This window comes from Rhododendron vialii, chromosome 6a (genome assembly GCF_030253575.1).
Source record: "Rhododendron vialii isolate Sample 1 chromosome 6a, ASM3025357v1".
In the NCBI taxonomy this organism is placed as follows: domain Eukaryota; kingdom Viridiplantae; phylum Streptophyta; class Magnoliopsida; order Ericales; family Ericaceae; genus Rhododendron; species Rhododendron vialii.
In genome coordinates this window covers 3329729-3473388 of record NC_080562.1, presented here as the reverse complement: position 1 = coordinate 3473388, position 143660 = coordinate 3329729, and the positions used below count along the sequence as shown (strand labels likewise).

At 37.4% G+C, this 143660-nt stretch overlaps 10 protein-coding genes and 1 long non-coding RNA gene across 25 annotated transcripts in view; 5 read left to right on the top strand and 6 right to left on the bottom strand.

Moving 5' to 3' along the window:
* Window positions 1-42791: 42791 nt before the first annotated feature.
* LOC131330968 (jacalin-related lectin 3) lies at window positions 42792-49833 on the bottom strand. 5 transcript variants are annotated; one of them, XM_058364746.1, is made up of 10 exons: window positions 49599-49833; window positions 49420-49513; window positions 48194-48690; window positions 47076-47340; window positions 45747-45959; window positions 44780-45238; window positions 44451-44693; window positions 43894-44313; window positions 43375-43593; window positions 42792-43294 (listed from the first exon to the last, which is right to left on the bottom strand). In XM_058364746.1, the coding sequence occupies exons 5-10, from the start codon at window positions 45954-45956 to the stop codon at window positions 42995-42997; spliced, it is 1851 nt and encodes a 616-aa protein (XP_058220729.1). In that variant the 5' UTR covers window positions 45957-45959; window positions 47076-47340; window positions 48194-48690; window positions 49420-49513; window positions 49599-49833; the 3' UTR covers window positions 42792-42994. The 5 variants fall into 5 exon arrangements, with proteins under 5 accessions (XP_058220729.1, XP_058220730.1, XP_058220728.1 ...); XM_058364747.1 differs by lacking the exons at window positions 49420-49513; window positions 49599-49833 and adding an exon at window positions 47488-47620; XM_058364745.1 differs by lacking the exons at window positions 48194-48690; window positions 49420-49513; window positions 49599-49833 and adding an exon at window positions 47484-47619.
* A 14107-nt stretch (window positions 49834-63940) lies between these two features.
* On the top strand, window positions 63941-70829 carry LOC131330967 (beta-galactosidase 3-like). Its single transcript, XM_058364743.1, has 18 exons — window positions 63941-64290; window positions 64402-64497; window positions 64610-64722; window positions 64944-65010; window positions 65578-65670; window positions 65858-66001; window positions 66407-66495; window positions 66610-66715; window positions 66809-66896; window positions 67252-67370; window positions 67481-67645; window positions 68085-68263; window positions 68636-68745; window positions 68993-69102; window positions 69202-69312; window positions 69772-69882; window positions 69964-70166; window positions 70258-70829. Exons 1-18 carry the CDS (start codon window positions 64120-64122, stop codon window positions 70370-70372), a joined length of 2190 nt encoding a protein of 729 aa, XP_058220726.1. The 5' UTR covers window positions 63941-64119; the 3' UTR covers window positions 70373-70829.
* A 1503-nt stretch (window positions 70830-72332) lies between these two features.
* Window positions 72333-112507, bottom strand: LOC131330976 (thioredoxin H1-like). 3 transcript variants are annotated; one of them, XM_058364765.1, is made up of 4 exons: window positions 112496-112507; window positions 79712-79866; window positions 77634-77756; window positions 72333-72634 (listed from the first exon to the last, which is right to left on the bottom strand). In XM_058364765.1, exons 2-4 carry the CDS (start codon window positions 79802-79804, stop codon window positions 72464-72466), a joined length of 387 nt encoding a protein of 128 aa, XP_058220748.1. In that variant the 5' UTR covers window positions 79805-79866; window positions 112496-112507; the 3' UTR covers window positions 72333-72463. The 3 variants fall into 3 exon arrangements, with proteins under 3 accessions (XP_058220748.1, XP_058220747.1, XP_058220749.1); XM_058364764.1 differs by lacking the exon at window positions 112496-112507 and having other exon boundaries at window positions 79712-79915; XM_058364766.1 differs by lacking the exons at window positions 72333-72634; window positions 112496-112507 and adding an exon at window positions 77181-77497 and having other exon boundaries at window positions 79712-79907.
* On the bottom strand, window positions 73992-77040 carry LOC131330978 (uncharacterized). Its single transcript, XR_009201288.1, has 2 exons — window positions 76232-77040; window positions 73992-76111 (listed from the first exon to the last, which is right to left on the bottom strand). It is a non-coding gene; the product is annotated as an uncharacterized LOC131330978 (long non-coding RNA).
* LOC131330973 (uncharacterized) lies at window positions 92772-95050 on the top strand. 6 transcript variants are annotated; one of them, XM_058364759.1, is made up of 2 exons: window positions 92772-93794; window positions 94898-95050. In XM_058364759.1, the coding sequence occupies exon 1, from the start codon at window positions 92946-92948 to the stop codon at window positions 93789-93791; it is 846 nt and encodes a 281-aa protein (XP_058220742.1). In that variant the 5' UTR covers window positions 92772-92945; the 3' UTR covers window positions 93792-93794; window positions 94898-95050. The 6 variants fall into 6 exon arrangements, with proteins under 6 accessions (XP_058220742.1, XP_058220743.1, XP_058220741.1 ...); XM_058364760.1 differs by lacking the exon at window positions 94898-95050 and adding an exon at window positions 93962-94173; XM_058364758.1 differs by lacking the exon at window positions 94898-95050 and adding an exon at window positions 93939-94173.
* On the bottom strand, window positions 95220-99441 carry LOC131330972 (zingipain-2). 2 transcript variants are annotated; one of them, XM_058364753.1, is made up of 5 exons: window positions 98926-99421; window positions 96997-97232; window positions 96703-96843; window positions 96171-96602; window positions 95220-95592 (listed from the first exon to the last, which is right to left on the bottom strand). In XM_058364753.1, the coding sequence occupies exons 1-5, from the start codon at window positions 99341-99343 to the stop codon at window positions 95512-95514; spliced, it is 1308 nt and encodes a 435-aa protein (XP_058220736.1). In that variant the 5' UTR covers window positions 99344-99421; the 3' UTR covers window positions 95220-95511. The 2 variants fall into 2 exon arrangements, with proteins under 2 accessions (XP_058220736.1, XP_058220735.1); XM_058364752.1 differs by lacking the exon at window positions 95220-95592 and having other exon boundaries at window positions 96034-96602; window positions 98926-99441.
* LOC131330974 (uncharacterized) lies at window positions 100568-105069 on the top strand. Of its 2 annotated transcripts, none has more exons than XM_058364761.1 (7): window positions 100568-100790; window positions 102467-102608; window positions 103375-103522; window positions 103599-103674; window positions 103780-103891; window positions 104020-104111; window positions 104648-105069. In XM_058364761.1, the coding sequence occupies exons 1-7, from the start codon at window positions 100758-100760 to the stop codon at window positions 104690-104692; spliced, it is 648 nt and encodes a 215-aa protein (XP_058220744.1). In that variant the 5' UTR covers window positions 100568-100757; the 3' UTR covers window positions 104693-105069. The 2 variants fall into 2 exon arrangements, with proteins under 2 accessions (XP_058220744.1, XP_058220745.1); XM_058364762.1 differs by having other exon boundaries at window positions 104020-104121.
* LOC131330975 (dehydration-responsive element-binding protein 2D-like) lies at window positions 106597-107452 on the top strand. Its single transcript, XM_058364763.1, has one exon. It carries the CDS (start codon window positions 106597-106599, stop codon window positions 107197-107199), a length of 603 nt encoding a protein of 200 aa, XP_058220746.1. The 3' UTR covers window positions 107200-107452.
* On the bottom strand, window positions 107086-112379 carry LOC131330970 (purple acid phosphatase 2-like). Of its 2 annotated transcripts, XM_058364751.1 has the most exons (9): window positions 111988-112363; window positions 111033-111233; window positions 110820-110931; window positions 110177-110406; window positions 109623-109761; window positions 108953-109173; window positions 108697-108818; window positions 108366-108584; window positions 107086-107223 (listed from the first exon to the last, which is right to left on the bottom strand). In XM_058364751.1, the coding sequence occupies exons 1-8, from the start codon at window positions 112165-112167 to the stop codon at window positions 108383-108385; spliced, it is 1407 nt and encodes a 468-aa protein (XP_058220734.1). In that variant the 5' UTR covers window positions 112168-112363; the 3' UTR covers window positions 107086-107223; window positions 108366-108382. The 2 variants fall into 2 exon arrangements, with proteins under 2 accessions (XP_058220734.1, XP_058220733.1); XM_058364750.1 differs by lacking the exon at window positions 107086-107223 and having other exon boundaries at window positions 108200-108584; window positions 111988-112379.
* A 4186-nt stretch (window positions 112508-116693) lies between the features above and the next one.
* Window positions 116694-118679, bottom strand: LOC131330969 (ribosome-inactivating protein PMRIPt-like). The gene has a single exon (XM_058364749.1). It carries the CDS (start codon window positions 118654-118656, stop codon window positions 116965-116967), a length of 1692 nt encoding a protein of 563 aa, XP_058220732.1. The 5' UTR covers window positions 118657-118679; the 3' UTR covers window positions 116694-116964.
* Window positions 118680-134189: 15510 nt separating this feature from the next.
* LOC131328272 (protein NRT1/ PTR FAMILY 8.2-like) overlaps window positions 134190-143660 on the top strand; it is a 12081-nt gene continuing 2610 nt past the window's right edge. Inside the window, exons 1-5 of the mRNA XM_058361239.1 lie at window positions 134190-134226; window positions 134288-134505; window positions 135283-135860; window positions 140160-140647; window positions 141326-141749. Coding sequence (XP_058217222.1) covers window positions 134190-134226; window positions 134288-134505; window positions 135283-135860; window positions 140160-140647; window positions 141326-141749 — 1745 coding nt within the window. The remainder of the gene's footprint in view (window positions 134227-134287; window positions 134506-135282; window positions 135861-140159; window positions 140648-141325; window positions 141750-143660) is intronic.

Here is a 143660-nt window from a genome sequence, read left to right as displayed (position 1 = left end):
TGAATAAGGACAAAAAATAAACCACTATGGCTTATTTGTCCAAACACCCCCTAATTAGCCAGTCTAATGCAATACTGCACGCAACGGAATAGTACAACGGAAATCTAGCATAAGATTACAGTGTGTTATTTATTCCGTAACAACCGTTCATAATAGTATAATACTGTATTAGAGTAGATTAGAGTGTGTCATTTATTCCATAACAACCGTTGTTGAATAATATTCGGCTACCAATAGAGAGAAATTGTATTAGTAGAAATATAAAAAATAAGTGGTCCTCAGCTTAAAAAATTAAGACTGTTTTAAGAGAGAAACTTGAAGTAACTAATTCACGGTTCCACGTAATCTTACCCGTCCATTCGCACAATCAATAGCTAAGATGTGTTTTCAATTTTGACCGGTAAGAATTGGGTTTCAATCCAGACCGTCCAAAACACTTTTGGACGGGCGCGATTGAACACCGTAAATACTAGTATTTACGGTAACAACTGCAAAGAAGTTTTTCTGCTATTTTTAATTATTGAATGGTTAAAATGCATGTGTGTTGAAATGGTCCTCACATCACATCGTGTGTTGAAAATTTTGATGAGATTAAATAAACAAAATGTTGTAATGGAAGCGAAATGACACTTTGCAACACTGTAAAGACCAAACGGTAAATTTAAAACGAAGAAAAAAGAACCCGGGGAACTTGTCGTCTCCGAAAATGGACAGCTCAGATTTCATCTCGGCAATGAACGAATGGTAAGAGTGGTAAATGTTATTTCTCTTTGTTAGTGGGTAGCATTTTTTTGGAATATTCACTGATAAATACGATCAATTAAAATGGTGAGATTACCTGTCCAGAAAAACTCCAATATCTCAACCCTTCTTTGAACCGGAATTTGTTTTGTTTTGTTTTTTTGGTATTATTCGCCATTGTAGTAGAATCTACTAATTATACTTGGAGTTATATGTGTTGGTAGATTATTTGATCGCCATTTTTTTTTCTTCCAGATTGTTCTTGATAATTAATAATTTGTCTTGACGGACAATATCTAAAAAAGATATCAAAGACGAAAAACTTTCTAAAATTTAATTTTAACTTTTATATGGTGTTTTAGATTCATCTTATATCTTGACCCTTTTCTTTTTAATTTCATGGAAACGAATGACTAATCTCAAAAGTTTTGATGAAAAATTGAAACACAAAATCCTAACTGTATTTGCACTTTCTTTGTCTTTAGAAAAATTAAGTTCGACCAAACTCAGCCGTGGTGAAATGTTACAATATATGTTTTTACTTGGATTTGTAGAATATGTCATTTCATTAAGAGAAAGTCTACAATACACATCTTTTAATTAAAAGGATGTACCATACGCACCTAATTTATAGTTTATTTATAACATTCTAGTGTGTTTCGTAATTTTTGTTCTAGAATTCATACCCTTTCAACAGTATGATTCGTAACATTTTCATTATGATTCGTAACATTTTAGTGTATCTCGTAACCTTTATACGATTTGTAACTTTTTAGCAATACAATTCGTAACATTTTTTTCTATAATTAATAATATTTTGGGGTGTATATGATACACACCCAAATAAAAAGTGTGTATTGTAGTCTTTCACTTTCATTAATCCCGTTGAATGCTATTCTCCAAATTAACACACATTATTGACACGTCATATGATATATGAGATATAACCACCAAAGATGGTCACCACTAGGGCATTAATTGTGTCTGGCCTACAGTTTTACCACCGACTATTTTATATTCAACCCAAAAGTTTAGGAGGAGAGGTTTCACTATTATATTAAGCAATAACTCATTTTATACCCAAACAATGTTGAATTGTATATATTTTCTTAACATTCTCTTTCACCTGCAGTCCGTTTCGAAGTCTGCCAGATGTAGCCTCTTTTGGGGTGTAAACTCTTTTTTGGATCTATCATCATACAGTCTTTTTGTTAAGTCTGTCATCGTGGGATGTAGATCATTATATTATAGAATTTGTATTTTCTTAACATCCTTCTTCACGTACAACCTGTTTTGAGGTTTGTCACGTGCAGAACCTCTTTTGGGGTCTATCATCGAGTAACATTTTTGTTGGGTCTGTTATCGTGGGGTGTGGATCATAAATATATATTTTTATATTCTATTGATTCACCAAAAACTTGAGCTATTAGATAGTGAGGTTCCGACATTATATTAAGTGATCACTCATTCCATATCCGAACAACGTGGGATTGTATTTTCTTTAACACCATCCACTTCCCCCAGCTATGGGTTGTTTACAACCACATTGATCCCTAGATTTGTTGCCTGACTTGCCTCTGAATAAGTTGATTCCTAGATTAGTTGTGTATGAACAGGTACTTGATCCCTAGAATATGACATAAACAGTTGTATTAGGTTGACCCCAAACAGTGTAATTTCTACTACGATTTCATATCACTCATCAAGACCCTGTGCTGTCAACATAGACTAAAGTCCAGTGGTGGGAACAAGCATAGTTAATTTCCTAATTTTATGCTGACCCCCCCAAAGACTTTGAATCCCTAAGGCATGTGTTGAATGGCAGAAACCCATTGAATTTTTGTGCTGTGTTTACACGTTTTTCCGCAGAAAGGTACGTATCAAGGCAGCGACATGCATGAATTTAATGGGATGTTTACTGGTACAAAAGTTAGATAGGCCTATGTAAGGTCGTTCGACTAGCTACATGTGGTGCATGTACGTTTTTCAATGCAATATCCTCTCTTTCCTTGGAGTTTTAACTCAAAGGTTTGGTGTTTTCGGTTTGATCTTTTGGCCTTCGGTTTCGTTGTGATCGGTTTTCTCTTTCGGATTTAGGTAGCATTGATTGTCCTTTGTTTGGGCTATGTTTGTGGATGTGTTTTGAGTTGCTGTATTGGTTCGGTACGGTTTTGGTGTTTTTGTTTTCATTTTGTTGGTTCGGGTTTGAGGTCGATAGGTTCTTGGTTTTGGTTTTTTGGTTTTTGGTTGGCGTCTTGCCTTCCTCTAGGTTTTGAGTGGTTTTTTGCTGATGTACCCTTGATCCTTTTAATCCTTTATAAAGATTAATATTAAATTCTTCTGCTTAGAAAAAAAAAATTCTATTCTCCATGACGAATACGTGTTTTGTTAAGGTCAAAGAAATTACCTTGATACTTCTCCAGGAATGAGACTTGTAATGGTATATCAATCACACATTGCAGAATTGGCATGGCTCTATATTGTTTGTGATGATGAAGTGAAGGAGTTGAACCTTATCTGGTTATTGTCTTTTATTTTTCCTGATTGACTGCATTCACAAATTCATGGTCCAAACACTCTAATCACTACACCAGAACAGTTTGGCTAGGTAAAGCAGTACCAACGTTATGCGTAATTAACCTGACTAGGACACCCGAGTTATAAAAAAAAGTAGCACCAACGGTGAATTGAAAGATATTGTATTCAACTCCTACCGGCTAGCAAATCAACGACTTATACAATGTACATTGCTTTTGTTGGTGATAGAAGTTTACCCTGTTTACATGAACTTAATGAGTTAACATTAACAATACACCCCTTTCTTGGGTGCGTACTATTTGCACTTTTGCAGTACTACTTCACTACACTACACTGCAACAAATTTTCGGTGAAATCTCAAAAACATCCAAAATGAGACCAAATTAATGTGATCACCATAATATATTGCTCTACTTTTATTGCAAATCGCTATGAAATTCTCTTACAATTTTATATCAATATTACAATATCGGTCTTTCTATTGTCAGTCCATTAGCTGACGATAAACACACTAGAATACAAGGAAAACACGTATTCATATGTACTTTATACACCCTTTAATATACACTCACACACTCACTATTGTCAGCTCATTAAACTGATTTTAGAATTTTTCTTATAATATATATGCTTGTCAAAGGTAAGTACAATATCATTTGACTATCATTAAGTGTTGTCTTAGGTTTCATATCGCTTCCAATGAGAAGTAACCAAGCCTCTTTTTAACTTGAATGCCACGCCTTTGACATAAGCAAACCATACACGGTGCAAAAAACATTATAAAATCTCCAAAACGTGGGGCGCATTTGCCAAGGTCATTTTCAGAATACGCTGTTTTACGCGACAGTATCGTAACGGAGCATTCAACAATTATTCTGTCGTTGAGATTTTTGTGCTGATAGAGTAAATATTCTTTCCTCTTTTCTTTAAACTATAGGAGTAGTAATATCGGAAACAGAAGATTCACCATGTAATTACGCGAAAGTTGCCGCAAAATCTTACTTTTCTGACGGCGGAACTCAACTTTTATAGATTTTGATAACTTATTTTAACCCGTTCCGTACATTCCGACCGTTCAATACACTTTTGGACAGTTCGGATTGAAACCCTCTCTCTCCTCTCACTCCAACACTTTCTCTCCTCTTTCTCTCTCTCCAAATCCAAACCGTCAAAAAACGTAATGGACGGCGCATCCGATCGGTCACCACGTGGTACCCACCAGGCACTGAAAATTTTCCCTCAGACCGAATAATATAATGAAGTCGTACTATAGTTGCATGATCAATTCCTAGAGGTTAGTCCAGTGGGAGATTTATTGGGTTGCTCTTTTTTTTGTAAAAATTTCATGTTTGGAACCTGCTAGTTGCGTCTTTCTTTTTTTCTTTTTTTATTTTTTATTGAGGGGGCTTCCCTCAGGTTGCCCATTGGGCTGCACGGGGTACAATTTATGCCATTTTGACGTTATTTTGGACCCACCCAAATGATCGGATTCGGTAGAAATAGTTGATAGGAACAACCATGCATGTAATATATATACTCCCTCCGTCCCAAATTGGATGTCAATTTTTGATATCTGTGCCAATTTCAATTCTTTATATCTTTCAATATGAATCTCAAAAAATATGCAATATGGATCTTATTTGATAGTTCTCAATTAATTCTATTAGACAAAGTTTTCAAACTCGTGAAAAATATTATAGATTAAAAGATATAAGCGACGAAAAATGACACGAGTTTTAAAATTTGTCATTCATTTTGGGACGGAGGGAGTATATATTATTGGATACAGAACTATACTTGGAAAAAAAAAAGTTTTCGTATCTGTTCCCTTGGATCAATCACTTGAAGGTTAATCCCATCATTAATTCCGTGGGATTGGACTAGTGGTTAAGGCCTTAAACATAAGGGTTTGCTCCCTCCTAAGGTCTCAGATTTGAACCATTAAGATGCTATCAACTCCTTTAGCCTTTAGTGCTAGTTCTTAATTAGGCTCCCCGCAAGTGGGTGAAGGAATTGGAACCCCAAAATTAGTCAAGGTGCGTGTAAACTGGCTCGGGAATGGTGTTGTGCGGGTGGTGCACAGCACCACCCGAGCCATTCGTTCGGCAATCGAACGGTCCAAATCTCATATCCACTGTGTAGCGTCTGAACTGTTCATTGTCGAAATGAAATTTATACCATTAGATTGTTGAGCGGACGGCTCGGGTGGTTCGCATTACACCACCCGCACAGCACCATTCCCTGTTCCGTGAGATCATGCTGGGGGAAACATGTGGTTATTTAAATGAGATGTTAATTACTCCTACACTATTTTCTATGTGACTTTTTCCTTTCAATGCAAACAACTTTGTGGATAAACCTAAGTTCAATAATTTGCCGATTGGATATAGATATGTAACGATCCGGATTTTTGACCAAATTTTTTTTAAATATAATATTATTAGAATTATTTTCCTTAATGTAATTCTTCTTCTTTTTTTTTAATACAATTATGCATGCAATATATACATGTATTCTTTTTAAATTTTTCATGCACACAAATTACATGCATGCACAAATACAAACTCCTTCCGTCTCTCCGTCTCTTACTTAGTCTCTACTTTCTTCCTAACCCTAAAATCAAGCCCAATTCATCCATTCCAAATTCCATGAACCCAACCCCATTAAATTCATTCTTATCATCTTCCACCAAAATTCTCCTATAATTAACCCACCCCATTGACCCACGAAAATACCACAATATTTTCCATGCCCCACCAGTCCAGAAGAGAGAGAAAAGTCAGAAAAAACGGAGCTTCAATCCATAGAGTTTTAGAAAGAGAAAGAAAGAGAGAGAAATGTGGGTTTCATAACTACGCCCAACCGAAACTCAATTTAACCATCTCGATCACCTCCTACAACCCAGAGCATCCCCAAATAAGCCTCAATCCGATCCCAAAGTCTCCTAATCAAAGAACCCGAAGTCTTTTTTCCCAAAATTCAAGATTCGTTTTTAAATCAATCCGATCCAATTCAAGGTATTATAATCCATTCCAACCTCTTTTCCAAGTATATTAAGTGTTTATATGCTTAACCCTATGCCCCGAACGGAAAAAATATAGTTCAATGCGCGTTTTCTGCTGTTTTCACCAATTTGATATTATTTTTGAGCCCAACACTTTATTTGTAATTATTTATAAATAAGATGACCCTTCTGATATTTATTTTACAATCTATCTCATATTAATATTATGAAAAATTACTGATCTGATATTACTTTTCTTACAATATAATATCATCTTAGTATAAAACGTATTAATTATATCAAATTAATTTATCTGGTAGATTAAGTTGGTTTTAAATGTTTCGAAACAACTTTGCGACCTTCCAAACCTCATTTTTGATGCCCGAACTATTTTTTCTAGACTTTTAACACCTGAAAGATCATAACTTGTTAAGATCGTATTTTTTTTATTTTGTTAAATTAATTTTTTTATTTAATTTACCATTTATTGTTATTTCTATAGCGTTTCCAATCAAAAATTCCTTACGACCTTATAAACCATATTATTAATGCCCGAATAATTTTATTTAGACTCCCTACATTCCGAAGATGAAACTTTGTTAACCTCAATATATTTTAATTAGTAAATTATTTATTACATATTTGCTTCACTTTCGGCCACTTTATTTAACGTCTTTATTTAAAATAATCCCGCGACCCTCCGAACCCAACTTTTGATACTCAACTGGTTGCATAGGACCTCTCGGACTCTTAATCAGGTCACGTTATGTAACGCCCCGACTTTTCGGAAGCAATATATAATAAAATCTTAAGAAAATTTGCTAAATAAATATAATTTTTCAAAATAAAGTTTAGCTATTACAGTCACAAGATAAATTTACTGATTCAAAATACATTAATTTCAGAGCTGACTCTAGGCTTGATACAAATCCGAAACATACTCGATCTTCGTTCCTGATATTCCTTCCGTGTTGAACTGCAACATCTTTGAATCCTCTTCATTGAATCCTGCGCCCACTGGCAAATTGATCGCCGAAGCAAACGATTTGCCAGGATACAAATGTATCCGTGAGTGATAAATCACCCAGTAGAATAATCCAACCCAACTACCCCCCTTACTTTACAGATAGCAAGCAGCAGGATAATAGTAGTGCGAAAAAGCAAGACAGAGTTTGTTCCACATAAACCAGTTTATTACTATCCATTAACTTATCGTGTAATCTAAGATCTCCTCCGCGGGATCTTTCCTCCCCAACCGCTAACTATGCCCTGTCCCATGAGCTCACTTTCTTTTGTTGTCGCGGATTGCACTTCAGTTATGTACCTAGCGTGTATCCCTCTCATTACAACAAAAGAAAGCTTATCATGCCCGAATCATAACTAGGGTTCGCTTATCTTATATACCACTTCACAATCATCACTGGGCTTACTTTGCCAGTATCAATACATCATACATCATTGGACTTACTTTGCCAATCATCATTCATCAATCAACACTGGGCTTACTTTGCCAGTTTCAAACCATCACATCCAACTCATCACATCTCAAAATCCCGCCTGCAGGCAATCTAAAAATAAAACTTTCCAATTTATCCATTATCTAGCATCGTCTAGATGAGTTCTATTTCGCAACACCACCCCATGTCTCTAGGGTCCAATCTAGCATTCAAATCAAGTATCGATGCAATATACAACAAATCAATAATAATTAAAACAATTAATAAATAATGTAATCACGCAACTTATTATGAACGGACCGTTGCCCTTAATCTTGTATAATCACAATATCAATAATAAAGTCAGAGTTTTTAAAATAAATTAAAAGAAAAATTTTCTGGGCTTTTATTAATTAATTCTAAGATAATAGATTAATTAAAACCAATAAAATACATTAATTAGATAAAAATATTGGAATATTTATCATGACCTAAATAAGAGTCCTAAAGATCCTACGCAACCAGTGGAGTGTCAAAAATTGGATTCGGAGGGTCACGGGATTTATTTAAATAAAGACGTTAAATAAAGTGACCAAAAGTGAAGTAAATAGATAATAAATAATTTACAGTTTAAAATATATTGCGGTTAACAAAATTTTATCTTCAGAATGTAGAGAGTCTAAATAAAATTATTTGGGCATTTATAATAAGGTTTATAAGGTCGTAAAGAATTTTTGATTGAAAACGCTATAGAAATAACAATAAATAGTAAATTAAATAAAAAAAATTAATTAATCTAACAAGATATTATCTTCGAGATGCAAGGAGTCTAGGAAAAATTAGTTTGGGTGTTAAAACGTTGTTTAGAAGGTCGCAAAGATTTTTCGTTTGTAAACTTTGATAGATAACTAATAAATAATTTAATAAATATATAATTAAATAAAAAAAATATGATCTTAACAAGTTATGATCTTTGAGATGTGAAAAGTCTAAGAAAAATAGTTCGGGGGTCAAAAATAATGTTCGGAAGGTCGAAAAGTCGTTTCGAAGCATTTAAAAACAACTAAATCTACCAGATAAATTAAACTGATATAATTAACACGTTGTATACTAAGTTGATATTATATTGGAAGAAAATAATATCAGATCAGTAGTTTTTCATAATATTAATATCAGACGGATTGTAAAATAAATATCATAAAGGTCATCTTCTTCGCAAATAATTACAAATAGATTGTCGAGCTCAAAAATAATATCAAATTGATGAATACGGCAGAAAACGCGCGTTAAACTATATTTTTTTCGTTCGGGACATAGGGTTAAGCATATAAACACTTAATATACTTAGAGAAGAGGTTGGATAGGATTATAGTACCTTTAATCGGATCGAATTGATTTAAAAAAAACGAATCTTGAATTTTTGGAGAAGACAACTTCGGTTTTGGGGTTCGGGGGACCTTGGGCTCGAATTGAATGATGCTTGGTGATGCTTGGGGTTGAGGGAAGTGATTGGAATGATCAATTCGGGTCTCGGTTGGTCGGGGCTACGAAACCCACTTTTCTCTCTCTTTTTTTCTCTCTCTAGAACTCCATGGATTGAAACTTGGTTTTCTCTTGTTTTTCTCTCTCTTTTGGACTGGTGGAGCGTGGGGAATATTGTGGTGTAAATTTCGTGGGTCAATGGGGTGGGGTATTTATAGGAGAATTTCGGTCGAAGAGAATAAGAGTGAATTTAATGGGGTTGGGTTCATGGGATTTGGAATTGACGAATTTGGCTTGGTTTTAGGGTTAGGGAGGAAGTAGAGACTGAGTAGGAGACGGAGAGACGAAAGAGTTTGAGGTGAGGGAGGAGAAGGAGTGTGCATGTACGCATGTACGTGTAGGAAAATTTAAAAAAAGAATGCATGTATATATTGTATACATAATTATATTTAAAAAAAAGAATTGCATTAAGGAAAATAATTCTAATAATATTATATTTAGAAAAAAAAATTGGGTCAAAAATTCGGGTCGTTACACGTTAATTATTTTAATATTTTTACCTAATTAATGCATTAAATTAATTTTTAATTAATCTAATTACTTAAAAATAATTAATGAGAGCCTAGAAAAATATTTTTTTAAATTTTTTTTAAAAAAGTTTTTACTTATTATCATCTTGTCCACACGAGATTAATGGGAACGGCCCATTCATAAAAAGATACGTGATTACGTTATTTACTGATTGTTTTGTTTATTATTTGATTAATTGTATGTTACACCACTGCTTGATTGAATGCTAGATTGGACTCTAGAGACATGGGATGGTATACGAATAGAGTTCATTTAGACAATGCTAGGTAATGGATGAATTGGAAAGTTTTATTTTCTTTAGAATGCCTGCAGGCGGGATTTTGAGATGTGATGAGTTGGATGTGATGGTTTGAAACTGGTAAAGTAAGCCCAGTGATGAGATTGAAACTGACGGGTGTCCAGTGATAAATTGATAGACTGACGGGTGTCCAGTGATGAATTGATAAACTGGCAAAGTAAGCCCAGTGATGATTATGATGATTGTGATGATTGTGAAGTGGTGCATAAGATAGCCGAACCCTAGTTATGATTCGGGCATGATAAGCTTCCTTTTTGTTGTAATGAGAGGGATACACGCTAAGTACATAACTGATGTGCAATCCGTGACAACAAAAAAAAGTGATCTCATGGGACAAGACATGGCTAGCGGTTGGGGAGGAAAGATCTCGCGGAGAGATCTTAGATTTCACATTAGAATAATGAATAGTAACAAATTGATGTTTGTGAATCTCTGTTTTACTTCTTCGTACTATATTTATCCTGCTGCTTGCTAACTATAAGGTAAGAGAGGTAATTGGATTAGATTATTCTACTGGGTGATTTATCACTCACGGATACGTCTGTATCCTGATAAATAGATTGTTTCGGCGATCAATTTGCCAGAGGTCGCAGGATTCAATAGAGGAGTAGCCAGACACAGGAGGAATATCAGGGAAAGAGATCGAGTTTTCTCAGGATTCGTGTCAAGCTTAGAGTCAACTCTGAAGTTAATGTATTTTGAATCAGTAAATTTATCTTGTGATTGTAATAGATAAAACTTGTCACGCCCTCAATTTTTAACATAAATAAATAATCCTTTTTGATAAAAGATCCTCACATGTTATAATTTATACCCAAAAGAGTTCCCATAGGTTAATCTATACAAAACAAGTCCCCATGATTAGCGTTATACAACTTTGGCACTCCGGTCCCAAAGAAAAACTTAAATACATGTACAAACAAACCATTAAGTTACAAACGGTTTAGTTAAAAGAAATTTCTAGAATGTATAGTTACGAATCCATTTTTAACAAAATAAAGTCCTTTACAAATGATGATCAAGTAACTAAAACAATTATCTTCCAAAAGCCTTTCACTTCCAAACACGCAATGCATGCAAGCTACTATCCAACATTTGAACCTGAAAAGAAAGATTAGGTTGAGCTACACTAGCCCAGTAGAGAGTTCTATACTTAAACTATATGAAAATGCGAAGAAACATACACCAAGGGTGAATGAATACAGCAGAATATCAATAATAATAATAATAATCGTAATATGAGTCTTCCACCACGAAGGAGCACTTTATAACAAAACAAAGAAATCAAATCTTATAAGAGTATCCTCAACAACTCACACGTCAACTAATGGTAGAAATCTACTCAAATCATTCTAACTAAACCACTGCTTGTCCTCAACCATCACTTGTCCAACACTATGCAAAATTAAATTCTCATATGTTACCCATTGTGCCTTAATCTATAAGGGTATATGATGATCATCCACAAACCGTAATACAAGAGCAACAACAAATATGTACAACGAATACAAATGAACTAATGACAATGAATATATCTCCCTGTAGAATAATACGAACATAGCACTAAATTTTCTTTCAGAACATAATCAATTTGTCTTGTATATCTCAAGTATTAATCATTTTCCCTTTCAATACAATTTCGGGCATTCGAGACCCCGTGCGTCCATGAGAAACCTTTCGTTTATGTCCGGGCATTCGGGACCCCGTGCGTCCACTAGAAACCTTTTATTTCTGTCCGGGCATTCGGGACCCCGTGCGTCCTCAAAAACCATTTCGTTCATGTCCGGGCATTCAAGACCCCGTGCATCCACTAAGAACCATTTCGTTCATGTCCGGGCATTCGGGACTCCGTGCATCCACTAAGAACCATTTCGTTCATGTCCGGGCATTCAAGACCCCGTGCATCCACTAAGAACCATTTCGTTCATGTCCGGGCATTAAGAACCATTTCGTTCATGTCCGGGCATTCAAGACCCCGTGCATCCACTAAGAACCATTTCGTTCATGTCCGGGCATTCGGGACCTCGTGCATCCACTAAGAACCATTTCGTTCATGTCCGGGCATTCGGGACCCCGTGCGTCCACTAAGAACCTTTTATTCATGTCCGGGTATTCGGGACCCCGTGCGTCCACATCATATCGTTCGTATCGCTTTTCATCCTATGTATTTCCAAGACTCTAACTTGAAGAATGTAAATAAGAGATATCGATGTTAAACAGACAGTTCACATATTAACTCCTACTTCCGTATTGTTCCAAAACTCGTTATCTAAGTTGATCCCTCGCACTACATGGCACCAAGTGTTTACACTGGTCATATTTCATTCGTGATTTATCCAACTTTCTACTTAGCAATCAACCTCGGCGTTTGACAAGTTCATAATGTCTAATTCGTCATCCCATCATATTCTTCAATTCACAAATCTCAATATCACACTAGAAAATATATACATCAGACTTGCATCATCATATAAACATGTCTCAAAGCTCCCAAAATCACTCTAATGCATAAACACCATTTGACATTATTTCAAGTTAATCTCCTATTTTGAATTCCCAAGAACAAGGGTCCGAAGACACGAGAGCAACTCAAGCAATCATTGAGATACAAGTAACCATGTTAAGAAGTGGTTTGGAAGTGTCAAGGAGGTATTAAAAGTGATCGGGGGTCCAAACCATGGAAGAGGAAACCTTCAATCTTTTCCAGTTTGGTACATGTAGCAATTAAGAATGCTACATGTACCCACCAAACGGGACATAAAATCTGGATTTTGGTACATGTAGCAATTAAGGGCGCTACATGTAGCCAGCGAACATAATATACAATTTGAATTTGGTACATGTAGCAGAGTAAGGGTGCTACATGTAGCTAATGAACGAAAAATCAAAGAAATCTGGGTTTGCTACATGTACCGGGGTAAATACTGGTACATGTAGCACCTGGGTTTTTCAGCACGATTTTGACATCTTTCAAGGGCAAACACAAGGCCTCCAAACAATGGTCCAAAGCAAGTTTTGGACACCGAATCAACCCATAAACATATAGAGAAATATAGAAATCCCTACCTCGAGCATCAAAGCCGAACCCCACGAGAGATCGAGCCCTAGCTTCCAAAATTGACTTTGAGAGCAATACACCTCCACCGAGCGCTAGCCAACGATGTACGAGCTCCAAATACACGCGTAGATGATGGATTAGAGGTTGATTGTCTTGGGTTTTGAGTTTTGGGTGGAGTTTTTGAGTTATGGAGTGAGAGAGGGAGAGGAGCCAAGAGAGGGGAGAGAGGCCGAGAGTTAGAGAGAGAGTGGGATTGGAGATTTTAATCCCCTACATCCCCACACACACATATATATACTAGGACACACTTACACTAATCACACTTGCACTCCCTCCACTATCAATCCTTATCACTTAAAGCCCCAATTCAAATAAATCTAAGAAATTTCACATTTAGTCAAGATTTTTAACATTATAAATCCTTTAAGAGATTTTCAAAAATATGGGTCTCTACAAAACTTTATCTTGAAAAATTATATTTATTTAGCAAAGTTTTCTTAAGAAATTATTTTCTTTTATTTCTGAAAAGTCAGGGCGTTACAAATAGTATCAGAGCATAGGTTTAACACTCGGTCTTAGGTAGATTGGGTAGACCACATTCTGATAGCGTAAATCCGAATAGTTAAACGTTTATCGTACATATTACTTCTATCCTACTTAAGTATAACATATAGATATTTACTTACCTGTCACAACTCAGATTTCGAGAAGTGATGAAATCGATGTTCACTCCGATCAGAAGGGAGCGATAAAGGGACCGTTCCTTTTATAATTGGTGGACGTATCAAACGAGACGAAGAATCCCAGTCCGAAGTAGGCAAGGAGACAAAATCTCGATAATAGAGGATAAGGAGGCTATTCAGTAAATAGAGTACCTGTCAAGAAGAATTCTCTTCCTCTAGTTAGAAAACGGTCGAAAATAGATCAAATAGAGAAAGATCAGTGAGAGAAGGTTATTGCATGCATTTCCTTTTAAGAACCAGATATTTAGAAACCCTCAAGACCCTAAACCTAACTTCGTGGAGTAGTCGTTACAAGATTTGGATAAAAAGGTCAACGACGTCACTTTCTACAGTCATTTTGTCAACCCACCAGTAAGGACAATACGCGTAGCCCTAATGCCAACAACAACGTAGCCTACGTCGACAACAATGATTAGGCGAATCCCGAGATCAATACCAACTCAAATCCCAACGCAAGATAGAGTATCAACTGGGTTGAACAACTCATACGAGCGATTACCAACTACACCTACACTCCAACCTCAACTCCGAACGCCTCTCGTCCCTAAAAGAGGGATAGATCATCGTAGAAGGAGTCTTAGCCCTATGTTTGACTGTGACTCTTAGGTCACAAAAGGAATTGACTTTGACGTCAAGGTTGACTATTAGCCATCATGCTATTATCGAAAGTGATAGGAGAAGCGAAAAGTCATTTTCTGCAAATGAGGTCTTATCCATTTAAGGGGGGTAGACAAGACCCTTCTGCACCTAACAAGCACAAAACGATGTGGCATAATAAGCTCCTTGAATGGTTAGCGAGCCTCAAGTTGAAAGAAATAGATCGTATGGAGTTGGGCCTTCCTCACATCATTTGCAAATACAAGGACGTGTTCCCTTGGAAATCGCCAGGATTACCGCACCAAGAGAAATGGAATTCACCATCAAGCTACAACCTGGTACGACCCTAATCCCCATGGCCCCGTATCAGATGGCTCCGACAGAACTACAAGAGTTGAGAACACAGCTGCAGGAACTTTCAGAAAAGGGTTTTATCCGACTCAGTACCTCACCATGGGAAACCCCTGCCCTATTTGCCAAGAAGAAAGAGGGAACGCTGCGACCTTGCATCGACTACCGCCAACTCAACAAAGCCACGATAAAAAAAAATCGGTACCCTCTTTCGAGAATAGAAGACGTGTTTGATCAATTGAGAGGGTCAACATGATTCTCGATGATTGATCTAAGATCCGAATATCACCAATTGCGAATCAGAGATTGTGATATACCTAAAACGGCGTTCCGCACACATTACAGACACTACAAGTTCGCAGTCATGCCGTTCGATCTAACCAATGCCCCTGCCATTTTCATGTGTCTGATGGACAATTTTTTTTTTTTTTTTTTGCCGGTACTTGGACAAGGTTGTGGTAATGTTAAGTGATGACATCCTCGTATACTCTCCAATGGAGAAAGAACACAAAAATCACTTGAGAATTATCCTCCAAGTACTTCGAGACAACCATTTATATGCGAAGGCCAGCAAGTGCAAATTCTGGATGAAAGAAATCAAATTCTTGGGACACGTGGTGTCAAAAAAAAAGAAAAAAGAATCTCAGTCGACGACAACAAAGTAGAAGCAGACATGAACTGGAAAAGACCTTCTACGGTATTCGAGATTAGAAGTTTCTTGGGATTAGCGGGTTATTACCGAAGATTCATTCAGGATATCTTCATCAATTGAAAAAACATTGAACTCAACGAGGACGTCACTCTCAAGGAATAGCCGTAGAGATCCAGGATTATAGTGAGAGATGCATCCAAAGCAAAATCATTCAACCTGTTTGAATCCTTTGGCGACATCGAGAGACCAAGGAATCAAATTGGAAACGAACCGATACTATGCGTCAACTGCTGTGTCTGATATTCGCTAATTTCGATGATGAAATTATTCTAAGGCTGATAGGTTGTAACTACCCGGATTCTTGACCCAATATTTTTCCTAAATATAATATTATTAGAATCATTTTCCTTAATGCAATTCTTCTTCTTTTTTTTAATACAATTATGCATGCAATATATACATGTATTCTTTTTAAATTTTTCCTACACACAAATTACATGCATGCACAAATACAAACTCCTTCCGTCTCTCCGTCTCCTACTCAGTCTCTACTTTCTTCCTAACCCTAAAATCAAGCCCAATTCGTCCATTCCAAATTCCATGAACCCAACCCCATTAAATTTACTCTTATCATCTTCCACCAAAATTCTGCTATAAATACCCCACCCCATTGACCCACGATAATACCGCAATATTTTCTACGCCCCACTAGTCCAGAAGAGAGAGAAAAGTCAGAGAAAACGGAGCTTCAATCCATGGAGTTTTAAAGAGAGAAAGAAAGAGAGAGAAAGGTGGGTTTCATAACTACGCCCAACCGAAACTCAATTCAACCATCCCGATCACCTCCTACAATCCAGAGCATCTCCAAACAAGCCTCAATCCGATCCCAAAGTCTCCCGATCAAAGAACCCAAAGTCTTCTTCCCCAAAATTCAAGATTCGTTTTTAAATCAATCCAATCCAATTCAAGGTATTATAATTCATTCCAACCTCTTCTCCAAGTATATTAAGTGTTTATATGCTTAACCCTATGTCCCGAACGAAAAAAATATAGTTCAATGCGCGTTTTCTGCCGTTTTCACCAATTTGATATTATTTTTGAGCCAGACACTTTATTTGTAATTATTTATGAAGAAGATGACCCTTCTGATATTTATTTTACAATCTGTCTGATATTAATATTATGAAAAACTACTGATCTGATTTTTCTTACAATATAATATCATCTTAGTATAAAACGTATTAATTATATTAGTTTAATTTATCTGGTAGATTGAGTTGGTTTTAAATGTTTCGAAACAACTTTGCGACCTTCAAAACCTCATTTTTGATGCCCGAATATTTTTTTTAAACTTTTCACATTTGAAAGATCATAACTTGTTAAGATCATACTTTTTTTATTTAATTATCTATTTATTGAATTATTTATTAGTTATCTATCAAGTTTACTAATGAAAAATATTTGCGACCTTCCAAACAACGTTTTAACACCAAATTAATTTTTCCTAGACTCCTTGCATCTCAAAGATGATATCTTGTTAAATTAATATTTTTTTTATTTAATTTACCATTTATTGTTATTTCTATAGCGTTTTCAATCAAAAATTCCTTACGACCTTATAAACCATATTATTAATGCCCGAATAATTTTATTTAGACTCCCTACATTCCGAAGATGAAATTTTGTTAACCTCAATATATTTTAATTAGCAAATTATTTATTATCTATTTACTTCACTTTCGGCCACTTTATTTAACGTCTTTATTTAAAATAATCCCGCGACCCTCCAAACCCAACTTTTGATACTCAACTGGTTGCATAGGACCTCTCGGACTCTTAATCAGGTCACGTTAATTATTTTAATATTTTTACCTAATTAATGCATTAAATTAGTTTTTAATTAATCTAATTACTTAAAAATAATTAATGAGAGCCTAGAAAAATATTTTTTTTAATTTTTTTAAAAAAAGTTCTTACTTATTATCATCTTGTCCACACGAGATTAAGGGCAACGGCCCATTCATAAAAAGATGCGTGATTACGTTATTTACTGATTGTTTTGTTTATTATTTGATTAATTGTATGTTATACCACTGCTTGATTGAATGCTAGATTGGACCCTAGAGACATAGGGTGGTATGCGAATAGAGTTCATTTAGACGATGCTAGGTAATGGATGAATTGAAAAGTTTTGTTTTCTTTAGAATGCCTGCAGGCGGGATTTTGAGATGTGATGAGTTGGATGTTGTTACCCAAATTATGCAACCTAGAGGGGGGGTGAATAGGATTGCTAGTAATAATTACCAATAAAAATTTATCTCTAACAATATATGCAAACAATAAGTATGCAATCAAAATAGAGAGATAGAGAGATAGAGAGATAGAACCCGTTTATAGTGGTTCGGTCCGGATTTGTCCACGGTCCGGCCCTACTCCACTTCTCCTCAAGCAATTACTTGAAGGTTAGACTAATCTTTAAAAGATTACAACTTGTAAGTCTTGCGGGTGCTTACAAGAACCGAATGCCTCTAGCTTTCCCGAGGAGCTAGCACAACCGCAAGAATTTTCTCCGAAAACTTCTCAAAAACAATAACACCCAAATTCCAACCCGAATTTGGTCTTCTAAGCTTTCAAGTGTTTGACTCAAACACTCACTTAGGAAATACAAGTATGTGAAGAAGGTATGAAAATTATCGCTCACGACTTGTACAAATTTTCTCTCAAGAATAATATGAAAGTGGAAGAACAATGAGAATTTTTGGCTTTGATCTTTTGAGAATTTGCTCTTGCAATAATATGGAATGTTGTAGCTTGTGTATGTACTCATTAATGAGTTCTTGATGCCTTATATAGCCATCCATATGCTTCCTAGCCGTTGGAACTAGCCGTTTGAAACTAGCCGTTGGAAACTAGCCGTTGGAAACTAGCCGTTTGAAACTAGCCGTTGGAAACTAGCCGTTGGAAACTAGCCGTTTGAAACTAGCCGTTGGAAACTAGCCGTTTGAAACTAGCCGTTGGAAACTAGCCGTTTGAAACTAGCCGTTGGAAACTAGCCGTTTGATAGAGTGGTCATCCGGGTGGTCGTCCGGTTGTCACAGCTTTCTGTTCAGACAGCCGGCTTGTCAGCCGGTTCGTCAACCTGTGGCTCACAATTTCATCTAAATAAACCGTTAAAGCATGTATTGAGCTCAATAAAGTCTTTGTAAATATAAATCATGAATCCAAGAGACTTTATGCTATATTTCAAGGTCACGATAATATTTAATTCGGGAATCGACTTTTCGATAATTTTGTATTTGCCGAATAAAAATATCATTGAATTAATCATCAAAATAATTAATAGAGATGCATATAAATTTTCACAAATTATAATGCATACATTTTTCAACAATCTCCCCCTTTTTGATGATGACACAAAATGATAGTTTTTATTCAAGTAGGAGTTATGCCAATCTCCCCCTTAATACATGCACCAAAGCAGTTATCTATGATCAACGAGTAATAGCAATAATCATCAGATCATAGCAAGCAATTTTTTAAATTTGCCCAAAATGGCAAGATAGATCAATTAAAACTTGGCTTTTTCTCCCCCTGTGACATCATAAAAAAAAAACTAAAAAGAGAAAAACAATAGGGCCATGGTTCCAGCACCATGCCGCTCTTGCCCTGTAGCACTCTATCTTCGTTCATTGAGAGCTTGGCGTCCTTGATTTTCGTATTCTCGAATAATGGCTGCTACAACGGCAGCTATAATGCCAATCCAATACCACAGAGTATCCACATTTATATTCCATCCGAACCATGGTGGTATTCTCATGGTAAGTAACGCACACAGCAGAATGAAGATAAAGAGTTGCATCCAAATGGTTTGGATAAACAACCTGAACTCTGCTCGTTCGGCATCTCTTTCGTAAAACTCAAACGGTAACCCTTGCGGTATGTTTGCCATTGCTTGATGAGAGATTTAGGCCGAGAGAGAAGGAGAGATAGATAGATGAAGAGATAGAGAGAGTGTTGTTAAATTTATAGAGTATGAGAGAAGTGTTTGAGGATAAAGAATGCCGCGCCGAATTGTTTGAAAGTTGAGATTGAGGATATCCGAATTGTTTGAAATTTGAGATTGAGGATAGCCGAATTGTTTGAAATTTGAGATTGAGGATATCCGAATTGTTTGAAATTTGAGATAGGGGATGCGGTAGGCGCCGAAAGAGATATATATGAAGAGATAGAGATAGGATAGGGGTGGCGCCGAAAAGAACAAGAATAGGGGAAGAAAATTGTGTTCGGGTGTTTATTGTTGTGTCCCCTTAATACATGCTCCCCCTAAAAGAGAGCTTTTTAAAGAATGCGAGGGGTATTACCGAGAATGATTATCCCTGCAAGCTTAGAGACAAGAAATTCATATCGGCGAAGTATATAAGAGACAATTTAAGCACTAAGCCATGAAGTTCATACAAACTAAGTGTAACAGACTTAATAAATCAGAGTTAGCAACGCAAAAGCTTGAATAAGTCTCAACCTCACGGTTGTCCGGTTGGACATCCGCTTGGACATCCGACTGACAAATGCAGGTTAAGTCCAGAAATCGTTTAAGAGGAGTAACATTAAAGACCATAAAACTGATTTTCTTCATACCAAACACAGGAAAATGAAACATATGATAAAATGTTTGGAGGGTGATTTCTTTATCAAGATCATTTGTACTCTCCATCAAGTATGATATTTACGAATTCAATCAACTCAACATTGAATCCAAAAAAAAACTTTTGACATCAAGAACACAACTTTTTCATAAATGATTAGACATGCCGAGTTCTCGTCGAATGAAACAAAATTGTTCTTCACCAAGGGGTTTTGTGAAAATGTCCGCCAATTGCTTGTCGGTACTAATAAAGTTAAGTTCAATATCCCCTTTTTGAACATGATCTCTTATAAAATGATGTCTAATCTCAATATGTTTTGTTCGAGAATGTTGAATTGGATTCTTGGTTAAGCTAATTGCACTAGTATTATCACATTTAATAGGAATATGATCATATTGCAAATTGAAATCCTCCATTTGTTGTTTGATCCACAATATTTGGGCACAACAACTTCCGGCCGCTACATATTCCGCCTCGGCGGTAGATAGAGCTACGGAATTTTGTTTCTTGCTATGCCAAGACACTAGAGAGTGCCCTAGAAATTGGCAAGTCCCACTTGTACTTTTACGATCAACTTTGAAACCTCCAAAATCCGCATCCGAATAACCAATTAAATCAAATGCAACTCCACGTGGATAAAACAATCCTAAGTCATGAGAACCGCCAACATATTTAAAGATACGTTTAATAGCTTTTAAATGCGATTCTTTAGGACATGATTGAAATCTAGCACACATGCAAACACTAAACATTATATCCGGTCTACTTGCAGTGAGATAAAGTAATGAGCCGATCATACCTCGATACATCTTTTCATTGACGGCCTTACCATTCTCATCTTTGTCTAGCTTAGTTGATGTGCTCATTGGTGTGCTCGTTGGCTTTGATCCTTCCATGCCAAACTTCTTAATAAGTTCTTTCGCATACTTGGCTTGGTTGATTAGGATCCCCTCATTAGTTTGCTTGATTTGAAGTCCGAGGAAGAAGTTAAGCTCCCCCATCATACTCATTTCAAATTCACCTTGCATACACTTAGCAAACTCTTTGCACATATTATCATTAGTGGCACCAAAGACAATATCATCAACATATATTTGAATAATGAGCATATCTTTACCTTTGGCTTTAATGAAAAGAGTAGTATCAATTTTTCCACGAGTAAAGCCATTGTCAAGCAAGAATGAACTAAGTCTATCATACCATGCACGTGGTGCTTGCTTCAAACCATATAAAGCTTTTGAGAGTTTAAAAACATGATCGGGGTATACATGATCTTCAAAGCCGGGAGGTTGTTTGACATAAACTTCTTCATTTATGAACCCATTCAAAAATGCACTTTTCACATCCATTTGATAAAGCTTGAAATTTTTGAAAGATGCAAAGGCAAGTAATATGCGAATAGCCTCTAATCTAGCTACCGGTGCAAAAGTTTCTTCAAAATCAATACCTTCTTCTTGATTATAACCTTGAGCAACAAGTCTAGCTTTATTCCTAACAATATTTCCGGATTCATCTAGCTTGTTACGAAAAACCCATTTAGTACCTATAATAGTGTGATCAAGAGGCTTAGGTACTAATGCCCAAACTTTATTCCTTTCAAATTGATTTAACTCATCTTGCATGGCCAAAATCCAATTTTCATCATCTTGAGCTTCCGGAAAGTTTTTAGGCTCAATTTGAGAAACAAAAGCTTGATTTTCACAAAAATTTCTATGAGACGAGCGAGTGGTTACCCCTTTCGAAACTTCTCCAAGAATCAAGTCCTTTGGATGGTTTTGCACGAATCTCCAATCCTTGGAAAGATCTTGGTTGTCTCCCATGGCATCTTGAGGTTGATTAATAACTTCATCTTCTTTGATTTGAGAGCTTTCTACTTGAGTATCACCATCAACTTTTTCTTGAATTGTCAAGTCATGAATCTTATGTGTAATCTCTAAGTCATCATTATCAACAACATCCTTAGTAGCACAAGGATTAGATTCATCAAAGGAAACGTGAATAGATTCTTCAACAAGATTAGTGCGCTTATTATAAATTCTATATGCTTTGCTAGTAAGAGAGTAACCAATAAAGATGCCTTCATCCGATTTTGAATCAAATTTACCCAAGTTATCTTTTCCATTGTTTAATACATAACATTTACAACCGAAGGCATGAAAGTAATTAATGTTGGGTATTCTACCATTCCAAAGCTCATAAGGAGTTTTCTTGAGGATAGGCCTAATTAAAACTCGATTCAAAATATAGCATGAGGTATTAACGGCTTCCGCCCAAAAATATTTTGGCAAAGAGTTTTCACAAAGCATAGTGCGGGCCATTTCTTCCAGAGTACGATTTTTTCTCTCTACTACTCCATTTTGTTGAGGAGTACGAGGTACGGAAAAGTTATGACCAATACCATGTTCATCACAAAACTTTTCATATAAAGAATTGTCAAGTTCTTTTCCATGATCCGTACGAATGTTAGAAATAACAAAGCCTTTTTCATTTTGAACTCTTCTACAAAGTTTAGTGAAATTAGGATAAGCCTCATTCTTATGAGCTAGGAACATCACCCATGTATATCTAGAGAAATCATCAACAACAACAAGACAATAATAGTTTCCACAAAGACTTGGAGAGCGAGTTGGTCCAAACAAATCCATATGAAGTAATTGCAAAGGTCTAGTAGTTGAAACAACATTTTTGGACTTAAAAGAAACCTTGGTTTGTTTTCCTTGTTGGCAAGGACCACAAAGTCTATCTTTTTCAAATTTGATTTTAGGAAGACCTTTTACCAAATTTTTTCTAGAGAGTTTTGAAATAGCATCCATACTTGCATGTCCTAGGCGCCTATGCCAAAGCCAACTATTTTCACTCAAAGCGGAAAAACATTTTATATCACAATTACTTAAATCATTGAGATTAAAAACATATACATTTTCAAATCTTTGTCCAACGAAGAGTGTCTTGTTGCTTTTGTCATTTTCAATGATACATTTGGATTTTTCAAAGATAACACGATTTCCTCTATCACATAATTGACTTATGCTAAGAAGATTGTGTTTTAAACCATTAACAAGTAAAACATCTTCAATAATAGGAGAATTACCTATATTGCCGATTCCTATGATTTTACCTTTGTTGTTGTCTCCAAATGTGACATGTCCACCATCTTTAGACGAAAGAGAATTGAAAGCCCTCTTGTCACCGGTCATGTGTCTTGAACATCCACTATCAAGGTACCAACTTCCTTCCTTGAGAGAACTTTTGAAGCATACCTACAATAGCACATCAATTCTTGACTTTTGGTACCCAAATCATCTTGGGTCCTTGAAGGTTAGCATTGATACGGTTCTTAGGAACCCAAACCTTTTTTGCATTAGAAGATGAGTATCCTTTCATAGGACATGTAGGAGAAATATGACCAATTTTACCACAATAATGACATGTCAATTTAGAATGGCTAGAAGGAGGAACATCTTTTTCAAAAAGATTTTTGTGTTGAGTGGGATTATAACCAATTCCGGCCTTGTGAAAAGAAACCATTTGTTTTCCAAGAAGAATGTCTAAACTTTCTTTTCCATTAGTGAGTTTTGAAAGAGAATTAGTTAAATTATCAATTTGTTTTTCTAAAGATTCGTTTTTGGAAGTATCCTTCAAATACTCTTTTTCTTTTTCCAAAGAGGTTCTTAAACTTTCATTTTCTTCCTCCAAAATATCTTTCTCTTCAATTAAATCATCTATTTCTAGTGAAAGATCTTTAGCAACCTTTTTAAGAAATTTGTTTTTAGAAACAACCTTTTCAAATTCTACTTTCAACTCTTTATAGGCAATAAATAATTCATCAAAGGAATAGGATGAGTCGAGATCTACCTCGTTTTCTTCGATGGCCATGAAACACAAGTTAGCGACCTCTTGTTGCTCATCGTCCTCATCGGAGCTACTATCGTCACTATTGTCCCATGCGGCCATCATAGCTCTCTTTTTGTCCTTCTTTGAATATTTTTTTGCATATGGACATTCACTTTTGATGTGGCCGGGCTTCTTGCACTCGTAGCAAATGATTGGATCCTTTTTACTATTTTCTTCTTTGCCTCCATCTTTTCTTGAAAATCCTCTGCCTTTGTGAGATGCTCTATTTTTGAGGAGTTTCTTGAACGTTTTTGTGATGAGCGCCATTTCATCATCCTCACTTTCGTTGCTTGAATCCTCCTTGCTTTTTGATTTGCTTGTTGTACTTTTGAAGGCAAGATCCTTAACTTTCTTCTCTTTTTCACCCTTGAGGTTGTGATGCATTTCCTCCGTCATGAGAGATCCCATGAGCTTGTCCATCGTGTATGTTGAGAAATCTTTGGATTGTAGGATGATGGAGGTGGTAGTGTCCCAATTGGTTGGCATGGAACGGAGCACCTTCCTTGTCATTTCGGATTGACTGTAAATCTTTCCAAGAGCTTTTAAACCGTTAGTAATACTAGCAAATCTAGCAAACATTTGAGATATAGATTCATCCGGTTTCATTTTGAAGAGCTCATAGCTATGCACAAGAATATCAATTTTGGACTCCTTAACTTGACTATCTCCTTCATGTGACATTTCTAACTTATCCCATATTTCTTTAGCCGATTCACATGCGGAAACACAATCATATTCATTGGGAGTAATAGCACAAAAAAGAAGGTTCATAGCTCTATAGTTCTTTTCTATTGAAGCCTTTTCCAAATGACTCCACTCATAATCTGGTTTAGGCATAGTCTCTTCTCCAACTTTCTTAGTAGGAATAATGGGACCATTTTTGATAATTTTCCATAGATCATAATCCGTGGATTGAATAAAGATCATCATTCTATTTTTCCAATGAGAGTAATTTTCTCCGGTGAACAAGGGAGGTCTATTGGACGATTGACCTTCGATACAAGAAACATTACTAGTGGTTGCCATGGATCTTAACTCTTAGATGGTTAAATCTACAAACAAGAGCCGAGGCTCTGATACCAATTGTTACCCAAATTATGCAACCTAGAGGGGGGGTGAATAGGATTGCTAGTAATAATTACCAATAAAAATTTATCTCTAACAATATATGCAAACAATAAGTATGCAATCAAAATAGAGAGATAGAGAGATAGAGAGATAGAACCCGTTTATAGTGGTTCGGTCCGGATTTGTCCACGGTCCGGCCCTACTCCACTTCTCCTCAAGCAATTACTTGAAGGTTAGACTAATCTTTAAAAGATTACAACTTGTAAGTCTTGCGGGTGCTTACAAGAACCGAATGCCTCTAGCTTTCCCGAGGAGCTAGCACAACCGCAAGAATTTTCTCCGAAAACTTCTCAAAAACAATAACACCCAAATTCCAACCCGAATTTGGTCTTCTAAGCTTTCAAGTGTTTGACTCAAACACTCACTTAGGAAATACAAGTATGTGAAGAAGGTATGAAAATTATCGCTCACGACTTGTACAAATTTTCTCTCAAGAATAATATGAAAGTGGAAGAACAATGAGAATTTTTGGCTTTGATCTTTTGAGAATTTGCTCTTGCAATAATATGGAATGTTGTAGCTTGTGTATGTACTCATTAATGAGTTCTTGATGCCTTATATAGCCATCCATATGCTTCCTAGCCGTTGGAACTAGCCGTTTGAAACTAGCCGTTGGAAACTAGCCGTTGGAAACTAGCCGTTTGAAACTAGCCGTTGGAAACTAGCCGTTGGAAACTAGCCGTTTGAAACTAGCCGTTGGAAACTAGCCGTTTGAAACTAGCCGTTGGAAACTAGCCGTTTGATAGAGTGGTCATCCGGGTGGTCGTCCGGTTGTCACAGCTTTCTGTTCAGACAGCCGGCTTGTCAGCCGGTTCGTCAACCTGTGGCTCACAATTTCATCTAAATAAACCGTTAAAGCATGTATTGAGCTCAATAAAGTCTTTGTAAATATAAATCATGAATCCAAGAGACTTTATGCTATATTTCAAGGTCACGATAATATTTAATTCGGGAATCGACTTTTCGATAATTTTGTATTTGCCGAATAAAAATATCATTGAATTAATCATCAAAATAATTAATAGAGATGCATATAAATTTTCACAAATTATAATGCATACATTTTTCAACAGATGTGATGGTTTGAAACTGGTAAAGTAAGCCCAGTGATGAGATTGAAACTGGCGGGTGTTCAGTGATGAATTGATAGACTGGCGGGTGTCCAGTGATGAATTGATAGACTGGCAAAGTAAGCCCAGTGATGATTATGATGATTGTGATGATTGTGAAGTGGTCCATAAGATAGCTGAACCTTAGTTATGATTCGGGCATGATAAGCTTCCTTTTTGTTGTAATGAGAGGGATACACGCTAGGTACATAACTGAGGTGCAATCCGCGACAACAAAAGAAATTGATCTCATGGGACAGGACATGGCTAGCGGTTGGGGAGGAAAGATCTCGCGGAGAGATCTTAGATTTCACATTAGAATAATGAATAGTAACAAATTGATGTTTGTGAATCTCTGTTTTACTTCTTCGTACCATATTTATCCTGCTGCTTGTTAACTATAAGGTAAGAGAGGTAATTGGATTAGATTATTCTACTGGGTGATTTATCACTCACGGATATGTCTGTATCCTGGTAAATCGATTGCTTCGGCGATCAATTTGCCAGATGGCACAGGATTCAATGGAGGAGTAGCCGGACACAGGAGGAATATTAGGGACAGAGATCGAGTTTGCTCGGGATTCGTGTCAAGTTTAGAGTCAACTCTGAAGTTAATGTATTTTGAATCAGTAAATTTATCTTGTGATTGTAATAGATAAACCTTTATCTTGAAAAATTATATTTATTTAGCAAAATTTTCTTAAGAAATTATTTCCTTTTGCTTCCAAAAAGTCAGGGTGTTACAAGATATACTAATCTTCCTGTGCTATATATCACATTATCACAATTGATAATCCAACTATCCAACACACAGGTACGCATTGAACCATGTTATTTAAATATCCATGTGAGTCTTGCGTCTCAATTAATTAAATTGAGTCGGTTATATGAATTTATTTTCTTCACCATCTCGCAAAGTCTTAGCACCCACACTTCTTTTTCTCAAGAGAGAAACTTATTCACGGCAGAGTAATTTATTCACGATTTCGCGCAATCTCGATCGTCTGTTTCGACAATTAATAATTTAAATTTTAAAAAAATTATTCGCAATCTCAGTCGTCTGTCTCCGCGCAACTTTTGAGGTGGTACTTTTGAGTTAAAACACGTATGGTTAACAAATCTCTCTCTCTCTCTCAAAAGTTTGGACCCACATAACTGGCACTTTACTAGACGAAAGCCAAAGGGTATCAGATAGAATTTAGGTCTGTTTTTTTGTGTTGGTTCAAAAGGGAGAATCTGCCACTTTTTAATTTACCCTCTGACACCAAATTATTCCATAGATTTGATTCTTCCTTACACCAATGAAAAAGGATAAAATAAAACAATTAGTATAATACGATATGAGACCCTAATACTGTGATTCTAGGGTTCCAAATTCCAACGGTCATTGAAAAAAGAAAAAAGAAAAGGAAAACATATGAAGGTTCTCGGAACATGAGAGGAAGAATTATGGTTTGTTTGGAAGTTGTGGAAATATGTGGAAAGGGATGGAAAATTTTAAAATTTTCCCCACCCTTGTTTGGTTCTTAAAAAAGAAGAGGATTTTTTTTTAAATTCTAACTCAACTTTCCTCTCCATTTCTCTCCAATTTTTCCTCTCATTTTCCTTTTCATTATTTTCTTTCCTTTCCCTAACTTCTAAACAGAAAAGTTATATAGTAGTTTAATCCTTACTCTTTTCTACCTTTGCAGTTTCATATCTATCACGGAACCATGCACATAAAATTCTACTAAGAACGTGTTTGGCCTCTTTATAAAGGAATAGTTTTTTGTCCTTCCATTACTTTTTCAGGTGGGAAAAATAGATGATATATTAGTTACAAAGTGCGTAGCATGACAGTATTACACAAAATCGATCACGTGTCGTCTAAATTCGTCTCTGATCTATCGGTAATTCTTTGTCATCATAATGAAATAATTGTAAATTACTCAAGACATAGCCTCTCATTCAAAAACTTGAGCTACTTGAGAGATTTGGAAAGTTTTATTTTCATCACAAACTTTTTCTCAAATCAATTGTGGGAGTGCAATCACTATGAAGGACCAAATTAGCACATATAAAAACAGAAGGTTGATTAATAATCAATAGAAGCCAGTACAAATGATGAAGCCTAACTCGGCCAAAATTGATCATGTCAAGAGGACAAAACTGTACGCGTTTGGCCCTCATTTTGGCTGCAATATATAATTCCATGGGAAAAGTTTTAAATTCATGGACCACCTGATCATTGAAGATAAAGCGATCGCATATCCCAATTCGATAAGAAATTTAACTAGCAAAGTTTCTCAGTTTACGATTTCCATCCCTCTTCCATTTCTTTGTTCAATATATTGGGAAGTTGGGATTTTCCGGTTCACCTGGTGTTCTTATGCCATAATATCAATGGGTCGTGTAATTCGATATGGGGAGTCCAAATACGCGGCCACATCTAACTGGTCAGACCAATTATGAGACAATCTTAATGAGACTATGTAAGAGATTTCTCTCATGAAAAGTCGCATTTATAAGTTGGAAAAACAATCTTTCTCAATTGAACTACTTGCACAAAAGTGTCCATCATGTGAACAGCTCTATGATTATTTCTCTGACTACAATCGTTTGGTATCCAGGCTATCCAGCCCATTTACGCGCGAATCATCTAACCGTAGAAATTTTATGTTCATCTCAAAGCTACACTCATTTCACTCCTAAGCAATGTGAGATTCATTTCCTTAACATCCCCCCTCAAGTGCAGCTGCGTTTTGAGGTCTGTCACGTGTAGCCACTTTTTGGATCATATCATCGTGCAGCCTTCAGCCTATCATTGTGCAGCCTTTTGCTGGTCTGTCACCATGGGTGTGGATTGTGAATTTTTAAAATGTGAGGTAGAACGCGCCCCGCTCTGATACCATGTAGAAACTTTATGTCCATCTCAAAGCCAATTGGCAATGAGTGGAGAGATCCTAGATGTTATTAAGTGATCACCCATTCCTTTCACTCCCAAGTAATGCGCGATTCATTTCTTTAATAAATTCAAAGGAAAGTGACCATTTATAAAGGACATCGTCCTATTTTTATTTTTATTTTTTGATAAGTGACATTGTCTTATTTTGTTATTATGAAAATGTTGTATATTAAAATTATGAACCGTAACGAGATGGGTTAGCTTGGAAGGAAAATCAGTTTAATTCTATTTTGCAATCTTGCTTATTATATAGCCTTATACCTTACAGTTTCTTTTTATCAGCAAAAAATATTTTATTAATATCAATATGATGGTAGCGCAAAGGTTAAAGGGAAAATATCACAGGAAAGAAAGAGTATTCTAACTACTTATTGACACCCTCAATTCATCCAAGTTAACAGACAACAATAACCACGTACCCGAGAGATTATTCAGTGCTCTTGGGGCACCACCACGAGGTGTCCCAAGTCTCTCTGCACCACACATCGTTATGGGGTTTCCACATTTAGTCTCAAGCCACACAAAAATGTGTGATTCAGGAGAAACTTGGGGCACTACGTAGCTATGCCCCGAGGGCATCGAATAATTTTTCCATCCACACACCACACCATGACTGACTTAATTTCCACCATCAAATGAACTAGAGGAAGCCAATAATCACGGTGCTATTATTGGGAATTGAAATTTGGAAAAATGAAAGAAGGCCGAGGAGTCTAGGGTCCATTCTTCGCAGGTCTATTTGGGTTGGTCTCATTTTAATGATCATCACTTTCTACTTTCCTCATCTGTCAATTTACTAAAAAGCATCAAGCATCTAGTGACGACGCCAATCCCCATCTTCTGAGGGACAATGATCCCTTTGTGCAACTTGTCAACAAATACAACTCCAGAAACAACCGGTATCCGAAGCAGTCTGGTGCATATAATCTACATACATTGAACGGCTTCGAATGCAATTATGCCCGAAGTTATGTTGGTACTCATACGGCTTAGACTTTAGGAATTTAGCTAGTGACCAAACAACTTGGGCTTGGGATCAGTAGAGCGCTACTGGGAGATATTCTCTTGTAGGTTTCTGTTTAGGTTTTTTGGGATCGGGCTTGGTCCATTAGGTGTTGTTTTGGTGTTTGGGATTGGCCCAATTGGTGTTAATTTGGGATTGGCCCATTAGGTTTTCATGCAACCTTGTATTGGATGCTCGATGCATTTTTATCAAGTTTTAATAAAATGTCACTTTTGCTCGTAAAAAAAACCCAAACAAACAGGGCTATTATTTGGAATTGGAAAGTGGAAAAAAGAAAGAAGGCCAAGGAGTCTATGGTCTATTTCAAAAGTCAATTTGGTGTCTATCTCATTTCATGATCATCTCTCTGTCTGTATGGAAAAATTATTAATGTCTCTAGGTCTTCTCCTCGACCTAGGCCAGGCCATGGGCAAAGGCCCACCAGGCCACTGACTTTCAAATTTTGGCTCAATAATAAGGCCTCTAGATAAAATAAAAAAAATGCAGTATTAAACATTATCAATGTCAACAAGAGTACTTCAGAAAGCACAGTGTAGCTCAGTCGTTAGATCTACGCCTTTCTGCATAGCTTGAAATTAAATGTGAGGACCCGACAATAATATGTGGTTGGGAGAGGCTTGGGGCTCTTGCCCGTATGACTCATCTGTCAATTTACAAAATAGCATCGACCCAGCAACTGTGAGATTACCTCGATCTTCTGCAAGTTGCATACAAGTGATACTATGAGCTAAGCAAAAGGGTGGAAATTATTCGTGGTTGTGACATCAAGTACAGTTTGTTGCTTAGGAAATCGACAACGATATGTATGGAGAAGAACAAGGTACCCACATATTCATGTTTCTCCTTTACCATACATGGCCATCTCTCTGCACACAATACGGTTGGAGGGAATCTTAGAATAATACTCATCCGTTTCTTTTTTAAGAATTCAGTATTTCATTTGGGGTTGTCTCTTAATAGTGTTTATTTTGAAAAGTTAGTTGATAAAAGTAGGTATATTTATCATTTTGCCCCTGAAAATAGATTCTATTTTGAAAAATTAGTGAGTAAAAGTGTAATGATAATGTATCTATAAAAGGTAATTAGGGAAAATGGAAGTAAAAATTGATGTAAAAAATATAATAATTATGTTTTCTTAATAAGTTGAAGTTACAAAACTGAATACTTAAAAAGGTACGGAGGAGTATATATAGTATCAAGCTTATTTGTGTCATGGGTTTCTCACTGTTTTTTTTTGTAAACCTCCCATCAAAGAAGATTTTGTATAAAGAAAAATCCTCGAAATCTAGCTTTTCTACTCTGCAGATTTCACGAAAAGTTTTTTTTTTTAACACAAAACTTTGCCGTCCAATATATATGCCCAACATGAGTATGTATTATCCTATCAGAATGTTGTGCATATTCGTGTGCACATATTGGGTTAATAGCATACCTCTTTTTTGGAAAAGAATTTCGGTACACACCCGGTATAACTAAATATGTTATGTCTCTCAATGGTTTTGAGTTATGCCTCTCAATGGTTAGGTTATGCCTCTTAATGGTAAGAGTGCATATGGTATGCATGGTTATGCCTAGGTTATGCCTCTCAATAGTTTTGGTTACGCCCCTATGTTTTGCCTATGTTATGTCTCTCAATGGTTTAGTTACGCCTTGCAATGGTTTGGTTACGCCTCTCAATGGTTTTGGTTATACGGATGCATACTGTACATCTTGTGTACCATAGACATTCTCCTCTTTCTTCGGATGACCAAAAAAGGAATTTGTTAATCTTTGGATTGAAATTACAAAGATTAAAAGGATCCGAGGTACGATGGCATCATAACGAAAAGAGAGCATCCCAACTATTGCGTACGTTGGCAGTTGGCACCTTGACTATCGACAATCATACGGCACCCTGGACCCAAAATAAGGGAAAAACAATGGTTGGCATTAATTTGGCAAGGAGCAAACCAAAGACTAAAACAAGAAAAACAGGGAAATTTAAAGGAAAATGCAGCACCGGAAACCAAAATAACCACCTCGAAGCTACCAGAGTTACAAACCTCTATCGTACCAATTCTTATGAGCTAATGAACACTAGGGAAATGTCATGGGTACAATTTGAATGTAAAATGTTGCTCTCAACCAAAATGTCAGGCCGCAAGGAATGAAATCTATCAACATATATTGGCCCATTTAGCTTTTGTTATCACAGTATCAGGATAATGACTGCTCAGAAAACAAAACCAGCAACAGGACGATGTCAGGATCAACCTCTACATCTTCATGGGAATATTGATGGACCCCCTGGCCATGGGGGCATGATTCAATTCTTCAATTCGAGTTTAATGCCCTTGGATTAATCTGACACCCTTGGATTAATCTGACAGCCAGTAGAGGCTAATAATTCACTCTATTCCATTCCCAAGGTTGCTACTCATCCGTCACGCAAAGTTAGCCTCTCACGAAGTTAGGTGTAATTTTTACGTTCAGAAATAATGTATACTAATTACTGAAATAATTTTTTGTGTAATATAGATCTTATTTAATAATTTTCGATGAGATCTTTTGAACGGTGTAAAAAAAATTGAAAATTTATTTTAATAGATACATTATTTTTAAGTTTGAAAATTCGTAATTTTGTAAGGGACCAAATCTATATATGGGATGGAGGGAGTAGTTGTTACTTTGGATGAGTTTAGACAATTTTTTGGGGGACTTAAAATTGCACGGACTTTTAGTTTTTTTTTATTTGAATTCTTACAATTGATTGTGGTATAATTGTAGGGAAAGCGCTTTGGCGTCTCCTGTTGGTTTAATTTAATATTTTACTTTATATTATATTAATCACGTGGGTTTGTGGAGGAATTATGTTGTACAATTAGAGTTAAAAATGGGTGAACTTGGTCTCCTTAATTTACTCCTAGATAAACTTCTCAAAGTTACAATCCACTTTTACTAAATCTCCTATTTCTTCTCCTATATATCAGCATAGTTGGTTGCATGTATTACTTATATAAATCTTTTGTATTACTTATATAAATCTTTTAATCTTTTACTCTTCATTCCGGCTGGGAGATTGAAGTACACAACTCTATCAAAAACTCTCTCGCTTGCTTTACAACTTATATTTCCCACCCGTTGATTTCTGTTTGTAACAAAATACTTCAACCATCTTCTTTCATATATATAGATATTTGGTACAACTATATATTTGGATTTCGAGTATTGGAAAACTACTGGTTCTTGAGTTCAATTCACTGCACAGAAGAGAACTTGAAGGTCGATGTATTTTGGGGAAGGAGTACCATTCAACCCTGTGTAAAATACACTGAGTTTCACATACTTAGTCTCAAATCCCGCAAAATACGATGCCCCATAAGCAATGAATAATTTTTCCTTTTATCTTCACGGGTTACATCTTTTGGGTGCCTCTCAGGTGAACTCATTCTCCCGTAGACATGCCACGTGTAAAAAACTTTTGGTACGTGATTGGTTAGAAGCACTACTCTATCGATAATGGAGTCGATATATCTCGTTCTCATCTCTAACTGCCTCGCGAACCGAGAGAGCTCATGCGCGAGAGAGAGCAGAATGGCGTCGCATTTGGCTTTCGTCTTGGCTGTCTTGACAGATATCTACCGTAGCACTGTAAGTTTTATATCTTCTTGTTTTGATGGTCCACATCAATATTTTCAAATCTATCCTGCATCATTCATTTTTCACTGGTATAGCTTGTATTGAGATACGTATTGTATATTTTGACTTACGTTTGCTAAAAGAGTAGGAGTTTCTATTGTATAGTTGGACAATATTTTAGGAAGAGGGAAAATACTAAAGACAAGAGTGGCCGGGGGAAGGAGCACTTGAATTCAAACTTTTTTTTGGCTTGGTACAAATGGTTAGAACCCATCCCTATTTATATTACTTCATAGAAGATTCTAGTACAAATATATTTTCATACAAGATAAACTTTGAGGTAATTCTAGAATTACACATGAGACTAATTCTCACAAAAAAAACTCTAGATATTTCACAAGAATATTCTAGAGCTTCTAGAGCCAAATATTTTAGAGTTTCTAAAGACTAGATATTTATATCTTTTTCGATTATATCTATCATATTTGGATTTTGTCAATTGTAACTTTGTCAAAATATTAAATTTAGTTTATGTTTCAACAACGTTAATCATAATTAAAATATAATTAACAAGTAGATACACCTAATAACACCAACAAGCTATGCTTACATTTAAAAAAAAATTAAATGCAAAATTTCAAGTCTCTCAACTATGACCTATTACATTAAGGCTTTATATTCCCTTTGTTAGGAAAAGAAAAGTAAGATAAAATATAATCGAAGTATGGTTCTTTCTTTTATACAAGACCTACTTTGAGATTGAATTTCTATCAAAAGGTTTGAAAGATGCCATAATTAGATTAAATGGCTTAGATTAATGCATTTAGGGTTCCACTTCTTGAAATAAGGTCCGACTTTTTTCGAATAAGTAATCGTAGAATACGTATAGAATTAGTATACGTGTATAAATCGTAGGATACGTGGTCGTAAAATACGTATCGTGTATCGTAGGCTTTTAACAACTATAGTCCACATGCATCCATATTTTTTGGATTTGGAATAGATTTCCGTTGAAACTTACTTCGATTGCATTTCAATTGTGTTTGAAGACCTTTGCAAACCGATATGTTGTTATATAGATGTCGTGCAATTGTTTCTGTTTTTCAATATTCTCTTTGAGAATTTAACTCAGGATTTTGTTACTTTCTTATCATTCAACCCAGTATATTGCCAGTTTGGTTAGAATCAGTACTAATTTTAAGATATAAGATGGTAAAGTACATTGTGTGGACTTTAGGTATTTCATTGAAACGTAAGCTATGGGGCCTTCCGAGGGCAGATATTTTGTTGAGAAATGTATATGGAGAGTAATTTTCTTGGTTCTGTGATATATGTGTATGTGCCTGTGTTTGTGTTTGTGTTTGTAAACAGATTAATGATGAAGGATAACAACCACTTTAATTTTTTTTTTCTGATTGTACATTCTCTTCAGATTCAATTTAAGGGTGACAAGCAAGTCATTTGTCACCTTAGTTCCACTTGCATTATGAATGCACTAAAATTGTTTGTTATATCACTTGCTCCACTTGGATGACTGCCTATTCTCTAGTTACTGCCATTGTTGGCCAAATAAAGCCATTGTGAAGCCTTGATTTGGTGGAACATATGCTATAATGTCACTATATGAGTAGTAAGATCCCATTTGGCTTTTCTTCTCACCGACCTAGCTCATAAGAAAATTTTAGTTTTCCTTAGCTATGGACAGTTTCACCCAACAACGCAGAAGTACTTAGAATGGCAGTTGTACAGTACGGTGGCTGAAATACTTGTCTTTCACTTGGAGACTATTAATCTATCGGATTATGGCTTTGCTTGGTGTTACCTAAATTATTTGGCTTTTTGTTTCTGACTCTTTAAACTATCTTAATCGGTATTGCATAGAAGGCGAATGGATTCATTTCAAACTCTGCTCCCTAAAAGTAAGCCAATATCTTTGTTAATTGTAGTAGCAATATGAAGGATGGATACCTCTAATTGCATTAGGAAGATTTGAAACTTATATTTCTGCCTCATTTTTTTCATAACTTAGGCACCAAATCTGGAAACATACTACTAGAACGTAGTGTAGATAAATTGCATCAAGTCCAATTCTTTCCAGCAATATCTAGCATCTGCTTAAGGAGAAATTGAGGAAGTTTTGAGGGAATTGAGAATGCAGTTCATACTCCACGAAGTTAACTTCCAAGTTGGTTGTATGGTTGGTTTACGGATATCTCGCATGGTATGTTCCATGATGTAATGAGTTGATATCTTTTTTATTTGTTTTAGATTGTTTTCACCTGTTTAAGTTGGGACTGATACAGAGGAGAATATCCTTTCTTCTTCTTTTGTTCTTGCAGTGGTTTCTTTTCACCTTCTTTCTATTTAAACTTTAGTTACCTATAAAGAATCGATCAAGTTCTTGTTAGCGACAAAGGTCACATCCCCACCATAGATGTTGGTTACCCCAAATCCAATTATCTTGTCCCTTGATAATGACAAATCAGTTCATCGTAAACACATTGGCAGTACCTAATGCTTCTTTTCTGGATTTATTACTTTTATCATGTGTAATTGTATATGCAGTATGTATTATTTGTTTCCATGTGAACTGTCTCCAAAATAAGATTATTCGTTAAATGCAGGTGACCTTGGAAGAGGATGATGATGAGAGCTAGGAGTTTTGCACTTACACATTTGTCATATCTTCATATTTCGGTATGGGTTCGTTTGGTGGCATTTTGATTGGTCAGGCAGCCATTATGCTCTGTAGTGGTTGTATCTGTTGCTGGGGGAGTAAGAAGCATCCAAAAGTTGCTGATCCGTTGTTTGCTGCAGTCGTCCTCTTCTTGTTATCATGGTAAGTGTTGTTTGTTTTTGTTTTGGAAACTTGGAAATTGTTTGGTGTGCTGTTTCTAATCTTTTTGTGGAAAAACCCTAAGCTACTAGGAATGAGAGATACAAGAAATAGAAAGAGAAAGTGTTGCCATCTTTCCAATCCCAGAGTCTGACATACCAAATTGAGAGTGAAACTGTGGCAAACCATATGAAGAACCTCCAAACTGATTCATACCAGGAGACTGAGAACATCCTCTCCATTGACTTCCAGAAAATTGATCGACATTCTGAGGTTTGCAATAATTGACTTCCAGAAAACTGATCGACATTCTGAGGTTTGTAATAACAATAGCTGGTGATGTGATAAGTCTTGCCACAGATGTCACAAGGCCTTCTTGGAAACCTTGGACCTCTATTAAAACCTCTAGAGTTGCCTCTAAACTGATTTAAGTAACTGCTGGTGAGGTAAAAACTACCACAAAACTGTGCTTGAGGTCCAAACGATTGTTGAGGAGATGAAATTATTTGAGTAAGCATTGGTACATTGAACTGCAGAGGTACACTAGTAGGTGCAGATGCAGATGGGTTGTGTAGAAATACAACTAACTGAGACTGAGATTACAACCATTAATTAATCAAAATAAACATCAGAGTTATATTCTTCTTTATTGCCCCTTACTTAAACGTTTGATCCAACAAAAATTTCAAGGTTTTCGGTGTTGTGGTTTTGTTATGCTTGTTCATCGGAGCCGTTCTTGTTGTGCTTTGAAGCAAGTCCCTGCATGAGATTTAGTTGAATTTCTATAATGGTGACTTGAATTCCATGCTGGCAGTTTGATTGTGTTTAGTTGGACAAGATTTTTGAAAGAGGGAGATTACTAAAGACAAAAGCGGGGAAGTAGATTATTTGTATTACACGTGAACTCAAACTTTTTTTTGGCTTTTACAAATCTAGCCCCTATAGAAAACTACTCCATGGAATGCTCTAGTACAAAGATATTTTCATACAAAATAAATTTTGAGATAATTCTAGAATTACACATGTGGCTAATTCTCACAAAAAAACTCTAATATTTGACAAGGATATTTTAGAGTTTCTAAAAACTAGATATTTATATCTTCTTCAATAATATCTTTCATCAATTGGAGTTTTGTCAATTGGACTTGTTTGGACTTAACTTTCTTGTGTCAAAATATTAAATTGAGTTTATACTTTAACAACGTTAATCATAATTAATATACAATTAAAAAGTAGATACATCTAATAACACCAACAAACTATGCTTGCATTTAATAAAAAATTAAGATACAAAATTTTAAGTCTATCAACTGGGACCTATTATATTAAGGCTTTCTGTTCCCTTTGTTAGGGAAAGAAAAGTCAGGCAAAACACCATCGAAGTATGACTCTTTCTTCTATACAATTCATACATTGAGTTTAAATTTCTATCAAATGGTTTGAATGAAGAGTTTGGTGAGACAAAGGCGCGTGATGGCTTTAGATTTAGACCCTGATTCGTCACTGTAACCTTTCACTCTTGGTTCCTTATAACTGCTCATGCCATACAAAGTTAGTTTAATTTCCTGAAAATTTCATTGGTCATCCGTTGTGCACTAGGGACGGCCTTTTTCATTGGTTAGCTCATCCGTTAAGTTCTCCTCTCTCACTATTCAGTGGAAAGATGACTTTGTTGGGTATATACCATGGCCTTGTAGAGGTTGTAAACGAGCTGATCGAAGATTGCCTATGAAGTAGAGCTTATTCCTTGTTCTATCGGGGGTACAGTGAAAAACAAATAGAAGAAGCGTGCGATATGGAGTGCAGCATCAACCAAGGGACAAAAGGTAGTCATGGCCTGTTGGCAAATTGATCCTGTTCACAGGATCACTGTGCTTGAATCATGTGTCCCCAGAGCAGGTAATAGTAAAAATGAGAGTCTGCACCTGGCCATGCGAGTGAGTATATGTGAAATGGAGGAGTTCTCCCATTCTCGTTCAGCAAATAAAAGACGTGTTAGCTAGAGGCAATTAAAGCTCCGAGCCTCTTCTTTTAACCCGCGGTGTCTGTTGCAGCTACAAACCTAAACTCATTTCAGTATTTGCTGTTGTTTGTTTTTGGCCCCAAAAAAGTAAGAAACTAGTGTTTGCAGCTGCGGCTGCGAACGTCCTTCTGGACGGCATTTCCACTAACCTGTTTAATGTTTACTATTGTAAGGCACAGGACTCAGATTTTCCCTTACCGAACTCAGAATCTTCTGATCGAATGCGGGATTGTTTTGACAAGAGCCTATGAAAGCTAGATGAATGTTTAACTCTTGAATAAAAACAAAAAAAAAAGAGTTATTGTTCCACTTTTAAAGCCAAATGAGGCCGCAATGGCATCCAAAGGATATAGATAATGGAATCCAACGGCTCTCAAGTCTCAATTAAAAAATGGAATTGAAAAATTAATTTGATAAACCAGTAAATAGGTGAGGTAATAAATTTTAAATTATTTTTAACATAACAGAAAACAACAATAACCACATACGCACACACCACACCATGACTGACTAATTTCCACCATCAAAATGAATAAGAGGAAGGCCAATAATCACAGTGATACTTGTTGGAATTAAAAAAGAAAGAAGGCCAAGGAGTCTAGAGTCTATTCTTCACAAGTCAATCTTGGGTTGGTCTCATCTCATTTTATTGATCATCACTTTCCTCATCTGTCAATTTACTAAAAAGCATCAAGCATCTAGTGAAGCCAATCCCCCATCTTCTGAGAGACAATTACACTGTGTTTGGTTTGCAGTTTTGAGATAAAAAAAAGTTCTATAGGTTTGCATATTTTTTCGTCTTTAGTTAAAAAATTTAATATTTTAACAAACTCTTTTACTTTTTGAATAGAGGTACGCTAGCTATGTGCTCCAAAAAGTAAAAAATTTGACAAAAAATCACTAAAGACGAAAAAACACGAATGACGAAACAGTCAAAATTTTTGGAAAGATTATTTCGGAAAGAAGAACCAAACAAAGTGATTCTCATTCTCGTCAAATATTTGGCAAAGTTCCTCCAATGGTGCCAAAGTCATTTTTGTACTAATCTATGACAGTCGTTGGATCACTTGAATCATTTCATAGGAATTTGAACAAAAAATTTTGCAACACACAAATACTTATATGGCATAAATAGCTACAACCATTTCCTAGACCAGTTTGGCCACAAAAATGGATGAGCCATTTTTTGGTTTGCTAAAATGGCTTTTCATTGGAGGCCAGGAGTGAAAAATGACCTTCAAGCCATTTATTGGCATTGGCTGCGAAAATAGCCTACCTACCACCGTAGGAGATGCTGACCATTAGTGAATGTATATCGTGTCTTCTTGTTCTGGGTTCGTCTATGCGATTTACTTGGGAGATGGCAAAATGGGATTCCAACGCCAAAGTTTTATCGGAATATATATTTTTGTGCTCGTTTAGGACTTGATCACATGAATTATTGGTTGCTTTCTCGGACATACCCGAGGCATGTGCTAGAACCGAGGCATGTGCTAGAACGAGACATTATTAGCTTAACGGCTAAGCACATGATTGCACTAGAAGTTACTGTCATCCATTATTTTGTCAATTGAGAATTTGAGATTGTGGCAATCTTCATTTCAAGAGATGAAAAAGGAATCTAAGCTCGCATGGCAGTATAATGATTTGGAAGTCTGAAGAGCAAAATTTTGCTTCTGCGTACCTCTGCTCTACAAATTGGGTCTCCGTTCTTGCGCAATTTTGCGTTCAAACAGCTTAAGATTTATGTTTGCGTTCATTCAAACAGCTTAAGATTTATGTAAGGAGAGAGTTTGTAGAACTTATTGATTAGACCATATTTTTAGCTGGAATTGTAGTTTTTAGAGCAGTTTAGAATGAGCCATCAATCAAGTCGAGTTCTCATATCTAAGAAAAAAAATAGGTTGAGTTTGAAGGGTCGGGTCTGATTCTTCGCCCCAGGAGCTTGCCGGCGGTGGCGTTTTTGGATAGTAGCTCTTGGGCTTCTTGTGGCGTTTGAAGTGGCTGCTCCTCATCGTCGCGTGTTACAGGGATAGTAATGACCATTATCGTCCGCATGTTACAGGGATAGTAATGACCAGCAATGGCATCGTCCTCTCTTGGCTTGGCGGATTCCATCATCTTGTAGGTTAGCCGCTAAGGCCTTTATCGTTTCCGTTCGCTTATTGTAATCCAGGGTTTTAGTTTTGGAGTTTTCGATGCTGTACTCGGGGTGATGTCCCCTTGCTTGTGTGGTTTCTCTATAGTTTGATCCTCTGGATCCTTATTCGATATTGGCAATGAAGTTGAATTTCAAAAAAAATTAGTCACCGAGCTTGCTTGTCATATGGTTGTGTCCAGAGAGTACCAAATAATTTTGGGAAATAATAATGCCAAAACTATTTTTGTTGGTGTCAAAACTCTAGTGCACAAAAGACTTGTACCATGTGTAGAGTACGAAACTTTTATGCATTAAAGTTTTGGCACCAACAAAAATAATTTTGACATTATCACTTTTTCCTAAGAGGAGAGTGTGACCCTTTTTATCACGCATTGATATGGAATTTATCACAAAATATGTGCAGCAAATTCAGTTTAGAATGAGCTATCAATCAAGTTGAGTCCATCTCAATTGCCATCTTCATGTTAGAACTTTCTCTCCACAACAAAAATCTTATTTGCAGTTTAGACTGAGAATGTGTTCCAATTTACCCCTTTAAAAAATATGAACATTTGCAATTTTCAAGCTTAAAAATAATAGGCTTAATGAAATAAAAAAAATATGCAATATGAATCTTATTTCAAATTCTACAAAAAAAATTGAAAAATTATTTTCGTAAGCCCATTATTTTTAAGCTTGAAAATAGCTCATTATTTTTTAAGAACTTATTTGAGAAATCGAACCGGACCACACCAAATACAAAAAAATTAGTTCATTTTTATTTCTAGCTCTTAAAGCTAATGAACAAACTCGAAATTGACTCAGATGATAATTAACTCGGCTCACGCTCGAGTTGTCCAACTTCCAGTGAGCTTATGCTCGAATTCAAGTTCACTAAAATCCTAGCAAATACTAACCGGCTCGAGCAGGGAGGCTCCCGTCCAGTGTAGGTTCTTCTAGTCTCGACCAGTTTTGGCCAATTGTGGGTCCCTTTTGGACTCAAAACAATGATCGAAAATTGTGCGGATTAAACAAATGGTACTCTGGGCATCCCCAAGGCCCAGGCCAAATGAATTGGAGAAATGCAACCCGAGCACCGTTCGTGTAACCCCATAAAAATACAACCTGAGCCCCAATGTGGCCAACCTGAACTCCTATGTGGCCATATGATGAACGGTATGTTGCGCTTTAAGAACCTGTTCATTACATGATGAACGTTTGTTGTGGCTTTAAGAACTCGTTCATTATGCCCCTGTAATAATATGGTGAACAATGTGTCTGGGTCTCAAGAACCCGTTCATTTCGCCCCCATGTGACCATATCATGGAAAGTGTTTTGCAATTAAAAAAAAAACCCTTTGCGGCCCTTACAAGGATATGCCCCTCGTTTGCCCTCACGGCCTTGATAACATGCCCCTTGTGGCCTCAAAATCTACCCCCAGTGATCTTCAAATTAGCCATATTTTGTTCCATATTTGAACACCAGGAATGGCCAAAATTGTGGTCTAACAAATAATGACAAAATTTCAGTTAATATGAGTCCCCAAACAGCAACGACCCGTGGCAGAGAATAGCTCGTCGCGACTCCTTATATTTCACATCACTTTTCACATTTTTCCGATGTGGGATAAGTAGGTTCTCACCCAAACATTGCTTCAAGAGGGACTTAAATTCATGATCCTTGAAGCAAAACATTTGGGGACTTTAATTGATGTCAGATTTGCCATGGCCAAAAAGAAATTGCTTCTGACCTAAAACGGAAGTTAGAAAAAGGGGTCAATGGATTGAAACCGTTAAATGCCCAGATTGAAACGGTTAAATGTCCAACCCGCAATGAGGATTATCCATAGACATTGAGCTTAGTCGATCTAATTTATTTATCGCTTGGTAATTGGTTTCCAATAATGAGGATGTTGGTTCGAGCTGATTAAGAGCAACATAATCAAACAAATTGATCCAGATATCGACAGTCGCCTCGCCTAATCAATCCACCTTTCGAAGTAAGGACATCATACTGAGTTTGAGTTTTACAAATGATGTATACTCCGGTCCCTGGATACTGCAGTCAATACAAACACAGGAAGATATATCTATGATTCCTGAACACAAAAATATATCATCTTCTTATTTTAGCTGAAACATCGATTACTGGAAGATTTTCCTGAGGTAGGAAGACTTCGATGGCTTCTGATCACCTAACCAGTGCTGCATGTGGACTCCAATGGCATCCAAGTACATGCCACTCCTCCCATGGAAGCCGACCACCTTCCCCTCCGTCGTAATAGAAGTGAAGAATGTTCCTATCTCCTCCCCATAGGGACCGCATTTCCTTCTACTTGTAGTAAATGTCAAAGACTTTACTACTCTTGCTCGATGATTTCCATTGATAGGACCATAGAATCCACTTATGCAAGTAAGCACTTCATGGGGGTGATCTAACTTTAACTATGAACAAAAGAATTTGTTTAGAAATTATGAATGATTATTTTTGGACAACGATGAGAAAAGATTAACCAAAATTTTACCACGATTGGAGTAGCGCCACCATCACCTCCGTGTTTTGTTGACCAAACAGATTGTCCATTTCGATCATACTCGATCTGTATCGAGCAAATGGCTTCCTTTCTTGTCAAGTATATTTGCTTGATCCCCGAGAACACACCATCATCCCATGGCCTCCCTCCATCGCCACCCCATGGTCCTGTCTCACATGGAGCTGGTTCTTTTACTACTCTGTTTTCAAACTGAGAGAATTTTAAAGATTTTTAGTCAATGAGTACAATCATAATGCTATCCCTAGGTTCTGCGGACTCAGGCACAGTGTCAGGAGTTAAATCCATAGTCATGGAAAACTCTAACTACAACACATGCTCCTTAGGGTAATGTCCAAATATCCATGTGACATGTCAGACACTGGTACCCTTATTCAAGTGTCAAGTCCCCAACGTGGTACTTTATGCATCTAGCAGTGTCCACGTAGCATAAGCTATCCCTCGCATGTGTTTGAATGTTTCACATGAACTTAGGTCATTATGCAGTATTACCTCATCTGTTGGTCCTCGCCTTGCTAGTGCTAGTTTATTAGTCCAGTGCGGCTTTTCAACCTTTGTAGCGAACACTTCATCTTGACCCGATGAATTGAATGGAGGACGAATTGGTGGGGTTACTATGTCACCCTGATTGGAGGAATTGGATGGTGGGCGTGTTGGTGGCATCACTTTCCCTTCTACCACATGAACACCAATAGCATCAAGAAACATGCCTTTCCTCCCATGGAATCCAACAATCTTCCCTTCTTTCAAGTTGGTGGTAAATTGCTGGCATTGTTCTTCCCCAAATGGTCCATATTTTGTCTTGCTAGTATGGAAAGTGAGAGACTTAATAACAGTTGGCCCCATAATCATGGCAGGTCCATAGAAGCCTGTTAGATGCATCAAGATTTCGAAGGGATAATCAAAGATTATCTGCATACAAGGATAAGAGAAAAGGAACAATACTTCAACACATCCATAAAATCAAACAAATGAGTTTTTCTTTTTTTTGGTCAAACGGAAATTCAAACAAATTAGTTTTATTAAAGGAGAAAGAGAGCTTGATTTACCTTATCAGATTTAAATCCACCAGTCCCTCCATTTTTGCTTCCCCATATAGCGTCACCATTTTGTTCATACAAAACTTTTATGGAAACAATACCCACATTACGTGATACGTGAATCTGTCTAACACCTGTATAGACTCCATCATCAAACTCAGTGCCACCAGTACCACCCCAGGCCCCATATGATACAAGGCCGTTTTCAGCTTTCGAAGAGAATCTCTCAATAGAGTTAGGTACACTAAGCATCTGAAATGGGACTATTTTATCAACACAAATTTTGCAAGAGAGCTTCTAATTAAAAAATAATAAAATTCGTTATCGAGAATTATTACCTTTGATTCTGTATCACTGAACTCTCGTGAACTGGAAGTCTGCCTTGAGAGATCATCTGGTGAATGACAGTTGTATGTGTCCCTCTGTCTAAAACCAAGAACTATATCATAGCTATTGCCAAGATTTCCCTGCACAACCGAGTAACTATATTTCTCAGTCCCATTAGCGAAGTAATGAGACTGAACCAAAGACTTCAATGGGTTTGGTTTGTGGCCAATAGGCTCAAGATATGCTCCAATTGCATCTAGATACCACCCACACTTGCCATGGAATCCAACAATCTTGCCCCCAACCATTGGAAATGAGAAATATGTCCCTTGTTCAATGCCATATGGTCCATATGTTCTTTTGTTACTTTCAAAAGTAAGTGACCGGACATAAAGTGGCCCCCATTCGTTTATGCTACCATAGTATCCTTGGATTGAAGTTAGAAACTCATCTGGGTACCCAAGCTTGACCTAAAACATGTAAATCATGAGATGGAATGTATCTTTGGCAAGTTCTTTGAATAACTTCTGATAAAGCAAACATTAGTATGACTTGAAATAGGAATATAATACTACTTGTGCTAGGAGAAAGCTATGGTGCACACAGTGCGTACCAAAGTTACGTAATTTTTTGGTTTATGTTCCGCATTTTTTAGTTTATGCAATGTACTTTTTTGGTGTAGAACAGTAAAGTCATGCATTTTTTTTGGGTTAATTTACGAATTTTAAGGTTCATTTGTTAAAAATTTAATGGCGTTTTATACGAGTTATTCTCGTCAGTTATGAATGGATGTGGACAGTACACACAGATGTGTTACACATTATTTTGGCTAGTTAAGAAAATATTTAGTGTTAGATTTTAATTAAATTAGGCGGGTATTGGTCAAAGTTGTACATAGGCTTCTCCCTGTTGATTATATTATTGGGAGAAGAAAAATGAAAAAAAAAATCTAGTCTTGAACGTAAATAGTAAACTAACCTTGTCAGTTTTAAGACCTCCACTACCACCATGCTTGTCTGACCACACTGAGATCCCTCTGTCATCATACTCAATATGAATGGAGTCAATTCCAGCTCCATGAGCAATGACCAACTGCCTTATTCCTGAGTACACCCCATCATCCCAACGAAATCCATCTGCGCCACCCCAAGGCCCAACTGACATGGTATTCTTTCCATAATTCTCCATACTCTGTGAAAGAGGATACATGTGGTGAGCAAGTGGTTATTCAACAGCAAACCAGGTAGTGCCTTGTCTGAATAGTAGTCGAAGAAAGAGAAAGAAAGGTGCAGAATAAACGTGAGAGACGGATGTTGCCAGAGAGCGTGCACGAATAATTTATCAACAAGAAGTAAGGTGCATGAATGGTTCTATTCCCCTGGAAAAAGTTTCCAGAAAGGAAATTCGGGGTTCCACTATAGACGGAATTAATTGAAAGGAAGAGAATTGGATCTAGAAAGCAAGAATATCTCCATACAAGTACCCTTTTTCTTTCTAAAAAGAAAAATTCCATGCACATATGCTCTATGATGGTAAAGAATGTTCTCGAATAGAAACATAAAGATGAGTTTAGACGTGAAGTATGCAGACAGCTTAGCTCTTCCCACCCAAAAAGAAAAAAGAAAAAACAGCACAGCTCCTCTCACCTAGTCTGCAATAATATTCTTACTGCCAGCACAAGCAGTAATATTCTCCTCTGAGAATAATTTTCTGCAACAGAAACCTCAAGAAAAGAAGTCCATTTCATTCTAACAATAATGATGCTTATGAAATCCAAGCAGTCGTACTTGTTTGGCAGGCTGCCAAATTTACGATAAAAAAAAGGGTGCTAGCCGCACTACTAAACATGTTAACAGAACCCTAAGACAGCGGCTGCAAATTCACCAGTCGAATTTCATTTGCGATCTAGGTTCACAATCTTAGGCTCTGCTTGTAACTTGAGGAAGAAATGGGAAAGAAGAGAATAATTAAGACAGAAATGAGGGGGAAAGTTAGATAGAAATTAGGAGGAAAGTCGCATTTGCTTTTTAGATTTTCTCCTCTCTTTCTTTAAGAACCAAACAAGGGAACAGGTTTTTTCAAAATGTTCTCTTCGTTTCCACTTCTTTCCACAAGTTCCAAACAGAGCCTTAAGTTGGCGTCACATGGTTCATGTGTGATGCATGAGCTCCAAGGTTCGTATATACTGCTGCTGTTGAGCCTGGTGGCCGATTTCTGTCATTAAGTGGTGCCGTCGGCTTTAATTCCGTGATTTGTATCCAAATAATCTAGGTCATGAAGAAAGGCAAAGAGAAGCATGGATATTACCTCCGTCACTGATGCACTTCATTTCTCCCGAAAAAGTACTGTGGCAGCAGTACCCATCCTGCAATTTTGTATCTTCATATATACATCAGATGGCAGAGAGGGAGAGTCAAGACAACCATCGGCTTCAATTTCTTGGCATACTTGAGCAAAAACAGTCTAGCTCTAACGCATTTATCCCCTCAAAGAGCTCAATCTCTACCACCTCCACATGACAAATAAATCTAAGTTTTTTAGCCTCCCAGTACCTTGCATCAAATCCAGATGCCTGCAATGGGATAAAGTAGTTATTTTTGTTAAACATAATCTTGCTTCTGGAGAACATGATCTCTGCTATTCTACGCTGTAATGAGAAACACACACACGGGCGCGCGCGTGTGCGCACACACACACACACACAAGCAATTTTACCAACATTGTTGTTAGCCGAGGGTGTGGACGAATTTATCTCGCAATGCTTTCTTTACTTGTACTGAAGTTAGGGAGGATGCAGAAGACTTTACACTGAAATCTACCCTTTCACTACAATCAGCATTCTTTTACTTGCACTACAATCAGCAGAGGATGCACAAGATTTTACGCTGCAATGTTCCCTTTCAATCTCCTTGGTATTAGCGACAGGTGAGGAAGATTTTACGCTTATGGTCTTTAAATTGGGCATTCCAATAAGCAAAGAGATCATTTCTGGAACTAGGTCATTATTTAAACTGCTAGTACGCACACATATCCTTGTACATAATTTAAGCCAGAACATGGGTATCCCTGCTCAAACAGAACCTGTAACTTCATGAATACAACTCATAAGTTTCCGGAGTCTCCCAATTTACCGGAAGTACAAATACATAACAGTTGTACCACTAAAAAACATCAACCACTTGGTTTTCGTCACCCAAAAGTGTCCAACGGTAATAGAACACACACACAAACACAAGTGCATGCGTGCAGAGAGAGAGAGAGAGAGCTCCTTGATTTAGCAATGCATGCTACTTCTTTTCCATATGAAGACGGCAAATTAGTACATTCTGACTACAACAAAACAAGATTTCAAATTAGTACATTCTGACTACAACAAAACAAGATTTCTAAAGAACTTTTTAGCATAAGAGGAAGGTTGTCTTTACCTCAATCATAACTTCATGTAGACAGAGGTCTTTGGCTCTGCTTACATCAAGAAGAATCTGATGCAAATTATTGTCGTATCTTGGGTTCAAGAAATAGTCGAGCACCTTCTGATTGCACAAAGGGATCCAGACAGTAGTCATTTGTAGGATTCCCATTCCACGTCAAATATTTAAGACTGGGAGCAAATATTATTAAAGACTTTCCAGTAGACGAATCAAATCTCCACACAACATGTACACTTCAAGTTTCCCACCTGCAATTCTAAGATGGTGGAGCTGGGAGGCGAGACAAGATTCAAGTGACGTAAAATGCAATAGAGATGAACTTTTGATGCTAATATTGTATATCTTCTCAATATCCTCAAGCCGTAATGATGCAGTAGACTTCAACAATACAACCTTGGAACAGCAGCTTCCATTAAAAATTTGTAGAGGTTGTGAAATGGCAGCTTCCATTAACTTAAGCAGGCATTCCATAATTCCCGAAATTCCGTCCTCTGTACTAAACGTTCAAGAAAAAAGCAAGAAAGAAGTTGTCAAAATCAGGACATAATAAAATGTACCAAGCAATTGCAGTTGTAGCACTTGGAATTCTTGGCCATAGATCCGAATACTCTTTTCCAAATTGGCCCAAAAATGGCAATCATGACCATATAATGTACTATGAACAAATTCTCTTTCATTCTCCATATTTATGGTTAAAGCATCAAAACCAATTACAAAAATAACAATACTAATAAAGTAAAATACATTCAGAACCAATTGGACAATGAGTGGAGTTGCTTTATACCATACATACTAAGCTTGATGTCCAAACAAAAAGGCTACTTAGGTGCAGCTTAGGGGAAGCCCAGGTCGAGTAAAGCTAGGGGCAGCAATCCAGTGTGGATGATAAATAGATCTTTTAGGTCTAGGAGAAATAAATAGGCTCGGGCAGAGTCGGCCCACAAGCCCACCAATACCCTGTTATGATACCATGTTGAAGAATCCATCTCAAAATCCATTGACAATGAGTAGACCAGATTTATTGATTTTAGACTATACTAACTAAGCATGGGTGGCTTAGAAAACTAGAAAAGCGACGCGGAAACATTTTTTCAATTCAAACGACACAAAAGCAATCTAATGATCATACAGCTATTGTATTTGGCTATTAGCAACTGCGAAACAAGAGCATACACCTAGAACCTAGGACAACTTGTGAGGGGATTACCAATACCACGTACCTGATGTAGGACGAGTATGGAATTACTCCTCTCCTACGCGTAATCTGCCCAAAATAGGGATTCTGACAGCAGCATAAACCGCAAAGTAATCTTTCTGCACATGAAGAAACCAGCTAATTAGACCTCCAATGGAGGAAACTCTCGAGGATTTAGAAGTGTTTCATCCAAGAGAAACTTACAGTTTCCCGCACATTGATCTTCACCCAATTAGCTGCATGGCAACATCAACAGCTGGTGACCCAGCGAATGAAGATAACTAGGTTAGTTTTCAATGTTGGGTTGAAAACGCTATGCCCGGAGAGGAACTAAGATACGGATTGAATCGTATACAATTCCAATAAAAATTGAGGTTTCTTGTACCTGAAAATGTGAGGCTAAAAATCAGCTTGCAGAGGATTAACGAACATTCATCAGTGAAATACAATATGTACGTATACAGAGAGAGAGAGAGAGAGAGAGAGAGAGAGAGAGTGGAGTTGGTGGACAAATGGGGACGACGACTCATTAGAAACTCGCATAATCAACACAGGATGTTTCTCAAAAACGACGTCGCGCGTAATCATTAACACTTCGCATCTTAAACCTGGGAAGTCCTTTGAAAACCATATTACCAGGGATTTTAGTCAAATTGTGATCTCATTAGGATTTACATCCATAATCAAGATTGTTCATCTCGTAGATATTTTCAAGAAGATAAACCATGTTCAAGATCATTTTAATCCAACACTTATTGATGTATAATCGCACACATTTTGAGTGAATTTGTTTCTGTGCAAATAGACTTGGTCACACTGAATAAATCACTACAACGAAGAAACGCCTCTCTGGTGTATTGAGATCTCGCAACGCGAATTCGTCGAATTGCGGTCTCATCCCGATTTATCTCCATGATCGAAAGGGTTCATCTTGTAGAACTTGTCAAGATGATGAAACATTGTTGAAGATCGTATTAATCGAACACTGATGGACACATAATCAGAGATCATTTGAGTGAAGTTGATTCTATGAAAATAGACTTGGCCACACTGTATCAAACCCATTTTAGCAAAGAATAAATTCACTCCGGCGAAGGGAAGTTTTCCGACGAGAGAGAGAGAGAGAGAGAGAGAGGGAGAGAATGTGGTATTTCAGCACAGAATGCCTTCTGGATGTTCACTCTATTGTAATGCGAGTCAGAGCTTAACTGGGTTTAGCTGTTCCAATTCGTGCAGCTTTCACAGAATGCTCCTCCTCCGTTGGTCTCTCTTGTTTGAGAAGAAAGAAATTATTTTTCGGGATGAGGTGGAAAATTCCACCTCCCATTGTAGGCCCTACCGTGTGTTTATTGCCTCATATTGTAGAGCTCGACAAATAGTATATTCATGCAAAAAAAAATTAATTTTATTGGACATTCATAGGTATATCAAAAATTGAACTTTAGTTTTTGAAATGGACGTCCTGCAGAATCCAAGACGTTTGTTTTATAAACCAAAATTCAATTTTTTACAATGTCCAATAAAATTGATTTTTTTTTTTTTTTGCGTGAATACATTATTTTTCAAGCTATGAACAGTTCAAATTACAACAATAATCGCATGGCAGGACTCAAAACCCCATTGTTTCCTCCACATCCGGACGTAACTCACTCTCCTTTTTGTTTTACTGAACCTGAGCCCCAAAAAAAAATATCAAATTGCGAATGACCGGACTTTTTTTTTTTTTTTTAAATATTTCGGATATTCAGGTAGGACTGTTTTCATCAACAAATCGTACATAAAAATGGGGAGCAATAAATCAGCATCCAAATAAACATATAACAGAAAAAATAACCTAAGTTAACCATTTTATTACTAATTTTACAGATGTAAAAAAGTAGGGGTTAATTGAGTAACACATTTATAATTAGGTGTCTAATTTAAAATTTGTTAAAATTTTGATCTCTATTAAACATTAAGGTCAAAGTTGGGGCATTGTGAAAATTATGAGAGAGAAGGAGAGAGATAGATCAAGTGATCAACATCCAAATAAGCATATAACGGGAAAAGATAATTCAAATCAACCATTTTTATTAGTAATTAGACAGATTTGCAAATGTTTGGGTTAATTGAACGGATGTCTATTAAGTAGTAAATATTAAAGTCAGGTAAAAGTTTGGGGGTCTTATGAAAATTTTCATTTATTTTAACATAAAAAGGACCGTTCATATTCACAATCGATGGTCGAAATTAAAATCGAATTTTTTCTTGAAAGAATTTGTTTTTAATTTGGATCATTAATTATCAAGATGAATGATCTGGATCCCATTAAAATTCTCACCCGATCCTCATAACGGGAATGCTCATAGAGGATCCGAACCTTAAAAAAAAATTCTATATTATAAACAGAGCGGTTTTTATTGAAAAATGTCTTGACATATAAACAAGAGGATTCTCAACAGCCGTTGGATTACTTCATGTTAAATTTATAGCCATCGGATTATTTCTTTTTTAAAAGGTAAAGGGAATATTCTCCTAATAAATTTATACTTATGTATTCTCACTTTTTAGACAATGTATTTCTATGTAAAATATAGAAAAATAACTCAAAATGGTAACGCTTTGTGGAGATCACAATTATTTCATAAAACAGTTAGAGATACATTTTAGGCACGGGCATCCACCAGTAGCTATAAAATCTACAAAAGCACCAACTCTATCGTTCCCTCTCTGCCTCTCTGTCTCACAGAATCGTCGTTGATCTCCTTCGCTCGTAAGCCTCTCTCTCTCTCTCTCTCTCTCTCTCTCTGGTGGCTTGGCGATAAACAGTGCGGTTGTTCGACCACAAGGTTTTCAAGTGTACTCGGTGCTTTCGTTTTCCCTTACTGTAATGAGTTTTTTTAGTAAAACATCCCTCAAACTATCCCTTCTTTCTACTTCTTTCTTTTTTCTTCTTTTTTTATCCACTTCTACTTCGTTCTTAAACTATTGAAATCTCACATATTGCGGATCAAAAAAAAAAAAAAAATCTCACATATTGAATCCGATTCCTAACTCCATCCATGAATTTGGACGGAAAACTTACCATGTGCCACAAGAACGATATATGTGATTTTGGTAGTTTGAGGACGAAGTAGAAAAAAAATGATAGTTTGAGAAATCTTTTCATAAAAAAACTCCACTGTAATTACGAGTAATTGTTTTCTTGTCTATAATTTTAGATATGTCTGACATCTATAGTGTGAGAATCGTGTTACTTTATGATTTGGTCGAGTTTTTCAGTAACTTGGTTTGATTCTGGTTTTAAAAAATTAAAAATCATGTTAAATGGTTTTGTGTATGGATTTATGTTGACGGCTTCACCCAAACCGATCCTGCCATATTATATGTAAATAAGTATGTGTATAAAATTTGTTTCAATACACCGAATAAACTTTTTTCCGTAGTCAATTAATTTTCAAATCTAATACTTCATTCCACCACCCTATTTTTTTCATTCCAAGATTAACTTCCAAAACTTTCTATATATGCTGACATATTCCTATAATTTTAACACGCTAAACATATGCGACTTGGGCTTTAGTCAATTCATTTCCAAACTTTTAGTCGGTAAATAATTTCCTAATCTAATATTCTATTCCATGACCCTATTCCTTCACTAATTACCTGTAGTATTCAACTCTTCTTTAGTTTGTTAATGATAGTGAATTTTGGTGATTTTAATAGCTCTAGTTTTAATGTAAGTTTTGGTTCAACTTATCTATGCAAGTTTAAGTATTTTAAATAATTTATGGAGATAATAACTCAATTTCAAGTGAACCATGATTTAAAACCGAAACCGATTCGTATTTCAAGGTTTGGATTGGTTTGGTTATATGAGTTTTATGGATTAATTTGGTTCTTCAAATTCATAATATATTAATAGTAGTTTGGTTTTTGATTTACGATAAAACCAAACCAATCTGGTTTTTGCTCACCCATAGGATTTTGTTTGGAGCTAGACTCGGTTCAACTCCCCTTGCAAAATAGCACTCGAAATCCGATTTGAGTTATCTCTGTGATTTTTTTTCCCAATGGCTTTTATATTTTTTTACTAGATGGAAAATATCACTGAAACTATCAAGAAGTTCGTCGACCCAACAATCCGCGAAATGTGACTCTCTCTCTCTCTCTCTCTCTCTCTCTCTCTCTCTCTCTCTCCACAAATGACGCTGGGTTTGCAGGAAAAGGCAGGTGAATTTGAAAATCTTGAAGGTTTCAGTGATCGAGCAAAAGGTAAATACTTCCATTTCCAGCTTAATTTCTTTAACTATTTAAGCTTTTCGTGGTGGAAATATGTGGGAATTTACGTTCGTTTCGATGTGACTGGGTAATGTTCTTGACACTTTAAAAACACTATGATATGGTTTTTACACAATTAGATGAAACGTGAGTCTCTAAGGTTCCATGTGGGTAAGATGAGCATGAGCTTGAAACCAAGAAATTGTATGATGTTATTAAACGAGAATTGCTCAAAAAACTAGAATTTCGATATTGAGTTTGGGAGCTCTGATATATGAATATTGAACATAGAAATTAGAATCCCTTCAACCAAATGGAGCATAAGCAAGGTTTCATTTAGTTTGTTATTCTGATGACTGTGCATATGGTACCAGATGGATAATACGTGGTTCAGACATGTCAATAACCGATCAGACCTATATCGGGTCCTAATAAGATGCCACTCATTGAAATTGTTTTTCCTAATGTATCCCTTCAACCTTCGAACAATTAAGGGAGTGTTCGGACATTCTTCCATCCTAAATGGATCCCTGGCCTTTTCAACAAGAACGATGGGCCCCTTCGACTCTATGTTATGTATTCCTTTGCCGCATAAGAAAAACATATATGGGTCTGAAATTCTCTACATAATATAATATCTGTGACCGCAAAACCCTATGTTTGGTTTTGGGGATTTGGGTCTTGGCTACAAAATTACGATGGAACTACTAAAGGCTCCGTGTTATCCACCATACAAATATTATGTGCATTGATCATCAGTTTAAGAAATACTAGTAGAAGAAACAAATCAAAGTGTTAAACATTGATGCAGGTGCTGGATGCAACAGATAATGGACCCTCGGGTCCTGATGATTTGGCATTGGCAGAGATAGCACAGGCCACTGAAATGCTGTACGTCTAAATTTTTGAACTTACTCTTTGAACGGACATTGTTAGTCCTCTCAACAGTACCATTTCTTTGACATGCATAGCTCATCTTTTGAGATATCTTCCAGCTCTGGATGTCACATGGTGATGGATGTCCTCTGGACAAGATTAAGTGAAACTGGCAACAATTGGTGCCGTGTCTACAAGGTAATGCATTCGCTATTCCCCTGACATTGATCGTATACGGGCAGATAACTCAGAAACAAGCCTCCACTGCTTCACAACATTTTGTGGCCTGCATAGTTTCTTCATTTTCGATTCCTTAAATATCTGAAATTATTTCCATGACAGTCATTAGCTGTTATAGAGAATTTTGGTGCGGAATGGATCTGAATATGCTGTTCGTGACATAGTTCAACACAATTCTCAAATCTCTGTATGTGATCTGAAACTCTGCCGGATGTTGCTCTATTTTCCTACTATTTTTCTGTACCGATTGAAGTACTTCTATCTTACATTTTGTGTGCCAACCTTTCCTGCTATATATTGATGTAGGCACTAGCAAGTTTCGAATATATTGAGCCACATGGGAAGGATATGAGGAGTAATGTGAGACAGAAAATTGTCTCTTTTGAGTAGAAGATAAGATACAAGAAGTGGGAAACAAAGCTGTTGCTGCAAACCGTTATGCTTCAGGAATGACACAATCGTGCAGATTTAATCAAGGTTTTTTTTTTTTTCTTTTTTGTGTGAGCAGCGGCGGCTCCAGGATTTTAGTTCAGCATTGACAGAATTACAAAGAAAGTACATTATGATTTTTTTGATAGGCCGCTACATTATGATTTGATAGAAAGAAAGTGAAAACATGCGAACAATTACAGTCTTGAGATCGCTGCAGGGTAATTGGAAGTTTCTTCCGTTTTATTAATGAACCCTCCTACAGCCACATATGGTGACTTCACCGACCTTGCACTAACGGCCGCGCGGGTCCACTATGGATCCCTCACGGAACTCCGAGCCATTAAATAATTTGAAAAAAAGCCCGAGTGACCCGTGAAAAATCAGCTTAATGCGAAATGTAATCTGAAAAGATTAGATTGGACATCTACACATATGGCAGAAAGAGTCTGACTCATTAACCCTGGCCCCTCAGGTGAGGGCTTGCTTTATTCGGCTTACTTTGCACTAGCGGGCCGAACTGTTCAAATAAACAGGCCGAGGCATGATCCTAATTCCTGACCTTGCAGATGATCCAGTTGACGGCCCATAATCCCAAACAAAGCTCCATTTATCTCTTTTTTTTTAATCCTAAAAAATGCCATTTATCTAATTTATTCCTTTTTTTAGAAAGATTTATCTAATTTTGTTATTCCCTTGGAGATGCTTTTAGAGGGTCTAACAAGTTGGGAGTTGGGTCTACTGAGCTAAATAAAATGTTTAGAATATCCTGATTTTGATAGATTTGACTGGAGTATTAAAAATGAACTTGACCTTGCTTGTATCTTAAACAACTTTGTTGGTATTAATTAAAGAGACTCGTTTATATCTATTGTTATTGGTAATTGATTTTCAGATTCTTTTTCCATAAATGTGCTTAATTTTTTTTCATGCAGTGTGAATTTGCAATCTTGTTATTCAAACTTTCGAAGTGTGAAAGAATATACAAATGAAAAGTCAATCTTGTAAGCGTGTGTTTCACAAACAAAATTAAATACTTATTTTTCAAATAAGTAGTTATTTTTTGAATTAAAGGTAATGGTATTGTGAGATAATGACCTGTCTCATAAAGAGAAAAATAAGTACTTAACAAACCTTAGCAAAAAGGAGCCTAAATCATCAACATATAAAATGACAAAAATGAGTGTGGTTAAAAGAAAAAGAAAATGTGAAAATCACATGCCTGGTGAGATCATCGAAATAGCCTCGTAGAAATCGATCAAACCAACAAATACCAAAGGGCAAGACATACACTAATTTTTTTTTACTATGTGCACATCCGCATGCAGTTGCGTATAACGAGTGGAGTATTAATAACATAAGATCATTAAGAGATGAAATTCTTTACACCGGTGCTGCTCATTGTGGACTCCACCATGTATTTATTGTTATAATCCGAATCGTTACCCATAGTATAGTATATTTACACAATAAATTAACTTGATTAGATATCGATGGATTAATCAAAAGTTGAATTTTTAGTTTATATAAAAATGGACAGTTTAATTCTATCAAGTTAAACAGTCCATTACCCTCCATTTTATAAATCAAAATTCAAATTATGATACACCTATTAATATCCGGTGAATCTAATTTTTTGAATGAGAATACTACTATGTGAGTCTTACAAAATGAACGGCTTACATCAACATTTAATGCACCAGTGGAGCCCAAAATAATGGTGGTGGAAAACTTATAATTTCTGCTACCAATGGAAGGAATTTAATCTCGATCATTAATTATGGTGGTGAACCGTGAACCCTGTCTAATACAGGAGTATAAAAGTTTCGCGCCGGCTCCCATAGTCAGCGCAAGGCAGCCCAACGCATCATCGGTATTTGACCATTTAATCCATAATCATGAGACATGCACGTGATGGCGAGATATTTTTCAGTGCCGAGCGGGTATATCTCACGTGGTGTCCGCTCGGTACTCCCGAGCCGTCTGATGCACTTTTAAACGGCTCAAATTGAAATATTTTCTCTCCTCTCACCACTCCTCTTTTTCTCTTTTTTCTCTATCCAAATCCGAGTGATCCAAAATCGCATCAGACGGTTCGGATGTGCCAAACGGGCACCACGTGGTACCCACCCGGCATTGAAAAATTTCTTCGCGATGGCGATCCATCGACAGCCTGGTAATTCTCTCTCTCGCCGAATGGGACGTGAGCTGTAACTAAATTCGTTGTTTATGGAAAATTAATTAACAATTAGTAATTAATTTAATTAGGGAGGAAAATCTAGTCAGCAATCTGCATGGGAGAAAGGGGAAGGAACCACCGACGTAAACGGAACGGAGACGGAATATTTCTCTGCGACCAGACCACCCCAGTAAAAGTGTAAAGTCAAAGGGGGAACAGACGGCGGATTAACTGCTTCCATTAAGGCCGGTTGTAGCAATAATGGGCCCCTAATGGCCACCACCATTACCATGCATGTAAAGATCGTATATATACTAGTATTAGAATTTGAATATAGTATGTAAGGTTTTTTTTTTTTAAATGACAAGTCAGGTATCCGGATCAACTTATGCGCATCTCGTCTAATCCTGGGGGATGAATCTCACCGTCCACTTGTGGTATCCCCCAATTAGAGTCGGAGCAAATTCCTATATGGACTATGTTAGGAACATGTGTGAAAGATTGAGTCACATATCGGATAAATAGAAAAATGATTAGACATTAATATACAATTGGATAGTTTAATACTTATAAAGTTTAGCCTTTTAAGTAGATATATGAGTTATTCAATGTATATTGGGTCCATGTGATATAGTGCGAACTCTACAAACACTCCCAACGAATTGGGCCTACGCACACAAGAAAGCGGATCAGACTCCCAACAGGCTGGCCTCAAGATGAATTAATGACACCTGGACGATTTCGAACCTGAAACCATAGAAAGGAGCAAACTCTTACATCAAACCTTGGGGTTAATTTTTTCTTTGTTGGGAAAAATTCGGCAGAAATAGAATTCCAAATAATAATTTCATTGATAATTGCATAATTACAAATTACATAACGAAACAGATTATAACGAACAGAGATACAAACCGAATTCCTAGAATATGAACCGAGTCCAGTGTGATACCACAGTCTCTTTAAGAAAGATTTGCCGCCTACCGAGGGTGTTGCAGGATTCATCGGCATCTTCCTCCTAAGTTTGGCTCGGCTAAACCACGAGCCTGCTGAACATCACCATTGATTGCCTTGGCGAACTAACTATTGCCCGTCTCTCTCTCTCACACAAAGAATGATTTTCAGAGTTCTTGGAGTTGGTCAAATTTCTGGTGTGTCTTTTCCAAAACGTGATATATTGGAGTTGGCCGAATTTCTGGTGTGTCTTTTCCAAAACGTGATATACCAAGATCCTTGTAATGCCTTGTTTGTAACTCTCACAATGAATTCTGGAATTGATTTCTGCCATCAAGGAGGGAGGTTACGGAAGTGAAAACACCATCATGGAGAGGGGTAACAAGAGTTGCGCAATCCACACATCAATACATCAATTGATTGTGGAGCATCCAGATACAATAAATTCGGAACATGCACGATTGCCTCGGGAGACCCTCCGGTAGCCCTGATTTCATTCATTCGAAATTCTGTAAAAATTTCCAACATTCGTTTCTATTTATCGTGAGTGTATTTTGCTGATTTGCTCCAGTTCATGAAGAAAGATGCATGCAATATTGCTTGGTACGTGGTAGCTCTTATTTATTACCCTTCCCATATCCTGTGTACATGGGAAAAAAAAAAACCTTCGTACCCACATCATTGGCATCGCAATGTAGTTATTGTGAGTCGTTACAAACGATTTCGGACATTAGGGGTCTATTTGTATGACCGAATGTGTACATTGAATTAAAATACACACACACATCTATATATATATATATATATATATATATATATATATATATATATATAAATTACGTAACACTTGATTAATTTTTTTTATGAAATAAATTAAATATACGTCAGAAATATTACCCCACTAAGTGCGGAATAGATAATACCATGACGAGGGGAGTAGTACTAGTAATTCCATCACTATTATCGTAGAAATTCATACTTTCTTTATCGTCAAACAATATGACCCTAATGTATATATAGATGGATACTTCCGTGCTTGTTTTGTTGCCCAGAGTTGAACGGATGCGATATAATATCCTTCAGATATTTATAAGCAATAATAAATTAATAATTCCTTAGGATATATATATAGGAATGGTGGAGATCGAAAAAAAATCTAAGTGTTTCATTTTTTTTGGTAATACAGGGTTTCCCGGATTATACGCACTACAGTCTAATTCTCACGATCCTTAATTTGAGTCGTATTAGGGATGGAATTCGAGCTTCCTCGGGATATATTATCACATCTTATTAATACTTACAAGTTACAGCGCACCAAACACTGAGTGACGCACTGGATTCCATCTTCGATCCCAATCCTAACACCCAAAATCATACCCAAGTCCAAAGAGGAATAAGCAGAACTAACCAGTGGCGACCTGTTGCAGTTTATGCCAACCTGCGGACATTAAAAAATTTAAATATTTTAGAAAAACTACTCTGGCATGCATGCCTCACATGCATATATTTCGAGAGTTAGATAGCGAAAATGAGCGGATCAAGAAAAAAAAAAAAAAAAAAGATAGCGAAAATATTATGGACAAAAGAAACTTACCCCGAAAGTGTTCCGAAAAGAACAACTAGTGGTTTAGATTCACTTTGACGCGTAGGGACTCAATCATTAAAGTGAATCTCAACCACTGAATGTTTTTTTTTTTTGGTACTTTCGCACGGGATAAGTTTTCTTTGTACTTAGTATTACTTGTTAGATAAACCAATGCAACATAGAATTCTGTTACTTCTGTAATCGATATGTATGAGAGAGAGAGAGAGAGAGAGAGAGAGAGGGAGGGGAAAAACCTTTTAGATTTTCAATGCCATATACGATTTTATATATAGGTGAGCTCGGTAGTTGAGATTAAGTTGGACTTTTATAGTGTTTAAATATATTTTGACCCCGATATTTTTTGTTCATTCCAAAAAACTCCAGGTAAGGGTTCTCATTAGTTTTTTAGGGATCGAAGTCGTGTTGTAGCTATTACAACAAATATTTTTTAACGTACACAACTTTGATGGTCCATAGGTGCTTAATTGATCACAGGAACGGAGCTATCTCACCTATAGAAAATCGTCGGTGCTTCTAGAACCGTCCATTCCCGAACATAGACGGTTCGGATGGGGCTAACATCCATACTGTCCCCTTGGGACAGCAGGGTCCTTGGCCCATTTCACATATCAAGAGTGCAATGTGCATGTGAGTAGCAATCAAGGTTTTCAATACCGTACTAGCTAGAGTGCTAATTTTCCGGTGATATACCGAGTACCGTTTCGGATTTATTATTATTAGTGTTATTTTCCTACGTAAAAGATACACATTTATTAAAAATTAAATTAAATAAAAAAAATAGTCCGGTATCGTCCTCTATTTGTCTGGTATCACCTGATATTTATCAGTACTGCCTGGTATTGTCCGGTAATAAAAATATAAAAAACAATCCGGTATTGGCCGATACCGACCGGTATTTGAGTCGGAATGAAATTAGAGGTGTATGATATTAGATTTGGACCATACCGGTACGTACCGGCCAATATTGGCCGATATGGTGCAGGATTCATTACCTTTGTAGCAATGACGTGATATTGACACTCCCAATGCCACTAATGAGTAACATAAAGGTAAAAATAATTTTAGCTCTCTTTTTGTTACTAATTACTATATTTTGCCCACCCCATGAAAGCTAGGGTAAGAGCAAGTCAAAAAATAGAAACATTGTTGGATTGATTTGGTTTACTTATTTGCACAACTTCATATTCAGACCATTAAATTAAACACATATAGGTTTGGATGACGTGAGAGATTGAAAAAGGCATATGAAAATTGATGCTAAATTTGACACTAAATTGGCAAAAAATTTCACCTTTTTTGGCAATAGACTACAAGTGAACTTGTATTTTTCTAAAATATCGTCCAAAATATGGTTTAGGTCCTCCTAAAATGAAATCTTGGCTCCATCCACTTTTTAATTCAACACTCCTAACCCTATGTAGACCCTCCACCAAAAATAAAGTAAAAACCTAAGTGGGAACATGGGATTTTCCCCCTATTTTCCGGAACCAATTAATTTGGCGCTGTAATCATTGGAATTAAATTAAGGGGCTTCCAAACGAGAAGTTTTTCAGTGCCGGATGGGCACGACCACGTGGTGCCGAGTATGATCTCAGCCATCGAAATGTATTTTGAACAGTCCAGATCTGTTTAGATAATTTTTTAGTGTAAAATTATCAAAAAACCCCTTTTAACTCAAACAGATCTGAGCCGTCTAAAACACGTCTGGACGTCTAAAATACGTGCTCGACACCACGTGACCGTGCCCACCCGGCACTGAAAAATTTCTCCTTGGAGACTGAGAATGAATTTAATACTAGTTTATTTTAAAGAAATGAAAGATACTTCGAAGTTTCATTTTGTCATTAACTTCTTCTTTTTTTTATCGGCATTTTGTCATTAGTTTCTGAGGCTGGGTTTTTGACTAATGACTAATAAATGCCGTACATTCAGATCTGGAAATTTGCTTTCCTCGGTGGACGACGGTCCAGATTTGCTTATTTTCAGAGAACAATAAGTACTGGCCAATTGTCTTATCGATTTGGCATTTTTTGACCCCAATATAAAATCAGTAATGATATAGGTACCGACCGGAAGGGAGAGATTATGTATCGACCGGCCGCGTCAGGCCGTTTTCGGCCACCGGACGGCCGATTCGAGCCGTTCAAAAATTTTATTAAAAAAAAACCGATGGGGCTTGCGAGGGAATTAACAGCATCCAATGTGTGTAGGGTGCTTGATCTAAACACTCATTTTTCGTGTATATATATCATTACTGATAAAATAGTAATGCTAGTATAAAGTTTTCGTGCACAGAAATGTGGCCAAAATCATACTCCTATGCACGAGTCCATCTGTGTTGCACAATTTTTGTGTGTGTATGGTACCCAAAAATTGATTTAGAGATAAGTATCCTACATTGAGTGATAAGTATTTCATAAGAAATTATAAGTATTTCACATTGAGTAATAATAATAGAAATATTTGTCACTCAATGTGCAATACTTACCGTTTCTTATGAAATACTTACTACTGAATGTGAAATTATTTCATATGAAGTGATAAGTATTCCACATTGAGTGATAAATCTTATACATCTGGAATGTATAAGATACAATTCAACATGAAATACTTACAAGTTACAACTCAACATGGAGTATTTATCACTAAAATGACTTTTTATGTACCATATACCAAAAAGATACGGTATTTGTGTACTAAAGAAAAATTCCGCACTATTTTGTGAATTTTTCCAGACATTTTTTAAATTTCGTCAGGACGCTAACCATAGCAAAACTCATGTCCGGGGGATGTCCATAAACATAGTAATTTCCAACAACATATATATCTTGGAGAAGAAAGGAGTACTAGCTCATCCACTAGAATAGGGAAACCATTTATCTCAAGATAAAACATATTGTGAGATCATACTTATTGCAATTTGATGACAGTGATTTTTGGTTTGATTGATATTCTCAACAAAATTTCCAAAAAAATGAACGTGTTCTTAGTAATTGTAGTCCAAAACGGGACCACAATACCCTTCAACAAGATCCTCGAATCCATTGCATCCTCCACACGCAGCGCCGATTCTGAACAGGAAAATGGGCACACCACGACACCAGAGAGACAAAACAGAGTTCCTCTAAAAAAAGTTTCAAAAATCGATCTCCAGCTTTAAAGCTTTAACTTTTGACTTCTGGCACTTAATTGGCTGTAATTCAACTCCATCTCAAATCGGTAATTTTCAGTCTATAAAGTAAAAAATTACGACAACAAATATTTCATTAAAGACGAAAAATACCAAGAAGCTAGTATTTTAGTCTTCGGTTTTGTCCAACTTTTTTCGCTTTCGGTCAATGCGTTTATACTTTTATGGCCACTGAGACAAATAATCTCAAAAATTATGACGAAAAGCTATAAAATAAATAAAAAAAATACTCAATACTTGTACACACAATCGCATTACACATGGAGTCCACGCACTTAACTACAATTCTACTAGCTTTCTTTCTTTCCAGGTATGATCCCGCATCTCACTGTATACATTATGTGTGGAGCCTAAATCACTGTTCAATGCGAGCGTGCGAGTGCGAGTGCCTTTCCCTTCAATACTCTACTCTTGGGCATGGATGTGCTAGTACCCAGATTCCTCTTTGGGACTTAATTAGGAAAAAAAGTTGGAACCTATAAGTGAAAATCACAATGTGGACCTTCGCTTCCGCTCTTAATTAGAAAAAAAAAAAGTTGGAACCTAAGTCGCATAGTATTTCGATAGGACCTTTGCTTCCGCACTTAATATTCGCTTTTTACTGCGGCTCTCAATCATCTCTTTTGGCAATCTGTATATAATACGGGACTTTTCCGGAGCTTGCAAATCTCGAAAGCATTGAAATGGCTCTAGCTACCTCATGAAGACACACGCACAAAAAAAAATTGCCTCTACCATTCCACTTCTGAGCTCACATTATTTTACTATTAGTTATACATTTGTGCTAACAGCCTAAAACAGTAAGCTGCTAGACTCCAACATGGGAAAGAAGCCGGGGAAGAAGCACCCAAATAACATGGTTACAGAGTGGCACTGGCAGCAGCAGTAGTATTTCATCCCCTAGTGTTCTCTCTCTCTTCCTCCTCGCATTCCTCCCTCCCTCTCTTGGCTTTCTCTCACCTACCCATCTTCAGAACAGAGAGAGAGAGAGAGAATGGAGAACTCAGTCTCCAAGCTGTTCATTCTTTTTCTGAGCACAGCTCTGTTACTGGGAACTGAGCTAGTCCAGTGCACCGTGACCTACGATAACAAGGCTATCATCATCAATGGGCAAAGAAGAATCCTCATCTCTGGCTCCATACATTACCCCAGAAGTACCCCTGATGTACCATTCCAACAAAATCAAATTCTTTTTTGTTTCTCATTTTTGCAAATATTGAGCAAATAAATTCTTCTTCATGTATACATTGTTAATGGTGAAATGGGTATTTTGCAGATGTGGGAAGATCTTATGCAAAAGGCTAAAGATGGGGGTATAGACGTTATAGATACCTATGTGTTTTGGAGTGGCCATGAACCTTCCCCTGGCAATGTGGGTCTCTTCATTTTGATCTCCATTTTCTCTTCCTTTATTTCTGTTTTTGAGCTCATTTTACTTCAGCAATGTCACAGCATTCTAATTTGTTAGCATTTAACTTGTTCAGTACAATTTTGAGGGACGCTACGACCTTGTACATTTCGTGAAGACGGCGCAGAAACTTGGGCTCTATGTGATGCTCCGCATTGGGCCTTACGTTTGTGCAGAATGGAATTTTGGGTAATCATTTACTCTTTCTATGGTACTTGCTGTGCCTACTTTTATGTCCTGTTCTTTTCTTTTTGGCTTCGTTCAGTTGTCAGGAATGTTACAAATAGATTTTCCCATCCTTTCCATGCAATTGAAAGGCCCGGCCTTCCGGCCTTTCAATTTAGAAAACGAATGTTGGATGGGTTTTTGTGTACTTCATCTTCGATGATTTCCCTTTTTTATTTTTGCAGAGGATTTCCCGTGTGGTTGCACTTTGTCCCGGGCATCAGCTTCAGAACAGATAATGCGCCTTTCATGGTCTCTCCTTCCGTCCACTCCCTATCTTTTTTTATGCTCCTCATTTCTAACACTGAAAAAGCACACCACAGAGGAAATTTTGAAAAAGCACACACTTTTCTCTTTCCATTTTCTTTCTATGTGTTTTGTTGGGTTGGGGGAGGAGGTAAGTAATGTTCGTTGAGAGTAGGGCTGATAAATGAGTCAGGCAAGCAGAACAGTGAATTGTTCAAGCTTGATTTGAAGACCTGAGGACTTCCAAAAATATGCTTCAGCTTGGCTTGTTTATTTGGCGAGTGGATCTTGAACAGGCTTCAATCAAGCTGATCATGAGCAATCTTGAGCAGATTGAATTTTTCGAACATTATAGGCGGACTAATAGTTTGCTTTCAAGCTTAATAAGCTTTAAAAAAATGTTCAAGCTGGCTTTATTTGGACTGTGAGCGAGCTCTTACTTGGTCAAACACAAGCTCGAACACGAGTAGCTTGATTCGCTTATCAGCAACTAGACCCAAGTATTGAACTGTTTGGTAGGAAAGATATAATGTTGTAGTTCTTATTTTTGAGCTCCAACTTCTTAATTTGAAGGCGGCAATGCAAAAGTTCACCCAGAAAATCGTCGCAATGATGAAGAAAAGAAACCTGTTCGAGTCCCAGGGCGGTCCCATCATTCTGTCTCAGGTATATATGAGTTTTCTTTAGCTTTTTTTTTATAGAGTTCATTTTGCAAAATTTGGCTGACATTTGATAGAATCTTTTAGCTTTTCTACCAAGTGAGAAGGGAAAAAATGTCAGACTTATTGGCTTTCAAACACTGGTAGATTTTCCAAATTATGATGTTCGACTGCCTTTCATCTTGTATATTTAGATCGAGAATGAGTACGGTGGAGTAGAGAAGTTGCTGGGAGCACCTGGTCAAGCATACATGAATTGGACTGCAAGTATGGCTGTTGGACTAGACACCGGCGTCCCATGGGTGATGTGCAAGCAACCTGATGCCCCTGACCCCGTGGTGAGTTGTAGTAGCAGTTTGGCGTGAAATGATAAGAAATGACGAGAAAGATAAAACTCTCAAATTTGGTTTGTAAGTCAAGTGAGAAACTTATTTGCACAATTCCAAATCTCATAAAGAAATGCTAAGATTTGGTGAGAATGGAACCGAGTGTTCCCGACATTTGTTCCTTTATTGTTTCATGGGTTGCATGCATCGTTAAGCCAGTAGTTTCTTCCAACTTGGGTATTCTATTGCTCGTATTTAACTTGGGAGATCTATTTCCTGCTTCAGTTAGTAGTGTCGACATAAATTTGTCGAATTTGAAAAATCCAAATCCTCTCATCCTCGATGTATGAACTCAGTTTAGCACTCAACTAAAGGAAATTTATTTATTTATTTATTGTTTCCTTTTATTGACGACAGATAAATACGTTCAATGGTTTTTACTGTGACACTTTTTCTCCAAACAAACCTTACAAGCCTATTATGTGGACTGAGGCTTGGAGTGGCTGGTAAGTATTCCCTTTTTTTAACAATTCTTCAAGTATTTCACTCTCTCAATTCGTCTCTCTACAATAAATATGTTCTTAAAAAATAACTCAGTTTCTCTTGGCTGTAATGTGAAGGTTCACAGAATTTGGTGGGCCGATTCACAAGCGACCGGTTAGAGACTTGGCATTTGCAGTTGCTCGTTTCATCCTGAGGGGTGGCTCATTTGTTAACTATTACATGGTTAGTTTGTCAGTTCAACTCACCCACTTCAATCACATTCAGCAATATTGTAGCTTAGTTTGATGAATCGAGATCCTGTTCTTACTGCTATAGTATCATGGAGGAACAAACTTTGGGAGAACTGCTGGCGGCCCTTTCATTACAACCAGTTATGACTATGATGCTCCGATTGATGAATATGGTGAGACCGAGACTCGGCTTGTTTTAGGCTTTTAGCAATCAACATGTGGTCAATAAAATTAAGAACGACTTGGAAAATTCCTCGATTACCAAGTTGTTGAAAATTTTCACTATCTATCATGACTGCATTTCCCCAAGCTGTCTCAGTATTAAGTCACTGCATGATTTATCTGAATTTTGATGCTGAATTCTCCAACCATATTCTCTCAAATCTGCTCTGGAAACATAGACCTAAACTACAAAAATTGGTTTGAAGGTCATACTTCTTTTGTTTGTGATACCAAATCCATTCATTCCAAATCCATAACCCAAACGCAATCTTAAACTTGGTAAGAAACGACCTTGTTTTCTTTCAGGTTTGATCAGGGATCCTAAATACGGCCATCTGAAAGAGCTCCATCGCGCTATTAAACAATGCGAACAGGCATTAGTTTCTTCAGATCCTAACGTAACTAAATTAGGACCAGCCCAGCAGGTAAGCCTTTTTTCTAATTTCAGATTCCATGATAAACTTCCATCTCCGATGATTATCAAAGCAACTACCCTTTTGTTTTTTTTTTTTGAACCGCAACTACCCTTTTGTAGGCTCATGTGTTTTCTGGACAAGGATTTTGTTCAGCTTTCCTCTCAAATAGTGACACCAAGTCTGCCGCTCAAGTTAAGTTCTATAACAAGAAGTATAAGTTGCCTCCTTGGTCCATAAGCATCCTTCCCAATTGCGGCAGCGCTCCAGTCTTTAACACTGCAGAAGTAAGTGACAGCTTAGTAAGGTTTACTGCAGTGTGCTTCAACACCAATTTTTTTCACTCTGAAGTACTGTTCTTCCTTCAAAAGAATTTAATTACAAACCCCATAAGGCTATGTACTGCCATTTCAAAAAGTATAGTGCCTGTTTGGTAGTATAATTTTTCATTCTTATATTTCTTGTTTCATTCTTCAGAAGCACTTGAAACTTGTTTGGTGAATCGTTGAAAACTAGTTTAAATTTTTCCGAGAACAACCCATGTTATAAGAAACACCGAAAAGAATCTTTTTCAGATTTTTAGATATTGTCTATTGCACACATCCGAGTGCAATACAGAAACGAAACAATCATTCTTTCTGTTTCCGAGACAATAACTAACATCCTGTACATTCTTCTGTTTCTTTAGAATGAAGTTAATCATATTATCATGTTCTGATCACTAAGGTGCGGACTAAAACTTCACAAATACAAATGGTGCCTACAAACTCTGCGATCCACTCGTGGGAGACTTACGGTGAAGACATTTCTTCCTTGGAGGAGAGTTCGACATTAACGGCAATAGGACTCTTCGAACAGATAAATATTACTAGAGATACCAGCGATTACCTATGGTACATGACAAGGTGAGTCTAACCTCTTCGGCATAAATGGAGATTTTCTTTGGGGTCCAAATTTTGAAATTCGTAGAATATCTGGAGTCTGCCGTCTTGGAAGTCATGCACTGATATATATCGTCTTCTTTTTTTGCTTAACCATGCACTAAGTATATATGACTGATCGGTTCTGCTAAAGGTTGAAAAGAGAGGTGGAAAATGGTAGAGCCACCCTACTGGTGGTTTGGGGAAATGTCAACTGTATTTGACTATTTGTAGCCATGTCAACCTACTGATATTCTAACTCAATTGAGTTTCCTACTTAGAATTAAGAGCTTATAATCCAACATAAACCCCTTCACAACACGCATTCTAAACTTTCTGATTTGCTCTCCAATTCAGTGTTTATATCAGTCCATCAGAGTCATTTCTGAATGGAGGAAAATGGCCCACACTATACATGGTGTCAAATGGCGACGCCGCTCATGTCTTTATAAACGGAAAGCTTTCAGGTAATATTCGGATAGCCTACCTCAAGCAAATTTCAAATTTTTTTTTTTTTTGGAGTGAGTTTGTTTCGTTGTTTGCACAACTCATGTCTAATCCTCACCTGCAATGTCTTGACCCTTATTTATGGAGGATATGACTTCTCTTAAAATTTCATTGGACATATCGCCCCTGACATTGTGGAATGGAAAAAGTACTGACGTAAAATCCCAAAGGAATGTAAAATAAGGCTCAATTTGGTTTGGTTTGCAGGTTCAGCCTATGGTAGCCGGAACGACATGATGTTCAAGTTTACTACACCAGTCAATCTGACTGCTGGAATGAATAACATAGCGCTGCTCAGCATAGCAATGGGATTGCCGGTTAGTCTCTGCATATTACACTATCTAGGTAGCTTTTTTATCTTCTTCGTTTTTGTGCAACATTGTTTTAATTTTCTATGTATTATTCTCGTGTTTTAGAACATTGGGTTGCACTACGAAACATGGCCAGAGGGAATCCTTGGGCCAGTGACGCTGTCTGGTTTAGACCAAGGAACCACGGTCTTAACATGGCAGAAATGGACTTACAAGGTCAGCTAATATCACTACTCTTTGGGAGGTTCCATTGATTTGAGACATTTTAAACTCTTTCTGTTGCGTTTGTGAATCATGATCATTAGTCATTGTTGTATGTAAACCCTAGAACTATGTAGTATTACTACCCCCAGATGCCCTCATTATACCTTCTTTCCTCATTCAAGAACATTGTCAAATGTCGCCACTCGCCAACCACAAAATCTTTCGCTTTGGGTCTCTAGAACCAACCCCTCTCTCTGCGCACAGCCCTAATAAGTTTTCTATCCAATTGTTACTCTCATTTCTCTATCTATCTAACTCCACTCATTACCCCAAAAACCTCCTTCAAAACCCGAACCAAACAAAGCTTTTGTTTATTGCCTCCTCTATGTGTTGGTTCAAGTCTTCTCCATGTTTCTGCGTGTGTTTGGTTCACTGTCCAATACTCTTTGTGCTCTCTCTCTCTTAAAACAGGTTGGCATGAAAGGTGAGGCAATGGATTTGGCATCTCCAAACAAAGTCTCATCAGTTGAGTGGACTCAGGGGTTATCTTCCCAGGGCCAGAATCCTCTGACATGGTATAGGGTAAGAAAATGAGAAGTGAGTTAAAGAAGTTTTAATAGAAACTAGTTCAACAAAAAGAGTAACTTGGCTTGGTACTCGCAGGCTTATTTCGATGCACCAGAAGGAGACGAGCCATTAGCGTTGGATATGCTTAGTATGGGAAAGGGCCAAGCGTGGATCAATGGACAAAGCATAGGGAGATATTGGCCTGTTTATGCCCAAGGCAACTGTAGTACTTGCAGCTATGTTGGAACGTACAAAAAAACAGACTGCCTAAGCGGTTGTGGTAAACCAACTCAGAGATGGTAAACATTCTGCAGAATAAATTGCAACACAAAGTTCGGTTTTCAACAGACATTCTGACAAGCTATTTTCCAAACATTTGGGTTTTATCAGGTATCACGTTCCCAGGTCTTGGTTGCAGCCAACGCAAAACTTGTTGGTCATTTTTGAGGAACTTTTTGGCGATGTTTTCAAGATCGCACTTGTGAAAAGAACAAGTAGTACTTAGCAAGGCCTGTAAATGGAGAAGAAGCCAGGAGGGTACCACTGTGATTGCACTTGATTGTAAGCTGCGGCGAGATGTGAAGCAGAAAGGCAACTACAAGGTGATATCACTGTGATCACAGGATGCCGTGAAATTGAATCTGGTTGCTGACATTGCCACGGGCGGCTCCAACATTTTTTCTAAGCGATAACAGAAACATATAGAAATTTTTTCGATAGGGAGGTTGAATATCTGTTAGGTTTGGTTTATTTTAATTTGATGGGCTATATTATCTGCTTACCCCAATTGATTGGTACTTAAGGCTCTAATTAAATTTTGGTTTGGTTTACATTATGTACTTACTCACAGATTTAAGTGGATTTTCTTTTATTTGTTCTTTGTACGAATGGTTTCATTGCAGACAATATTAGAAAAAGACAAATCATAGATAGAGAAATACAAAATTTTAGTGCATTTTTTTGAATCGGGAATAGTTTGTGTAATGGTGGCCGCTCATCCTGGCTCAATCGGCCATTTTCACTTGAAGAAGTCAAAAAGGCTGCTTTCCAAATCGGGGGAGCAAAAGCTTCGGGTCCCAATGGCTTTCTCGGTTTTACAACTTACTGCAGGAAATCAATTTCTCGTACCTCATTCTAACCCCCAAAGTCCCTTCCCCCACAAGCCCAAGCGATTTCAGATCGATTAGCCTGTGTAATGTCATCTACAAGAAGACCGTATCCGAAACATTGGCAAACCGGATTAAGCACATTTTGCCATCATACATATCCCCATCTCAGAATGCTTTTGTGCCTAGTCGTCTGATCTCATTGCTTGCAAGTGAATTCACAAACCAAATCTCCAGTCACATAACAGGCCACAAATATGTGGCCGCTCTTAAGCGCCGCTGGATGTGAATAAGGCTTTTGAGAGGGTAAGGTTGAATTTACTCTCGGCCACCCATAGAAAAATTGGTTCTTCTGAAAATTGAATTCAGCTTCTACACCAATGTCACTCCATTCTAACATTCTCAATTCTGATAAATGTAAATAAGCTATACGAGACGTGAAGCAGAAAGGCAACAAGAAGTAGATATTACTACGATCAAATGGTGCCGCGAAAGGGAATCTGGATGCAATATTGCAGGGTTCAAAGGGTGGGGAGCTCCATTTTCGTTTTCAAGCAATCAGCTTCGGGAATAGTTTTTGTAATGATGGGTTAACAAACTCAAACTACACCTTTTAATCATTCTAAAGCTCTGGATTTAGAATTTGGATCGTAGTTTTAGATTGTGCTTCAAATTATTGAATTTTTTTAGTAGTAGTAAAAGAGAAAAATGTGTGTTTACTATACAGGTGATATGTTGTTGCAAAAGCTAGTAATTTTTACTGCAAAATGGTAACATTCAAATTTTAAATAACTAAGAATCCAAAATTTGGTCCCAAAAGCACAAACCCAAATTCTGAATCTAATTTTAGAGCAAGTCTAATGGTTTAAGCCATTTTCCATAAAATGGCCATGAATAGTGTCATTTGGCAAAAAAAAAATGACAATGGTAAGACCAATAGTGCAGGGCCATTTTTTTCAATAATTCTCCTGTATCATTTTCCTGACTAACTTTCACCAACTAGCTCCATCTACCATTCTCCCTCCACCTACCCTTCTCCACCTATCATCTCTCATCTCTATAAATAAAAAACTCCAAAATATGTTTCTTCTGAATATACACCATTAACATTCACTTATTCTCTACAATGAATAAGTTACAAAAAAAAATAAAAAATTATTCTCACTGAAAAAATTTTTGCATCTTCATCTTCATTGGAAACTTCCAATGAAGATGAGATGGCGATGACCCAAAATATGGCACTGGAGTATCACAACATGATGCAACAAGCTAAACATGTTGCTTCACGTAGTGGTAGACAACACTACCGTTGAAATAGAGTCGCTAGCGACAAGCTAAACATGTTGGTTCAAGTAGTGGCCGGCAAAATGCAATTAGAAACACAGAGGTTCCATAAATCTACATCCAGATGGAGTAGAATACAACTAGTTTCGTACAAGCATTCAAACTTAGATATAGTTCATTAAAACAAGTCAAAAACGGTGCAACGTTCATTCATGTCTCAAGTTAGCAGTAGCAGTAACACCAACGGGAGTGTCGTGCTTTGCCACAGCAATCTCTAATGCTTCTTTCTGCGCACCCACAATCCTGTCCACCAACTTGCCTTCTTTAATGAAAATAAAAGTTGGCATTGCCTCGACGGCCCAGTCCTTAGCAACAGACTGTACAGAGAAAATATTGATTTCAAGTTAGAAATCAAAGGCTCAAAGTCTCCCTGCAGATAAAAAGATTGAAAGATTGGTGGTGGAGTTTGAATCTCAGTTGTGTTTATCGAAGAAGTCCCGTTAAAGGATCCTCCTTTGATCCGGTCGAGATGAAGAATCATCACTTTCAACTAGTCATTTCAGCAATCCAAAGATAATCCAGCAGTATCACCACCATGAAGCATCTTCCTAGCCATCTCTGTGAGAATCGGGGCAATTAAACGGCACGGTCCAACGCCATGAAGCTGTGAAATCCACCACCACCTATCGAAATTTTTTGCAATTAGGCTTAAGGGGGGATATGAATGACAAAAAGTATCAGTTGAAATTGACCGGTGAAGGAGCAACCTCATCCATATGTTTCTAGTCAATTTGGTTTACACACATAAATATGCTGAAGACCATGCATCAATGTAATGCAACCAAAAAGGAAAAACAAAACTTTCAAAATTTAAAAGCAATGCAGAAGAGTATAATATAAAACGCCAAAAGATACACGTATGCAAAGAATCCACGAAATCAACAACTGATACTAGTTACGTGCAACTATCCTCATATTGCGCCATTGTTAGCAAATGCTATATTAGCAAGCATCAAGGCAATGAAGCCCAGAGGCGAGGCGAAAAGCAAAATGCCTTGCGAAACAAAGGTAAACGCAACACAAGGAGGACTAAAGCATAAATAGGCCAAAGCTAATCACCAATGCAAAAAATCCACGACATCATCAACGCTACTTTCTCCATATCCTAATTCCTAGCTACACAACAAAATAAAGAACAATTGAATAAAATAAAATAAAAAAGAAAGAGAAGAACTCTTTAGGCTCCTGAACTCCCTTGATTGTCCTATTTTCCAATCTTGATAATCCAAGCTTGTCTACTCTAGAAAAGTACTGGGTTTATCCAACGCAGCGACTACTCTTATGTAATCCTGTTATATGTTTCCAGGAGTGTGCACTAAGTAACTGATTCACGAGGTGGCAACTTGAGAGTGTCCTTCTGTGATCTATAAAGAGTACTTACGGGCCTGTGTATCCTTTTCATGCGTGTACTAATACAAGTTTTCTTCATACTTCATGTCTATATGTTTATATACGTATGTAATTATTGAGAAGATTGAATTGTTGAGTGACCATAAACTTTATCTAACAGTTGAAATTGACCGGTGAATGAGCAACATCATCCCTATGTTTCCACCCAACTTGGTTTTTACACGTAAATATGTAGAAGAGCATCAACATGATGCAATTGTGTCCAAGAAGGAAAAACAAAACTTTCGAAATCAAATAAAAGCAATGCAGAAGAGTAACATAAAATGCCAAAAGATACATGCTCATAATCCACAAAATCAACAAACTGAAACAAGCAACATGCAAATGATGAACAATAGAGGGAAAGGAACTCTTCACAATACAAACCATCTCCACCACTCCATCAAATGTCCTATTGTTTGGTTCTCTCAAAAACCATACGAAGCAAAGGGTAGCCAACAACCAGGCCACACTACTTTGTAGTTTAAGGCACCGTTGTATAAAAAGAAGCCATGATGGGAGGACGGATAGTGCAACTCTCCACATGATAATAATCACAACCAAATAGAGCAATAGCAAAATAACAAAATATATTGAGAGTAGCAAATCTTATGCCTCAAACTTTAACCAAATGTGCTTCCTTCTCAATCTAAGTTGGAACCAATGATCCAATTCAGCAATGAAGCCACAGTCAAGTACTATAGCCTATAGGAAGAAAACCCAATGAAATACGAGAAAAAAGGAAAATGGATATATGTGCATTGTCAAATCCATGAAAATCCAACCCTTCAATCTTCTCGACGAATTGGCAACCTAAATAAATTGCCCTATATTTCACAGGTGCTTGAGTAGAAGACTTCCAAGTAAACTTCCATGCATACCACTTATCACCTCCCCCTTCTTGATTAGGCATGAGTAATTGTAGTTCCAACCTAATTTACCCTAATCAACTCGTCTCTTAACTGAAATCAAGCTATATGCATATTGAAAAACTTGCATTGCTTCTACACACGATTCCAGCCCCTTGCATAACTGATGAGCATACTCTTTTATCTCATGAGTACTAAGGTTGTATGACACTATCCCGCTATTGCAGCAACGCAAAAGAACCTCGACATTTGGCCGAGATCCCAACACGCTGTGATATTCTGAGAGGGGTCCAATACTGTATCTTTTAGTCCAACACTTGTCAACTCCGCATTCATTCATTAACCATATGTGGACGGTTGCATCCATCCCTGGGAAGTCCCACTTAGACAAAACAAGGGCAAGGGAATCATGCAGAACGCGAAGCTGAGTCATACATCGGGAGCAAATGCAGTCGGGCAAGGGTTCTCGTTCGAACAGCTCTTCAAACATGCGGAACGCACTAACTACCGAAACACCAGTACCGCGATCAAGACCAACCCAGACCAACCCAGTAGAAAACTCCATCAAATGACGTGCAACAACCACATTCCGGGCAGTCAGGGAAATCTTTGGGCACGGCCGCGTCGGTTTCTCCCCAGGAATCGGTACTCAGATGGTAGATCTGAACTTTCTGATCGCCGCGGTAGGTGTTATACTTAAACGATGTGTGGTGAGAAGGGTGATGCTGATCGAACGCAACAAACGGCATAAACGCAAAGCTTGAGCAGAATCTAACAACCTCGTATTCATTAGCCCTGGGATCAAAGCTAAACCCCAAATAGCTCCTATGCTTTGATTCGTAAAGGGGTTGAGGGAGTAGCCTGGATTCTCTCGTAGCCGGGTTGAATATGACGATGGAGGAGGTTAAGTCATGGGCGAGACACATGAGGACGTTGTGACAACCCAAGAGGAAGACAGCCCCCTTGACGACGTCGTCGTCGTTGTTATGGAAAACACGGCGTCGGGTGGCACCAAGTACATGGAAAACACGGCGTCGTCTAAGACCTTCCCCCTTAAGACTAATTGTTGGGCGTCGACGACGCAGTCGTTGCTTTGGGCGCGGTTGCGGTGGAGGGAGATGAAGATAGGGTTATGGATGAGAGAGTACCAGTGTTTGGAGACTGATTTGAATCGGAGGAGGGATTTCACAGGAACCCTCGACAGGATCTCCATCAACACATCTTCTGGCATCAGCTGGATCTCTGTATCACTTCTTCAATCGCCGCCAAACTAGCACCCGTTGGTCTCTCTCCAGTCTTCAAGAATGATACTACTCCATCTCTCTCTATTTATAAAGAAAGTCATACGCGAAATCATGCAGGGAAGAAAGAAAGTCGGTGAAATTTTGGGTTTCCAAATCAGCCATTTTCGCTTGATGTAGTCAAAAAGCCTTGCTCATGTCCGCTCTTAAGCTGGACACAAGTAAGGCTTCCAAGCTGGAATTTCCTCTCCCCACCCTTCGAAAAATGGGTTCTTTTGAGAAATGAATTCAGCTTCTACACTTTTAAGTAGGCTTCCAAACACTCCACTAGATTCAAACTACATTCTGATTAAAAAGCAAAAAAGCAAAAAATCAAAAAGTTAAAAATAAAATGTCAAAATGTAGGCTCCCAAACACTCCCTAATGTTTCTCCATTCTTACATTCTTAATTATGATCAATGTAAATAAGCTATGCGAGATGTGAAGCAGAGAGGCAACGACAAGGAGAGTATTACTATGATCAAATGGTGCCGCCAAAGGGAATTTGGATGCAACATTGCAGGGTTCAAAGGGAGGGGAGCTCCATTTTAGTTTTCAAGCAATCAGCTTCAGGAATAGTTTTTGTAATGATGAGTTAACGAACTCAAACTACACGTTTTAATCATTCTGTCGTGTAGCCGATTAAAGGCGTGTTTACCATGGCTCTGGATATAGAATTTGGATCGTAGTTTTAGATTGTGCTTCAAATTATAGAATTTTGATAATAGTAGTATAATTTTCGCATAATTTTCCAGTTTCATAGATTTTCATATGCCTGGATTTGCATGAATCTCGAGGATGGATGAGAAGGAAATGAAATCCCCGTATTAGAACCGGACATATATAACCGCGGATGACAATCCCAAACTGGGTAGAAACACACCTTCTGTTACGGACGTACAGTGATCTTAGATTCCAACCTCTATTATAAGAAGTTGAGAATAACTTTAGATCATTTTTCTACCAAAAAGAATGCTCAATGAATACAAATAAGGAACAAATCTGTACATTAAAATGATATCCCTTCCAACATTGCGATTCCTGCGTATTTAATTCCCAAGAACAAATACCCATGGCATCAACACATCCTACAGGCATTAGCTATGTTCCCAAACCACACGCCTAGCGGCCTAGGCTAGGCTTATGAGGAGGCGACAGATTATTCTCAGCGCATTAACACTTGAAAGTAAAGCCCACCTGCTTTGCAAAAGGGGCTATTGAAGCCAATCATATAAAAATCCATCCATTTCGAATTTATTTACTAATCCAAATGACAACTATTTCGTCAACTTCTCACCAAGAAAGCCATATACCAGCAGAATCCAGATAGAAACAGAGAGGTTCCATAAATCTAAATCCAGATGGAGTAGAATACAACTAGCTTCATAGTTCATACACAAGCATTCAAACTTAGATATGGTTCATTAACACAAGTCACAGACGGTGCAACCTTTATTCATGTCCTAGTACGGTCGAACATAAACACTTAAGCAGTAGCAGTAACAGCAACTGGAGTGTTGTGCTTTGCCACAGCAATCTGCAATGCTTCTTTCTGCGCACCCACAACCCTGTCCACCAACTTGCCTTCTTTTATGAAAATAAAAGTTGGCATCGCCTCGACGGCCCAGTCCTTAGCAACAGACTGCACAGATAAAAATTGATTTCGAGTTAGAGATCAACAATTTCAACTAGTCCTTTCAGCAATCCAAAGATGATCTAGCAGTATCAGGTTGGCAAAAGAATTGAAGGCACAATTAAGGGCTTGATATGTGGTTTACCTCCAATTCATCAACATCCACCTTCAGGAAAATGATATGAGGCATATTCCTAGCCATCTCTGCAAAAATTGGGGCAATGAAACGGCACGGTCCACACCATGAAGCGGTGAAATCCACCACCACCTATCAAAACTTTTTGCAATTAGGCTTAAGGGGATGTGAATGACAAAAAGTATCGAACTTTCAAACCATTCCAGCAGGCTCACGTCACAAAATCAAAAGGTTACTTTCGGGGCAAAGAACGGCATACATCACAAATGACAAAACAAAATGCTTGAGACATAGGTGAGCACATGTAAGTAGACATATACATCGTGGAAGGAGAGGACTACATGGCCATGAAAATTCACAAAGAAGAAACTGTATACTTGAAATTAAAAGAATAAGAATGATTTATCAAAAAGTAACAAGAATGAAGACCTATTATAATAAAAAAAAATGCTTCGAACGTCATTCAACCAGGTAGTGCACTCTTGTGGTTTAGACCATCTCAAAAACGAGCTGGTTTGGTAGAAAAATTTTCTTATTCTAAAAATAAATTTTCATGTAACCGTTTTAGCATATAAAAGTTGCTAGGGACTTCTACTTATCAATTTCATATCTTATCAAGGAATAAGAAAGATATCCTATTTATTGTCACGAAAAATATTTTCTTCAGTATTAAATAGATAACAACATATCTTGTGTCATCATAGGAAGGATTTTGACCCAACTAACTAAGATTTCTGCCTACAAAGATGAGATAGCAATCCCAAAATCAACCTACTTTACAAGGTTGGTATAGACCATTTCAACACCGACTGGTTGGTATATGTTGATATTCTAGAATCGTTAGTCCGTTTTAATTATCAAAATTTAACATTCGTGAACTTGTATAATTTACAAAAATAAAATATCATAAAAAAGTAAACAAGGAAGGACGTTCAGGTGTTTTCATGCTTTCAGCAAGGACAATAATTTTAGGATTCGAAAAGTCACAGAAGAAGATCTACATTTTTCAGGACAGCCAAATAGACATTTTGTTGAAGAAGTTATCCTCAAATAATTTGGGCCAAGTACTGAGTTATTTGTGCGTGTAGAAGGCCAACAACAATCTCAAAAAACGGAACACCCAAATGAAACCCCGTTCACTTACACCAGAAATAAAGTTCACTTACACCAGAAATAAAACTAGCAATTATATGAAACAAAGAATCACAACTGGACACCTGGTGATCTCGTAAGAAAAGAAAGGATTAGGGATTGTTAACCACCACTTTATCTAAAAGCTTAAGCTGTTAGAGAGATAGACAACTTTATTATTTATACTTTCAACACAGCCCATCACTTGTAGCCATGCTCTCCTCCATAAGTGTAAACACGTTTAAATATTTTAATATTAGATAGGCAGTGAGGTTCACCAACTTATCTAACAGCTTAAGCTGTTAGAGAGAGAAAACTTCATTATCTATACCTTCAACACTAGCCAAATCACTCGTTTGGATTAAGTGATTTGGTGAGAAACAAGTAAAACATAAGTAATAGGTGTAACCCCATGTTTAGCCCTAATCAAACAAAAATTATGTCTACACCATTTACTTTTTTGGGGGTATTCCTCGTCATTTTTTCACTGTTTCTCATCTCTTTTACTTTGGTAAATAATTGAAAGATTCAAAATTTTCACACCCTTTTTGGGAAAGAGTTTGGGTAAGATTGGAGATGCTCTAAACCCAATATAGAACCTTTACTTTTTTTAGCCCTTGGGATTGTGAGAAAGGAAGAAAAAAGTAAAGGGTTGTGATTTCTCCCCAAATCCCATCCAAGAGTGATGAGATTTTGCGAAAATTATAATAGACCAATAAAAAATCAAATCTTCCTACGTTTCTCATCATTTTTCACCGTTCCTCATCTCTTTTATCTAACTAAATAAGTCAAAGATTCATAAACTCAACAATTCAAAGAAGCAGGCATGAGTCAAACAAGGGATGAAACAAACAAAAACAGAAATCGGCTACGATAACAGTAAGACTAGTAAATAAATAAATCCATAAATTTAAAAAAAAAAAAAAACAGAGAAAATTAAAATAAAAAAAATATACCAATTTCTTGGAGTCATTGCCCTTCTGGAGCTGCTCGTTAAACCCATCGACGGTGTGGCACGCGATCACTTGTGCCTCCTCTGAACCAGCCATATTTTCCCTCTAAATTCACGAAAAGTAATCTCCACTCGAAGAAGAATATTTTGCAAAGAAGTTGTAAATTGAAACCCAAGAAGGATAAATACTTATCGCGAGTCGGTGATTTGACGATTGTGAGCGAGGCTCTATTTATAGCCAGCCCTAAAAGCGCCAAATGACGAGAACGTATCGAAGTTGGATTTTAATTACGGGAATGCCAGTGGAAGCGTTGCAAAACAACTCTCCTTTTTGTTTTGGGTAAATTTCGGTCAAACCCCCTGGGATTTGTCTTAACGACAGATACCGTCCTTATGTATGAGAAATATTGCAAACCCTTTGTGTTTGTGGTTTCGATGTTTGTTTCATCGACACCCAACCAACTACCATTCTACCAAACATCAACAAACTATTGCCTGACCAAACACGTGATAGAATTAATTAAAAATGTCTTATATTGAAAAATTTACTTTCTCAATAATAGAGTAAATAATAAGAAACTATCAATTCTCAAATTTTTTAAACTCAAAATTAATAAATTTATACTTTTTTACCAAGAAAAAGTTCTTACGAGTAGTAAAAAATGAATATTATTGGTAAATTATGCATTTTTAATCAAAACAGCTCCTTTTATGGATAAAAAAGCCTTTTGATTCAAAATCAGTGAGAGCTGATAGTTTTATACTTTCTCTGTCCTCTTTTTAAAGTCCAGTATTCTATTTTGGGTTGTCCTTTAATAAGTGACCATTTTGTAAAGTTAGTGGGTAAAAATTGATACATTTTCTATTTTGCTCCTAAAAGTAAATTCCATTTTGAAAAGTTAGTGAGTAAACATATAATGATGATGTCTCCATTGATGATAAGTAGGGAAAGTAAAGATAAAAATTGATGTGAAAGGTGTAATAATGATATTTTCTTAATAAGTTGGAGTTACGAAACGAAACATTTATAAAGGGACGGAAGAAGTATTTTTTTTAATACTATCAAAAATGGTGAATTTTTAGATACAAGTCGCTTTCGACTCATACCATCACGTATTTGGACAGGAAATTGTCCATTGGTGTGTTGTTGAAATGCATATAGAAATCACAAGGGGTTCATTGTTATTTCTCATACATGGGGAGGATATTCGTCATTAAGCCAAACCCTAGGGTGTGTCAGTGACATTTACCCTTTTGTTTTTGGGTTTCGACGCGTTTTGGCATCGTGACGTATCAGCATATGTCAAGTGGTGGGTTTTTTTTTTTTTTTAGTATAACTAGATGTCACGATTAGTTTACGAGCTCCTCAATTAACTCTAAATCTTAAAATTAAAGATTGAAAAAAAACCCTTCGATGGCCAAAGATTTGAAATGTTTTGGCTCCGTGAAATTTGAACATATAATTTCATAAAAGACAAACATTTATTAGTTTTTGGAGATGGCTTGCTTGTAGTTTGCATTTTCAGTGTCCTTTTCGGGCCTCGTTTGATGATCGGAATCGCTCATATGATAAAGCTCGACGATTACTTTGACCATACCAAAACCATATTAATCGGATTCCAATCGATATCCAATCGAAACGCGTTTCTCTTTGAAAAAGTGTACCATGCAAACTGGATTGAACCCATCTTCAACCCTTCTGTTTGAATATAAATGTGCTTCAATTGGATATTGATCGGAATTCGACAAACATGATTTTTGGTATGGTCAAAGTACTCGTCGAGCTCTATCACATGAACGATTCCGATCATCGAGCGAGACCCAAAAAGGGCACTGAAAATGCAGAATTGCACTCCCTGCAGTTTGCTCCCAAATTGCTGGGAAGCCATCTCCTAGTTTTTTCATGTTCACATGGCAAAACCATTAATGTCAAGTGGTGCTGAAGGTTGATTCCTTCCTTTGGGCATACTTTAATAGGATAGGACGAGAAATGGGGCGAAACCGACGGACCATAATTTCAAGAGTAGTTTATTGCCAACCCCAGGGGCTGGCTTGTCTAGGTTTTGGAATTAGAAGTTTGTTCCATCCGTATTAGATTTCAACCTCTCAAGTGCTATCAAATCGTTAGACGTCACAAATTATTTGTTCCGGCTTCAAGTGGAGCTTCCGTTAGTGAACGGTGCGTGCATGATCCCAAAATTAAATAATAAGCGCATAAGCTAACCCAAACATTTGATTATAAAAAAAAGTTTACCGTCTGATTGTGTTTTTGGTATAGAAAATCTGAATACTGGTAGGAAAAATAAGTAAATGACCAAACAGTCCTTAATGACCACTTATTGGGTACTCCTACCATGTGGTATTCTCCGTTAATAAAAAAAAATTTGTCACCACACAATATGGATCACTCTGTGTCTGTCAATCATCTAACAAAAGTGAATGATAAATGTTCTTACTGTATAATTTTTCGCTTCAAAAATGGTTGGGAGTACCACGTACGTAGGCGACGCCAACGTGGTGCTCCTGGAACGCAGAATAATTGAGTTTGTTATAAACTAATAAATTATTTATGTTTCTTGCCTTCAAAATTTTTTGTGAGTTTGTGCTATTTTTAACCATTTTCGATTCGTCTCGACTGTTTTACAATAAAAATAATTCATGGAACATATTTTCTTAGTTTCTTTTATTTTTCTTCTTAACTGTTTTACATTTAATGATTCAAGATTTTTTTTTTTTTCCCCTTTTGTTTGTTCCTCTCACCGAGATGAGTCCGAAAAGCCAAATATCTTGACTAATAAATAAGAGTTCAATAATCACGAAAAATAAGGCACTCATAAAATTTATTTACTTTTTATGCCTCGTGTAAGCCCACATAATTAGGGTCAACTTTGTTGTTAATGCATGGACGGTTTCGGCTTATTACCACATTAGTTTCAACGTTACACTGCCGTTAAAAAAATAAAGTTTCAACGTTATCCTCAACAAGAGCAAAATGTGTGTTGTGCACGATTCGAGCTATCGGATCGTAAATCCGACGGCTTGTGTCTCATCTCAAAAATGAACGATCGAAAATTGTTTATTGCCGAGATGCATTCAACAGTTCGGACAACTTGGATTGTGCATAACAACGAATTCCTTTTGAAGAGAGAAATCAACGTTTCAATACCAAATTACTTCTCCTATTACTTTTGAAGAGAGAGAGAGAGAGAGAGAGAGAGAGAGAGAGAGAGAGAGATTACATTGAAATGACGTTTGTTCTAAACTTTCTTCTTTCTTATGGTAAATGCTTGAAGTTGTTGAACCGTGATGATCGATGCTAAAGATGCATATATTTCACATCTATAGGGAAGCTAATGAGCTCGTGATGCAATTTGTTTGGTTCTCCACTCATAAATAATCTTCAAAAATTTTAACTGTTTCGTCATCCGTGTTTTTTTCGTTTTTAGTGATTTTTTGTCAATTTTTTTACTTTTTGAATGTACATAGCGGACCTCTATTCAAAAAGTAAAAGAGTTTGTTAGAATGTCAAAAAAATACGCAAACCTATAGAACTTTTTTATCTCAAAACTGCAAACCAAACATAGCAGGAGCCCTTAAAAAAATATTTTATATTTAATAAATGGCTTGGATGTTTGTATAGGCCCCGTAGTAGGCCCCACACAGCAATCAGTGCATAGAATCTGTGCATGTCTACGGGGCCCATATAAGAGCATCCGCAATGGTAATAATCAAAATCGATAACCAAAATGTGCCACGTCAGCATTTGATTATCCATTTAGTTCATAATCAAACCTAACAAACTTGATCTCCACATTGGTTATTTTTGTATCCCTATAAAAAATCCCCCCACAATACGCAATGCATCTATGTCCAATTGCAAACGAGTTCCAATTACGCACCCGACCACACCAAATTATTCGTCTCAATGAGACTATTCTAATGTGAGGTGTTTTTTAATTTTTTAGTTTTGAATTTGGTTATTGGGTTTTGTTATTGAGTTTTGGTTATTGGTAAAAGTTGTTAAGTTTGGTTATTACAATGTGAGCACAGTAAATATTGCTAACTTTAGCAACCTTTTAGTTTTGAATATTACATTGTGGACGCTCTAATACACAGATTATACTTTACCCTGTACGGACCTCCAAGTTGTTCACCTCTATTTTTTGCTCTTGCATGTTCACAGCTACATTTTTTTTTTAAATATTCACTGCTACTTTTTGATATTTTTTTTTATGGGTCCTTCTATTCTAAACCCAGTGGACTGACGCTGAGAGAGACAATTTTTTTACGAGTCCTTCCATAAAAAAATATTTTAAAAATAATAAGCGATTCGAATAATTTTTGTTGAATCTAAGGTGGACCCCACAAAATTCATATCTACATAGTATACACATTGCATATGTACACATAGCAGTGCTCATACCAAATATACAAATCATTGTGTGGAAATTATTCTGAAGTTTTGTATAAATAATTGGAGTCGCTCAATTTTGTTTAAAATATTTTTTCTAAGAAAACTTGTAAAAAATCAGTTTAGATAGACATCGTTAAGTGCTTGATTAATTCTCCGCTCAATTTTGTCTTTATTTGAATTTTTCATATTTATTAGTTTTGCGCAAAACTTTTGTGAAATATTGATTCGTCTCGACGAGAGAAATCAAGATTTTACTTTTACCCAAGTATTTTGAAGAATAACCACTTTTTAGCAAAAAAAAAAGTGAAATAAGTTCACTGAGTTCTCCTAAACTTTTAAGAAAATAAGCTAATTTTTTCCTTATTTGAAATTTTTTCGTGTTTGTTAGTTTTGCGCTAAATTTTTGTGAATTATTGATCTATCTTGACGAGCGGAATCGAAGAAATAAATTTTTTTTTACTTTTATCCAAATATTTTAGAAAATAATAATTTTTTAGCTGAAATAATTTTTTTTCCTCTTCTGATTTCTCTCGTCGAGCGAATCAAGAATCCACAAAAGTTTAGCGCAAAACTAACAAATGCAGGAAAATTTAAATAAGGACAAATCAACTAATTTTCTTAGAAATTAGCAGAACTCACCCAAGTAGCTATTTTTAAAAAAGTTAATAAGTGTACTATTAAAAAAGGGAAATAATAATGTCAAAATTATTTTTGTTGGTGTAAAAATTTTAGTGCACAAAAAGTATGTATCATGTGCATTTTACAAGATTTTTATGCGCAAGAGTTTTGACACCAACAAAAACAGTTTTGACAATATCACTACCCTTAAAAAAAATCGTTAACAAGTGTACTGTACAAGGGATTTAAAGCGCGAGAGTTATGGGGTATAAATGAGCCAGACCTGTTCGTTAAAGAAAGAAAAAAAAAAGACTTTTTTGTTTTTTAACTTCAGAAGAAAAAGTCTTGGATAGCTTGGTTTCTTTTCGTTATTACAAAAGGAGAAAGGGTTAGGCCCCGTTCCGGAACGTAAAAAAAGCCCTTATTTTTTAAGAAGGCAATTTCAAGTTAAAAAATTATGAATTTATTGAAATCTAAAAATATGCAATATGGATCTTGTTTGAAGATCTTTTATACGATGCAAAAAAAAATTTAAAATTTTTTTTCATTTACATTATTTTTGAATTTGAAAATGTAAAATAAAATGCTTATTTTTTAAGAAAGTTTCTGCCTTAGTTTTGTCCAATTGAATAGATGCTTTATATCAGCTCAGACTTGCATTTGATGTTTGACAGAAATGGAAAAAGCTGGTTGGAGGGCCCACTTTATTCAAAAAAACAGAACGGTAGACTCTCATTAATGGGCACGTGAATGACACTATCGTCAGCCTTAAGGGTTGACGGTAGCATTCTCCTTAACAAAATTCATCGCGGTCCCCCAAGAGAAGTTTGTTGGACTGAGTGATTTTTCAGTGCTGAGCGGATATATCTTACGTGGTATCCGCTCGGCGCATCTGAGCCGTCCAATACACTTTTGAACGGCTCAGATTGAAACCTTCTCTCTCCTCTCACTCAACACTCTCTCTCTCTCATTTTTCTCTCTCCAAATCTAAGCCGTTCAAACACCCAATGGACGGCTCGGATGCGTAAACGGACATACCCGCTCGGCACTGAAAATTTTTCCGTTGGGCTATGGCGCAACGAGGACATTTAATTATCACATATAGGTGTGAATACAGAATGTTATAAGAGAATTTGTTGAAACTTTGCTCTCTGTAGATCAAAAACTTTGTGGATGATAATTGCGCTCTTTTTTCTTGTTGGCGTAATCCTAATTGCTTTCGGATCGCATTAATTAGGATGGGCAGGTAGGTGAAAATTTAGGATGCGACCAGATTTGAACCTAACGGTCTTGCTAATAGGTGCCCCAGGGACAACAGTTTAGATGCAATAAATATATGCCTAAATATGAGTTGTGTATTTAGGTACTCTCACAATACATCACTTTTCACCACTATTTTCTAAGCTAGCTATAAATGTGCCTAATACTTTTTTCTAATGACAATCTTACCCTCATTTTTTCTTTTTAAAAATTAGTTCATGAAAAAAAAAATGAATTTCAATATCTGCAATTATAGACTCCCTGTAGTTAAAAGTTTCTTTTATAATTTCCCGATGGAAAGATGAAAATTTTAATTCAAGTGGGAAATCACTAGCTCTAGCGTATCATTCAGTGTCGGGAAAAAAAAATACTACTTCAAAACAGAACAATTTTTTTCTATAATATATATGGAAAATCAAATAACTGGATAGTAAAAATTGTTAGGAAAAAAAAAACTCTTCATCATTTGATTTAACATTGGAAAGAACAAGTTTTTTTTTCACTGACTCAGACAATCCATCCATTCGATCTCCTGCATAATGCAATACCATGATCTAGCAAAAATAGTTCTATAAAAAAACTCTTCATCAAGTATGTAAGGGAAAATTAATCTTTCCAAGAAACTCAAAGAAAAAATTCATACATTAGTTTGCTTGGTGGCAAAGATTGAATTCTTGTTCAAGTCTCACAGGAAAAAGAAAAAGAAAAAGAAAAAGAAAAAAAGTGGTGGGATATATTCCCACTTTTCAATTTTTTTTCTTTTTTGCTTTTTGCTTTTTATAGATATAGATAGATGAAAATAAAAAGTTGTGGTCATTTTTGTCATTCAATAAATTTTTGAATTTCTTTTGATGTAATTTTTTGTATTTTCAATGTGGTTATTAATAGGTCTTGAGATTGGTATAACAAAATATAATTAATGTAGTTAAACAAATGCCCTACGGTGTGCCCGGGGCACCATTTAGAATTTGCCTAAGAACAAAAGGATATTCAAATGCATTATGTTTTGACTTTTTTTCTTTTTTTGTCTTTTTTTTGTGTATTGCCGGTGTATAAAATTTCCAAGATTTTTTTCTTTTTTTGTCTTTTTTTTGTGTATTGCCGGTATATAAAATCTCCAAGATTAAATTACTAATAAAATAATCAATAAGAATCAACGTGACGTTGTCCACAACTCCATTGGAAAACGTCATGAATTGGAGTGGATGACTATCATATGTTGCGTATATAAAACGGAACTTTAGCTTATTCTTGGATTTGAAAAAGACTTGGGTCTTTCTTTGGCGGGTTCTTGTAAACTTATCTACCCCAACCCCATTTTGTGTCTTGTCCATTAAATTTTTTTGTTAAATTTGTGTTACACTTTATAGATTAATCATCCATCTCGACAAAAAAAATCTAAAAAGTAAAAATTATAATAAAAAATAAAAAATATATATCAACCAACTGTCTTTTTATTTTTTTTTCCTTTTCTAAAATGTGTGTTATATGAACTTTTCCAACATCATTCTATATTTTTTTTTATTCTTTTCATTAGGTTCGTCAAGAGTAACGATTAACCCTAAAAATTACTACGACGAAAAGCTAAACAAAAAATTACAAAAATTAAAAATACCGAAATAAATTCTGAACAAATAAATTTACAAAAACGCAAAACAAAAAACTTTCTTATTCCGTTTGTTGAAGTTTATTTTGCGTTCATCTAAGAAGCTCTGAAATGAAAAACACATGTACTTCTATTTAGGTATATATTCTAGAATGATCCATCAACTTGTGTTCATAAAACATGAGGTACATAACTTCCATGCATGTAGCCATAAGGTATTCCAGAATCAGAAATATGGTCCATCAAGTATAATAACATAAAGTTACATAACTGCCACGTGCACACTTGCTAAAAACATATTCGGATATCGTAAGAGCCCTTTTTTTTTTTGGAAATGGTAGTAGCAAATTAGTTATCAACACATTTAGAGTTACCTCATAACCGATCCTGAGCTAAAATTTATGTTGCAACCGCTTTAAATCTTCAAAAAAAAATTTGAATTTTAAGAGCCTCTCATGTTTTTTTATTCCTTAATAATAATTCGACAAAAGGGCCTCATCTTTTATTTTTGCTTTAAGCTCCTGAAAAGATCAGGCTGACTTTGAGTTACCTTTAGGGTCTGTGTTTGAAATTATGTGGAAACGTTCAATCTACTCCTAGAGAGGGGTGAATAGGAGTTTTGTTAAAAAAATTACCAATTTGAATGAAGATTAACAGATTAAATTTAATATAGAAGAACAGGTTGATTATCTCGATTAATCCAAATCAAAACTCAAGTAGTGCAGTAGAATAAAATAGAGACAAGAAACGCACGATTTACGTGGAAAACTTAGGATCCTAAATAATCCTAAGCCAAAACCATGGCCTAACACTACTGCTTTATTCTATTAATCGAAAAGAAGTATAGATTGCGAAATAGCAAAAAAAAAAAAAAAAACTTACCCAAGCCTCTACCTATTCTCGCCAATCGTCGATGCTCCCAAAGCTTCTTCACGATCCAATTAGATGCACCACGGACTTTACGTCCGATTTTCGGATTCAACCGGCTCCGAATCAATTTCCAAAAGATTCAGCCACAACAACAAACGGCACCAAACAATGAATAGAAGAATGATATGATGTGATGAGTGATCTAGACAACCCAAATGGCGTTCGAAGATGTAAGAGGCAAAAACAAACAAAAACGGAACGCGGGCTGCGGAATAGCAAACGGCACCAAAACAGTGAATAAATGAATGATATGATGTGATAAGTGATCTAGACAACCCAAACGGCGTTTGAAGATGCAAGAACAAACAAAAACAGAATGCGGGCTGCGGGCTGCGGCACAAAAACTCCCTCGAAGCCGTGCACCTCTTTCTTTCTTTTTCAAAAACTCTCACGAAGAAAACAAAACAAGCGTTGCTGCTAAACTAAAAAATCTTCTCGGCAGTCGAATCCCTAATGGTTGATCAAACCCTTTTTATACGCATATTTGCTCTCAAATAAAAATCTTTTAAAGATGTTAATATGGAAAGCAAATTCTCACAGAATTTTCGGAAAGGCAAACCTGAAATATTTGTTTTCTAATACTCTAGAAAGAAACCTCTCTTAATGATAATGATATATATATATACACACACACACTCCATCTCCCGTAAGGACCACCTCATTTAATAAAATGCGGACCTCCCTTTCCCAATTGAATTTCGATGATCCGAGCCGCTCAATGTGTTCAGAATGTGATTTTAAAAGTACCCACGAGAAATCAGCAAAAAAAATGACCAGGAAGGGCTTCATCCGAGCAATTTTTGTTTGTTTTTTATCGAACGGTTCAAACAAAAACTATTCGGATGAAGCCCTTCCCGGTCATTTTTTTTTGCTGATTTCTCGCGAGTACCCTTAAAATCACGTTTTGAACACATTAAGCGGCTCGGATCATCGAAATTCGATCGGAAAATGGGAGAAATGAAAAGGTCCACATTTTAACTAAAATAAGGACTCCCTCATTTGAAACTAACTGTATATATATATATATATATATATATATATATATATATATATATACACACACACACACACACACAATATCGAAAACAAATTTTTCCGGAGAGATTTACTGGAAAGGCAAACGTGCAGAAATAAAATTTCGAATCTCAGAAATAATATGCATGATGTACTAATGCTATTATCTCTCACGCAATTGGATCGATTTCGCAGTGGTCTACTTGGCACAGAAAAACGGGAGGAGTATCGAGCAATACATTACCCCTAATTAACCTATCCATTACAATTAAATGGAGTCGATATAACAAAAACACCAAAGGAGATTTTGAACACTTCCGAAAAGTGTCAAAATATCTAACATGTTTAATTGATGTGCCTAATAGTAATAGTGAAGAGAGATACACAACCTCACAAGATGTGCCTAATAGTAATTGTGGAGAAACTAGTAACTTGATATACAAAATGGAGTCTTTTCGCACAAAAGCAGAACGTAAAAATCAATTTTCAGATATAATCTATTCAAAGTAAATAGTTGAGTCAATGCTCGCAGAGTCGCAATCCAGTTAAACAAACGGGCCCTCAAAGAAAGGACAAGAAATTTACAAATTACTTTCCTAGTTACTCCAGTAGCCAGAAAAAACCCACAAGCAGAGTTGAAGTTTTTCTTCCAACAGATGTAGCACGTGCCACATAACAACGTTTCCACGTGTCAACTTCTTTGCCACAATCCTCCCGTTTTCCTAATCAGACTACCGAGTAATCATTGACTGCTCTTGGAACACCATCATATGATGGTGTTCCAAACATGTGTTCCAAACATGTCTCAGCACCATACCGGCCCGTTTGGATAGAGGATATGATTTTAGGTGGGTATAGAATGAGGGTGGATATATAAGGAGAGTAGACCCAACTCCTAAAAAGGGTGAGTTTGTAATACAGTATTTGGATAGTTTTTTTAGAAGAGAAATTTAGAGGGTGAATATGATGGGATAAGATGTGAAATGACTTTATTGTCCCCAGTTTACTAATTTAATGGGAAATATAGGTTAATTGAATTAAAATTAAAATTAAAATAAATACACATTTATCAAAAAAATTGGATCAATAAATCAATTTATCTTTAAAATGTTTAAACCTTAATTTTTATTTTTTTTAAAAATGAATTATATGATATAATATTTGTAAAATAATTCAATTATTATGAAAATTATTTTAAAAAACAGATTACATTTAAAAAAAAAAAATCTTCATAGTTGAATGAGGGGTAGATGGTTGTTGGATCATGCGAAACCATCAACAGAAACCTCCTTCTTTATTCTCTCTCTTCAAATATGCTTTTGTGGGATGAGCGAAATTGAGCAAAATCCAACGCCAAAACCAAAACGAAAGGGCAACACAGTCTTTTAACCAAGCCGCATATCCAATGATGGGGGTACCTCCTATTGTTACAAATTCGAGCGGAGGGGGAGTAGCAATTCTGACTTCGGCCAAATTCGGGAGAAAACGAGGAAGTTTTTTCCTCTCCCAAACACAGGACAAAGAGTGGGGCCAAGAGTTGTGTTGGGAATGCCTCTTGCTCATTTCCCCGTGGAATACGTTCTTGCTTTGTGCTTGAATGGAACCACGTGTATCTTTGTATTCTTGTTTATCGCTTGTTAATTTGTTATATTCTCAATTTTGTGTTCGACACAACAAATTGGTATCAGAGCACCGGATTTTTAATCCGAGACTTTCGTTGGCTCTCAATTGAGATGACTCTGAATCGATGGAGTGGGTGTAGAATAAGCCTATTTCGGGAGATAGGGTTGAGAGTTGTAGATCAGAATCAAGGGGGAGCTTGAATGCAAAGAGAGGTTAAGGCCCAATGTTCAGTTCACACATGAGGGGAGAGATTTGTTAGAACATGTGTGAATGTTGAGTTTCACATCGGATAAACAGAAAAAGAGTTGGATCTTAATATACAATTGGATAGCTCACGACTTCCAAAACTTAGTCTTTTAAGTGGATATGGGTCATTCAAATATTGGGCCCAAGTAATGTGGTGGACTCTTTGCCGTTACTCCCATACAAATTAGGTCTTGAGCATGCAGTGGCGAGGTTGATGCATCGAACGAACTCTCAATAAGTGGTAGCAGAGCTGATGGCTGACGATCTATGGGAAGGCACAACAAGTTGTAATCGGGTAAGGGCTTATGTGGGGTCTTAAGGACCCAGCCAAACAGCACGTACATGTATGATGTAGCCATGTACTATCCCACAAGAATACTTCCTCTGTTCCATTTTGAATATCTCGTTTGGAGATAGAAAATAATTTTAGCATTCTAATTACTTATAAACACATTCCAAAATTTGTTCTTTCAGTGCTTGTGTTGTGTATCATTTTAAGCACTAAATAATAAAATTTAGAGTATATATTTATAAAAAAAATGAAGTGCTAAAATCGTTGTCCGTACGAGATTTTAACTTTTTAAGAAGGGAACGTAATAATTTTATATCGAAAGCATAAGTGATTTTTCGAATATGTCCTGTAAAAAATTGATTTGATTAATGCAGGTGCGGATAATTTAAACAATAGGTAATGATGAATTTTACCAAGTTTCTATGATTAATTTTGAAAAGTACTATAGGACTATGAGGGAGTTTATGATGTTGAGGCACTGACGTGTTGGATACCAAATAACGGTAACCTCCAGCACCAAATAATTTTTCCAAATTACCTCCACCACCACCCAAATCCTGGAGCTGGCTATTGTCCAGTTTTGCCCGCCCAGTTTGGGGTCTAGTTTTGGGCCTTAGGGGGCCGTTCCGGATCTAAAATAATGATCGAAATCGTTCATTTTGCAGAATTAGTCGAGTTTGTTGTTTACTTAAAAAATTAGCTTGATCAAACATTGATAAATACATAAGTGAAACATATTTTTACAATAAAAAATAGAAAAATTAGGTTTCAAAATAATTTTTTTATACCTTTTTTTTTTTTACAAAACTACTTCGATCATGTATCTATCGATATTAGATCAACCTAAATTTTTTTGAGAGTGATAAACTTGACGAGTTCTACAAAATGAATAATTTCGATTATTGTTGTGGGCCTATCCCGGGCCCTCAAAGCCCAAAACTGGACCCCAAGCTGAACGGTAAAAACTGGACCGGAGCCAGCTTTCCAAATCCTTCCCACTCCACACACCCCCCCTCTCTCTTTCCATATTATCCACACCACTGCCAAGCTTGAACTGATCTATAGCTGCGGGGAGAGAGAGAGAGAGAGAGAGAGAGAGAGAGAGACCCTGCTAAATTACACACTGCCAATTCTCCTTTCCCACTGCCAATTCTCCTTTCCCACTTTCCACCATGCCCACTTTCTGTTTCTAAAATCTCTCTCCCCCCGCTCACTGCACTCTGAAACTTGAGAAAATGGCTCTTCCCCAATTCCTACCCTCCCCATCTTCCTCCACCCTCACTCCCAAACACCACTTAATCCCCAATTACACTAACCCCACCTACCCTAAATCCATCTCCTTCACGACGCCGTCTCGAATCCTCCGCCGCCACCGCAACCGTAAACCTAATAACCACCACTTCCGTTGCTCCGCCTCCAAGAAAACCCCTCCAAACGCCGCCGCCGAGGAGCTCCCCCTCTTCCCCCTCCCCCTCGTCCTCTTCCCCGGCGCCATCCTCCCTTTACAAATCTTCGAGTTCCGCTACCGCATCATGATGCACACCCTCCTCCACACCGACCTCCGCTTCGGCGTCGTCTACTCCGACTCCGCCACGGGAGCCGCCGACGTCGGCTGCGTCGCCGAGGTCGTCAAGCACGAGCGCCTCGGCGACGACCGCTTCTTCCTCATCTGCAAGGGCCAGGAGCGCTTCCGCGTCACCAAGCTCGCCCGCACCAAACCCTACCTCGTCGCCGACGTGGCCTGGCTCGAGGACCGGCCCGGCGAACAGGACGACGTGGAGGCTCTCGCTGCCGAGGTGGAGATGTACATGAAGGATGTCATTAGGTTATCGAATAGGTTGAACGGGAAGGGGAAGGCCGAGAAGGAGGTGGGGGATTTGAGGAGGAATCAGTATCCGACGCCGTTTAGTTTTTTCGTGGGGAGCACGTTCGAAGGGGCGCCGAGGGAGCAGCAGGCGCTGCTAGAGCTGGAGGACACGGCGGTGAGGTTGAAGAGGGAGAAGGAGACGTTGAGGAACACGTTGAATTACCTGACGGCTGCATCGGCTGTCAAGGACGTGTTTCCGTCCTCCTCGTCGTGATTGGTTAATATAGAGAGAGTGAGTGCAAGGAGAAAAGATAGGTATTCCAATGGATACTCTGTGTATTTCTGACATTATGTTTGGTGGAATTGTAAATTTTGATGCTTGTATTTGGTTTGATCCTATAATTCTAGTCATCTTTTACAGCAAAAAAATGCGTGTGATATGAGGAGTGTGTAGGGCTGCAAACAATTACCGAGCTATTCGTGAGTAGCTTGAGGCTCGGCTTGTTATGGTTTTGGCTCGGCTAGTAAACGAGTTGAGTTCTGGTGTTAAGCTTGTTTAGTATATGAGCCGAGAGCTGATTATAACTTGGCCTGTTCATAAAAGCTCGGCTCAATTTGTGGAGGCTCAGCACGTTTATAAAAGATCGGTTCGTTTGTGGAGTTTTGTTTAGCAACGAGCTCAAACAACTTCAGTTTTGCTTTTGGGGGTTACTTGGGGTTATATTTTGTGGGGCTTGAGATTTCAGTATTGGTTTTGAAGTGTGGATATTCAAAAAGGCATGCTATCAGTATTCTGAGATGTGCACCATTGTTGAATGTTATCGATCCTGGCACATATTGTGCCGGTTTGAACAGCTCACTCAAATGTGTTGCCCGTGTTAGATGGATTTGGCCTCTTCATGGATCAATGCTAGACTAATTTTTAATCATCAGATAGTGAAATGGCAATAACATTGTTGATTGCCCCCTTTAGTTCCATCTCGATCTTCATGAAAATCATGTGCACAACTCTAGCGGGGCTTTCCTCGCCTTGTCGACATTGCTTGTAATTGCCCATTCTCTTTATCTTTACCCAGTCGAACAGGGCAAGTTTCTTTTGCTATCTTTTCATTGGCATCTGCTTGCCACACATGTGTACATTCTTCTCGTTGTATAATTCGCTCTACTTTATCAACTCCCCCAGCTTCTCTTATAGTTGTGCTAGATTGTTTATGCTCACCTCTTCTTGACCGCTTTGACCATTCTCGATCATAGTAACTATCTTCTGCTAATCTCCAAACATGTGATTGATTTCTTCAAGTTTTAGCTTCTCCCCCGAACGATATGTCCTTCGCTTAAAGTATGTTGGGGACAATGATCGTAGGTGATGGGATTTTGCAGGTTATGAGTTTGGTTTGAACATCGTGATCAATGACTATGTTTGGGACCATGCCCAAGCTTCCATTTCATGGTACGAGAGAGAAACCACGGCTATGGTCCTATCCATGTCTATTAACTATTCCTGCTCGGTACTATATTCGTTACTTTTGATAGTAAAATCTTGGGTTAGGAATCCTGTTTTAATGGAGGAACATCAAGCAAAGTCAAAATCTATGCTTCTATGATGTTCGTGTAATTGAGTTGTTTTTGCCCGTAAGTGTTGAAGCAACAAAACATTAAGCACCAGTCCAGCGCACAGAATCGAAATATAAAACATTGATCATAGCAACAGTAAAACAACTTATATTCCATTTTGGCTGATCAATTATGCACTATTGTCTACAGAACATGGACATTTAATCTGCAAAACAACAAAAACTACACCGGAAGAACGCTTTTCAATGTTATTGAAGCAGTAGCTTCAACAAAATTGAATCCACTGATCAACAGAATGAATACCTCCATGCTTGAAAATCCGTCTGTTTCTTTGTAGGCACAGCACGTTAATGGTAAAGGAGTATGCAAAAACAAACACTCAGTATTGCAGTAATCAGCATGTCTACAGTCTACATATTTTAACCCTCGAGAAGGAAACCCCAGCTATTGTAAGACCATTTGTTCTCAAGCGCTTTTGCCATTGTGCCATTGCCAGATAGCTGAAATTATATCACAACACGCCGTTAAAAGTGGTAAAACAATACAATGACAGACTGAAATCACTATCAGTAGCAATATGCCCGAACTCTAGAACACACAAACTTTTTGTTTATCGAACACATTTCCATATATAACATCGACTTGTTCAAATGCTAAGACAGCCCACACCATCATCATCCCAAATGTTGTTTGACAAACATAAACCAAACCGAGCCTTATGTCCCAATCACTTGGGGTTGGCTACATGAATCATTTTTCTCCATTGAGCTCTGTCAAGGGCCACTTGTTCACACAAACCCATTATACTCATATCTTTGCGCATCACAACATCTAATGTCAATTCAGGTCTACCCCTCCCCATAGCATTGCTATCCAAAACTATCCTATCCGCTCTTTTAACTACTGCATCTCCTGGTCTACGGTAGACATGCCCAAACTTGTTTGACAAACACGATTAATTCAATTCTTTCTCAATTTGAGATCAAAAATATTTTCACCAAAAACAAGCATTGCTTAAATGTGCTTCCCATGAGTTATGAACACGTAGGAAAGAAAATATTAGGAAATCCATACAAACCTTGAGGCACTGTTTCCTTTTAGTATCACAAATCGGATAATCATGAGGGCAACAGTGATGGTGGTCCTTACAACACACTGCCGAATCTGACTCGCAACATTTCCACGAAAAGCAAATGCCCAGAAACTGTGATGTGCAGCAGCAGGTTTCACCTTGTGAACAGCTAGTGAATATGTCACATTTTGTAGGACCAGGGGGAGGAGGAGGTGGTGGATTAGGACTTGTTTTAACCGGATACGAAGCTAGCATGTTGATCCCACAAACTCCTTCAGAATTCCCACCATTACGTAGCATGTGAATATAACCATCCATTCCCCAACGCTTACCCCATGAGTTCTTTACAATCCAGTAATCAACTCCATTTTCTGAACCATAACCCACTATTAACACAGCATGATCCAAAGAAGTTGAGCAGGGCCCATTAAATATTCCCTGTATAAGATATTATCAACAAAATTAAAGATTCTTATCCTTCTTGAGTCAGAATAGAAAGAACATGACTTTGGAATTGAAAATGAGGAACTACACCAACCTTAGAGTACAACTGAAATGCTCTTTCGCTACCACATATTCCCACACTTACAGGTTGAGTTGCCACAGCTTGTAGGAGGAGTTGCTCATTACTTGGGGGAACATCTATATAGCTATCTATGGTTACAACATGTCGTTTTAGCTGCATCATGAATACAGAGTTAAGAAGAAGAAAAGAGGAGGAAATTCTAACATCATAGCGAATGAACTGAACTCTTTCTAGTATTATGAGGTTTTCGGTGGAGGGGTTCGATGGGATATAGAAATGGACACAGTCCCATAGTAGAGTCTCTACCTTTTCTTTGTTACAAGACTTTCCCCCACCTTGAAAGGGGTAATCTTCCTCGGTGTCAATCCCATGATTTCTTATGACAAATTGATATGCATAATCCATGAGCCCACCGTCACAGCCACTATTGTAAGATCTGTCACAATCAACTAATTCTTGTTCAGACAGGCTGACAAGAGACCCAGTTACAATTTTGTTGATACCTTCTATGGCTCCTGTGGCTGAAAATGCCCAACAAGCACCTACATCATAAAACAATAGTTATTACCTCTTAGTGTCCGGGAAAAAATATGCTGCAGCAGCGCATTGAAATGCAGTCGCATATGAAGTGAAGTTAATAACCTCTATGATGGTTAAGTAAAACTACTTTATGTAGAAGTATTTTTAGTTGTATTTTTTGGTAAACTAATTAGGTAACTTTTAGTCACAATGATCCACAGTGAATCCAAGGGGGTTTTCAGTAGTGTGTTCAGAAATCCAATTGGCTTTAAAATATAAAGAACAATATCTCCAATAACAATGTCGTTATTCTCTGCATTTTACACTAGCTACATGAATCCAATTTTGAAATCATAATAACTATGCTCTTCGACACTCACAGAGTGATATTACAATGACTCCATCTTGCATCAAAGAACATGAACGTCCAAATATATGAAATGAGTTCTAAAATGAAAATAATAAAAAGCAGGGAGGGCTAGTCTAAGTTGGCTATGCATGGTTATACAATCGTAGGACATACAGAACGTCCTAGCTTCTCAAATTAGAAGGTATCGGAACAGTTTGAAATCTCCACGGCATGGGTTTGTTAGACACTCGTAAATATTTTCTGTGTCACAAAAAAGCCCCCTTGTTTCACTTGGATCTGATCTAACCATCTGCAACGAATATGAAAGTATATCCTCATTTAGAAGATGATTCTGTGACAAGATCCAAACAGCAAATCCATTTCCTTTACGAGAATAACTAACATCATCAATCGACAAGTGACTCACAGGTCCCTGTCTAAATTGTCAAGATACATAATTTTCATCCATGCACACCAATCTACAAGGCAATACTTTGTAGATCACTCCGATGTGTTTTGCGTTAAATCTTCGAGAATACGGATAAATCTTACTCAAAGTCCTTGTAGCATATTCTGGGTACCAATTGAACTTATGCAAACATTTATGCATCAGTAGGTTCTCCGTATGAATAAAACCTGGGTATTTCTTCTAAGTAAGTTAAATTTGACTTGCTGCTACCGCATCATGTCATTCATTTGAGTTTAGTATCATATTATTTATTTATTTTGGGTCTTTAACTGATATCTAAAAGACGAACCTGTTTATGAGATACAAATGTTAACCACTGCATAAAAACAAACGAAGAGTTGCATTGCAGGCCGCAGGGCACCCATGGAAATAAAGCTACCCTCAGACCCCATAAACCACCAACAAACAGGGACAGAAACAGAAAGGAATATCGAATAAGGTTTCTTACTTCGCACCAAACAAAAATGGATCAACAAAGCCCACCTTTTCCCTTCAATTCTCTCTCATTCTTCTCAATATTTCCCACCTATCTAAAGTATCCAAACAAGTACTAGAGCTGTATCTTTTCTTTCCCACCCATTCTCACAATACAAAGGGGTTGTTTGGTTGTATCACTTGTATGTGGCAATTGTAGGCACTACAAGCTGTTTTTTTTTTTTTTCCCTTCTAAATTATTACAACCGGATGTTCAGGCCAGCTTATGTGCACTTCGACCAATTCCGGGCCCTGAAGGCACTAATCTTCAATAATCCTAATTCCTACCCAACATGTCCCTTGATATTAGAACAAGCCCTATCGAATGATGCACACAAAATCAACAACAACAAAAAGCAAACAAGGTATTTTCAATCACAGAAAGCAAAAGAAGTTCTCAAGATACAGAGAAATACTCACATACCACAACTGCCCTGATCTTTGACTCCCGCAACTGCTCCACTCTTCCTCCAATCAACCGAAGAAGGAACATCAGCAACAGCACTTAGCTCTTCAAGAATTGATGGCCTAAAGTAGTCGAATCTCTTCAAATCATCAGAGGAAGAGAGACCCAAGCGAGAGGCCTTGAACTCGTGGTGGGTGAGATCGGCAAAGGCGTTGAGCGAGAGGGTGTAAGAGGAATTAGCTTCGGCATTGTGGTGGGTAACGAAGGCATGGTTGTGTTCGAAGACTTTGAGTCTGTGCTGCTTTTCTTGCTCTGAAGAGTATGTTTTTCCATGTTGTTTGCACCAAGTGTCGAATTGATCGGAGGTGAAGGAAGATAGAGATTTGGAGAGGGTGAGGAGAAGACTGAGAATCAGTAAGGACCAGAACCAACCCATGAGAGAGAGAGAGAGAGAGAGAGAGAGAGAGAGTTTTTGTGAGAGTGTTGGGTTTTGATTTGGTGTTGATCCAGGATTGGGATTTTTGTCCTGAAAGTGCTTAGCAGACAATAAAAAGTCAAAAGGCGTTAATGAGGCACGAGACAAAAATGTGCTCAAATCGATAGTTGGAAAATTTCAAAAAAAACCCTGAACTTATACTTCAATTTTTCATAAATACCTTAACTTTTTGATATTTCATTAATTTTACCTAAACTATCCAGCCATTATGAAATTGGACACCCGGTGTTAATTTTCGTCCATTTGCAAATGGAAATTGCACACATGGCATTTTTGGACCCCGAGATGGCAAGATACACACTGAGATGGCGAAATAAACGATGGCAAAACACGACTACCCTATTCATTTTGGTTTTTGGGGGAGTTTTTTACGAATAATGAGCGGAATAGATAGATAAAAAAAATTTATTAGAAATCGTGCGCAGAGATTTTAAGTATCAAAAACGAACCAGCCCCATGTGTTCTTTCTCTATGTCCTCTCACATTCACTCCCCTTTCTCTCCCAACCATTGACCTCTCACCACCATAACCTTCATGACCACGGTTCAAATCCCGGCTCATCATCACCGTTGCCGCCAACACCACTGACCTCTCTTATAGAAGAGATGCACAAGCTCCCAACTAATGCCCATTACCATCTCATCGCTATTGCTATTGCACACACCAACGCCAAACTCCAAAGATTCAAGGATGAATTTGGTCAGATAGAGTGATGGAATTTGTGGTGTGTGTTATGGTGAGAATGTCAGCCGTGCAGTTGGTGGAAATTCCAACAAAACCAAGACGAGTTGGTGGGAATTCCAGCAAGATTTGCCCCAATACAATTATGCCGAGTGAAGACGAGCCACCAAGTCACCATCGAGTCACTAAGTAACTACCCTGCATCGCCATCTCATAGTAAATTCTCTCCTAAATTTTTCTCACTTTATTCCTCAATAACTTTTCTGTTTCTTCTTTTCCTTTCTACATGTTCGAAACAAACCCTGAGTAACATTTTGAGATACTCTGGAAATACTAACAATGACAGGGAACGTGGGAGTGCAGACTCATTTCTGGAACGTGGGAGTGGAGAAGGTTGGCTTTAGAGGAAACCTCAAGGGGTGTAAAGTGAAATTTACCACACAAGTATCTAGACCCGTGCTTCGAAAGAGAACTAGTTGAAAACAAGAACTCAACAGAACAGCTATAAATTAAAAATCCCCCACAAGATCCCGCGAGGCGAGAGAGAGAGAGAGAGAGAGGTGCCACCAGAATCCAAACCCTGCTTCTATGAATTCGAGTTCTGAAGGCCTCCCGAAACAATAAAACCCTACTTTCGTGCAACTGTTTGCAGATAATTTACAGGCGGTGGATAATGGACGCTGATCCACGACAATACGAAAACATCGTAAGTTCTTTTTTTTTTTTTTTTGTTCTTTTTGTTACCCTTTATAGTTTTAGGAACCAGAGACGATTTGATGGTTTCGGTTAAGGTCAAAGTTTTAGGGTTCAGTGGTTTATGGGTTTTGTTCAACCAGATCGGTCGTTTACGCTGATGATGTTGACTTTATTGGGGTTTATAGAAAACCTAATTTCGAGTGGGGAGGTTTTAGAATGATGTGGGATTGGGATTTATGAATTCTTTCTCTGGCTGCCCCAATTGGTGTTCCGTTGTAGCGGTAGACGGTAGTTGTGAAAATTAGTTATCTTTCCCTTTTTTGGCTAGCTTATGTGCACCTCAACTAATTCTGGGAGACTTACCCCACTGTCCAGGGGCTCAATTAACACGGGGTAAAGCCTGTGTAGACTGGCCGCATAAGAGTTGATATTGCTTGAGAAATTTTGAACCCTAGGCCAACCCCTTGGGGTGGTTATGAAATTTTGTTTAGTGGCTAATCGAAACCGGAGAGGTTCCTGAATGACGACGTCTAGATGGGATTGGTATATACGAATTATTTCTGTGGTTTCCCCAATTGGTCTTCTGTTATAGTTGCAGTTGTGAAAGTTAGTCAATACCTGCCACACCCTCCATGGGTTCAAACCCTAGACCATAGGAGGTCCGCATAAGAGTTGATAGCACCTGAGAAGTTTCAAACCCTAGACCTTAGGAGGGTGCAATCCCCTAAGTCCAGGCCAACCCCTTGGGGCTGGTTATGAAATTTAGTTTGTGGCTAATCGAAACCTTAAGTAGTTCCATATGGAGAGGTTTGGGAATTACAACATCTAGATGGGATCGGTTACATTGATTCTTGGTCTGGTTGCCCCAATTGGTCTTCTGTAATAGTTGCAGTTATGCAAGGGTAACCTATTTGCTTATTGTTTCATGAAAAGTTTAGTATTTTGGTAAATATTTTTGTTTTCGTGGATTAGGCGATTTTAGATGTTTGTGATTATGTTGTCCGGAAAAGAAATGTTTTTTTATGACACTTGTTTAAGTACACACGCAGCAGAACCAGATAGATGATTCTGGAAAACTGTACTCTCTCTCTCCCCTTTTTTTTCTCTTGAGTTAGATGGTTGATGTATTGCTATTACTCCAATGTTTCCTTCCTTTAAAGTTAACCACATTGACTTACAAATTGGTGGACTCTTTGACTTGTTTTAGCAAGTTCCACACTTTTCTTTATCTGCTAATCGGATTAATCATCTTCGACACTCCTCCATCATTTAATCGTTTCTCCTTGATGACAATGTGTTTTGAGTGCTATTTGCGATTATAAATTTCATGTTGGCCCCTGCTGTTACTATGCATTGTAGTTAGTTTATTTCGCATGGAGCCTTGTGATGTTTACAAAATTGACGACCCGATTGAAGTGTTCATAAGTATTAAGATAGCAAACCTGCATCGCAGTTGTAAATTTAGATTTGTCATTACCACCGCATTGTTACTGTGCTTTACTTTTGATTTTTTTTTTATTTCAACTCCTGTTGAAACAAATTGTTCATTGGTGGTTTTTCTCCCTTTTTCACACCAGAAATCATGGTTCTGTGATTGTGATTAAAGGCACAATTCTTCGTTGATGCATGCTTTAATCTAAAAGACTGTACATTGTTCTCTATCTAAAGGGTCTGGTTGTTTGACAGGTGGTCAATGATAATGATATACACAACGTTGTCCTTTCATATTTGGTGCACAATTGCTACAATGAAACTGTGGAGTCATTTATCTCCTGTACGGGGATGAAGCAGTTAGCCAATCATCTTGAGGACATGGAGAAACGAAAACGTAGGTGATTTTGTTGTATCTTTTCTTCTCAACATTTTACCAGTTAAGACCTCGAGTGTCAATGTTGCTCTTGAATCACATGGCCTACTAGTGAATATCTGAGTGTTGGGCGGCTTGGGCCATATGTGTCAAAATCTAATTTGTGTGAACTCCATAACCTAAGAAGTTTGGTGAAACTTTTTTCCCTCATAACAATAGCCGACAATTTTTCCTGACTACATTTGAATGGAAAAAGGGTACAGGAATGTATGTAGTTCCATGTTACTCCAGTAGTTGTTTTTGGTTAGCTCAAGAAAAAAGAAGATCTTTTTTTTGAACCATGCATATCCATTCAGAAAAGGGGAGAAAATGAAGTTTTGTTTGCTTTTACTGTCTTTTCATCCTTCTCATTTGTTTTTGTTCTCTCCTGAAATCTCTTCAAGAATCCAAAGTCCCATAGGATTGTAAGACTTTCCAAACTGGCTTGCACATTGGATACTAAAACAGATGTCATTGGAATTGTTGAACTTGTCACGCGGTGCCAAGTTACTACTTATCATGGTTTGTACACATTGTATTAGCTAAAATACAAGCTTTTGAAAACAAATCTCCGGGAAACTAGATGTAGAAACTCCTTCCTTACATAAGGAGAAAAAGAGGGACAATGGCTTTACTGTATCGTTGGTTTATGTTTGCTTGATGTGCCATGTGATGGTGTGCAGTTACTTCCCTGTGGCTTAAGATGCTTATTTCTGGGTGGTATGACCTTGTGTGTCTTCTGTCCCAGGTATTTTCCATTTTGCACTGGATGGGAATGCGCTGAAGGCCATTGAACTGACAGAAGAACTTGCACCTGAATTACTTGATAGAAATAAGGACTTGCATTTTGATCTCTTGAGCCTTCATTTTGTTAAGCTTGTCTGTTCTAGGAAATGGTGAGCACAGTAAGAATAATTCCTCAAACTGATGAGTCCCACATCTCTCTTTACTAAACTTACATTTCTTTGGCAGCACAGAAGCTTTGGAATTTGCTCAGACTAAGTTGACTCCTTTTGGGATGGTGCAAAAATATGTTGAGAAGCTCGAAGTATGTATCCACCTTAAGGAAATCTTATTTAGCACTTTTTGGCTGATTGTCGTAGATCTTTGTTTGACCTTTATTTGACATGAGAGAGCTTTACTGTGGTTGCAGGACTTTATGGCTTTACTAGCTTATGAAGAACCAGAAAAGTCTCCAATGTTTCATCTGCTTAGCTTGGACTATCGGCAGCATGTCGCAGACAGTTTGAATAGAGCAATTCTTGGTGCGTTTCTTCTAATATCCTTTTGCTTTTAAGTCCTGCTTGTTATTGCTTTTCCTTACTATTTCTTTTGTAGCTGTTATTATCACATGGAATTTATTAACCTTCTTTCTGTATCTCTGGAATGTCAGCTAATGCCAACCAGCCCAGCTATTCAGCAATGGAAAGGCTGATACAACAGACAACAGTGGTTAGACAGTCCTTAAATCAAGATCATGTCAAGGTAGCCTGAAGTTAGTTCCTTCCCTCTCACTGTCTGAAAGTTCCAATGCTGCTCGTGCTAGATCATCTCCATTTAGATGTTAAGCATTCTTTAGTTTCTCACGCTCGTTGTAAATCTAGAAATGAATGCTAGTCTGTCCTTTAGACTGTTTGTTTTGAAAACCTGTTGGTTCTTTTGCCTTTTCATTAGTCGAAGAATTTCTTCTTCATGCAAGAATTATTTGTAATGGTTGTTGAATGATTTCTAGTGGGTCTTATCATGAGACTAAAGAGGGGAGGTGCAATATGTTGCTTAGCCAATTTGTTGAATGACTTGTTCTATCAGTGATAAAACATAGATCACAAGGATTTACATTCAAAAAAATCGGAAGGGAAATTTTAACAGACTTTTATAAGTTGAACTTTAAGTCTTTGATCCTTGATGCTGACGTTGCACTTGGGGAAAGATGGTGGATTGAGATGGCAAGGGACTGTTAAAAATACGAGGAGTTTTGATACATATAGGCTGCAATCTTACTTGTGTTGGTGGTTTTGTAGGATGGATTTCTGCCATTTGCTTTGAAGGATTTTCTGAAGAGCTAGCTCAAGGTTGTCTCAAATGATCATTGTTATTGGGGCAATGATGGAATACTTGGTTTCCCTCGGACTGTGTTGTGGTTATGGTTTTGGCACAGAATTCTGTCACCCTCGCTTGCATATGTGTGAAGGTTCGTGCAGAAGGGTGCTTCATTTCATTCTTATAAACTACACCTCCTTTGAATGGCTGAAAGGACGGTAGAATTTGGCTTCAACAACTGGCGGATTGGTTTTTATCTCGATTGATTGTACATGGTTGATCCACATTATTGCTTGCATGTAAATTCGTGTACTATAGAGTTTACTTAATTCAGTCCTTCACTATTCTAATTTTGATCTGTCCGAACGTGTTAATTCCAGTATCTATTCAAGGATCGTGCTAATCTCTCTCTCTCTCTCTCTCTGAAGAGATCAATGCTTTGAATGCCATTGATTTGTTTATTTTCTAGAATATTAAACTGCCCGTTTTTTAGACGATTTGGGAAGGACCGGATGTGGTGCCCTCTTTTTGTAAGACACTTTGCCACCGATCGGCGAACTGTGGGAGCTTCAAAACTAGGGCTTGCCGCTCTGAAGCAATTTGGTCAAGTATTATTACATTTTTTGTTTCCGAAATAATACTCTGGATGCAGGTTCGGTCACTACTCTTTTCTTGACTCCTTGCTATTCTTATGAATTTGGGTTTATAGCTCCAATGAAACTTTGGCTTTAAGCAGCTTTATCTGCAGTGACTGCATGTCGACAATTACATAATTAATGTCCTTATGTGCATGTGAGTTTGGTGTTTTGGCATACTGAGATGCATACGACTTCGTGATGTGCTTTCCTTTTCTTTTTTCTTTTGCGAGTGAGAAATGCCAATGCAGACAAAGTAATCCATGCTCCTTTGACAAATTTCGAGATATTTGGGATGAGCAAGTCTGGCCCCGTTTGGGGTCTGGACTCTGGATAGTATTTTCCCCTCGGACCTCCATTTTGAGGGCATTCGAGAGTGGTCAAATGCCTGCTTATGTAGCTTGGCAGGGTCCCACCCCCCTTAATCTTTAGGAGTAGGCTAGAAATTATGAACTCTTGTTGGATGAACTCAGAAAGTTCCCTCGATTGAGGTGGTCCAGAGTTGCAAAATTTACTATTTAAATCGAAATCTGATTTTGGAAGAATGTAAAGTGAGACAAAATTGGAAGTTGTGGGTGCTTATTTTTCAAAGTTTCTGAAGTTGGTTCTTGAACTTGAGCCAACTCAGTGTCTCAACTCGAAACTCGGGGCTACAAAAGCGTAAGCTACCGTATGAAACATCCGATTGAACCAAGGGCAACAAGGAATCAACTCACACCGTATGCCGACTCCATTTGATTGGGACACATGACTCGATTTGGTAATCAACTCATACTCGCGGAAAGTCAACTTATCCAAGATTGCATAATCCACACTGACATGACATCATTGCTTATTCAACAGTGAGCTAGATTACACAAACATATCCATTACTTAAATGACCGACCCATAGACTATCCCTGCTTCTCCCTCTCGCCATGTGTGGTTTTTGCTCTTCCCTTTTCCGCCACCTTAGCTCCTGTCCAAGAAAAAAAACAAACTCTCCGGCCAAGTACAATGCACAGAGAATCCAAGTAAAAAACAAATGATCTGGCTAAGTACAATGTACAAAGAAAAACACTGATCTTATCACCCTTGGGTCCTTTGACACGATCAAAACAAGTAGTTTTTGCAAGTATCAGCCAAAACCCACCAACAGACACGTATGAAAAGATTCCTATCCTCCATTGAATCCTCCCATCCAGTTTGCAGGGTATAAAAACTGAAAGCATTCTAGGTTTAAGCCTATATCACTTATCAGCATCCACAGTTTTCAAGGTTATCAGGTTCAAGAGTGATATAAAACAATAAGAAAAATGTTGAAATCTGCAATGGGTATGGTAGAGAACCGGGAGGCGAAGAAAACTTCACAAGGGAGTTCAAGGAAAGGGTGCATGAGAGGGAAGGGAGGCCCGGAGAACGCTTCATGCACTTACAAAGGTGTACGGCAGCGCACGTGGGGGAAATGGGTGGCCGAAATCCGGGAGCTGAATCGTGGGGCCCGCCTCTGGCTCGGCACATTCGACACATCTTGGGAAGCCGCTAGGGCTTATGATGCAGCAGCACGTAAACTCCATGGGTCCCATGCAAAGCTCAACTTTCCGGAGCTATTCGCGACTCCTCAGTATGCAGCCCCTCCAATCAACCATGTGAAGAACCCTAGCAGTAGTTCAGGTTCTGCTGATAGCCCGTTATTAGGACCATCGGGAGAATCACAGACCAACAAGGGTGTTGAGAATGGCATGGCAATTGATGGGGTTCGGGGGAATCTGATTGTCGACTTGCCGGAGTTCGATGACTCGGCTATGTGGGCGGAGGCGACCGCGTCTATGGATTTTCAAGCCATGATGGACCCGGGGATCTTTTCCGGTGACTTCGAGGATGGGAACGGCTGGGAAGCTATGCAATACCCTTTCTGAAGTTTCCGACATACTTAGTACCATCTGTATGTTGCAAGTAATACATAAGCATACATAATACGTCAAGTACATGCATAATGTAAACATGTAGAATTTCAAAGGGTCACTTCCTGAACATTGTGTCGCCGCCTATGTATCAATCTACCCGGAAAATTCATATGAAATGCAACGTATATAGAAGTAGACTAGTTCTGTTATCAATAGATACCACTTGAAATGTATGCAAAGGATTAGTAGGTTGGAATGGTGCCTCATGTGGAATTTCAAGTTCACAGAATCAAAGAGAACATAAGAAATGGAGCCTTGGGAAAAAATGGAGCTTCTGGGCACATAAGTAGTAGCTCTGATCAGTAGAGATAGTATTGAAAATGGTCCCCTCCACACACCCTTTATGGTTATAGAAGACACTAAAGCAGGCCAAAACAGAATGGTACAGAAATAAAATCTCCTGCAAAGCAGGAGCCAAGAGGAGGAGGGCAAGAAGTCCAAAACTCCAAATTCACAGAGTTTTGAAGCAACGTGCCATGTGGCACTCCACACCTGTCACTTACAGATAATGGCGACCCCATTTTAAAAACGGAGCAGTCATTTGGCTATCCAAGAGATATTTGGTTTGCCAAGCAAAAGATACATACGGAAATAGCATACAATATGATGAGGCTAAAAAAAAAAATCCTTGGAGATACCTTTGACTTGTAAAACCACCTGTCACGTCGTTCTATCTGTACAAAAAATTGTATAAGAATTGCATGGGCTAGCCTGTAACAGAGTACTTGAGTCAACTTATAACATTCCTGTGAGAACTGGTTAGATGTCTTATTGATCACACCATGTCTAAACTACAACTTTGTCGCTATTAACATGGTGCTGATTCTATTGAATACTAATTTATCAGATTCCAAAAATATATCACTAAATCTTAACTTCCGTCTAATTAAGTAGGTTGTAGCCTCATTTCTATAAGGTAAAAGATACTATCAAATCCAGAGTAAAGCTAGTATTTCATCAGACGTAATTTTATTCATTCTAATTTATCAATTGACGGTTTGATGATATAATTATACACTTTGAATCGATCTTTAATTTATTGCATTGGGTAGTGCATAATACATACACCGTATTGTCCATACAGTCTGGGTTGATTTGTGCCATAAAAGAGGACAAACCATTGGAAATGAGACCCTCATTGGGATGTGGCTAGGAAGGACCTCTCCGGTGATGTCCAGTATCTATTATGGAACCATAAAGAGTCTGCTTCCACAGCAAATCCATCTTGATTCCGATGCCAACTGAAGTAGGCATGCGTCCTATTCTTAATGTCAAAAATGCCATGTCCAAAGCTGGCCTCCCGGTAGGCTGAGTATGGTGGTTGTGGCTCTGTCATTCTACAAATAGAAATGCACATTATAAGTTTAAATTTCTAACACGTGTCGTGTCAATAGCATAGAGTTTCAAATTATGCAAGTCCTTGAAGAGCAATCCACTGATGTAACATACTCAGTAGCCAATCCCTCTAGATTTCCTCCATCTCCAATGGTTATGTAGACAGGGGCAGAATGGTCACTCCTGGGAGTACACAATCCGTTTACAATGTTGTATGCGATATTAGAGATGCGTTCCTGTCACACAAACATTTTATTGCATTAGTTTAGCTTGAAGTATCCTATAATACTTTCATAGATTAAACAGAACAGGAGAAGAATTGAGAGTTCAAATATAACTAAGAGGAAAGCCAGAGAGAAGGGGTACTTACTGATCGTTCGTAGGCATGAACATGACCAGCAAAGACAACATCTACTTTGTACTCCACAAACCATGACTCGTACATCACTCTCATGCTTTCCCCTTCCATATAATGATGAACATAACTATTATACCAGGGAGAGTGCATTAGAACAATGAGCCATGGAGTTTCAGTCCTGTTCACCTTCGGCAGTTCCTTTGCCAGCCATTTGTACTGGGGAGTGTATTTCCCTGCAAAATGAAACTATAACTTGTCTGACAAAAGTATTTTTTCCACCCTCACCATTAGACATATAAGCTGCCAGTGGACTCTATCCCGTTATGGCGTTATAGTTCAATTCGCTAAAGCGAGTTTTGATGGCAGCTCTCTTTTGGAAAGGACAATTCTTGAATGTTAAGAATTCTCAAAGCAACTGAGAAAGCCAAAAAGCAGCTTCCACAGAACTGCTACTCTACACAACACCGTCTGGATTAAAACGCGTAGCATGTAACCTAAGAACACGCTAAATGTCAGGGTTACAAAAGCCAGCTTGCTTGGTTCCGAATGGGAACAAACTATAATTCAAGAATAGCTGTTTGATCTCTTACAAATTTCGGTAAAAGAACTGTATGACTTATATTGCCAATTTCGCCTTTTAGGTCGCTCTAATATAATTCACGTATATGTAATGAATTCTTACCATAAGCTGAGTAAGAAGACAAGACGATCACGTACGCTGAAGCCCTCTTAATTGAGTACCAAAGAGGAGATGTACTTTCAGAAGATCTGAAGGGTACGAAAAAACGACTTGTATATGGTTTGAAGGGTTTAGTTTCACCCTGCAACAGTGTCACTACCATTATGATTAGTACTGTAAAAGATAAGAGAGTATAAATTCGCTGATCTTGTAGTAAGTAAAAGCACACTAAATCACTTCTATGCTAAGCATTCATCAAGAAAGACCAAAGATGATGATTTTGCTGGTGCAGCAGTACCAATCTTGCACTTAATGGAGTGGTTAAGTTAAAAGCACAAAAAACCACTTCTATGCTATCCTATATTAAGGAAGTTGGGGTTAAGCTCCAAAATAAAATTGGCTACTTTTACTCTTGATTGTACAATATCCTCCATGAGGCCTTTGAAATAGCCAAAAAAGCGAGTAGTCCATGGTATTCAACTTAATATTAGACCTGAAATCACTGAGATGAGATCAACACGTTTTTTAATGGTATAGGGTAGGCAAAGAGAAAGTACAATTTCTGGATCAAAATCAAGCTCATGATTCCCTGCAGTCCATATCCAAGGTTGATGAGCAGCATTTCTCTCTATAAATCTACTCCATGTATCCCATCTGGTGTTGTCATGAAATGGGTAATCATCCGCATAAGAGAGATCCCCAACAAACAGTACTGTCTGTCCTTTCGCTGGGTTTGACTCATAGTGAGTTAGCGTCCTATTTGAATCATAAGTCTGGCCGAGATCCCCTGCACAAATGCTCAATAGAGTGAGTTTATGACAGATATGCAATCTCAATTCATTTATGTGTTTTGTGAGGTTCTGATGGAAATTTTAGACCCAAAATGAGTTTCACAAGGTATCGGCCCTTTTAAACTTAATAGAATGGATACCCAATGCATGAGGCTTCCGCTACTACGAGGTTTGGGGTTGGATGTATACAGGCGTACACCTCAGCGGAGAGGCTGTTTCTGCGACTCATATTTGTAACCCCAGGCCACGTTGGGGCAACCTTACCATTGCGCCCGGGCGCCCTTTGATCCTGTCCCATTGATAAGGCCCATAAAGTTTTCAAGTCTATTTGTTGAGTATTATTGGACAGTAAGGCCAATCAACCTGATGATAATTGGATTTGCACAACAAGCTGGGGTTCAACAAATACCTATAAGACCAAAAGTATAAGGAGCATCAGGGCCAACTTTGGGAGGAGTTATGAACCAAAACTGCCGCGTCGTGTTTCCAATCCCAACCTCATAGTAATACTTTGTATGAAACTGCAGTGTTAAGAAAGAATTAAGAGCAAATCATTGAAAATTATACGAATCTTCAAACGTCGAATTGCAGGTGAATTTATCATTCAAGAAGAAGCACTGACCTTCAAATTCTTGATTTTGCAGTGGTGAATGTAACCAGAAGTGTAATTGAAGTACTTGTAGGTAAGGACAACGCCATTAGCACTGCCCGTGAGCTTGCTATCTTCTGCCCAGTAGACAACTGTATTTGAACCCGGTTCATCTGGAGTGATCCAAGAGATAATCACACCCCTACCCTCATGATCCCCTTGTGTTATATGAACCTTAAACACAAAATTCTCAGATCAGAGAAAATCAAAAACCCACTAAACATGGGTAAAACTGCACATTCTGAAGTGGGAATCCAAACAACATCAAAGAAAATGACAAACAAAGCTCAGTAACCCTAAAACCTTTACTCTTAAACACACTCACTCACACTCATACACACACACACACAAGGAGATATGCTCCTTTTGGTTGCTAAGATTATACAAGTAAGAGGGAGGAAATTAAATATTGCCTGCCATGATTCTCTATGGAGGACACTTCCTATAGAAATTGTCTGAATCAAATTTTTTTGAGTGAGTAGTACGAACAGACCAAACCGAATAAGATTACCAACTCACATCATTATGCTTGTCTTGACTCTTGAGTTCTCTTAGCAACCAAACAAAGTTCCAAAACCCAAGGGGTGGTTTGGTGCTATCAGATTCGAAAACTCTCACGTGCTATTAACCCCTACGGTGTCGGGTTCAAGTGGCATTTCACCCTTAACCACATCCATGCGAAGCTTTGCTTTGACTCTATCTGGGCCTTGCTAATGGATGGAATTGGTCACACAATTAGTCGAGGTGCGTATAAGCTAATGGACGGTGGAATCGGTCACATGATTAGTCGAAGTGCACGTAAGCTCGCCCAGACACCAAAGTTATCAAAAATGGTTTCCGAGTACGAACCAAGAACAAAACCCACAAACAAATTTACATGAAAACAAAGTATCTTGAATGAAGCAGAACAAGAGTCATAATAACATACCTGTTGGGGCGCATTATACCCAGGAGGTACCCTAAACACATCACTGTCTAATGGCATATCCAAACTCAGGTTATCGTTTCTTACATAACTACTGGTTATCCCACCACTACAGAACTCTACCAAATTGAGAAAACCCAAGAGAAAATAAACAAACCCACAAAACACCCACTTCGAGAACATCTTGTTCTTTCCCAATAATTAATCCCCAAACCCTCTTCTTGAATCTTCGTACATAATAGCACAGAGAATAAAAAGAGAATTTGTACTGTCTGATGCAATTTGATTGAGAGTTAACAGAGGAAAGAATTAGCTAAGGGACACAGAGAAGTGTGCTAACCGACAACCAACCGCTAGTCAAGGACTCAAGGGGTTAATCTTGCATTAGTCGCATGGTGGTGGATGGATACATGATATCATCATATGGATAAATGCTCCTGGAATATTCATTTCGAAAAAGAATATATTCTGAGTTGATTTTTGCCTTCAATTTGCCTTTTATGAGTTTGTGGGTTGTAAATTTGGGCTGGCCGGTTGAGCTGACCATTGTTTTTCCTTTCGTGGTTTCACCGCCAAGGTATTTGAGTCAGTTCAATAATTTCTGCTCATTAATTCCCTCTCTTCGGTCAAATACGAGTCACTAATAAGAAATTACTATACTTTTTTATAATTTGACTCAAGAATCAAACAATGATTAACCGTGTGTTGAGCAAATTCGGCAGTTCGAAATTGGGTTGACTCTGACAAATAAGTCCGTAAACGGGCCTAATCAACGTGCTATTTCTAAACCCGTACAATTATATATACGGGCCATGCCACATGGATCGACCCAGGAGTAGCTGAAACGTGCCTAAATAAATGAATAATTTTAAGCCCGTACAAATAAATAAATATGCCCAAATATCCAATCAAGTCCACACATTTTTGTACGAAGAAGTGTGGTATAGGGGAAAATAAAATAAAATTATGCATATTTATTGTTAGTTACACCACTTTATGATTTCAACTATTGTGTAATACTTTTTATGGCGTGATATGTTCCAATTTTTTATTTCATTATTTTTGTGGAATTAGTTACATAGTATCTGGATAATTAAGAAAGAGTGTGTATGGTTTGCACATAAATGTACACAAAATCCCAAAAGTCATTTTTTGGAATTTTTGGACTTCATCTTGGATATTTTTTTTAAAATTTGGATGAAAGTAAAAAAAAAAAAATTGGTTTGAGTCGTTTGACAATTAGAAAATCCTACAAAGTTGTTGAAAACTTTTATTTCCCAATCAATCAATCCGAATCATAAAAGCATGTTGTAACAACCCACCTCCTCAAGTACCATGATCAAAACATAACAAAATCAGTTGTTTAACGCCACTCACTCACTTAAAACAAGCAGAAAAACCAATTCCACCCTTCAATATATTTACATAACTTTCCATAATTTCCTCTTGTGTGTACCCTTCAATCTCCTCCCATTTTATCTCCTTTTTTTTTTAGTGTTCCTTCCCCTCTGTCCAACCAGCTCTGAGTTCCTCCCATGTGTATTACCTAAATGCATACATATAGAGTTATGGGAGACAACCCCATGAATTATTGGTGCCAAATGTCATTAACCCCATACAAGCTGAAAACCCTCAAATTCTTCTTTAGCACCCGCGTGCTCATCTCCATGCCGGAGTATATCTCCATTCTTTGTCATTTCTCTCAAAATATAGTCCATAAATATTTTAACTCATTCTCTCTACTTATATGTGGTCCTCATTAAAAGTTACAATCCTTTCTTTTTTTCTTTCTTTTTCTTTTTGTACAAAAATGAGAATCGGGTCTCACACGTACAAGTCCTCGCTCAACTGGGATATGAATGTATTAATGTGACGATCATGTGCAACTTTGATTCCTATGAACAGCCAACGGGGGTTATATAAGGTGGAGCTGTCATTAATAGTAAAAAATGGGTTACAAAATTTGGGTTTATTTTGATGATTGAAGATGTTCATACTTAGAACTCGTCAAGAATATTAATCAAACCAAAAACCAGATCGGTCGAATATCAATAAGTACATGATTGCCATACATGTATTTGGGAACAAAATAAGTTGGTACACAAGCTAGTTTAGAACTTATTTATATAAAAACAAAATGTGTAGTAATCATTATTTATTGACATCTGATTGACATAGTTTTTGACGTTGTCGTTGTTCTCGACAGTAATAAAAATCATATACATTTTTAAACGTCAAAATAAATTTTAAAGAGGGTCCACCAATACTGTAACTAGATGATCCCGTCCCCAAGAGAACAGGAGAAGAGAGATCCTTTGCCACTATAAATGCATTAAACAACAATTTTGAGTAGGGCAAATTTTCATAGTCATCCCTGTAGTTTTACTGTTGTCTCACTTTCGTCCCTCTAGTTTCAAAGTGTTCTAATTTTGTCCCTGTAGTTTGTTTTACGTTTCAAATTAGTAAAACCGTTAACACCGTTAACGAAACTAACGGAAAAAAAAAGTGTTCCAATTTTCAATCCATTTGAACCGGTGCAAATATCTTATTTTTCTGATCATTTTATCTTAAATGGTCATAATAGATTTTTGGCTCTAAAGCCTTTCAATGAACACCCTAAGAGAGCCCTGAAACTAAAAAAGGAGTATTCGGGTGCTCGTTAAAAGGCCTTAGAGCCAAAAATTCATTACGACCATTTAAGATAAAATGATCAAAAAAATAAGATCTTCGCATCGGTTCAAACAGATTGAAAATTGGAACACTTTTTTTTCCATTAGTTTCGTTAACGGTGTTAACGATTTTACCAATTTTGGAACGTAAAACAAACTACAGGAACGAAATTAGAGCACTTTGAAACTAGAGGGACGAAAGTGAAAAACCGTAAAACTACAGGGACGAGTACGAAAATTTGTCCTTTTGAGTAATACAGTAACAACTAGGAAACTTGACTACTTTTCCACAACTATCTAAAGACATTCCCCCAAAAATATTGGAGGAAATATTTCCCTCTCATTTGTATTTACTTAATATTAGACCTGAAATCACTGAGATGAGATCAACACGTTTTTAATGGATCATAGGGCAGGCAAAGAGAGAGTACAATTTCTGGATCTAAATCGAGCTCATGATTCCCTGCAGTCCATATCCAAGATTGATGAGCAGCGTTTCTCTCTATAAATCTACTCCATGTATCCGATCTGTTGTTGTCATGAAATGGGTAATCATCTGCATAAGAGAGGTCCCCCAACAAACAGTACTGTCTGTCCTTTCGCCCGGGTTCGACTCGTAGTAAGTTAGCGTCCTATTTGAATCATACGTCTGACCGAGATCCCCTGCACAAATGCTCAATAGAGTGAGTTTACAACAGAGGTGCAAAGTCTATGCCTATACTCTCAATTCACTTATGTGTTTTGTGAGGTTCTGATGGAACTTTTAGACCCAAAATGAGTTTCACAAGGTATCTTTTAGACCCAAAATGAGTTTCAAACGGTATCGGCCCTTTTAAATTTAATAGAATGGATACTCAATGCATGAAGCTACCGCTACTACGAGAGGTCTGGGGTTGGATGTATACAGGCACATTGATAAGGCCCATAAAGTTTTCAAGTCTATTTGTTGAGTATTATTGGACAATAAGGCCAATCAACCCGATGATAATTGGATTTGAACAACAAGCTGGGGTTCAACAAATACCTATAAGACCAAAAGTATAAGGAGCATCGGTGCCAACTTAGGGAGGAGTTATGAACCAAAACAGCCGCGTCGTGTTTCCAATCCCAACCTTGTAAATGTTAATGTGAAATGTAAGGAAAGTGGGGGTAAAAGTTAATGTGAAATGTGTGATGATGGTGTCTCTTTAATGAGTTGGAGTTACGTCGCTGGACACTTAAAAATGGACTGAAAAAGTACTTTTTATAGTGTGATATGTTCAATTTTTTATTTCATTGTTTTTGTGGAAGTATTTCATTGTTTTTGTGCCAAATTATGGACCGGATGATTCAAGTCAACAAGGGTTAGTTTTCCTGCTCGATATCAAAGGTTGCTTTGGCTACTCTCCTATACCATGTTTGTGGAGAAAGGAATGACATAATTTTTAAAGGTTATGGGAGTACTGTTCAACAGTTAGAAACCAAAGTGAGAACTGATAACCGAGCATGTGTTAGCTCTTGGAGAAGTGTTAAAAAGTCAGGTCCTAACATGGACCTTTGTTCCCTGGGGAATGTCCCAGCTAGAGTCTTTGACGGCATGTAAAGTTTTTGTTGAGATGTTGTCTTGATTTGTGCTGTTCTTTTTTTTTAACTTTGCTCGATGTTTCTTTGTTTGGCTTTGTTTTGATTGGGGTATGCCCCTCACTTGTGTACTATTGGGCTTTCTAACAATTTTACCTCACCCAAAAAACGTAAAGAAAAGAAAGAGTGAGTACGGTTTGCACATAAATGAGATAGTGTATAAGATGGACCTTGTATATTTCCAACTTTGCTTCTCTACATTAAAGTCTAATTGTAATTAATTCATTAATTACCATAGAGTTCTTTCTTTTCTTTTCTTTTTCTGCATAGCATACTTTTTTTTAAGTCTATTACCTCTCCCAGACTCTTCTACGAGCGACTATCTGTATTTCTCTCCGATACAAATATGGATTAATTGTATCTATCCATCCATCCTATTCGATAGATACAATCCTTGGAGGTTGTAGTACTACACGTTAGTTAAGCTTGAACAAACCAACCCTCAACAAGCTAGGGCAGTCGTGCGAACCAGAAAGGCAGCACTCTGTCCCTATTTTTTTATTCATTACTACTATTTTAGGACAAACTTTTGCTTACATATGGATTCATCTCATAGACTTAATCATGGCCATACACTTGGCACAAACAAGACTCACTTTAAAAAGACCATAAAGGCATTTATTTCGACAGTACATGATCGACGAGAACTAGCTAGTACTGATCTTATGAATGGCATGCAACGTCACAGTACTCAGAAGTAGGGCAGCCACCGCTGGTTAGGGTTCCCGGTAGGCTGATACAGAATGATTTGACGAAGAGAGACATTACTTTCTTTGACATCCATGACCAATTTAGCATTGGGGTTTAAAATGGTGCCGTCGGTACTATTGAACACCCAACGCTGGTTGCCCCACCCTTGACATCTAAGGATGATGATTACGTCCAAGGAAGAATGGCCATCGGACGTCAGGCACAGGTTGTGGTCGCTATTTACCCGAATGGTGCCATCACCATAGAGTGCCCATTGTTGTTGTTGCCTGCTGTCCACACAAGACTCCAGCCATACACGACTGTTGTCGTTGTTAGCTTGCATGCACAGATCATTAAACCCTATAATGGTAGTCACAGTGGGATTTACCTCCTCTCCCAGTACTCTCCAACCCTGACTAGCGGCATGAACATTGGTCTCTACAGTCAGGATTGTGCCCTGTGCAGCTTGATTAGCCGTCAGAACAAGACCAGAGTGAGGATTGGTGATGGTACCATCAGAAGATAACGACCACTTTGTGGCGTTCTGCGCAGCCGTTCCACAGTTAAAAATCGTGATATAGACTCCAGGGCTATAACCATAGGTAGTCATGCATTTGCCCAAGGACCGAATCGTCCCATCCGTTTGGAAAGTCCATTGCTGGTTGGACTGCTGTCCACATGGCCATAGTTGGATGGGATTCCCATCGTTATCGCGCCCATCCCTCACGTCCACGCACAACCCATCTCGACCACTGATGCGTCTCGTGCTGCCTAATATAGTACACTCATCAGCGTCACCCACACTACTAAAAGGTATTCTTGTTATACTCCCAGGCAAGGCCGGAATAGCATCATTGCTTCCACGGCCACCACCAGGGCATCTGTAGAGCAGCAAGGCAAGACCGGCAATGACGGGAGACAAAGTGCTTTCCACTATGACAGGATTGTTTGAAACACTTCGAAGCGTAACTGACCGACTGAATACTACTCCATCGAGTGAACTTTGGATAGCTGTAGAGAGAGACGACCACCCGTTCTCCAGGCTCAACATTGCAGGGTCTGGTCGAAAAGAAGTTCCACTTGTTATGCTTTGTCGAATTCGTGTCTCAATGAACCTGAACCTTACCGCTTCCGAGACCATCTGAATTATCACAAGGAACGATGATGCAACTGCAGCGTCGGAACGATCATACCACAGCCTGGAAATGGCATGATCTAGGTTAGAGAGTCCTAGATCGGTTAGCTCCCTGGATTGACTACGTCTCTCGAGGTCGACATAGTTGCCGCTGTAGCTGAGATTATGATGATTGATATTGGTTTCCTTGAATAAAGTTCTGAATGCAGCCTCTGGAGCGTCCCGAAAAAAGTATACTTGGTCACGTACAAGAAAAGCCACCACGTAAACATTCACCACGTCTATCGCCACGGTGATGGTGTTCCCGACGTTGTTAGAGAGATCGACCAGAACGAAGCGCCTAGAGTCCGGCACTGAGGAGCTCGAGGGCAGCACCGGTATACCAGATACCCTGGGAACTCCATTTGTGAGATGAGCTCGTAGCGCATCTATGAAACTTGAGTATGTGCTCCTGGTTGCATCTTTGGTAGAGAAGGGGATATTGGTCTTAGCGCCTTGGAGGACGACACCCAGGTAAATTGCGAGAACAACAACGAATATTGCGAGCTGCACTCTCATCTTTATTAATTGTCCAGTGCAAAATCTGAAAGATAAAATCTACTGTAAGTACCAAAAAAAGTGGAAATTAATTACTAGTACAACTTTAGAAGGCATGCATGCATGCCATGGCATGGCATGGTGAGATCTTCTAATTAGTTTGCACACATTTCTTGGTAGTCGGGATTTTTGGTGCTGAGCAAATCATATCTTGAGATGTACTGTATGTGGTAAAATTAAACGGTACGTGAAATAAAACCGGTGATATATAGCAACCCTAATCTTTTTCAGTAATTTTCTATATATAAACCTTAAAGTGGACTCCTTTCAAAACCACTAGGTTTTGAGAACAAATAAGAGTAAGATCGAGTGGGAAAAAAACAATCACAACATCAGCACCATATATAAATCTTAGCAGAGAACTCGTATTCTTACCAATAATTTTTTAGGTTATTAGGAATCATTTTACAGGTGAACAATTGTATCCATAATATAACGGCCCGTATAATACAATGAAAGCTCATAAACAATCACCTAAGAGTTTAAAGTGCTCGAATAATACACTAAACAGCTCACACATGTGGGCCTAAGGTATCCAGTTATAATCTATAATAGCTCCCAAAAGTTTTAGCCCACAAAAGTGGGCTAAGCAGCCCATCCAAGAAACCCAAAACCTAAACTATTCTTCTGGGGATTTCACAGCACCACCGTTCGACCGCCGCCCACCACCAAAACAGACAGCCACGCACCCACAAAGCCGGGATGCCACCTCCAAAAGTAGGGATGGCAATCTCGGCTGACCCGTTCGAACCTACCTAGTTCCCTGTCCCGAAAATCCCCGAACTTCGGAGATTCGTTTGGGGATTGGGTAGGGTATGGGGAATTTTAAAAAAAAATTTGGGGATCGGGTAAGAGACAGGGATAGGTCTGTCCCCACCCCGAACCCTACCTGTCCCCGTTCCCCATTTGTTACCCGCCCCGTCCCGTCCCCGAATCCCTGAAATATATATATTTATATATAAAAATAAATAAATAACTTATGTGCTGGAATTAGTTATTATGCGCTGAAATAGTGAATAACAGGTGCTGTTATGTGCTGAAAATTGGTAGTATATGCTAAAATTGTGAAATACAGGTGTAGAAAATGGAGGTGCTATTATGTGCCGCAAATATAGGTGCATGTCAATGTGTGTTGCAGAATTCTACTGAACCTTTTTCAGTGATTAATATAGCCGTTCCTGATACCTTACTTTATTTTATTTTGTTGGCTTTTCAAATTCTGTTTGTGGAGCTTTGTTGGCTCCTAACTTCTTAACCAACCGACAACCGTTACTAGTACTATTTCCTCAGCCCTTTTCCCTGGAAAAAAAATACAAAACAATCCAAGTCCTTTCGACTTTCACATGCTAGTATATGCTGTTAGGTGCTGAAATTGTGAAATACAGGTGCCCGAATTCCAAATTCCCGAATCCCCGTTTTGGATCCCCGTTCCCCGTTTGGGTCGGGGATGGAGGAAAAAACACAAATCCCCATTGGGGATCGGGTCAAGGATGGGGATGGCGTAGGAGATAATAGGTAGGGGGTGGAGGTAGTACCCTCCGTCCCCGACCCATCCCCATTGCCATCCCTATCCAAAAGGGGGGTTCAGATCCCATCCAGTTTTGTACTGTCCATTATGGTCCATTTAATGGCTATGATTTACTGCAAGGTATCCAAGGCTCCCTATTATGCCACGTCCCAGTTTTATTTTTGCTCTCAAACGGCACTAGCAACTTGTTAACGGAAAGCCTCTTCAATGTGAAAAAAAATTATTCTTAAATGAGCATGATTTTGTGGGGCCCATTTCGGATTTCACAAAAATAATTCAAACCACAAGTTATTCTTAAAATACATTTTTTATGGGTTCATGTAAGAAATTAGCTCAATTCCATATCCGTAAGGGCTTTTTCAGCATTTGTAGAGGCCCAACGAATACTGTAACATCCTACAAATTCTAAAAAAGTCTTAATCGATATTGAATTGAGCTAATTCTTTTTCAGAAACCCATAAAAATTATTTTAAGAATAACTTGCGATTTAAATCATTTTTGTAGAACTCGTAATGAGCCCGACAAAAAAAAAAAAACAAGCTGTGTACTCCCTATTTGGTACCAATTAAATGGGCAATGATTTTTTTGAACGGTCTTGTTATTGTCAGCCCACTGGGCTGATGATAAACATACTAAAAGACAAGAAAAACACGTATTTTTGTGCACTTTTTACATCCTTTAATACATATTTACACACATACTATCGTCAGCCTATTGGGCTGATTTTAGAATTTTTCTTTTTTGAATTTTGTGGAGCTCATTACAGGTTCTATAAAAATGATTCAAATTACAAGTTATTCTTAAAATAATTTTTATGGGTTTCTGAAAAAAATTAGCTCAATTCGATATTGATTAGGGCTTTTTTTAAAATTTATAAGACTAGTGTTAACCCGTGCCTACGGCACTACGCATCCCGATTGGAAGAGGATGTCAGTTGTGTGATTTAGTTGAAAACCATGGGCACTTAACCGGGAAGTAGGATGATGCACTAAAGCCTTTGAATCAAATGAATTTAAGTCGTTCCAACAACTTGTCCCAACACCCTTCTGTTTTATAATAGAGATGTTCCAGTGTTCGTTGGGCCTCTACAAATGTTGGAAAAACTCTTATGGATATCGGATTAAGCTAATTTCTTACATGAACCCATAAAAAATATATTTTAAGAATAACTTGCGGTTTGAATTATTTTTGTGACACCTGAAATGGGCCCCACAAAATCATGCTCATTTAAGAACAAATTTTTTTTCACACTGAAGGGGTTTTTCGTTAACAAGTTGCTAGTGCCGTTTGAGAGCAAAAATAAGACTGGAACGTGGCATAATAGGGATCCTTGGATTTCTTGCAGTAAATCATAGCCATTAAATGGACCATAATGGACAGAACAAAACTGGATGGGATCTGAGGGGTGGATATGATATATATGAAGGGGGATCTATACTATATATATATATACTAATAAAGAGGAATGATGCCACGTGGCAAATTCCCCAAATTTTTGAGAAAAAAGAAAAAGAAAAAACCACACTTAGCTCAGCCGCTGGATAAAGAAAGCAGCTAAAATTGCTACAAAGAAGGAAAGAACAAGAAAAAGTAAAAAAAAAAAGGATATGCTATGTTAAGGGCCACTTTCAAAAACAGCTATGGTATTGTTAACTAAGATGATCACATTTGAGTATTAGTTAAACATAAGTGATGCTATATTGACCGTATCTATGAATTACATTTGCGTACAGTTTGAATTAGGGCCTTAAATAGAATTAAGTACGTCACGCAATGAACCCCACATAGCACATAAAATTAGTGCATATAAAGTGCCAATCAGATTAATGGTACAAAAGTGCAGTTATCCTAACATGATTTTTGCTATTAATGGTACAAAAGTGCAGTTATCCTAACATGATTTTTGCTATCATCTGATGAGACAGCCAATGTCGTCTGGTAACCCATACATAAGGCACGCTATTGGTCTTAAGGTGATGTTCCAAAGAATGTTTTTCTTCTTTTATATAGTATAAGAACAACTTAATTATGTCTGTCATGACATCAATTAAACCCCTTGTCTGATTGCCCATTACTATCGGTTTCATCTGAAGGCATGCATGGCTTTTGCTCCAGCTGCTTTTAATTTATCAAATGTATTCAAGGCATGGCCGAGGTGGATGTTGGTAGTGGTTAACTGGCGGTGGTGGTAGATCTGTTTCAAGCGGTGGGCAACGGTGGCGTCATGCAGTCCTAGGGCTAGGTTTTGAATTTTTTGGGCTGAGTTTTAATGCTTAATTTGGGTTTTTTAGGTCTTTCGGATTGTATGTGCTGTATATTGTTTTATCAGGGTACTTTAGGCTCTTAGGTGTTGTATTGGGTTCTGTTTGGCTGGTTGTTCCAACTTTTGGATGAAATCTCTCCCCTTTTTTTCTAATAAAATATTATTTTTGCCGCTAAAAAAAAAAGGAAAGAGACATGACCGAGGTTCGAGTAGTACGTACTTCTATCCTTCCTTTTCTTTGGGCTATCACTCTCCACAAATTGTTACTACTCAAAATTAATTAAGCAGAAACTCAACTACTAATACGTAAACTGGAAATTAATTTGAAGCTAGCCAGGAAGAAGTACCAATGTTCTGAATACCGTACCGACCAGGGTATCGGTTTTCCTACTAGTACGGTACGTATCGGTACCGGTTAAATACCGGGTACCGTTTCGGATTTACCGCAACTATAATATATATAATAATTATATATAATTATAATTAAAAAAATCCCCTACCATGCAATTCATCATAAAATACCTATATCTTTGCCTCTTGTCCCACATTGCCTAGTTACAACACTTTTTTCCACCTTAAATAACTTTGCACATTAGTGAACTTGTGAATGAGGACCCAATGAGAGGTCCCGCGCGCTCAGGAAAATGGGTCGTGGCCGAAGTCAATTTGGAAAAATTGATTCGGAAACCAATTAACCAGGTGCGCGTCACGGGTTATTGCGCGCAAGGGGGTGCAAATCAGGGACTTGAGCCTCGCGCACGTATTACCATGTTTTGCTAAAATTTTGGAAAAAAAAAACGCTTTTTTATTTTTTTGGGGGGGTTTCCTGAAACGTTTTTTATTTTATTTTGCCAGAAAAGGACGGTACTGACCGGTATTTCCCGAGATGCCCGGTATCAGGCAGTAACGACCGGTATTTGGTCCGGAACAGTATTGGGGGGTTGGGGTACCGGTTTCTCTCAAATTCGGTACGTACCGGCCAGTACGGAACGATATTAACAGACTTGAGAAGTACTGCAAACTAAAATGGCAACAAACAAACGAGAGGTGCTAGGGGCACATCAGGTGTGGCACATTTCAGCCACACCCCTCTCACATGCAAGTGAGACCCGTTTCAATGTGCTCTACCTGTATATGAGAGAGGTGTGCCATACCGATGTGCCTCTAGCATTTTTGCAAAACAAAAACAATTGTGTGGAAAAAGAGGATCCGGGGGCTCTGCTGCCCGGGGGCGTAGTAGCCCCTACCCAGCATGCCCAAACGGCACTGTTTGGTTTTAAAAAAAATTTCCAAACCATCAACTTGCAATCTTATGGAGCAGAAATGTAATTATGAGAGCCCCAGAGACAAAATTTGATTATGTCTCTTTAGAATAATATGATCAGAATAATAAGATCTTCACACCCGTACAAACGGATTAAAAATTAAAGCACTTAATTTTTTAATATATAAACAGTCTAAAAAAATGAATTGTAAAAATTTTTACCCCGTTTGAATCGGTGCAAAAATCTTGTTATTCTGATCATATTAACAAGATTTTTGCACCGATTCAAATGAAGTGAAAATTTACACACTTATTTGAGACGGTTTATATATTAAAAAATATAGTTAAAAAATTAAGTGCTTTAATTTTTAATCCGTTTGTACAGGTGTGAAGATCTTATTATTCTGATGATATTATTCTAAAGAGACATAATCAAATTTTGTCTCTAGGGCTCTCATAATCACATTTTTGCTCCATAAAATTGCAAGTTGATGGTTAGAAATTTTTTTTTAAAACCAAACGGTGCCGTTTGGGCATGCTGGGTAGGGGCTACTGCGCCCCCGGGCAGCAGAGCCCCCGGATCCGGAAAAAGATAGGCTACTTTAATCTTGGAAGATTGTGCATGAGAAGTTGAGAACCGTTTACCTGTCCTATTGTAGCTTGCAGCCTGTGATGCCTTGAAAGCAAGAAGATAGTTTTGCTATGTTTAAATACTACTCCTAGTCGTTTTCAAAAAAAAAAATACTACTCCTAGTCCTAGCTAGTAGACAGCTACGTACGTACCATCCGTTTTCTGGGTACCGTACAAGATAAGAAATAGTACTACTATCTTATCTTCGTAATCTTTGTTGCCCATTGTTTCTACGCCACGTGGTGTATACAACATTAACTCGTGGGACCCGATCGGATCCTAGTAGGAAAACAAAACACGTTTTTTTTTTGGCAAAATCTACCGTCGGCACTTTTGGATTACAAGTGGTCCCTTTTATCTCTTAAATTTTGTACGTTTTCTGAGAGCTTTGTGCAGGTAAAAGGTTTACTCCCAAAATGACGGAAATAACCCACCATTCCCTGTAAATAACAAAAAGAGTATGTGATTATATTTTCCACAAATTCATGCACACTTTTCCACAAAAGTAACTTTCTTGTTAAACAATACTACTTATACAACAATTCAAACATAACAATTCATCTAACCTCTCACATAACTGTAGAGTTCACATATAATAGTGTGTGTAGAGCCCACATGTATATGAGAGATTGTGTTTGATGTTATGTGAATAACATTTTTGCTTTTTGTTTTACTTTACTACTACTAGTTTCCTTTACCATTTCAGGCTGTGTGTTTAAGAGCATGTACACTAATAAATACCATAGATAAACTACCTAATGAATAGTACATATTTTTGGTTTAGCTATCAATTTTTTCTTCTTTCATAATTACTCCAACACTATTTATCATCAATTTAAATTTACATTTTTTGTCAGTTTAATGTTTCTTAGACTCTATTAAGTGCTCCAATTTTAAATTCGTTTGAATCGGTACGAAAATTTTATTTTTTGGTCATTTTATCTTAAAGGGTCATAATTAATTTTAGTCTATATGGCTCTCATAATTAAGTATTTGTTCTTTATTTGGGACCTTATAGAGCAAATACTTGATTATGATAGTCGTAGAGACAAATTAATTACGACCCTTTAAAATAAAATGATAAAAAAAATAAAATTTTCGCATTCATTCAAATGGAATAAAAATTAGAGCACTTAATTTTTTAGACTTTTTGTATATTAAAAATATGGTTAAACATTAAGTGCCCTAATTTTTAATCCATTTGACCCAAGGCGAATATCTTATTTTTCTGAACATTTTATTCTAAGGGATTATGATTAATTTTTGTTTGTAGGACTGTCATAATCAAGTATCTGCTTTACAGGATTCCAAATAAAAAATAGGGACTTAATTATGAGAACTTTAAAAACAAAAATAATATTTTAATAAATAACTCATGAACAGTGGTTCGATATTTGTAGTGAACTTTTTTTGTAAAGGTAAAATAGCTAATTGTTTACTTGAGTTGATGCAAGGTTGTTTTGGTGTCCAAATTTGGTAAACAGTAAGTCAGTCCACACAGACAAATTGTACACAGATTTTGTTGCGGCATCTATCACAGATCTCACACAAATAATTTGAGCCGTTCATTAAATATACATTTTTTAAAGGTCCCTACGAAAAATCATTTCAATTCGATATCTATAGATACAGTCGGAAATTTGAATAAAAAGTTAGATGATTGGATTGAGTACCTATAAATATCCAATTGAGTTGATTTTTCACGGGAACTATTGAAAAAATATTTTACATTTAATGAACAGATCAAATCGTTTTTGTGGGACCTGTGATAGACCTCATAATAAAATTTGTGCACAATCTGTACGTAAATGTCTTTGTGGTTAGCAGCGTTGTTTGGTAAAATAGCTTTATTTCGAAAGTCGATCGAAAAAAAATATTCACGCTAAAGCTGTGGAAAGAAAATTAATGAACCAAAAAAAAGGAGGTGCATCTCATGTGACACCCTGCTTTCCGGTGGCCGGCGGTACTGCATGATGGCAGGCTCCGTTCGGACGGGAGGGGGCAAGTCATGGTTTATAAGAAAAGATCGATCTCCTACTTGTACAAGGCCTTTTAAAGCCGTGAGGGCGGGCCAAAGCGCATGGAAGTTTCACCGTTAAGCGTGTTCATCCTGAGGTAGTCCATGGGTGACCTACTGAGAAGTCTATGTGCTCTGGGCGTCTAAAGTGGATAATATTGTACAAAGATGGAGCGGATCGTTACAGATGGGAAAAAGAGTAATGGGGTCAATTTGCCTTAACAACTCACGTCAGTCAATCACATGGGAGGAAAAGGCTGGCAATGCTTTGAAATTGGGAGGAAGTACAACCCTTTTTGGGTGCGTGCAGGATACCATCGTCAGCTCACAAGGCTGACAATAGAGCAATCGGTTTTTTTTTATCCTTAGGAAAACAAAACACGTTCGGACCCGTTTGTTTTGGAATTTTAGATTTAAATTTATAGGTAAATGAGTGTAAAATGAAATAAAGTAATAATTAGAAATAAGTGTACTGGACAGGAATAGGAAAAAAAATGAAAGCAATAATTAAAAAAAATAAGATAATAATTAAAATTAAAATCTAAAATTCCTAACGAACAAATTCAAGCATGTGCTAAGGCCCTGTTCCAGAACTTGAATAAGTTTTTATTTTTTGTTCAATAATAAGGCTTGTTCCACAAAATAAGAAGTACGTACTTATTTTTGGTTAAGGCAACTTTAAGCTCAAAAATCATATATTTACGCAAATAATTTTTCTATCAATATGGATCTTATTTGATAGATCTCATTGAGATTTTTAATACGGTGCAAAAAAAATTGAAAAATTATTTTTCATTTACATTATTTTTGAGTTTGAAAATGTGAAATAAGTTGCTTATTTGAGTTTTCTGGAACAACCTTTCTTATTTTTCTTTGAAAAGCTCCAAAATAAATACTTATTTTTTAAAAAAATTTCTGGTACGGAGCCTAAATGCCCAAGTAATTAATACACTCATTAGTACGGTACGAAGGAGAAATCACAATGGTGATGTAATGGATGACCTCAGAAGGCTCATGAATGAATTACAAATTCAAGCATGTGCTAAATGCCCAAGTAATTAATATTCCATCCGTCTCTTTTTAATTATCTAATTTCATAATTCTAACTTATTAATGAGATATTATCATTATATTTTTCACATTAATTTTTATCTTCATTTTTCATTTTTACTCTCTATTGACACATCATCATTACACTTTTACGCACTAATTTAAAAAAAAAAAAATCTAATTTCAGGGAAAAAATGGAGAATGTACCAATTTTTACTTACTAACTTTACAAAATAAATATTTATTAAGAGACAACACAGAATAAAATACTGAACTCTAAAAAAGGAACTAAAAGAATACTTGGGTGTTCTATTTTATTTTAAAACCCTATTTTTTAATAAGAAGATAATTTCAAGCTCAAAAATTATGTATTTACGCAAATAATTTTTCTACCAATATAAATCTTGTTTGATAGATCTCATTGAAATCTTTTAAACGGTGCAAAAAAAATCAAAAAATTATTTTTTATTTTCGTTATATTTGAGTTTGAAATTGCTTTCTTTTTAAAAAAGAATATTTAAAAAGAAAGTGAAATGGGGCCATATATATGAAGGAGAAACCACAATGGTGATGTAATGGATGACTCAGCCCAGTTCCTTAGCAACAAAGAAAGTGGATGAGGAGTTCACCGACTCATATTTTTAGGGAATTAATTTTACCACTCTTTTTATTTTTTGTTAATGTCATTTTTTTTTTTTACAAAATAAATTATCTAATTAAGACACAAATGGAGGTGACATTAACAAAAAAGGAGAGTGGCAAAATCACTCCCCTATTTTTATCACACCTTTGCTCCCTCTACAAATAGGGACAACAGCTTCTCAAGGTTGCTTATATATTTTTATTAATATTTTTTTGCTTGTATATAGATATAGATATAGCTATAGAAGAGAATCGATGCTTATCGTTATCTTTGGGAATTAATTTTGCCACTTCCTTTTTTGTTAATGACACTCTCATTTTCTCACAAAACAAATCATCTTATATAGACACAAAAGAGAGTGACATTAATAAAAAAAGGAGTGGCAAAATCACTCCCCTTATCTTTTTGTTTCTTTTATCCTTTTTTACTTCTCGTCCTTTACTCTCAATAATCCCAATGTCTTCAGATATTAATAACTTCGAGTTAAGGTTGAGTGGTTGCAATAATCCTTGAAGGTTGTACTAAGAGCGTCTTCAACCAGTTTTTATTTGAGCACTAAAACTCTATTTTGGAGAATTTATGTCTTTCAATCCATCTCCGTTTATGGTCTCTATATATTTTGGAGACTCAATTCTCATTCTCCATATTTGGAGAATCGCCTCCCAAATGGAGACACATCTCCATTTCTCTCATTCACTAATATTTTATTTACTTTTTTGGTAGAATTTCATCAATTACATATAACTTTTACATTACGCATCTTTTTTCTACAAAATTGGTATTATTGGAAAGACAATAATAATACCTTCAAAATTAGTCTAATATTAAGTATATGTAAATGCATTTTGAAATAACATCAATTGTAAATTCAAACCATTTAAACTCAAAATATTATTTTTTCTCATTTACACTATCCTATTATTGTATTGGTTTGAATAATGAGTTGAAATGAGAAAAAAACATGCATCTAATGAAAAGAGGGAAAAAAAAACAATATCGAACAATAAATGGAGGAAGTTTTGGAGGTGAAAAATAGAGAATTGGATTGGAGTTGTTGATTCTCCAAAATTACCTTTTCAATAGAATATATTTGTTTGAGTCTCCAAAATAGAGAAAGAGTGAGAGATGGGTTGGAGATGCTCTAAGTCGAGTTGAGGTTTGGTTTGTTCAAGCTTCTTATATGTTACGCGGCGTTCAGAACTAGTCTTGAAGTTCATGAATTAGAAAGAACGAAGAAGTAAAGAAATGAGAATTTGAAAGAACGAAGAAGTAAAGAAATGAGATGACGCTTTCTTGAACTACTCTCTCTGTTCCAATTTAAGTGTCCACTACGGTTTTACGTGCTATTTTCAATTGTTTATATCTCCCAATGTTTATTGCTAAAAATATGTAATATAGATATTGTTTGATAGATCTTAATTAGTTCTATCGAACAATAATTTTAAAAACATAACATATGTTGAGAGATAAAAGCCATTGAAAATGACACGCAGAACAGTAATTGACACTTAAATTGGGACGGAGGGAGTATATCATAAACAGATCTTCCCCTCCACACCAATCACGAGTTTTTCTCCAATCCTCTCGTATATTGTCGTAACGCCTTTAATGCTAGGTTTTTTTTTTTTTTTTGCTCAGCAAACGAAACAAATTTATTAAATCTCGAAAGGGGGACATCGAGGATAGAAAGGGATGAGCAAACTAGCTCAAACCAAAAATAGGAAAAAAAAAAAAGAAGAAATGAAAACTCAAACATCCAGCCGGAGGTTGGATGTGCAACTCCTCCAAGCTAAAGCTTCAGCTTACGGATACCTCCTAGAAAACATTTAAAATCCTCGACTGTGTACACCTTGATTACGAACTTGGGTTTCATCCACATAGCCACCCTTGTCTTAATCTGGTCCCCCACCTCGCAAGCTGACCGTAACACATTGTTGAAAACAAGGTCATTCCTTGCAAGCCACAAAGACTATAAGGTAGCAAAAAAAGTCACCTCCCAAATGTGCCTTTCCAAACTCTTAAACCTGTTGTCAAACCACCAATTCGTTAGGTCCACCAAAGAAGGGGGACAGACCCAGAGCATTTGCCACCACCCTAGAATAAGAGACCAAGTATTCCATGAAAACTGACAATGCAAGAATAGGTGTTCCGGGGTTTCCTCGAAGGTAACACAAAATGGGCATTTGGACAATGGACCCTCCTGAATCACATTTTTGCTCACAAGAATAGATCTAGTTGCTACTCTCCCTTGTACAGCCAACCAAGAGAAGATCTCCACCTTAGGTGGACTAAGGTTCTTCCATAAAGACCCCAAAACCTCATTTTTAACTTGGACCAACTGCTCTCACTGATCATATACAGATTTCACCGAGAAGCACTTGTTTGAAGACCAAATCCATTGCAGTGTATCCTTTTAGAACAGTCCAGAGCTACATTTTGAAGCCTTTGTTGTAACTCCACTTTTTGGAGTTCTTCCCAATCATATAAACGTCTTCCGAAACGTAAATTCCAACTGCCTTCACCAGCCCCTTCCTTAACCACACTGATCACTTGGTCCTTCTGAGTGGAAATTCGGAATAACCTCGGGTAAACATCCTTGAGAGCCACCTCCCCCAACCAAATATGATCCCAGAACAACGTTTCTTGGCCTGACCCCACTTGAACTTTGAACCCCGCTTGAATTATAGAACCGATGCCCGAAGACGCATTCCCTACGGAGCATATATCACTCCATATAGTCGTGATTTGTCCAGAATTGGGAAGATAAGGAAGCCAACAATTCTGATCAAGGTTATATTTTCCTCTAATGACCTTGACCTAGAAAGAATCCTTGTCATTACTAAATCTCCACCACCATTAGCAAGAAGAGCCAGGTTTTGAATCTTCAAATTTTTTACCCCCAAACCTCCATACTCTTTTTTCTTGGCAACCATACCCCAATTCACCAGATGAAGCTTTTTTTTATCAACAGAATCACCCCAAAAAAATTGTTTCTGCAGCTTCTCAATGGACTGAGCCACAACTGCTGGCATCTTAAAAAGGGACATAAAGTAAATAGGCAAATGACCAAAGTTGGAGTTTAGAAGAGTAAGTCTGCCTCCCGTCGAATTGAGTCTACTTCTCCAAATGCTCAACTTTTTCCCCATTCTATTCAAGACAGGTTCCCATGTCTTCGCTCTTTTCGGATTTGCACCCAATGGAAGCCCCAAGTATTTAATTGGAAGGGTCTCTACTTTACACCCCATCACCCTTGCCAGATTAGAAACATCTAGATGACAAATCTTAACACCACAAAGAGAGCTTTTTGAGAAATTAATCGTTGAAAAAACAGGGTTTCCTAATAATCCGTAAAAAACCCTAAAAGTATGAATGCGAATCACTAAGTTACTCTACTAGCAAAAATCACGCAAGCAAACAATCCCACAACGCAGAGATATACGTGGAAAACCCCAGAATGGGTAAAAACCACGGAAAGGAATCAAATCACTATAATCATTGTACAGTTACAGATATACCTATCCAAACGATGTAAATCCTCACAACGTTCTAAGTGCTACCTGCCGAGTCACACGTATACCGCATCCAGTGATCTTGATCGCCAACGGCCTTGAGTCAACAAGCCCTCCAATAAACTAAAAGAAATTCCTTCACAAAGAATAGCTCTCGAAAGAATCAGTTACTTCAATTTCCACTACCGCCGCACGAGAGAAGCTACTGCCGCCCCTTTATTTTTCTTTTCGATCACAGTAGTAACAACATATGGTTTGCCCCCTTTTCCTTTTATACATATGTGGTCAAAACCTAGGAGGTAAAGCATAAGTCCATTATTAGGCCTTTTAATTGGAGCACCAATTTGCACGTCATTTTTTTCGATAACCAGATCAATCCATCTATCAATCCGTCTGTTGTAAAAATCCTTCTTGTTGTAGTCGACCTCTTTTGCCCAATACGCTCACTCTTGATTACAAATAATAATGAATCATTCCACTCTAATCCTATACAGATTCACTAACTTATTAAAAATAATAAAATTACAATTTGATAAAAAATATGTGTTTTGTCATGTGGAATTGCCAATACACAGAGACTCAAGAATTGGGTTCTTACAATCTTCAAGCCCGACATAAGCTGAAAACATCTCAGAATTCTTTTTAATGCTATGTTTTGAAAAAGACTTATCATGTCATTCCCATTTAGGCCCGATCCCTCCGTTGTTTCCTTTTAGCTTACAGAAAGGAAGATTATATAGGCGGGGTTAAATTACAAATTGCAACGTCAAAAAAAAATTGGTTCTAGTCGTTTGACAATTAGAGAAACCTAAAAAGTTGTTGAAAACTTAATTTGGCAAACAATTGATCCGGGTCGTAAATGCAAGTCCTCGCTCAACTAGGACTTGTGCTCGTGATCCTTTAAATCTTTGTAATCTTTTTTAAAGATTTATAAAAAAAAAAATTTGATCAAAAAAAAGAAAGAAGTCATCGCCTCAACTAGGATATGAATGTATTAATGTGACGATCTTGTGCAACTCTGATTCCTATGAACAGACAAGGGGGGTTATATAAGGTGGAGCTGCCATTAATGGTAAAGAAGGGGTTATAAAATTGGGAAAGGATTCTCTCTAGTCACACCTATAATTCAATTGTAATAACCATTTTTGAATATTTTTCGGGTTTGTTTTGAGTAATAACAGCTAGGCAATTTGACTACTTTAATTTTCACAAACTATCTAAAGACATTCCCCCAAATCTTGGGGGAAATATTTCGCTCTCTTTTGTATTAAATAATAATCTGTGAGGGCTTTCACAGAAGTTCATCACTGGCCCTCTAGGATTTCAAATGCAGCTAGGGAGAAGAAACTCTGCCAATTACAGCTTTGAAATCATAATTCCAATGGGAAGAAATGCAGAGGACAACAAGGTAATTACATGCCCTGTAAAAAATCTAACACTTGATTAATTCAACATATGCGTTAGAGAATTATTTTTGTCTTCTTCTTCTTCTTTTTTTTATCGTATTTTAAGGAGGGAAACGAGCCAAAGATTCATCACGCAAGCAATGGGTGTGTAGATTTCCGGGGGAGACCAGCAGACAAGCGGATTACTGGAGGATGGAAGTCTGCCCCATTCATTATAGGTTTTCTAAATCCACTGATTTGTCTTTCTTCGATGTTTCAAGAAAACTACTCCACTATGTTTGAAACCGTACTTTTGCCCTTCTTGTTTGTTGGTTGTGTTTGTATTGTTTTATTTATGTTTCAAAAGATCTAAGAGGTTGAGCGACAGATTGAGTTTTTGAAAATAACAACGCAAAAAGACTTCTATATATTTTTCAAAAAAATCTGAGAGGTTTGATGGATAGATTGAGTTCTTACAAATAACAGCGCTAGAAGAGATTTTGTTTGCTCTTCGAAGCTCTCTCACTCAATGCATTTATTTTCCTATTGTATTGGTTTCATATTTTTATCTTTATGATATATGAAAAGATTTTTCCGATAAAAACAACACAAATAGTCATCGTCTTCATATTGGTTTTATTTTCAAGCAAAGTTTGGTTTTTAAGAATTTGGAAATGACTCCTATTGCTTCTTCTTGTTGTTAATTGAGTTTCTTGAAGACAAAACCCTTCCATACAAGTTTTTGCCAACCAAACAAAGTTTTTAGAAAATTTTGTTGCCTATCAAAAAAAAAAATCATGTAAAATTAAGATAACTTGTAGCCCATACTATTCCAAAAAAAATAGGGGGATATTTACCATTGATATATTTACACATATGCACTGTATCTGAACGACTACAACTCATCGCGATTCACATGAAACATCTCGTGAACATCATTCTTTCATCACGATTCAAAATCCGGTGATTTAAGCATTGACATCTATATATAAGCATTAGTTTGGACGACAAATTAAAACCCTTCTTGATTCCCACGTGTAGTACCTTGTAACCAACCGTCATTTATACAATTCAAAGAAAAGTCAGGAGATGTTTAGCATTTGACTTTTACACGAATTGTATTTGGACGACTGATTTTTTTACCAAAATATCTCTTGAGTTCTTAGACATTCATATGCGCACGACTCTAAAAAAACCCGGTGACATGTACCTTATAAGGTTGAATTCTCAGCCATTATTAGGTGAATAAATTTATAAGGTGGTTGTTTTCATCATGTTAAATATTTTTGGTGCATCTTGCAGTGAATGAGGTGGCAGAGAGATTGGCAGCATTTTCAAATGGGATAAACATGATGCCTTACCTATTCACGCAAATGCACCTCTCACTTGCAAATGCAGCGGCCGCAACCTCCGCATTGGCCGGATTTGGGGTTTTCACGACTATCTTTGGAGCTTTCCTAGCCGATGCCTATTTGGGACGTTTCAGAACCATTATGGCCTTCTCCTTCATTTATGGAGTGGTAAGAAATTAAACATGAAATTAATAGGGCATTATGGTAACTTTTCTCGCAGTTTTTTGTGACTGGTGTAATCGCGCTAGTTCCCCCAGAGGTTTGGGTTGCGCAGTCAGGTCCATTAGTGACTTGACTATAGGGTTATTCCTCCGTTACAAAAAATATATATTTTTACGAATGCTAAAAAATAAAATGAGGGGAGGCACCTTTCGTTTTTTCTATTTCAAATTATTTTTCCGCTTAACTTTTAAAACTTTTTGAAAATTTTATCCTTATTCAAAAAAAAATCTTATTTGTTAGTTTTGTGCCAATTTTTTTGCGAATTATTGATTTGTTTCGGTGAGAAAAATCGGAAAATTTTAAAAAATTCACTTTTATCCAATTAATATTTTGAAAAATATCCACTTTAAGCTTAAAAAAAGGTGCAAAAAGTGGCACTTTTCAGCTGAAGGTGGATATTTTTAAAAATATTTGGGTAAAAGTAATTTTCGATTCGTCCCGTTGAAACAAATATTCAATAATCAAGAAAAGTTTGCCGCAAAAATAGCAAATTAACGTGATTTTTTTTTTGAATAAAAACTAAACTCAAAAATTCTAAAAAGCTATATAGAAAAAAAGCTTAGTGGAACTCCATTTTATGTTTGGTTTTTCAAAACCAAAATTGTTTTTTGCAAGCATAATTTAGTTGAGCTTGGTTACACCAAACAAATACACTTTTACTGAACAACGTCGACACTTGTATACACTTTTCAAATAATTTGTTTTCTTCATTTTCTACCTCAGGGAATGGTAATGCTAACAACCTCAGCCACCATAGACGCCTTACGCCCACCACCATGCACCCCACAAGCCAACACCTCCCACGCCTGCACCCCATCAACCCACGCCCAAAAAGGCTTCCTCTTCGTCTCAATGGCCCTCATCTCCCTCGGCACCGGCGGCATCAAGCCCAACATCGCCATCTTCGGGGCGGACCAATTCGATGAGGACGACGAGAAAGAAGCCCTCCAGAAATACTCATTCTTCAGCTGGTTCTTCTTCATAATCAACACGGGGGCATTACTGGCGATAACCGTGCTGGTTGGCATACGCGAGTACAAGGGGTGGTCGTGGGGATTCGCTGCCCCCACGGCGTGTATGTTGAGTTCGATATTGATTCTGGTCGCAGGCTACCGGCGTTACCGGTTTAAGAAGCCGTTGGGGAGTGCTTTCACTAGGTTTTTTCAGGTGGTTGTGGCGGCCGTGAGGAACCATAGGAGGGGGGTTCAAGAGGTGGGGGAAGGTGATCGGCTTTATGAGGTGAAGGGTAAAGAGTCTGCTATTTTGGGTGCTAGAAAGATTGGGCATACTGCACAATACAGGTTAGAAGTTTTGTTCTTACGCAAAATGCATATTTATTTGTCTTTACGTTGGAGAAATTATTCAATGCACCTGAAGCAAGGTTGAACACAAATTTAGACCACACACCAATGTGTACGTAGTCCAAATTCGTGCTCAACCTCTCTTTCGAGGGGCATCAAATATCTTTTCCTTTACGTGGACATTCCTGACACATATAGATGGTACGGAAAATGATGGCCCATGACGTGTTTTGATAATGAATATCTACCAAGGACATACTAAGAATATTTGTTAATACTAAAAATGTCTTTAGCAGATATTGTTGGATTGACTGCTCGAAAAAACAAGAACGGATTACCTCGAATTCTGCTATTGAAAACAGAATACCAATTTGTAGAACGACGGCTGGATTGAGTCGCGAACTAGGTCGCTTTCTTTAAGACGTTTCGCGGCTCTGCCCAGTTTGTGCAAGCAGTTCGTCAATGCCCCGCCGTCCCCATGATAAAACAGCCCAAAATTCAGCACCTCTGCTCAGCTTTCTCTGCACGAAAGAAAAACCAAAAACAAAACACCCAATCGACCTATAGCTCGAACTCAGAAAACATTTTTTTGGGGTGGAAGAGAGAGTCGTTTTTTCTATGTTAAAAACCAATTCCGAAACTCTGAATTTATAGGTGCAGGCTAGGCTTGATTTTTGGAAGTAAAAATCAAATTGCTTTGATTTAGCACATGTTTTTAATCAATCCGAAAATCAGTTCTTAATCAGCCACAAATCAAAATCCCGCTGATTATGCTACACATGTTTTAATAAATCCGAAAATCAGTTCTTAATCAGCCACAAATCAAAATCCCGCTGATTATGCTGCACATGTTTTAAACACGTTTTTCTTTCTTAATCAGTAAGAATTTTCCAGTTTCCATTTTGAAAAAGATTTGATGGACTGAAAAACGTGTTTATTTATTTTAGCAAAAACGTGGGCTTTACTTAGTACGTGCGCGAGGCTCAAATCCCGGATTTGCACCCCCCTGCGTGAATAACTCGTGACGCACACCCGGTTAACTGGTTTCCGAATCAGTTTTCCAAATTGCCGCCCATTTTTCTGAGCGCGTGAAACCTCTCATTGGGTCATCATTCACAAACCCATTAGCGTGCAAAGTCATTTAAAGTAGATAAAAGTTTTGTGACTAGCCAATGTGGGACTAGAGAAAAACTCAATATTTTACAAATACACATCCAAATTCCAACAGATATTAATTATCAAAACACATCATTGGTCGTCATTTTCCCCTCAAAGTTTGGTATCAAAGTTTCAGCACCATAGGTCCATTCTCAATGGGTAGTCAAATTCATAGTCAAACGACCACTAAAACAACACTGAGAATATTATTCATTCAAAAACATAAAGAATGTTTTCCTCTCCAATAGGTAGTGACGGTTAAATAACACTGGTAGTGGTGGTAAAGCCGCAAAGCAATAGTAATTATGGTGGATGTGACATTGGTGTTGGGGTGGAGGGGTGGGGTTATGAGGTGCTAAGACAACGGTGGTGGTGGAGGTGTAATAGTCGTGGTGCAGTTGCATGTGGCGGTGTGATAGTCATGGCGCCGAAGTGTTAGTATCGGCGGTAATGGTTAAATGAAGGCGGAGATGGTAGGGTTGAGGTGTGGTGCCAATGGTGGTAGGTGGTCAAATGATGGTCAGAGATGGGTTGTGTTACGGTGATAGTGTTGGTGACAGAGGGGTTGTGTTACAAAACAATGCTGCTGGTGGAGGGGTGATAGTGCTTCCATAATATTTGTAATGGCATGCTTTCTACTCATTTTTCATAAAATAAACATTATTAAGGGTATGGTTGGATTACACCATCTTTTAGTACTTTCAAAATCTTTTTTATCAATATATAATAGGTTTTTATCTGATTTAAAATAAAGAGGATGCGAGCGTTTTACAAGAACGATTTATTTTATGATTCATTGAGGGTAAAATAGTGATATATTTTTATTTACAAATAATTTTTTATCCAAACTATTTGGATTAAAAAGTAAACTCAACAAGTTTTTTAATGCTTCAAACTTTGCAAAAATCGAAGGTCGGGAGTGTCCTGAAGAAGCTCGCAAAGTTTGACAAATTGTGGACCTTCAATGCGCTTGAGGCGCATTACATTACGCCCCAGGCGCACTCAGATGCTCCTGAGGCGCCAGCCCTAAAATCCCACAATTTATCAAATTTCGTGAGTTTGTTTTAGATATTCTCGAATTTTGATTTTTGCAAGGTTTGAACCCTTGAAAAGCTTATTGAGTCTATTTTCTAACCCAAATAGTTTTGATCCAAAGTTATTTTTACCTAAGAAAATATGATTATTTTACCCTCAGTTAGTCGAAAAATAAATAATTTCTATAAAACGATTGTATCTCTCTCATTTTAAATCGGATAAAGACCTATCATATATCAATAAAGAGGGAATTCGACGTACTGAAAGATGGTGAGATCTAACCACAAAAATAACAGATTTTAGATTTATGAAAAGTTGTAGACAAATTCAAATTAGATCGTCGAAGCCATTAAGACTAAAATACATTTTCGAACCCTTCCACTCATTCTAGGTTTCATTCGAAACTCGCGTTCCTAGTTCTATGGTACTCCTTCATTTCTTAAGAGTTCTAGAGTGTTCGTAAGGCATTTTACACTTCATAAAAACATCTAAAAGCTGCTTAATCATCGAGATATGCCTAAGAAATACGCTTGACAAGCTTATACATTTAGGAACCTAAAATTTGGTGTTCATACCACCAACAATTTCACTTGCTACGACTACCCAACTACCATAACCACCATAATTTGATAATCACTTCACCCTGCTCGTACTCTCGCCACTACCTCGATAACAATCACCTCACCATTGGACCTTCACCACGACCCCCATCACACAAACTATCGCCACAACCACCTCGATCACCAGCACTTCACCACCATCCATCCTTATTTCACCACCACTCACTCCACAAAATAGTTTTCAATCACTACTACAAAAAAGGTCAAAGACGAGGAAAAATTTTTGTTGGCAATTACACGATTTTCGTTGCCAACTGATTGCCGATGAAAAATTTCGTCGGCCTTTTTTGGTTTTGGCAAGGAATTTTTCGTTGTCTATTTCGATTTTGGGCGACGAAAAAGTTTTGTTGGCGTTGGTTTTTTTTGGCGAGGAAATTATTCGTTGGTGATCATGTTTGCAGCGAAAAAAAATTTCCACCCTTACGCTCGCTGTATTTGCTCCCAATGGGTTTCGAACTCGTGACCTCACGCCTAAAATACCCAAGCCCTTACGACTACACCAACACAACATCTATTACTAGAAGACTAATATTTATTATATATACTATTTCTAATTCGTTTGCTTTTTTTCCAAAACCACCATCACCACCACCACCACCACCACGCCACCACTACCACCACCACCACCACCACCGCGCCGCCACCACCACTATACCACTACCGCCACCACCACAATCACCACTCTGCCACCCCCACCACCAGCACAATCACCACTCCACCACCACCAGCACAATCACCATTCCACCACAACCACCACCACATCAACAATCACCGCAACCACCACATCACCACCACCATTCCAACAACTCCACCCAGGCCACCCCACCACACTGCCGCCATCGCCAATGGATAACTATCAAAAAAATTTAAACTAAACTATGTATAATATATATTACCTTTTTATGATTAAATATTAAACTAAACTATATATGTATATTTTATTTAATATGTATACTTCTATTTATTTTTTATGCTAAATAATATAAAAAAAAATTAAAAATTAAAAATTAATCAGCCAAAAAATTCGGTCAACGCCGACGAATTCTAAAATTTCGTCGCCAAAAGCCAACCATTGTCGACGAAATTTTTGTCCTCGCTAAATAGCTCCCCTATGACGACGAATTTTGAATTCCTAGCTAAAAAGCTACCCTATGACGAGGAATTTGGGATTTTGTCGCCAAAAATTTTGCATTTAACGATGAAATTTTTTTCGTAGCCATTAGCGCCTCTTTGACGACGAAAATAAATTTCGTCGCTAATTTTCGTCGCCATAGACCAACTTTGTTGTAGTGAATGTTCTCAATACTGAAATCATCGCCATAACTTTGCAAACTTAATGTCCATCATCGCAGAATATTCATCGCGAACACTCCAAAACCACAAGCACCACCAAAACAACACTGAGAATATTATTTCATTCAAAAAGATTAAGAATATTATTTTTACATAGGTGAGATGTTGACATTAATTACTTTTCTAAATGCAGATTCTTGGACAAAGCAGCCGTAATAACAAACAGTACAGAAGCAGCAAGCGCAAGCAACCGTTGGAGGCTGTGCACAGTAACCCAAGTCGAAGAGCTCAAATCCTTCATCCGAGTCCTACCCATTTGGGCGACCACCATCGCCCTCTCTCTCTCCTTCGCCCCTTTCCAGACCTTCTTCGTCAGCCAAGCCGCCATCATGGACCGGAAAATCGGCCCCACCTACGTCCTCCCCGCCGGCACCGTTCCAGTCTTCGGCGCCGTCAACGCTGTCCTCCTCGTCCCGCTCTACGAGAAACTCGTCGTCCCTGTGCTCCGTCGGTACACCGGTCACCGACGCGGCATCACATCGTTGCAACGGATGGGGGTTGGTTTGTTTATCTCGATTTTCGCGATGGTGTCGGCTGCATTGACTGAGAAGAGGAGGAGGGATGATGCGAATCCTTCTGCCATGAGTGTCTTCTGGTTGTTCCCTCAGTTCTTCTTGTTAGGTACGTATTATGGTAAGTCTGTCAGTCATCATATGGTTAGATGTGTGTAAGCTAGTTGAAACATCCTAATTTTTTTTAAAACAAAAAAGGAATATAAGGTCAACCACAATATTTGCTCTCCTAAAATTAGGATGAAGATCTCATACAATGTCTACTGTTTGAAAGATCAATATGTCTACCTACACTCCTATCGACTATTCCTCGATCACTCCAGCGGCGTGAGTGGTCGGTAGGAGTGTACGCAACAAGACTCTATAGATAACTTTACTCCGTGGGAAACCTAGAAAGTTACCTTGGCTCCCTCCAAAAATGCCAAAAAATAAGTTGTGGCTCCATAATCATATTACAAAAATGCCAAAAAAATAAGTTGTATGTAGTAATACTTATGTAAAATCATATAGATTTTTTTATGATGAAAAAAAAAATGCTACTTTCTTCTGCATATGCCCAAAAGTACCATGGGACAATAAGAAAATTCTCATGTTCGGGCACTCTTCCGCTACCGTCTACTATCTAGAATGTTAAGTTGTTACAAAGATTGACAACTTTAATTGAGTCCCTGGTTAGTGGAAGTCGGGAATGGTGCTCCAAGCGTACGTAAATTGGCCCCGACAACTTGAGTTACTCCTTTATATAAAGGAAAAAACTTGTTTAACTTATCAGTCATATATTCAACAGGTAGCGCTGAAGTTTTTACGTACGTGGGCCAACTTGAGTTCTTCTATGATCAAGCAAGTGACGGAACACGAAGCCTTTCCAACGCGTTGTTTATCACCGGGATAGGGCTTTCGGCTTGGATAAACACCGCTCTTCTAAAGATTATACAGGCGGCGACTGGCGGGGAAGAGATGGGGTGGGTGAGGAATGATCTGAATAAAAGCCGACTCGATAACTTTTACTGGGTACTGGCGACAATTGATGTCGTGAATTTCTTCGCTTACTTGCTGGTGGCTATGCGATTTAAGGGCAAAGATGTTGATAATACTGCTGCTGGGGCTGACGGTTGGACCACAGCCGAAGTTGTTCGTGATCAAGAGGCAGAAAGTGAAAGTGATCAAGTGGCAGAATGTGGAAGTGATAGTGAGGAACATGTTCTTTTGAAGTAAATTTTGTACTTGAATTGTTTTAGTCAATTTTATTGTTACATTTTTTTACGACAGAACATTTGGTGTATGATCTATGTAAATTGGAAATGTATAGATTGGGTAACCTAATTTTATGTTGCTCGTCTTTTTTTTTTTCCAAGCCAAAAGGGTGGAGCAGTGGGCGACCAGGGTACCCATCTTCAAACATGACCACAAAGACTCCATACCCAGAGGCGGAGGGAGCATGGGCCCAGGGGGTCACGTGCCCCCCGGAATTTTATCACCTATATACTTTCTTTCTTTTTTTTACACCTATTCAAAAGATTTTGGAAGAATTGAAATTTTTGGATACGGGGTTTATTGTGTTTTCCAACTAAATTTCAAGAATATTTAAATGCTCGTTTCACTGTGGAAAATATCGATTTGCTACTTTTGGTTGCATATTTGAATCCATCCAACTCATTTTCTAGCTTTTCAAAGAAAAATTTGATTTGCCTTGGTGACTTTTATCCAAAAGAGTTTGCTTCGGTAGAGCTCATGATACTCTCTGATCAACTCAATACATTTATTTTTGACATGCAATTTATTATTTACTGATAATTTCTCATGATTAAAAACTCGTCAGGGTTAATTGTAAAAAGAAATTGGCAACAGATATTTAGACTTTTGTGCTTATATTTTGAAGCTTTTGAATATATTATATTACAAGATATTGTGCCTGATAGAGAATATTTAAATTTTTGTGCTCAGTATTTCTTTGTTATATTTTATTATGAATTTTTTTAGTTTGTAGTGAAAAGGTGCCCATTCTAAACAAGATTTCTGACTCCGCCACTGTCCATACCCAAGACCGTGTACCCTCAGGCATGACCATAAAGACTCCATACCAGAACCCTCGAAGGATTGTGCAAAGAATAGCAACAAGTAAAGTTTCCCAAAAGATTTTCTTCCTTCCTTGGACTTCGATCTTCTTTCTCATAAATTTCCACGTACAATTTGATTAACGAGTTAGCATTTTGACCAGGGGAGGGGACCAAAGTCAAGATTTACGAGAATCTTCATCAAACGTTAGGCGTTACAAGTCTTGGCACGCTCGCGCTCAACGCATTCATGCCTTTGCCAAAAACGAGAGTTTTCAGGAAACAAGAGTGAAAGGTTATAGTGACGAATCAGGGTCTAAATCTAAAGCCATCATGCGCCTTCGTCTCACCAAACTCTTCATTCAAATCATTTGATAGAAATTTAAACTCAATGTAGGACTTGTATAAAAGAAAGAGCCATACTTCGATTGTGTTTTGCCTGACTTTTCTTTCCCTAACAAAGGGAACATAAAGCCTTAATATAATAGGTCTCAGTTGGTAGACTTAAAATTTTGTATCTTAATTTTTTATTAAATGCAAGCATAGTTTGTTGGTGTTATTAGGTGTATTTACTTCTTAATTGTATATTAATTATGATTAACGTTGTTAAAGTATAAACTCAATTTAATATTTTGGCACAAGAAAGTTAAGTCCAAACAAGTCCAATTGACAAAACTCCAATTGATGAAAGATATTATTAAAGAAGATATAAATATTTGACTTTTAAAAACTCTAAAATATCCTTATCAAATATTAGAGTTTTTTTGTGAGAATTAGCCACATGTGTAATTCTAGAATTATCTCAAAATTTATCTTGTATGAAAATATCTTTGTACTGGAGCATTCCATGGAGTAGTTTAAATAGGGGCAAGATTTGTAAAAGCCAAAAAAAAGTTTGAGTTCACGCTTAATACAAATAATCTCCTTCCCCACTTTTGTCTTTAGTAATCTCCCTCTTCCAAAAATCTTGTCCAACTAAACACAATCAAACTGTCAGCATAGAATTCAAGTCACCACTATAGAAATTCAACTAAATCTCATGCAGGGACTTGCTTCAAAGCACAACAA

Coding starts and splice junctions, on each gene's coding strand:
- LOC131330974 (XM_058364761.1), top strand. CDS start 100,758: ATGGACGCTGATCCACGACAATACGAAAACATC. Junction 103,675..103,779: donor AATATGTTGAGAAGCTCGAA/GTATGTATCCAC, acceptor CTGTGGTTGCAG/GACTTTATGGCTTTACTAGC. Junction 103,892..104,019: donor TTTGAATAGAGCAATTCTTG/GTGCGTTTCTTC, acceptor CTGGAATGTCAG/CTAATGCCAACCAGCCCAGC.
- LOC131330976 (XM_058364765.1), bottom strand. CDS start 79,804: ATGGCTGGTTCAGAGGAGGCACAAGTGATCGCGTGCCACACCGTCGAT. Junction 77,757..79,711: donor GCAATGACTCCAAGAAATTG/GTATATTTTTTT, acceptor AAGTTTTGATAG/GTGGTGGTGGATTTCACCGC. Junction 72,635..77,633: donor TGGATGTTGATGAATTGGAG/GTAAACCACATA, acceptor TTCTCTGTACAG/TCTGTTGCTAAGGACTGGGC.
- LOC131330972 (XM_058364752.1), bottom strand. CDS start 99,343: ATGGGTTGGTTCTGGTCCTTACTGATTCTCAGTCTTCTCCTCACCCTC. Junction 96,844..96,996: donor AGTCTTGTAACAAAGAAAAG/GTAGAGACTCTA, acceptor TTCATGATGCAG/CTAAAACGACATGTTGTAAC. Junction 96,603..96,702: donor CATTTCAGTTGTACTCTAAG/GTTGGTGTAGTT, acceptor TATCTTATACAG/GGAATATTTAATGGGCCCTG.
- LOC131330970 (XM_058364750.1), bottom strand. CDS start 112,167: ATGTTCTCGAAGTGGGTGTTTTGTGGGTTTGTTTATTTTCTCTTGGGT. Junction 109,174..109,622: donor GTCTTCTTACTCAGCTTATG/GTAAGAATTCAT, acceptor TTCATTTTGCAG/GGAAATACACTCCCCAGTAC. Junction 108,585..108,696: donor CTAGAGGGATTGGCTACTGA/GTATGTTACATC, acceptor TTCTATTTGTAG/AATGACAGAGCCACAACCAC.
- LOC131330975 (XM_058364763.1), top strand. CDS start 106,597: ATGTTGAAATCTGCAATGGGTATGGTAGAGAACCGGGAGGCGAAGAAA.
- LOC131330967 (XM_058364743.1), top strand. CDS start 64,120: ATGGAGAACTCAGTCTCCAAGCTGTTCATTCTTTTTCTGAGCACAGCT. Junction 66,716..66,808: donor CATTTGTTAACTATTACATG/GTTAGTTTGTCA, acceptor TTACTGCTATAG/TATCATGGAGGAACAAACTT. Junction 66,897..67,251: donor TGCTCCGATTGATGAATATG/GTGAGACCGAGA, acceptor GTTTTCTTTCAG/GTTTGATCAGGGATCCTAAA.
- LOC131330969 (XM_058364749.1), bottom strand. CDS start 118,656: ATGAGAGTGCAGCTCGCAATATTCGTTGTTGTTCTCGCAATTTACCTG.
- LOC131330973 (XM_058364759.1), top strand. CDS start 92,946: ATGGCTCTTCCCCAATTCCTACCCTCCCCATCTTCCTCCACCCTCACT.
- LOC131330968 (XM_058364744.1), bottom strand. CDS start 45,977: ATGTATCCTCTTTCACAGAGTATGGAGAATTATGGAAAGAATACCATG. Junction 44,314..44,450: donor GTGGATTTAAATCTGATAAG/GTAAATCAAGCT, acceptor CCTTGTATGCAG/ATAATCTTTGATTATCCCTT. Junction 43,295..43,374: donor GTGGCGCTACTCCAATCGTG/GTAAAATTTTGG, acceptor TTTTGTTCATAG/TTAAAGTTAGATCACCCCCA.